At 54.8% G+C, this 116,956-nt stretch overlaps 3 protein-coding genes and 2 long non-coding RNA genes across 13 annotated transcripts; 2 read left to right on the forward strand and 3 right to left on the reverse strand.

Annotated features, from left to right (window-relative positions):
- Window positions 1-17,571: 17,571 nt before the first annotated feature.
- On the reverse strand, window positions 17,572-25,139 carry LOC133236813 (uncharacterized). Its single transcript, XR_009733053.1, has 2 exons — window positions 24,193-25,139; window positions 17,572-23,158 (listed from the first exon to the last, which is right to left on the reverse strand). It is a non-coding gene; the product is annotated as an uncharacterized LOC133236813 (long non-coding RNA).
- An 8-nt stretch (window positions 25,140-25,147) lies between these two features.
- FOXF2 (forkhead box F2) lies at window positions 25,148-35,882 on the reverse strand. 4 transcript variants are annotated; one of them, XR_009733049.1, is made up of 4 exons: window positions 34,697-35,882; window positions 31,646-31,908; window positions 29,597-29,822; window positions 25,148-26,607 (listed from the first exon to the last, which is right to left on the reverse strand). XR_009733049.1 is itself a non-coding variant. In XM_061399007.1 (2 exons), exons 1-2 carry the CDS (start codon window positions 35,865-35,867, stop codon window positions 31,742-31,744), a joined length of 1,338 nt encoding a protein of 445 aa, XP_061254991.1. In that variant the 5' UTR covers window positions 35,868-35,882; the 3' UTR covers window positions 31,042-31,741. The 4 variants fall into 4 exon arrangements, 1 of the variants encoding a protein (XP_061254991.1); XR_009733050.1 differs by lacking the exon at window positions 25,148-26,607 and having other exon boundaries at window positions 29,159-29,822; XR_009733051.1 differs by lacking the exons at window positions 25,148-26,607; window positions 29,597-29,822 and adding an exon at window positions 30,026-30,409.
- Window positions 35,883-36,696: 814 nt separating this feature from the next.
- On the forward strand, window positions 36,697-79,961 carry LOC133236812 (uncharacterized). Its single transcript, XR_009733052.1, has 3 exons — window positions 36,697-36,822; window positions 68,988-69,132; window positions 78,280-79,961. It is a non-coding gene; the product is annotated as an uncharacterized LOC133236812 (long non-coding RNA).
- Window positions 79,962-85,923: 5,962 nt separating this feature from the next.
- FOXQ1 (forkhead box Q1) lies at window positions 85,924-87,883 on the reverse strand. The gene has a single exon (XM_061399008.1). The coding sequence runs from the start codon at window positions 87,881-87,883 to the stop codon at window positions 86,729-86,731; it is 1,155 nt and encodes a 384-aa protein (XP_061254992.1). The 3' UTR covers window positions 85,924-86,728.
- A 508-nt stretch (window positions 87,884-88,391) lies between these two features.
- On the forward strand, window positions 88,392-96,397 carry LOC133236811 (uncharacterized). Of its 6 annotated transcripts, none has more exons than XM_061399012.1 (3): window positions 88,392-92,270; window positions 92,682-92,849; window positions 93,112-96,397. In XM_061399012.1, exon 1 carries the CDS (start codon window positions 88,392-88,394, stop codon window positions 89,400-89,402), a length of 1,011 nt encoding a protein of 336 aa, XP_061254996.1. In that variant the 3' UTR covers window positions 89,403-92,270; window positions 92,682-92,849; window positions 93,112-96,397. The 6 variants fall into 6 exon arrangements, with proteins under 6 accessions (XP_061254996.1, XP_061254994.1, XP_061254998.1 ...); XM_061399010.1 differs by having other exon boundaries at window positions 88,392-90,789; window positions 91,462-92,270; window positions 92,682-96,397; XM_061399014.1 differs by lacking the exon at window positions 92,682-92,849 and having other exon boundaries at window positions 88,392-92,291; window positions 94,170-96,397.
- The last annotated feature ends 20,559 nt before the right edge of the window (window positions 96,398-116,956 follow it).

Consider the following 116,956-nt stretch of genomic DNA (forward strand, 5'->3'; position numbering starts at 1 on the left):
ACAGCTCACAGGGAGGCGGAGGGTCCTCTCGGTCATCCCGGGGATCAGAGATGTGAGTGACTCTGGCCATTTTACTGGCTTTGGAAACCACACAAAATCGTTTTTCCGTTTTACTTTGGGCTTGGAACCTCTGTGTTCACGATAAATTCAAGCAGATGTGTTTGATTTCTAACATTCCCTGAAAGATCACGCCTGCGCCTCCACGGGGTGAAGTGACACCCACTGAGGCAGAGAGCAGGGTCCCATGTGATCGCTCCTTTATCTTACTTCCCTCCAGATGGAGAATCGGGCAAACCCAAGTCATGGTGGTCACAAGTGGCCTTTGAAAGCAGATGCTAGGTTCCATAAAAGCACAACGCAAAATTAAACTTGGAAACCCAAAGTTTTCATTGAGCTCCAAGGAAGAAGAGGGTAGAAGAGGCAGAGGAGGAAAAGAACGTTTGAGGGGGAACCTACTCGGAAAACCTCTGACTCTTGTCTAACTTGGCATTTGGCTTCTGCAGGCGTCTGCTGAGTCCTCGGTCTGAGGGCTGGGCGTGTTCCTCTTCTTACTCTAAGGTGCCAATTGTAACCAATACACACACACATCGCCGCCACCACCCTCCCTGACACCCACACCACCCCCAGTGTTTGAAGGCAGACACCCCAGGCTAAAGTCAAGGATAAAGCGTTAGCATGCAGAGGCCAGCTTACCCTGGATTTACATTTACCAAGACTGCGTAAAAGGACTGAAATCCTACTTTAACAGCCATTTGTTACAAAACTTCTCTAAACCAGCTCTTCTTCTATGTCAGAGATTATGCATCGAGTCAGATGTTATTTGGTGTTTCTCCCACAATTCAGCCAAACCCATACTGAAGCTATTTAACTTATTTCAAGTCTCCATCCCATTGAAGTGCCTCACAGTTTTACCTAACTGCATTCTTTGTATTTGCTTTGGTTAATAAGAAGAAAAGAAAGTGAAGTCACTCAGTCGTGTCCGACTCTCTGCGATCCCGTGGACTGTAGCCCACCACATTCCTCCATCCATGGGATTCTCCAGGTAAGAGTACTGGAGTGGGGTGCCATTTCCTTCTCCAGGGGATCTTCCCAACCCAGAGATAGAACCCTGGTCTCCCACATTGTAGGCAGACACTTTACCGTCTGAGCCACCTGGGACATCCACTTTGGTTGATTTGTCATTGCATAATTAGACAAAAGAAAATAGCTCTGTTTCCTAAGTCGATAATGCTAAGGGAGCACTTCATCCTTTGAATGTCTTCAGGACCCAGGACAGCAAGTACCTGGGGATCTAACACCCAGGTTGTGGGTTCTCAAAGGACCAGGGCTCCATTCCCTTGTCCTAGACCCCTTTGGGACCAGTGGGGAAAGAGCACATCTCATGGCTTTGGAGCTAAGCTCAGGTGGCCCCAGGGGACTGAACTGGACCTGGAGATGAGTGCAAATCACACAGCTGTCTGCTTGAGTCAGTTCTGAGGAGACAAGTAGCTGGTGACTCCCTTCTCAGCCAGCTCTCCCCCGTAACCCCCATATGTGTGCGCACACACTTAGCACATGCGCGCGCACATGCACAACATACTTAGTACACATGTGTACACATATGCAGGCACTCAGCACATGCGTGCACACATGTACACACTTACTCAGCACGTGTCCTCGCATATATACACATGCTTAGTACACATGCACACAACATGCAAACACTTGCACACGTGTCCACACACATGCACACATGCTTAGCACACATGTGCACACCTACCTACACACATTCACTCAGCACACATGTGCATACAGGCACACACATGCATACACTCGGCACACATGTCCACACATACACCACACTTAGCACACATGTGTGCACCCACATGTGTGCACTCGGCGCACACGTGCACACGTGCACACACACATGTGCGCACACATTTACTAGGCCCAGGGCCCGTGCACACATCTCCAGTCTTGCCCCTCCTCTGTCCTGGATCCCCAGGTCTGTCTCCAGGACCCCTGTCAATATAAGGCCCAGGGAGTAGAAAGCTCCCACTCCAGTGGGAGGACTTTGCCAGCTCAGAGAGCATTGTGAGCCTGAAGCTTTAGCCTCAGCAGGGGTTGATGGGGCCCCCTCGAGGGGCCTGGAGTCCTGGATGTCGCTTCTTCACAAGATAGTCGTTGACTCAGGGGATCCAGGTATACTTTGCAGATTTTTGATTACCTAGCAATTAGCTTCTGGAATTTTTTCAGAAAAATATTTAGCTTTTTACTTTGAGATAATTATAGACCCACAAGAAATGGCATGACTCGTACAGAGCCCTGATCCCATCCTCCACCCATCCCTGCAGTGGTGTCACAGCCGGGACATCAGCCTCTCACTGGTAACTGGACTTCAGGCCTCAGGAGGTGTCCCTGGCTCTCACCGTTACTCGTGTGTGTGTTTGTGTGTGTGTGTAATTCTTTGCCATCTTATCCCCTGTGCAGATGCCTGTGACCACCGGCGAGTTCCGAACTGTTCTGTCTACTCATCCTACTCTCTTTAGAGTCACCTCCCCTCCCCTCACTGCTCCCAAGAAACCACGGTTCGTCTCCATCTCTAGGATCCTGCCGTTTCCTCAGTGCTGCATAAGTGGGATCGGACAGCAGTGTCGTGCTCCTGGGTGTGCTCTTGCTTTCCCCCAAGTCAGGTGTTCCTGTCCCCTAGCCGTGTGCATTGGTCACCATCAGGAGCCCTTGACTGCCCCCACCCCTCTTCGGCTCTGCTGAAACCCTACCCCCTCCTCACCCGCCGGGTTCATGAGGGTCATGAGCCTCCGCAGGGTGCCCCAGGCACCTTCAGCATTGCTGCTCCAGATGCTGTCTGGAGCCCAATAACTCTGTTACAGTACTGTAATGGAAATGTTTGGGATCAGAGGAGTGAAAAAGATTTTCACTGGGAAGCTTAGAGCCAGCAAACCTGAGGACGTGCAGGGGAGAGGGCGGGGAAGGCAGGGCGGGGCGGCCACGTGGAGGCTGGAGCTCCCAAAGATAACTCCGGAGCGCTGTTCCCTGTGGCTGGCAAAGGTGTAGACAATGTAGACACCCGTCAGCAGAAGGAAGCTTCTGTAAACGGTGAGGCGTGGAGGACTGTGTAGCCACTAAAACACGGAACCACGACTCGGTCCCTGAGCCAGGAGTGACTCTTGGGGGAGGGAGGGTGAGCGTGAGTCCTAAGACCCCTGTGTGAGCATGGCGAGCCCAGTGCATGAAAATGAAGACTGCCCTCCGCTGTCTGTCCACGAGGAGGAGAGCGTGGACACGCCTGTGTCGGGTGTGCAGGGGTTGTGCCTCTGTCCCCTTGCTGCACCTCCGTCTTCTGACCAGAAGCCTTGGAGACGCCCACTATCCGACCGTCTGCCCTGCACGAGGCTGCCGCAGGAGACCCTGAGGCCTGGGGGTGAAACAGTCCCTCGGAGCTCGTCAGGGGCTCATCGTGGGAGGCGACCCCTTGCCCCCATGGACGCCTCTCTCCTCCGTGCTACGGTTTAGGAGTGACAGTGAGGCTCAGGGCCCAGGCAGGAATATCTAATGACCTGCGTTCCGGGTGAACCAACAGTTAGGAAGCTGGTCTCATTGCAGAAATGTGCTTTCATGAATTCGCTGGGGCTTGTTCTCCAAGAATTAGCCATCAGCTCACAGAGATGCTTAGGCATGTTTGAGCCCCATCAACTGGTGTTTAAGCTGCAGTTCATCGGGGCGGATCCTGGCTCCAGCTAGAGCTTCACGGACCTCTGGAAAGTCAGAGCTCCGGGGGGACTGATGTTTCTGGGGGTTGGGTGTAAAGGCTGGGGTTGCAGCAGGTGCGGGGGACACGCTCACCCCGGCCCCCCCGCGGGCCCTGGTCCTCCTCGGCATCTCTGCTCCCCCAGGTCTGTGCCAGCTGCGCTGTTTACTCTTGCAGATGGTGGCGGTGAGGACCGCAGCTCTTGTCTTAGGCTGCCGCTAGAATTCTAAGTCGACTCTGCGTTCAGCACGCGACACAGAGCACCGGGAGCGGTGTTTGCTCTTCATCGAGACACCCAGTGCAGAACTGTAGCAGTGAGCGGACTCACAGTGGAGCCTCTGGAGCCTTTAAGTCGCTGCTCTTGACAGTCTGAACATGACAGTTTGGGGCAGGTAGAAGGGAGAGTCCCCAGGGCCAAGAGCCCTGCCTGGCAGAGCGGGCTCACTGTCCCACGACCCCTGCTCCCCACGACCCCTGGTGGACGTGGCTGCATGTGAGGGTGCTCCCTGGCCACCTTGGCTTAGCGGGGGCTGTGTTATCAGTTCTGGACAGTGACTTAGCCAAGACCACAACTTGGTCTAAAGTGACTCAGAATGTGTCATGGGCTGAAGGGTGATGCCCAGGACCTCAGAATGTGATTGTGTTTGGAGACAGAGTCTGCAGAGACATGATTAAGGTTAAATGAGGCCGTGTGGGTGGGCTCTAAACTAACGGGACTGAGTTCTTACAAGAAGGGAAATTAGGGCCTGCACGCACAGACGGAGGGAAGGCCCTAAGAGGACCGGCGAAGAGATGGCCGTCTACATGCCAGGGAGAGCAGCCTTGGAAAGGAAGGAGAGGAAACCAGCCTTGCCCACACCCAGACCTCAGGCTTCCGGCCCCCAGACTGAGAGAAAGCCCGTTCCTGTTGTTCCAGCTGCCCGCCTGCGCCGCTTGTACACGGACACCCCAGCAGGCTGGTGGAGCCCATGAGCTTTTCCCACGTTCTGTCTCCCCATCTTTGTGGGGGTGCAGGTGTGGATCGCATATCCGGGAGCATGGTAGGGCATCACTGGTGGGGCATCACTGGTGGGGGCGTCTCTGGTGGGGGCGTCACTGGTGGGGGCGTCACTCCTGGAGGCAATGGGGCCTCCCTTAGCTGGCCTCTGAACACCTCCGTGGGGAGAACCGGCTACTTTGTGACATTTGAGATTTTCAGTAAATGAGAGACAAAATTGTATCATACAAGGGCGTGAGATTTTGAGCTTACCTGTCAGTACAGTAGAATTACCCCTCCCCCCGCAATGGAGAAGACTTCAAAGATGCTGGAGGGACACAGGGGGTCCCAGCTGGACCCCGGGGGGAGGCCTGCCCTTCCTCTTAGAAGGAAGTTGAGACTCTAACATGACTTGAATTCTGTAGGATGTGGGAGCTCCGGGAGGCACCATGCACTGGGACCCAGCTCCTTCATGGAAGCTGAGAACACTGATGTTACCGAAAATTTATTAAGAGATGAAGAGTCAGATGCACAGGAGCTGTTTTATTCCTCAAAACTAAAGGGGATACGATGATAGAAATAGGCCCCCCGAAAATGAGGTGAAGGTTATACCAGGGATGTCAGATCTGGGAATGGCATTGATCACTAGGACCAGTTGATCACGGAGAGGGAGCAAGGTCAGACACTTGGCAGGCAGGCTCGAGAATTGCATCCTTATTCTCAAGAATTCTTTTGTACAAAAGGCTACATCACTCCTTTCAAAAGAAAAAGACAAGTGTTTGTGTGGGATTGTGCTTAGGCTAAAGACTAAGAAAGTGGCCTTTTTTGTGTCACAGACATGCCCAGGGTATGGGCCTCTGCTGGCCTGAGTGGCCACGTGCTCTCCTCCAGAAGTCTCTGGCCAGGTCGGCTCTCCCTTGAGTGGGGCCTGAACTGAAGGCGCTTCATTCACCGTGGAGAGTTATGGGCTGTAGAGAGAGATGGAGCCTAACTCTGCCTGCAGCTGTTTGCTTTTCTAATCCTGAGATTTAAAGCTGCAGGTTTTACAAATAGCTAAAATAGGACAGATGTAAAAACCAGTATTGTCTTGTCCAGCCTCCAGCCTGTCCACTTTGGAACTGAACCAGAGTTCTGCCAAGAAGTGTCCTGTTTTCATTTCTGATTTTATCCCTGACTCTGGTCATGCAGAATGTGAAAACAGACTAAATACAAATATCTGAAAAAATAAAAACAATCCAAGCCATTGGACACAAGGGAAGATCTTACTAAAGGGAAAGACCCATCTTTTCTTGGGTTGGAAGACAGTAGTATAAAGGGTCATTTTCCCTAAATTATTTTATGTAATTCAGTATCATTTCAGGTAAACAACTCAACAGAATTTGAGGAGAAGTTGACAAAATTATTCTAAAGTTCATCTGGCAATAAAAATTTGAAAATAACTGCGAGTATTTTGAAAAGAATAATAAAGGAAGACTTGTCTTATGTGAATGAAACGTGTCCTGACAGTAATAAAACAGCTACAGTAATAAAACTGTGTGGCCCTGGCCTGGGAATAGGCAGGTAGATTAGTGAAGTGGAACAGAGGACCCAGAAGGAGGTGAACACAGACAGGAAACGCAGCACGTGGTTTCCATGTCAACTCGAAAATAAGAAAACAAACAGCCGAATAAAAACTGGGCCCAAGGTCGGAACAGGCATTTCACCCAAGAAGATACACAGGTACACAGAATGCAAACACGTGATTAGCTGCTGGAGCCGTTAAAACCAGGGCGCTCGTCCTGCTCGGGGGAGCCGAGCGGCGCCTTTGCGGACGGGCAGCTTCTCATCCGCAAGAAACAGCTGCACGTGACCCACTGCTCCGCGTCAGGGTGTTTGAGCGGTGCTTTCGCAGGACGGCGTTTAGCCAAGAGAAGTGGGACGCACGGTTTCACCAAGGCCTGCGGTCGGCTGTCTCAGCGCATCCGGGAGGCAACAGCAGCCATAGGCGAGGGGCCTGGACCACCCTGTGATGTCCGCCCTCGCGGTCAGGAGGCCGGGCGTCCGAGCTGGGGCCCGCAGGTCCCGAGTCTGCGGAGAGCCTGCTTCCTCAGAGATGCTGGCTTTCACACCGTGTCCTCACGCGGGAGCAGTCTCTTCTTTAAGAGACCCCATCCCAGGGCTCCAGACCCTGCCTGATCGCCCCCCAAAGGCCCCGTATCCTAATTCCATCACACTGGGAGGCAGGATCCCAGCAGATGAATATGGGGAAAGGGCATAGACATCCAGCCCATCATAGCAAATTTATTCACAAATCACTAGAAGCAGAGAACGTCCCACGTGCCCTTCGGCAAATGTATAAACAAATGGGATGGATCTCGCTCAGCACCAGGGCGTGAGTGAGGGACACTCCCAGGACCAGCCGCTGGAGGAGGAGCCACTGGGAGACACACTCATCCTGAGCCTATGGTGATCCTGTGGTGTCGTGGAAGAGGTGGTGGCCTGGGGACTGGGGCCAGGAGCTGCTGTGGGCTGGACTCTAAAGGGGCGGTGAGAAGGGATTTGGAGGGTGTTGGGACCGTCCTGTATCATGCTCGTGAGGCTGCTTACACAACTCGTTTACAAAACTCACACAGCTACACTCCAAAAGTCAGTGATGCTGAACGTCAAATATACAATACACTTTAAAAGACATCATGTCATCTTGGAGTAAAAAGTTAATCATCTAGTAGATGGGGTGTGATTCCAAGCTAGTGATTTAGACAAAAACAGAGGTAGGTGATTCTCTCAGCCCTCACAGAAATAAAGTCCAGATGGACTGAGGTTTCAGTTGAAATACAGAAATTATAAAATATTACAAGAAAATAGGGGTGAATAGTTTTCTAATCTTAGTTGGCAGAAGCCTTTCAAATAAGCATGTCAGAGATCTCCAAACCCATATACTTGATGGTATACGAATTTAAAGCTACTGGACAGCAAAATAAAATAACGTAGATGTGGTGGAAACTAAATTGGTGAAATTAGCTACAAGTCACATGGTAACAGATTAATTTTGTGAACTCAAAAAAGAAAAAAGAAAAGAAACCCGAAGAAAAATTTGGAAAGAACATGAATAAGCAATTTACAAATTAACCAATAGACACAAGAAAATATGTTAAACCTCCTTAGTGATCAAAGGAAGAAACAAAAACAATAGTTTTGTTTGTGTATCAGATCAACAAGGGGCAAAGGGACTGATAAAACCTTCCGGTGGCCAGTTTGGAGAGCGGGAAACCATGAACAAGCTGTGGGTGTGCAAGCTCCCCTAGTTGTTGGGTCGGGCCATGCGGATGCCTGTTCCCCTAAGGAAGTACTAACACAATCGAGAGACTCCGTGTGATTCAGGATATCTGTTGCAGCACTGCTTATAATGTCAACAGTTTTTGCTGCTACAGTTTTGTGAGCCTTTAAAAATACTTGTTCTCTGTGAGTTTCAGGTCGTGGATATGATATACAGAAAGTTCTGAAAATTATATTTGAAACTCCTGCTCTTTCTTTCCCTCAATGGGTCACCCTTCGGTCATAAGAAGGCGACGGGGAGAATGGTCTTTAAATGTTAATGGCCCTCCCACCTGGATTCGGTGAAACTTTACAGACTTCTTTGTACTGTTCTGTGTTGCTTGAATTCTGTAAGCAATGAACATTTACCATTTTGATTTAAAAAAAAAAAAAAGGATCTGTTTTCAAAAGGAAGAAAAAAGGTCCAGTGATTATAAAAGATGAGTAAGTTAAAACTTCACTGCAAAGCCAACCTCTCTGTGAGTCACCTTGACGTAAAGACAGGAGCCCTGGTGCTGGCGGGAGCACATGAGCCTGGGTCCCGGGACCCCCAGGTCGAGGAGACCACCAGGCCCCATGGTGGCACCACGTGTGGCCTGGCAGGTGGCCCCCTAACTCAGGCCTGTTCCCTCACCTGTGAGGCTGGAGTCAGGATCCACCCCGCCTCATTCACAAGGTTCCTGACACTGTACAGGAGGTGGTAATCAAAACCATCCTCAAGAGGAAGAAATGCAAAAATGCAAAGTGGTTGTCTGAGGAGGCCTTACAAATAGCTGAGAAAAAGAGAAGCTAAAGGCAAAGGAGAAAAGGAAAGATATACCCATCTGAATGCAGAGTTCCAAAGAATAGCAAGGAGAGATAAGAAAGCCTTCCTCAGTGATCCATGCAAAGAAATAAAGGAAAACAATAGAATGGGAAAGACTAGAGATCTCTTCGAGGAAATTAGAAATACCAAGGGAATATTTCATGCAAAGATGGGCTTACTGAAGGATAGAAATGGTATGGACCTAGCAGAAGCAGAAGATATCAAGAAGAGGTGGCAAGAATACACAGAAGAACTGTACAAAAAAGATCTTTATGACCTAGATAATCATGATGGTGTGATCACTCACCTAGAGCCAGACAGACATCCTGGTATGTGAAGTCAAGTGGGCCTTAGAAAGCATCACTATGAACAAAGCTAGTGGAGGTGATGGAATTCCAGTTGAGCTCTTTCAAATCCTGAAAGATGATGCTGTGAAAGTGCTGCACTCAATATGCCAACAAATCTGGAAAACTCAGCAGTGGCCACAGGACAGGAAAAGGTCAGTTTTCATTCCAATCCCAAAGAAAGGCAATGCCAAAGAATATTCAGACTACTGCACAATTGCACTCATCTCACACACTAGCATGGAGAAGGCAATGGCATCCCTTTCCACTACTCTTGCCTGGAAAATCCCGTGGACGGCAGAGCCTGGTGGGCTGCAGTCCATGGGGTCAATAACAGTCGGACACGGCTGAGCAACTTCACTTTTACTTTTCATTTTCATGCATTGGAGAAGGAAATGGCCAGCCACTCCAGTGTTCTTGCCTGGAGAGTCCCAGGGACGGGGGAGCCTGGTTGGCTTCCGTCTATGCGGTCGCACAGAGTCGGACAAGAAGTGACTTAGCAGCAGCAGCAGCACACGCTAGCAAAGTAATGCTCAAAATTCTCCAAGCCAGGCTTCAACAGAACGTGAACCTCCAGATGTTCAAGCTGGATTTAGAAAAGGCAGAAGAACCAGAGATCAAATTGCCAACATCTGTTGGATCATCAAAAAAGCAAGAGAATTTCAGAAAAACATCTACTCTGCTTCACTGACTATATGGAAACCTTAGACTGTGTGTGTCACAAGAAACTGGAAAATTCTTAAAGAGATGGGAATACCAGACCACCTTACCTGCCTCCTGAGAAATATGTATGCAGGTCAAGAAGCAACAATTAGAACCAGACATGGAACAACAAACTGGTTCCAAATTGGGAAAGGAGTACATTAAGGCTGTATATCGTCACCCTACTTATTTAGCTTATATGCAGAGTACATTATGAGAAACACTGGGCTGGATGAAGCTCAAGCTGGAATCAAGATTTCTGGGAGAAATATCAATAACCTCAGATATGCAGGTGATACCACCCTTATGGGAGAAAACAGAGAACTAAAGAGCCTCTTGATGAAAGTCAAAGAGGAGAGTGAAAAAGCTCGCTTAAACCTCAGTATTCAAAATACGAACATACAAAGTGGCATCCAGTCCCATCACTTCATGGGAAATAGATGGGAAACAATGGAAACAGTGACAGACTTTATTTTCTTGGGCTCCAAAATCACTGCAGATGGTGACTACAACCATGAAATTAAAAGACATTTGCTCCTTGGAAGAAAAGCTATGACCAACCTAGACAGCATATTGAAAAGCAGAGACATTACTTTGCCAACAAAGGTCCATCTAGTCAAAGCTATGGTTTTTCAAGTAGTCATGTATGGATGTGAGAGTTGGACCATAAAGAAAGCTGAGCGCTGAAGACTTGATGCTTTTGAACTGTGGTGTTGGAGAAGACTCTTGAGAGTCCCTAGGACAGCGAGGAGATCCAACCAGTCCATCCTAAACGAAATCAGTCCTGAATGTTCATTGGAAGGACTGATGCTAAAGCTGAAACTCCAATACTTTGGCCACTTGGTGCAAAAAACTGACTCATTGGACAAGACCCTGATGCTGGGAAAGATTGAAGGCGGGAGGAGAAGGGGATGACAGAGGATGAGATGGTTGGATGGCATCACCAACTCAATGGACATGAGTTTGAGCAAACTCTGAGAGTTGGTGATGGACAGGGAGGCATGGAATGCTGCAGTCCATGGGGTCACAGAGTCAGACACGACTGAGCGACTGAACTGAACAGTTAAGATAATTAGTGCAAAATGACTTAACTTTGAAATCTCTGATCCTTGAAGTGGTTGCAGGAAAAGTTCTCAGTGGTTGAAGAATGTGAGGCGCTCAGAGAGCCCCTTTTCCTGAGCCACCGTCACCAAATAATGAAACAACACAGAAGCTGGGGGCAGGACAGGGCTGCTCTCCACCCGCAGGTGCAGCTCAGAACCTTGCTACTTGAAATGTGGTCTGCGGCCCAGCAGAATCGGCGCCGGGCGCGGAAAGCCGTGTCAGGGTCTGAACAGATGGCACACCGCCCACTCCCCCCGCCCACACACGCAAAGGATTCAGTGCAAGTCAGTGCTTGAGAAGCACTATTTTGGGGACAGAGTCTAATCTACAGGACACACAGACCTTGTTTTATTGCGCTTTGGAAATACTGTATTTTGTACTAACTGAAGTTAGTACAAGCTTATTGACACTCATTTTCCAGCAACGCTATCTTTAATTAAAGTAAGTCTGTTCTTTTTTTTAAGATGTAAAGCCATCGCACATCTAGCAGATGTCGTGGGTGCTTACGTGCTCAGTCCCGCAGTCGTGTCTGACTCTTTGCAACCCCGTGGACCGTAGCCCACCAAGCTCCTCTGTCCATGGGATTCTCCAAGCAAGAATACTGGAGTGGGTTGCCATGCCCTCCTCCAGGGGATCTTCCCCATCCAGGGATGGAACCTGTGTCTCCTGCATTGTCAGGCCATTGAGCCACTGGGAAGCCCGCCCCAGAACGTGCTCTCAGGCTATCTTAGAACCTCAGGTCTGCCCAGCAGGGTGATAACAAACAGGGCACTTCTCTTTGCACTTCTGCTGGCTTTGATTAGGTTTCCTTTGCTTTCATTCATCAGTTGGATCACACATTCTTCCCCGGGCGCTTCCAGTGATTCTGCTAAGCTAGTGATCAGAGCCTCATCTCAAATTCAAGTGCCCAAAAGACTTTAATCTTAAGAGCAAAGTAGAGGCGACATGAGATTCTGACTTCTGCCCACATATTTGACTTGGAAGAAGGGCATCATCGTCCTCTCTGGACCCCTGGAAACGCTGCACAGTCTGGTTTGGGGAAGGCGGGAAGCTCCCCGCCGAGGCCTTTAGGAAGCGTGTGTCATGCGAGCGTCGTCCATGAGGTGGCGCTATTGCGCCACAGAAGGAGGCGTCCTTCCTGCCTCTCGGTCTGAAAACCCCAAGAACTGCTGCTATAAAAAGAGATCCCAGGGCTAAGAGGAATCACTTCTGGGGCTCTCACGTGCAGTTCGGGGAGTGTGGTCCATGCTATTTAGCACATGACTGAACACTGGTAATGATACACGCTCTCAGCACAGGAAAGAAATGGCCACCGTGTGCTGTGCCGTGGCTGCCGCGGTGGGCGTCTCACCAGATGCGAGCGAATCGGGGGCACGCGGGTCCGGCTCGCGCGCTGCCTCCTGCAAGCTCGCCGCCCCGCCTCGCTCGGCCCTGAGCCCCGGCGGCTCGTCCTGTCCTCCAGCCCTGGTCTCTCGCAGGCCGACGCTTTTCTTCCCACGGTCACGTTTCACACGCTCTTGAACCCAGCTGTTTGCAGAGTGTGTGTTCCTGCCCCTTTCTCAATGTCTTATCTGTTTTGTTTCTGAGGCTAATCTTGTCTGTCTGCCCTCCTGGGAGTAACCCCTGAGGGATGGGGTGCATGGGGCTCGCCCACCCGGGTGTCGAGAGCTGCCCCTCGTCCCTGACAGCGCCAGGGTGGTCCCCAGGTCAAGCGGCGCTGGGAGGGGGGGGGTGGCTGGGAGCTGGGGGGCTTAGAACTGAGGGGCTGGAAACTGGGGGGCTGGGAACGAGGGGCTGGGAACAGGGGGACAGGGAACTGGGGGGCTGGGAACAGCGGGACAGGGAACTGGGAGTCTGAGAACTGGGAGGCTGGGAACTGGGGGGCTGGGAACTGGGAGGCTGGGAACTGGGGGGCTGGGAACTGGGAGGCTGGGAACTGGGGGACTGGGAATGGGGGGCTGGGAACTGGGGGGCTGGGAATGGGGGGCTGGGAACTGAGGGGCTGGGAAATTGGGGGCTTGGAACAAGGGACTGGGAACTGGGGGGCTGGGAGCTGGGGGGCTGAGAAGAGGGCCCATTCCCTTTCCTGCAAAATGGATTGTTCCTTTTTTTTTTTTAATTGTGGTAAAATGCACAACTGGCTCAGCCAGCAAAGAATCCGCCTGCAGTGCGGGAGACCTGGGTTTGATCCCTGGGTTGGAAAGATCCCTGGAGAAGGGAAAGGCTACTGGCTCCAGTATTCTGGCCTGGAGAATTCCGTGGACTGTATAGTCCATGGGGTCATGAAGAGTCGGACACGACCGAGTGACTTTCACTTTCACACAGTCTAAAGTGGGACATCTGAACTATTTTGGAGTCCGCAGCGCTGTGGCAGCCAGTGCGTTCTCAGCTCTGGGCTCCCATCCCTCCACCCTCCTCCAAACTAGTCTCCCCAAACTGAAGCTCAGTCCCTGTTAAACTCTAACCGCCCCGCCCCCTGCCCCCAGCCTCCATGCTACACTCTGTCTCCATGACTTTGATGGCTAGTATTAGTGGGGTCGGGTGGTACATGGCTCTTTGTGTCCGGCTTATTTCACTGGGCCTGACGTCTTCAAGGTTTATCTGTACTGGGGGCTGTATCAGAATCTCCTTCTTTGTAAGTCTGACTGGCACTCCACTGTTTGGAGAGGCCACACTTGGTTTGTCCATCATCTGCAGATGGACATTGCTTGCTTGCACCATTGGCTCCTGTGAATCGTGCTGCCGCGAGCTTGGGATGCAAATATCTTTGAGGTTCTGCTTTCAGTTCTTGGGGACAGGCGTCCAGAACGGGGCCTCCCGGGTCACGGGGTGGCTCTGCTTTTGGTGTTCTGAGGAACCTGCGTGCAGTTCCCCTCGGGATGTACCTGTTAGCATCCCCGCCAGCAGCACACAGGTGTTCCCTTTTCTCCACACGGCCCCCAGCGCTTGTTCAGACCACGTTTAAAACCTGCTGGGCACGCACACCTAACGGGGAAGAGTTAGTGTCCTGCCAGCACCTCGCTCGGAGCTCCTGATGGGTGTTTCTGTTGGGACGCCTGCCTTCTATTTTCCCAGACAGTGTGCAGATTATTTCTTTTAATCAATTCGCCTTTCACTTCCCTCTTTTTGAGATGGTCATTTAAGATAAAAACTACACTAACCTGTTTCTTATTGGAAAAACATCATAGTATGGTTTAGAATTATTTTTGAAAGCAGAGGAGGTGTGTGAAAGGAATACCTTCAGGATGTCAACTTTTGGGTTCTCTAGCCAGATGATGACTGAAGACCAGAGCTCTGGTTCTTTGTTTTTTTTTTTCTTTTTTTTTTTTTAAATTTTATTTTATTTTTAAACTTTACAATATTGTATTAGTTTTGCCAAATATCGAAATGAATCCGCCACAGGTATACCTGCGTTCCCCATCCTGAACCCTCCTCCCTCCTTCCTCCCCTACCCTCCCTCTGGGTCGTCCCAGTGCACCAGCCCCAAGCATCCAGTACCGTGCATCGAACCTGGACTGGCAACTCGTTTCATACATGATACTATACATGTTTCAATGCTATTCTCCCAAATCTCCCCACCTTCTCCCTCTCCCACAGAGTCCATAAGACTGATCTATACATCAGTGTCTCTTTTGCTGTCTCGTACACAGGGTTATTGTTACCATCTTTCTAAATTCCATATATATGCATTAGTATTCTTTGAATGAGGAGGGCGGAGTCTAGCAGGTGAAGGCAGGAGATTTCCGAGCTGCGGACAGCAGAGGGGGGCTGACCGCAGGAGGCAAGTTCCAGGCCCCACCCACTGTCCATAGGGGTGAGATGCACAAGTTTGCCCTAAACGTCCATTTCCTGGATTTCAGTGAGTACCAGACACGAGTCATGGACGATGGATACAGATTGTGATTTGTCTGTGTTACCAACAACCATCCTCAAGTTTTGCTGAAGCTTTATTTTTCCTCCCATTATGATAGTTCTAGGGGAGGGAAATAGCGTGTCTGAATGATAGATGTTCCTGGAATGATCCCAGCTGCTCTCCTTGGGATTCAGGAAGCCCCTTCCGGGGTGGGGGTGGATGGCGTGCCCAGAGGGAGACCCTCCGTGTTCCTGGCAGGGGCCCTTCTCGGGCGCTGCCCTTGCTCTCAGCAGACTGTCTTGGCATCTGATTCTTCGTGTACAAGAACCCAGAGAGGACCTCAAGTGACACATCCTTTAAAATAAGAGTTAAATTATTTGAAATAATAGCATGTGGAATCAATAAAAATGGTACAGATGAACCTATCTGCAGGGCAAGAATAGAGACACAAATGTAGAGAACAGGCTTGTGGACACAGGGGTCGGGAGGCTGGGACTAACTGGGAGATCATACTTACACACTCCCGTGTGCAAAACGGACAGCTGGTGGGGGCTGCTAACACAGGGACCTCGGCTCGGTGCTGTGATGACTAGGGGAGTGGGACGGGGGGAGGGAGGCTCCAGAGGGAGCAGAGGATGCAGGTATACGTACAGCTGAGTCACTTCATCGTGCAGCGGAAGCCAACACGACGCTGTAAAGCAAATATATTCCAATTTTTTTTAAAGAATAAAAATATCTCAGTGCATTACTAAAATAGGTGTGCCAGCATAAACTCCACTGGCTTTGTCCACAAGGGTTCTGTGAAGTTGGGGTAAAATATTGCCCTTTTTAAATGTTCCAGGCTCAAATCTACAATTATGAAAGCCCGTTTCTCCTGTCTGTGAGCATATAGAGCAGGTGTTTCCGTGAGCTGGGTGTGACCACACACAGGCGAGGAGGGATTTCCCACTCGGATGCACAGCACTGGCCTCGGTTTCTCAATGTGAAGGGGCGGGCAGGGTCCCACCTCCCTCCTCCCCCCAACCCCTCCTTCCTCCCCCCAACCCCTCCTTCCTCCCCTACCCCTCCCTCATCCCCAACCCCTCCCTCCTCCCCCAACCCCTCTCTGCCACTTACACATAAACTCCGCGTCTTTGTTCACTTTCGTGTCTAGTGTCTGGGCGAGACAGAAAATGATAGCTAAGACCTGCAAATTCTTATCCTCACAGGATCGGCGAACCCTTCAAATGGCCTGCTGAGTGCATGGCCTGACGGGGATTTCAGAGAAGCTCAGGGCCACGAGCGGGCCTGTCCTTGCTGTTGGGCAGTCCCTTCCCTCGGTGGGCTTGTCATGCGCTCACATTGATTCCCCAGCAAGGAGGGGCCCCTGGCCTAGCCTGGAAGCCCAGTTCCACACTCAGCCACTCTGTGGCCATGGACAGGTCAGGGGCTGTCAAACCAGCTGCTGACGCCACATCTGGGGGGATGCAGAGTTCGCCATGGGGCCTGAGCTCCTCACTGCCTGAGGTCCTGGCAGTGGGGTGGACAGTGACAGGGGCCGGGGGTGAGGGGTAGGGGTGCAGGTGGGGGGCGGTGGGGAAGCTGGGCCTGGAAGGAGGAGGACCAGGTCCCGTGGGGGCAGGCATATGGGCGTCCCGCAGTGCCGTGGGCTGGGCACCCCCGGACCGCCTGCCCCTGCTCCTGAGGTTGGTGCGGCTGATGCTGGAGGCGGGGCTGGAAGGCGTTTCGCGGCAGAGACTATCTCGTAGCGGAGCACCGGGCCCTCCTGGTGGAGAAGCCTGATCCTAATTAGGCTTCCACTGGGTGGTCCATCCTCCAGGGCTCCGGGCTCCTCCCATGGTGGGGATCACACTGGCGGGCTTGGCTCTGCAGCTGGGAGGTGGGGGGAACCACCAGGGCAGGAATTTGAGTCATGGCCTCTCTCTGTGCAGCCAGCATCCGCACGCAGCCTCTTCTGTTCACCCCTGTGGGCGGCAACCCCCAGCGTCCCGTCATCCTGGCCCAGCCCTGGCGACCTGGTTTGAGCAGACCCTGCCCGCGTGGCTCCCCACCCCCCCCACCCCCCCCCCCCCGCCGTGCCATCCCTCCCCGCCCGAGGGCCATGGTCAAGGCGCTGCTGTTCCCTGCACTTCCATCGGTCCTGGGAGCCACCTGACAGCCGCCTGGGTCTCAGGATGGGGAGGAGACAGGTTCCGCAGCTCAGAGACTTGGTGTGACTCCAGCCACACCACCGAGTGTGGGGTCACAGCTCTGTGTCCTCGGGCAAGTTACTTGCCCACTCTGAGCCTCATTTCCTTACAAATCTACCTGAAGAGTAGCTGGGAAGATAAAAGAAAATGCTACGTAATGAGAGAGTCATTTCCTAGGCAGGTTGATAGGGAGTCTAGGGGTCCCCAAGGAGAGAGGGGTCTGGAATTCTCAAGGAGGAAAAAAGGACAAACTTTTTTTCTTTCTCCACATTCCTTAGGATTATATATCAATAATGTATCCTGCCTAAGGACAGTCTTTGGATTCAACCTTCTGTTATTTTAAAATGTTAATTATGGGAGTATACCTGGTCTTTACAAGGATGTATCTTGCCTGAGGACAGTGTTATCTTAAAATGTAAATTATGGGAGTAGGTCGGAGGAGGTCTTTACAACCTCCAGACATTCTTTGGATTATATAACCTCATTGTTAACACTAGCAAGCGGGTACTCTTTCTACCCCCTTCTGATGCCTATGTCAGAAGCTTTCTCTATCTCCTTTATACTTTAATAAAACTTTATTACACAAAAGTTCCGAGCGATCAAGCCTCGTCTCTGGCCCCGGATTGAATTCTTCTCCTCCGGGGGCCAAGAATCCCGGTGTATTCGTGTGATTCAACAACAACCTTTCAGTAACATCTGCTCTGGGATGCAGCACACGCAATGTGAGGGTGGTGACTGCTAGAGAGAGACCTGCTGCTACACCAACGTGACGACTCGCTTTCGTCCTGGCGAGAGGAGGACCGGCTTCCTGCCCCCTGCATCCGCCGAGGTGCTGGCGATCCCGCGCCAGGCCGGGGGCCGTGCCAATTCTTGGCGTCAAAGGAGGCTGCTACAGCCACACTCCTGTTTTATCCTGGAAACTGAGCTCTTACTGTTCTGAAAACCCTTGAGACAGGCTCTTGTCTTCTAGTCCTAGAGGTTTAGAGCAGGAAGAAGCTAGAGACTGCCTGACCCCTCCCTTGGCATTTGATGAGAAAAGGCCTGAAAAGCTCAGGATGCGCCAGCAGACGAGACTCTGGGACTCAGGCCCAGCTGAGCTCCCTGGGCGCCCACTCGGGCCTGGCTGGGCTGGGCTGCAGCCGCCCGCTGGATCCCGTGGTCGCAGCTCACTGCATCTCCTCCCACAGACAAGGGTGAAGGCACCTGAGTCTGCGGCTTCGATGCCGCACCTCCTGCCTCCCGCCACCTCTTCGTCCTCGTCCTTGTGGACAGACGTGTGGCTGTCAGGGCGATGGGCTCGGCCGGGGCCGTCCGGTGGCTCCGGCAGTCGGACCTGGAACTGGAGTTGGAGAAGCAGCTCGGAGAGGCGCTCCCTGACGCCTTTTCTGGCAGCTTCGCTGGAGCTGTATTGTGATTGGCAACGGGAGGGCCAGGCGGGGGCTGAGCCAGCCCTGCTTAGGAAATTCACACGGCCAGACCCTCACCTCCAGGCGCGAGGCAGGCTAAGGGGATTCCAAGGGGGCTCTGCGCCTCGACCCCCCGGCCTGGCGTCACCGAGGGCGCCCAGACGCCTCACGCTGCTCAGCACTCCCTGCCTGCTCCAGCCTTTATTCGGCTCCCCTCTCACAGTCTGCACGGTTGTCATCTGTCTCAACAGCAGTTAGTTTCCGGTGACAGTAGATGATGAGCTTAGGGTGGAAGGCAGGTACTTCATAAACCGTCTGGGGCAGGTGGAGGCTTCCTCGTCCTGGAGGGCATCTGGGGGAGGACGGTCTCCAGGACAGGTTAGAAATCTGGTCCCTGTCGGGTTTATGAGGGTGCGGGTGGCCCCAGGTGCTGCCCCAAGATCATGGCTGTGAACAATGACCTTCCCTGGTGTGATCTGATTGGGGCACCCTAACCCTGTCCTGAGGTCATGAGTTTCTTCTTTCCAAGCGTGTAATTGCTTATAATTGCTTATAATTATCTGGTGGCTCAGTGGTAATGAATCTGCTTCCAATTCAGGAGACGTGGGTTCGATCCCTGGGTTGGGAAGATCCCCTGGAAGAGGAAATGGCCACCTACTCCAGGATTCTTGCCTGGAGAATCCCATGGACAGAGCAGCCTGGCAGGCTACAGTCTGTGGGGTTGCAAACAGACAGTGACTGACCGGCAACAGTCGCTTTTTAATGGCAGCATCTACATATTCGCACAGTCCTCCCCCCTCCAGCTTGGCTTCCCCTGAGGGCTGTTGCGCCCTAGCAGCCTCAGGTGAGCGTCCTGGCCGGGGACGGGGTGCAGGCAGTTCCCCGTCCGCTGCTGATCTTGCCTTTTCCCGTTTGTTTTCAGGCAGGACCCGCCGCTGCGCAGTTTCCAAGGGCTGCTCAATGCGCGCTCAGCATTTCTTTTACAATTTTGCAGGCTTTTGGACACTGGGTTTATTTCACGCTTTCCAGCAGGCCACATGCTCTGTGAGGTGGGGACCCCACAGGCAGTCCCCCTGTCTCCACAAGCCCAGGGTCTACGCTGCTCACGGAGTCGTGAACAGGTAGACTCGAACACCTGAGTGGACTTGACTTGTGAATACGCGAACTCCACAGTCTCTGCCCCTCTGCCCCCGTGTCTGGACAGCCAGCCCCACTCATGATCAAGGCCGTCTCCTTGCGACACTGCTTAGTAACATTCACGTATGATATGAGCCTCAGCTTAATTCCTTCCAGGATGTTTTCCTTATTCTTAATAATTGAATAACCCTTCAAAGCTGCCCTTCTAGTTGGTGGGCCCCAGGAGCCCTGGCCCGAGTCGTCTTCGTGACTCCACTGTTTGTCCAAGACTGCCTCAAATTCACCCTCCATCCACGTGCTCCTAAGTTGCTGGTACGTCTCTTGGTAAAGATGAGTTCTAAGTTACATGCATGGGATGATGGTGTTTCCTGCAACAACGCACAACGAGGAGCTTCACCCACGCCTTTTCTTTGGATGCATCGTATTTCATGTCCTCTTCATCAGTTCAGAGATCTAAGACTCATCCATATTACAAAGAGTATTTCTTCAAATATGTTCTCACTCTTCATCACCAGTTTCTTCTGTTCATCCTTGGTGTGGATGCAAAATCTGTACCAAAGTTTGCAGACAGATGGCCTGTCACTTGAATTTAACAGCAGATGTGTTTTATTGAGCTGGTACAGTGTTTTAAAAAATACTATGAGCCAATATTTAAGAAAGAGATTTTGCATAATATGCTGGATTTGTGGCTAGCCCACGCTGGCTGCCTTGGGCAGGGCTCTGCTGAGCCGCTCCAGCCTCTCTCGCTGGTTCGCTGCCTGCTGTTCAAATCCCTGAAAGTGCGGTTCCACCTGATTTGTTTTCTTTTTTCAAATTGCAACTAATGTTTTAAAAAATGTTGATATGATAAATGGAAACAATAGCTTTTAAGAGGTTCAAGTTATGGGCTTAAGAATTCACCTGTGTGCATCTTTCTTAGTCACATGGGACTCCCAGAAGCAGTGAACATTTTAGATCAGCAAAGTGAGGAGCAGAGAAAGGAGGCAGCAGTGTCCCTCTTGTTTTGTCAGCTCAGGAGCTCCTCCTCCCCGGCCCTGAGGCCCTGGCCTGGCAGAGGCCGTGCTGTCCTGGGGGCAGCGGGAGGACTGGCCGCTGCGGAGCGGCCTCCTCTCCAGTCCCCGTGGGCCTGCCCAGGAGCCGGCAGGTGTGGGGTGACAACAGACTGGCTGCCGCGGAGACAGGGTGGAGACGGGGCGTCCGTGTCCGCTCAGCCGGGGACCCCGGGTTCCGTCCCCTGCAGAGTCCCTGTGGCCACCGTCCCCTGAGGTTCCCACACATCCTGAGTCAGGTGCTGCTCACACCTGGAGCACCCGCTCCTGGGGGAGCTCTGAGAGGGGTCCTTCCTCGTCCTGCTGGTTCAGAGCCTTCCCTTGGCCTCTGTGTGGACATGAAGCCTCACCCTCTCACTGTACAAATCCCAGCAAAACAGGGACTGTTCCTGTAGGCAGAGTTCATTGAGAACACGTCTAACTGGCAGTAAGCTCTCCCTTGATGGCACCTACAGGAACACGTGTTTCACTCGAAGACCCAGAAAATTTACTCTGATTCTTGTAAGAAAACCCAGAGCTACAAGACGATACAGTGGACCCTCCCCCTCCATCTGTGATGTGCATGTGTCCATCAAGAAACAGAAAACAATTATTTAAAACCTACGGCAAACCAAAAAGCTAAAAATTGAAACAGATGTGTTCCAAGATAAGGAGAAAACACAAAGAAAGGAAGGCCGGGGCCGCTTGCCGAGATAAACTTAGTAAGAGAGAAAGTGTGGGGGTGGACCCCGGGGGCCTGTGACCAGGCTCAGGAGGGGGCGGGGGTGGGGGTGGTGGGGAGGAGGGGCGCTGGGGGTCTTCCAGTGGCCAGAGCTGGACGTGCCCACCCCTCATGCGGTCCCAGGCCCAGGGGCTCACAGCCCAGCGGCGCTGGCAGGCTGCCCAGCGGGGGATGGAGTCCAGTCCTTCCCAGCGTTTCCCCCACCAGTGCGGGCTGGGGGGCTCTCACGGTCATCCCCTCAATCCCCTTTGGCCAGGGCCCAGCCCATGCTCCATTTGGCAAGGCGACTCCTGGCATGTGGATGTGGCTTTCCCAGGCCCTAGGCCCTGGGCGGGCTGGCCAGGGAGGGAGGCATGCGCGGAAATGAGCCGCACTCAGAAGTCTCTCCTCAGTGTCTTTCCCTGAAGACGAGCTTCTGCAAAGCCCTCAGCAGCTTCCGGCAGGGACCTTGGCAGGGACTCGGCACGGCATGCCGGGGGACGGGCCAGGGACCTGGCGTCCAGCCACTGCCAGCATGGACCCTCTGTACCAGGGAGCGGGGGATGAGGAGCACAGAGGGAAAAGCGGCTCCCCCTTGGAGGCAGACCTCGGAAAATGGAGCAGGAGAAAACCACACTGGGCTTCCCCAGCCCACCCCAAAGGCAGGCCTGGGCTCAGGCAGGCAGTGGGCGGTGGCTGGGTGCTCGTGGTCAGGCCTCCCTCACCACCAGCCCTGGCCTCAGTCTGGTCCACCCCATCTCGCTTCATCAGCCTCACACCCTCTGCCCTGTCTGCCCGTCTGCCCAGCCCTGCCTGGGTGGAGGTGGGGGGCTTCGTGTCAATCTCAGGAGTGGGGGAGGCGAGCGCCTGGTTGTGCTGAGGAGGCGGTCACCGAGGCCCCAGGGGCCCCACGCGAGAGGGCGCTCACGCAGGGCGAGAGGGCCACCCACATCCTGGTGGCCACTTACGGCTTCATGACCTATCACAAAGCAGGAGAGGCTGCCTGGTTACATGCTGTTCCTTCTCAGAGGCTCTGGTCCTCCGTGGTGGCCCCTAGCGTCTAGACCTATGGAAAGCATGCATCTCCCCACAGAGCTTCATACCGTGTGGGAGAGGCTTCCAGGAGCCCGCAGTGTGAGCAGTCGTCAGCTAGGCTGGCGTAAAGACAGCGAGGAGCCGTCCCTCCCTGTAAATGGGTCGTGGGGCGCCTCTCCCCCATGGCATCGAGGGTGGGGGGCGGTGGGCAGGGAGGCAGGGTCCCTGCAGGGCCGAGGCCAGAGGGCAGGGCTCTCCCACCGCCCCGACACGTCCCCTCTTGGAGGAAATGCAGCAGACATTTAAATATTTCCAAACCAAACAAGACACCCTGAAGCATCCTCCTGCGCCCGCCGCCCGGATCTGAAAATATCAAACAAGGCGGAGAAGAGGCGCCTCGCGGAAGCAGCCGGCGGGAGGGCAAGACAACAAAGCCGGGCGTGCGGGGCTCCCGCCTGGGCGCCAGGGGCTGCTCTAAACCGGGGCCAGGACCGGGGTGGTCTCCGAGGCATGGCTCCGAGGGTCCCGGCCCCATCCCCAGGCCCAGGTCGCCAGCTGAGCGGCCTTGCAGGTTTCGTGTCTGTCTTCGGCTCCTTCCCACCAGGGCCCGCCTGCTTCCGGCTCTTGTGCCCTGCGGTCCTCAGGGAGCGGTCCTGCGCCCTAATTTGTCCTAAAAAACCTGGCTTGCCGCAGCGCTTAGATCTGATCTAACGTTTTCATCTGGGCTCCGCCAGCGCAGGGAGCAAAGTCCCAGAACAAAGCTCCGGCCCTTCCCCTGGGAATTTAGAAAACGTTCCTCTAATGCCAGCACAGAATCTGGGGAAGAAAAATGAAAGTTGTGACTCTGACCTCCTACGGCATGTAATTGCTAATAGAGTTGTGGTTTCTTTCTTGGTTTTGTGATCTTGTTTTCCAAATTAAACCCCTCAGTGACTCAGCCTCTGCTCTGGTCCTGGGAGGCCCGCGGGGCTTGGGTTAAAGATGGGCAGCGGAGGACTCGGTCCTGGGGGGCTACTGGCTGGCTCCCTCCCAGGGGTCCCCCCTTGTCCCCAACCCATGGGGGTGTTTCAGTTCTCAGAGGAAATGAGGGAGCAGAGTTTGGGTCCTTACAAGGGAGCCTGGGCCAGACCCCAGAAGGGCGGCCAGCTACCCGCACCCCCATGCCAGGGCTGGGCTCCTGCCGACACCTGGGCGAGGAGCTGGCCGGAAGGTGGGTCGGAACCTGCTCTGCTCTCAGCCCAGGGAGCTGTCTCTCTGGGGTGGGAGGTTTGGGGCTGGCACAGCGCCAGATTTCCTGGGCCCAGGAGCAGGCAGGAGGAAGCCCTAGGGGCCCCCTGCCTTTGCCAGCCTTTGGGGGTCCACTCCTGTGCGATGAGAATGGGGTGTCCCCACAGTCTGGGCTGTGTCCCTGGACTTCCTGGACCCACAGCACGACACGCGTGGGCCCCTCACGGATGGCCAGAGACCCTTCGGGGAGCCCCCGCCCTGGAGGCTGTGACCCCCCACACACACACTCTTTGCCGACTGCCTGCTTCAATGTGTGGAGCTGGGGGCGCCCGGGGTGGGGGCTGGCCCTCCCAGCTCCCGGTGGACCTGCCTGGGCCCAGCTTTCCTTAGCGTTCCACCTTCATGACACTGTGCGGGTAACTCCCGCTCTTCCCCAGTTCAGCCCGGGAAAGGACCCCTTCCCCGACCTCTTCTCGGGTCTCTCAGGACCTGGGCTCCTCCACGCAGGGCCTGTGTGATGCTCCAGCCTCAGGAGTGCACCCCTCCCCGTCTCCCCAGGGAGTTACGGGGTCCTAGCTTGGAGCGTGGGCTGGAGGGGCCGGGGCTCCCGAAGGAGCACGAACCTGGCTCCTGGTCACCGAGGGGCGGATGCAGACAGGCGGGTGCGGACGGACAGCCCGGCCGCACCAGGGTTGTCCGCTAGGCCCCAACCTGGAGGCGGGCGGGCGGGCGGCGGGCGGCAGGCGGCAGGCTGTAGGAAGTCAAGCTTCTGTTCAGCCTCGAACTTGGTTTACAGTTGTTCCGGGATGAATTCCGTCCTGTAAAATCCTCACCCTTGATGACTGACTGCGAGGTGGGGTCGCTACAGAGGTCAGAGAGTCGCAGGGAGGTCCCAGAGGAGGCCCTGATCCAACAGGACCGGGATCCCTAAAGCCCTGGGGCGCCTGGGCCCAGAGGCAGACAAAAGGACAAGGTCGTGAACACGCAGAGAGGAGGCGGCGTCTACCCACGTGGAGGAGCTTCGGGAGGAATCAGCCCCTGGAAATACCTGGCTTCAGGGCTTCCGGCCCAGGACGCTGAGAAAATTAACGCCTCCCGCTTAGGCCCCCTGATCTGTGGCCCTCTGTCACCGCTGCCCCTGCAGACGAGGGCAGAAGCCTTCTAACCTGCCCTCTGCGGGCCCCACACCTGGGCCCCCGTGTCCTGCTCCGAGCATCCTCGGGGGCAGTCTGCCCCCTGCAGCTCTACCAGGCCAGGCATCCATCTCCCACCCGCCCACCCTGTGCGGGAACCGGCTAAGCCCCTGCAATCACCCTGCCGCCCCCAAACCCGGGACACGGACCTGTGCCCTGCTGCCCTGTTTAGGACACTGAGACCCAACCACCCCAGTGCTGCTGCCTCAGCCCGGCGGCCCTCTCTGCCGGCCTCTGCTCGGGGCACACGAGCGGAGAGGAGAGGCTGTCTGAAGACCTCCGGGGCACGTCCTCCTGAGCAGGTGAGCTTCCTCCACAGGCAATTTCTGGGGAAGCAAAGGCACCGGGCTCCTCCCTGTCGCCTGGAGCAGAGGGACGGACCGTGCCCTCGAGGCTGGGCAGCGACGTTCCCTGGTGTTGCTGAGCGGGTTCCGACCCGGGTGGAATCCAGGCCGCTGCCTCGTGCCTCTCGAGCTCGGGTCCTGATGTGAAGGGTCAGCCTGACAGGCCCCCCCCAGAGCTGCTCTCCCCACTGCAGGGAGCGCCGAGCGCTCAGAGGCGGGCGGTGCAGAGCCCACGGGGACCTCGGCCCTTGGAGGAGCAGCCCATGCCCCCACCCCAAGTGCCATGTGTGTCTGGGACAACTGTGGGTCCCACCCTGGTTCCAAGCTGTGGCCTTGCCTCTGGCAGCAGGTCGGTTTAGCCTTTGAAAACAAAAGTGACATTGAAAAGAGGCTGTTTTCCTGCTTCTAGAATCAGAGGAGGGGAAATTCCTGTCTTTAGAGAAGGAAGCCTCAGAAGGCAGTTATTAAACTGCTGTGGTCAATTTGGAGACTTGGAACGACAGCAGGTGTGATGCAAGGCTGGGCTTCAGCTCTTGGGCTGGAAGCCCACTGAACAAGAGGCGGCGTGTGAGCGCGTGTCCACGTCTCCGTGTGTGTCTGCGGGCGGCGTGTGAGCGCGTGTCCACGTCTCCGTGTGTGTCTGCGGGCGGCGTGTGAGCGCGTGTCCACGTCTCCGTGTGTGTCTGCGGGCGGCGTGTGAGCGCGTGTCCACGTCTCCGTGTGTGTCTGTGGGCGGCGTGTGAGCGCGTGTCCACGTCTCCGTGTGTGTCTGCGGGCGGCATGTGAGCGCGTGTCCACGTCTCCGTGTGTGTCTGCGGGCGGCGTGTGAGCGCGTGTCCACGTCTCCGTGTGTGTCTGCGGGCGGCGTGTGAGCGCGTGTCCACGTCTCCGTGTGTGTCTGCGGGCGGCGTGTGAGCGCGTGTCCACGTCTCCGTGTGTGTCTGCGGGCGGCGTGTGAGCGCGTGTCCACGTCTCCGTGTGTGTCTGCGGGCGGCGTGTGAGCGCGTGTCCACGTCTCCGTGTGTGTCTGTGGGCGCATCTGTGTATGTGTGACCATGTCTGTCTGTCCACCTACGTGTATGTGCGTGTGCGTGTCTGCCCACTTAAGCAGGGCCTCTGGCACTGGCCCAGGCACCAGGCTCTCCCAGTCAGTGCTGGGTCCCCCACTTGGCCCTGATGGATGGAGTATTGTCAGCGCACAGGGCCTGGGGGCCCTGCGTCCCTCCAATCCCCCATTGGTGCCCCCCTCCTACTCAGGAGGAACCAGGATCACTGATTCCTGTGAGGTTACACCTTGTGGCCACGGGGTGGTGACCCCTTCCCGGTGTGGGCTGGGGCCAGAGCCTCCCATCCCCCCACCCGGTGCTTCACGCGCCCACCCAAAGCTGCCGGGGGGCAGGCAGTGTGCCAGGCATGGCACCGGTGTGGACACCAGCTAAACACAGCTGGATGGCCGTCTCCGTCTGAAACTCACGACGATAAGGCCTTCCTTAGAGGGTTTCTGTAAAACATAAACAAGATCGTGTTCATTAGCGGTTGTCAATCCCACCCGAGCTGCAGAGGCAGCTGGGGGCCATCTGAGGACCGCAGGGGCCAGGCCCCCCGGGAGCCGACTTCCCTGGCTGGGGGTGACATGCATGGCGTTCAGAGCTCCCCAGGTCCCCACCAGGAGCCAAGGCTGTGACCCACTACTGTGGTGGACAAGTCACCAAGTAACAGCCATTGACTCGCTCTCTCTGGACCGAATGCCAGCCTGGTCACTTTGAATTTCAACCCAGGAAAGCAGTTCCTGATGGAGGTTCTTCTTCTTGAAGAACAGCCATTAGTGGGGGTTGTCCTGTGGTTCAGCCACTCACCCCCCCACCACATTCTCCTGGTGGTTCAGATGGTAAAGAATCCGCCTCCAGTGCAGAAGACCCAGGTTCGATCCCTGGGTCGGGAAGATCCCCTGGAGAAGGAAACGGTAACCCACTCCAGTATTCTTGCCTGGAGAATCCCAAGGACAGAGGAGCCTGTAGGCTGCAGTCCAAGGGGTCGCAAAGAGTCAGACACGACTGAGCAACTAACACTTCCTACCTGTCAGTGCTGGGGTGGATGGAGTAAGGAAGACCATGGTGGTGTGGTCACACGGGGGAGGGGAGCCCCAACGAAGAGACGCCCCCTGTGCAGCTCAAGCCCCCACCCCGGCTCTGTGCCCTGCCTCTCCCTCCCCTGTGGTGGGCAATGTGGGGTGACAGGATGGGCCTGGGGCCCGGTGGGGAGAAGCATGGGAAATGGAGTGGGGTCCCAGGCCACGTCCCAGCCATGCGAACGACGGCTGTGCCAGAGAGAGGCTCCCAGACTCAACAAAGTGGGAGCAGCCTGTGACTCTGGGGAGCTCTGCCCGTCCCGGGCGGTGCTGAGCTGTCGGGGGTCAGGCCCCCACACCTCTCTTGTGAGACAGCAGTTCCTGGGCTGAAGGGGGCCCTTCCGGAGGGGACACTTGAGGCACCTCCTTCAGCACCCACTCCCAGACCCCCTCCTCGCTCTCACGCACTCAGGCCGAGACCCCCGGGACTGGAGCCCTGAACACATGCCAGTCAGGAGCCGCACACTCAGGGCTGAACTCTGGAAGGACTTCTAGCACTTGCGTTTTCTCCCAAATGAGCTTGGCATCCGTGAGCTGTGACCCAGCCTGGCCCGGTGGCTGCATCTGGGGTGTTTTCCTTGCTCAGATAGGATTTCGTGGAGGCAGTTTTGGTAAAATGTATTTCCGCTCTGATAAAATATATTAAAAAACATTTCCATGCTCAAGAAGCTGCTGCCTGTTCTGAATTAATCACCATTATGCTCGCTCAGTCACTAGGTGACTAGGTAGATAGGAATCTACAAGGGAGGTTTTCTTTCGGGAAGGAGGTGCTAATTCCATCTAATACCTGAAGATTTTCCTGGAAATCAGACTTCCACTTTCTAAAATGTAAGTCGAGATGATTCTCCCCAAATGCTCTGACCGTTGCTGCAGCAGTTGAGAAGCTTTGGGCATGAACAACGGGAGAATCCACTTACGTGCCCAGAATCCTGGCAGAAGTCAAGGAAAGCAGAAGACTGTGGGCTTCACAGTGGTGCCTGTGGTGGCCACAGGACTCCATGGGCTCGGAGGACCACAGCCCTGCCTCAAGGCTGCTCCGCTCCTGTCAGGACGGGAGCTCCTGCGAGACAGAGCCCCCTCTGCAGACTGCTCCCTCTCTCCCACCCCTGCTGCTGCTACTGCCTGACCCATCTGTGTCTGGGGGTCACTGAGGGGACCTTTACCTTCTCTCTGTTCCACCCTCTAAAGATTTTTATCACCAACAAAGGAATTCCTTTTCCTGCCTGCTTTAATCACCACTGCTGTCTGTCTGGAGAGCTGTGACGTCACTAACCCAGACTCTCCGTACCGAGGTAGAGAGGCCTCAGTGCTTCCACCTGAGCTCTCTGCAGAGGTGACTAGAATGGAATGGGGCATATCGTGGCTTTGGATAAAAAGGGGGTTTCCACTTCCTTGTGCAGGGCTCAGCTCAAAGTTAGGCCTTACATTTCCCAGGGGCCAGTGATCCATCAGAGACATTTCTGTGTGCAACCTGCTTTCAAAAAACCTTCTCAGATCTTTGCCTAACAAATTAACGTACAAGCCTTAACACCCACCGTCTGAACCTGTAAAATCTCTGTAACTCAGACTGCACTGCTGGGCCTGTGGGTCTCAAAGTGTGCTCCTGGACCCACTCTGCCAGCATCACCCGGGAGCTGACTGGGGATGCAGGCTCCTCGGACTTATCAGAGTCGGGGTGGGCCCAGCAGCCTGTGCTCCATCAGCCCTGAGTGACCGATGTGGCCACCGCACCCGCGTCTGCAACGCCAGACAAAGGAGTCTCGTCAGTGACACTGCTGTCACTGGCTTCACCGTGGTGGGCTTCCCAGGGTCAGCCTTTTTTTCAAAGTGGCACCCCTGTGTACAGCCACGCAAAAGTGTTACTTTCGCAGTGACATTTGCTCACTTAGTGTCTTTGTCACATTTTGGTGATTCTTACGCTATGTGAAACTTCAGCATTAGTATTTATTATTCTTATGTGTATCACGGTGGTCTGTGATGAGCGGTCTTTGATGTCACTGGGATACCACGGCTCACTGAAGGCTCAGACGAGGCTCAGCGTTTTTAACAATTACTCGTTTGCACTCGGTTCTGGCTGTGCTGCGTCTTCCGTGCTGCGTGTGGCTTCGGTGGTTGCCCCACAGCGCACGGGATGCTCCCGGACCAGGGATCAGACTCCCGTCCCCTGCATCGGCAGGCGGATTCTCAACCACTGGACCGCCAGGGAAGAGCCGGGTCGAGCATTGTCAGTGATAAAATGTTTTAAAATTGAGGTCTGCACACTGCTTTTTGGACACAGTGCTACTGGCCTCTTGACGGGCCCCAGCAGCGTGCACACATGACTTTCACCTGCCCTGGGAAACTAGAAGTTTATGTGACTCACTGTATTGCAGCGTTTAGTTTAAGCCGAGCCCACTGTATCTCTGAGGTCTGTCTGGGCGGATCTGCGACAGGACCGGCGTCCTCACGTCAGAGGAGTCGGAGGAAAAGCACCAAAACGGCCACTTGGGGCACCGCGGACCCCGCATCCCAGGCGCCGGCCGGCTCTCACCACGAGGGGGCACGCTGGGCTCGCCGGGCCGGCCGCAGCCCTCCTCGCACGTCATTCTCTGTATAAACAAGTTATGTGCAAGTGTTTAGGATATAAATTACGACCATGCCGGCTGCCTTGCAAGGAATGTAAACACAGCACTGTGGTCGGAGCAGACTCTGAAACTGACTTCATAATTTATAGCAGGCCCCCGAGTAGCTCAGAATAAAAGGGGGAAAAAATCCCTATTTAACTGCAAAGATGATAAAGCAGACACAAAAAAATGTTTAAATCACAGCGAGATTTTGGAAAATATAGAAAGGAAGCCTCAGGATTAGGCAGACAGTTAGGACTTTGTAAAACAAGATGTTAAACTGAGACTGTCTTTGGACTGAAAACTCACTCGGCATGCAAAAGTCCCAGGGTGAGAGATGTCCACCCTGGGGTATCGGGGGCCTGGTGACCGACGGGGGGACAGCTTGCAGGAAGTGGGAATCCAAGGTGAGTCCTCAAAGTGGACTCAGCACCTGGAGAACCTCTGCCTCGCTCAGGGGTCTGCAGGCTGCTCCTTAGGGCTGGCCGGCACCAGGCCCTCTGCCCAGGCTGGTCTCCTCTCTCGGTCCAGAAGTTCTCAGCCTGGCCTTCAGCATCTGTGACTGGGAAGGCCTGGAAACCAAGCAAGAAAGGAAATGGCCAAGAGGGAATCCCAAGGGAAACCACGGCTCCCTGGAGAAGGACGGATGGGAGCAGAGAGGCAGACCGGGGCGGCACGTGGGCGCCGACCTCTGTGCCCCGAACTGGGGGTGGACACATGCCTCATCCTGCTTCTGTCCCTGATGCCAGGACTGCCCACACCCTCCTCACCTTCCCCTCCAGACACAGGGATCTGACGGCCACCTAAGGATGCAGGGCCTGTGTCCTGGGCACCTGCCCTCTGCTCGCAGCCGGAGGAGGGCAGCCCAGCCCAGCCGGTGGGGAAGCGAAAGCACGGTGCAGAGGCCGGGCACTTGGGAAGGACAGCGAAGGGCAGGGGCGCCTGGCTTTCCTTTAAGCTCCTTTCACTTTCTGGTTTCGGTTTGGCCAGAAAGAGCGAGGGTGAAGCAAAGAAATAACAGAAAACGTTTCTTCTTCCCTTTCTCTCCTGAGAAGACCCGCAATCAGAACCTGGCCTGCGTTACTCAAGGCACAGACCCCACACCACGCCAATTACACAGCTTAGAAAAAAATCCTGCCCAGTGTAGAGTTGCATCATCCTGGCGATCAGATGCCCATGGAGGAGAAAGGTCCCCCCCGGCAACTATTTGTTATATACATTTTATTGAAAAAATTGTACATCAAAATAGTTTGGCAAACTGTAAAAGTATACATAAGTGCAAATATATCCTCCTTTTAAGATACAAGCAAAGTGTGAGTATACACGAAGATCATAAAAATATCTTTAAACTATGGTGGTAGAAAACAGCCTTGTAAAAACGTTGTATTGTCACAATACTGGAGACCACGTTTCTTAAACTAGACACATCATTGCTAAATACTTTCTTGATAATGTTCTTTGGCACCTGGATCCAAAGGTAGTGTTTGGCAAAATACAGCTCTCCCACTGAGCCAGGCAACAAGATGAGGCTCTCTTGGAATCTTGTGCTGGGCACTGCCTTTTTTAAAAAAAGAGCACACACATTTTCCATAGACAAAGAAAAACACACACACACACACAGCCCGTCTGCCTGTTTCAGACCCTGGTTACTGAAGGCAATGAAGATCCCAGAGTTCCACGTCTGTGTTTTCTGCGTGGTAAGTTTTCACCATCTCCCGTCGCTGGGAGCCTCCGTGTGTTTGGGGCATTACCTCACCGGGGGTTGTCCTCCTACCAAGAGTGGACAAACATCAATGCGTGACGCTCACCTGGGGTCTCCAAGTGACTGGCGTGGCCACGCTGGGAGTCCACCTCGGTCATCGCCCGGGGGGCAGCGGGGGCCTGGGCCAGGCCCCGCCCTGCGTTCACATGACACAGGGCTTAATGTCCTGGCAGACGCTCTGATGGTGGTGGTGGTGGTAGTAGGGGCCGCTGGCAGAGGGGTGGAAGGAGGAGATGCCGTTGAAGTTGAGGACGAAGTCTTTCCTGTCGCACACAGGCGTGGGGTGGTGCTGGTATCGAGGGAGCCCCACTGAAAGGGGAGAGAAGAGAAACGCTCTTCAGAAACGTTTGTTCCACTAGGGCACGGCCTGTGATTCTTAAAATTGTCCTTTAACATGCATCTCTTTTTGACTCCAAGCGGGTGGGCCTGTCTTTCTATTGCTGAAAACCTGGGAGAGGAAACCCAGCCCCAGAATGTCTGAGTTTCAAGCTTTGGCCACAGGATGACTCTTGGAATTCCGGTTTGCTATTTGGTTTTGAGGGGCCCACAAACACGGAGCACAGGCCGCTTACCCAGAAGCCAGGCTCTCCTTCCTGAGTTCCTATTAATCCTGGAGGCCGGAGGGGCTCTAACAGCCACCGGCCCGGGCCCTGGGCACTGGCCCTAGGGCTCCCAGCCCAGAAACACCACGGGCTCCCTCGCTTCTGGTTTCCAGCCCCTGCCCCGCATTATTTCCCAAACAACTGATCGCCAGGCAGTGGCAGGAGGAGCGGAGGGGGCAGAAAACACTGGCGGGGAGAGGGGCCGGGAGAACGCGCCCGTCCCGGGGTCGTGCCTCTAGACAGGGGAGAGCCCAAGGACAGGGCCTGCCCTGGGGCAAGGGCTCGGCCGCGGCCCCTTCGCCGCGCCGGGAGCCCCTGGAGCGCCGGGCCGGCCCGCAGCCTCTTCCCGGACCTGAGGCCGGCCTCCTGTCGCCGACTTTTGCTTTTGCTTTCTCGGCGCCTCCGGCCCGGGGGGGCGCAGTTGGCTGGGGGTCCAGGGGCAGGCCTCTCAGGCCCCGCTGGGCTAGGCCTGCTCCCTGAGGCCTCTCCAGCCTCCCGCGCTGGGGAATGCGCAGCCCTCACCGGTGCCCGGCGGGCGGTTCTCCGCGCGCACACCCTACCCCGCGGCCCGGCGCCTCGCCCGGTCGCCCTGCGCTTGCGGAGCCGCCCGGCAGCCCCGTGGCCAGAAGCTCGGCCCATGTTCGGCGTCGGGCGGCGCCGACTGCGGCCCACCGCGCGCCCAGACGCGAGTCCCTGCGGCCGCGCAGGTGCTCCCGCCCCCAGGCTAAAGCACCTGGCGGCGCCGCTTCCCGCGGCTCTAATCCGCGGCCCCCTGTGGCGCTTCGATGAGGCCGAGGCCGAGGGGCCTCCTCGAGCACGCCGGCCTGGGTCTTCCGGGGCGAGCTGGGTGCGCGCTCCGGACTCTTTCTCGGCCTCCCTGCTCCACTCGCAGCCCCGGGTTCCTGAGGGACCTGGCCCGGGAGACGGCCGCCAGGCCGCGGGGAAGAGCTTTGGCGGAGGCGGGGGTCAGGGCACTGGAGGGGCGGTGGGGGTGAGGAGGACGAAGCAGAGCGTCCAGGCTGGCCAGGGACTCCTCAGGCCGCAGACTCGGCCCGAAGGGCGCGCGAGCCCTGGGGCTTGGGAGGCGGAGTCCCTTCTCCTCTAGAGGGGCTGTGCCCGCCGGTCTCCGCGCTTCTGGGACCTGGGCGCGCCTGGTGTGCGGGGCGGGACGAGGGTGGCCTCTCAGAATGGTCAGAAAGCTCTGTCTGCGCGATTTGGAAAGTTTAAGGAAGTGTTTCAGGCCAACAGCGAGGCCTCGGGGTGCAGGTGGTGGCCTAGCGGGCGGCCGGAGCGGGGACCCGGGAGGAGAGGCCGCGGCGCCCGCAGGCGAACCGCTGGGCGGGAGAGCGCAGAGCGCGCCGCGCGCCCGGCGCTGATTGACAGCCAGTCCGAGGGGGTTAAAGAAAATAAGAGCGGAGGGTCGGCTGTGTTGGTTACTTGTTGAAATTCCCATAAAACTGAACAAGACTCCGCTCTCAGTGGGTTGAGTCAGGCTGGAATCCTCTCCGGTGTGGTCCGCCCAGACGGTCTTTGTTTAGTTAACCTCTGAGACCCGCAGTTAAAAGGCCTATTCGGGAAACTTCACCGTCCAGGGATCCAACATCTTTTGCCCATTTCTGGGCTTCCTCTCTCCCTGACGCTCTGCTCCCACGCCGATGCACGAACGTACAGTGCAGGCGTGTCAGCCTGGAAACCCTCTTCCAGGTGCGGTGGGTATGGGTCTGCTCCAGCCCCGCTTGCCCTGCACACCAGCGTGCCGCAGAGGGGTTAATACGAGGTTTATCTCCACGGTCCCCATAAACCTGGCTAAATATTCAAATTCCCTCCTCCACCCCGTCTGCCCCTCCCACCTCTCACCGCCTTAGGCAAGTCAATAAATTTTCATAATCTGCAACCAGCACGGTTTACACCAGCAACACTGCAAGTGGGGCCCAAGGGCAGGCCTTTCTCAGGGGAGTCCCCTGGGCCCTGGGGCCTGCGGGCCTGGGCCGCACCCGTGTGTCATCGACTTGGGCCCACTGAGGGGAGGCCGGGGCGCCGCTCCTTCCTGGCCACATGTCCCTCCTGTGATGGTCCCCCGGCCCCTCTGTTCCTGGAGGCCCTGCCTCCCTGCTCCGGACACCTCTCAGCAAGGCCCAGTGCAGCCTACCCCGTGCCCTCCTGGGGACACAGCGTTTACTCTCAGGTGAAAGCACAGCAAAACCGACTTTAAAAGACAAAAGAAAGCAGCCACGGCGCCCTGGCCAAGGTCCCCTAAGGCGCGAGCCTTCTCCCTCGGGCAAGCCAGGCCTGAGCCCTGCAGCCCGCGGAGACTCTGGACACCGGCGCTTCCTTCCCTCCTGGAGGGGTGGAAACTCCGGAGGCCCGGCGGGGGCCAAGAGTATGGGGGAGGCCCTGTCACCCCACCCTCTCCAAAAGGGCGCCGCGTTGCCCAGGCCTCGGCCGCCAGAGCCGGGAGGCCAGAGGCAATGGCCCGCGGCTAGGCAGCACGTTACCTGGGAGGTCCTCGCGGGCGTTTTGATGCAGGTAACTCTGCTCCAGCGAGTAAGAAGACATGCTGCTGTGCAGGCCTGCGGGGGCCGCAGGGGTGCTGCCCGGCGTCAGGGCGGGCGGCTGCTTGAGGTAAGGCGAGGCGCCGGGCGAGCTCCAGTGCGCCGCGGGGCTGGTGTAGGGCGAGTGGCACTCGATGGCGCTCGCCACGGCCGGGGACGAGGGCACGGGGCTGCTGCTGCTGTCCGGGCCGTAGTCCCCGCCGCCGCCGCCGCCGCCGCCGCCAGCCGCGCCGACGGCCCCGGGCCCGGCGGGCACCGGGCAGCTGGCCATGTAGGTGGAGCCCGGGTTGGGCGACATGTGCGGGACGTGGTGGTGGTGGTGGTGGTGGTGGTGCGGGTGTGCGTGGCCCGGGGCGCCGGCGCCCGCGTCGTAGCCCGCCGACATCATGTCGAGGCCGCCGTAGCCGCCCTGCCCGTGGCAGCCGAGCGGCGCCGACGGGGGCGCCTGGAAGTCGAAGCCCTGCGGCAGCAGCGAGGCCCCGAAGCCCAGGCCGCTCACCACGCGGTGGTACATGGGCTTGAGCGCCTGGCACTTCCGCCTGAAGCCGCGCGGCCGGCGGCGGAACGAGCCCTCCTCGAACATGAACTCGCTGGCCGGGTCGATGGTCCAGTAGTGGCCCTTGCCCGGCCGCCCGAGGCCCTTGGGCAGCTTGATGAAGCACTCGTTGAGCGAGAGGTTGTGGCGCACGGAGTTCTTCCAGCCCTGGTAGGCGCCGCGGAAGAAGGGGAAGCGCGCCTGCAGGAACTGGTAGATCTCGCTGAGCGTCAGGCGCTTGGCGGGCGAGCTCTGGATGGCCATGACGATGAGCGCGATGTACGAGTAGGGCGGCTTCTCCGGCCGCCGCAGCCCCGCGCTCGCCTTCTTGGCGCCCCCGCCGCCCGCGCCCGCGCCCGCGCCGCCGCCCGCGCTCTTGCAGGCGTTCGGGGCCGCGCCGGCCGAGGAGGCGGCCGAGGACGAGGACGAGGACGACGAGGCGGCCTCCAGGGCGGCGGCGGCGGGCGGCGGGCTCATCAGGGCGGCCTGCAGCGCGCTGGGGCCCGGGCTGCGGGCGCGGCGGAGCGGGGCCGGCGGCGGGCGCGGCGGGGGTGGCGGCGGCCCGCCCTCGGAGGTCATCGGGCGCCCGGGAGCGGGGCCGGGCGGCGGGGGCGGGCCCGGGGCCGGGCGCGGGGGCGCGGGAGCGCGGGCGGCCCAGAGGCCGGGCGAGCGCCCTAGCCCTCCGCCCGGGCTGCAGCCGCAGCCGCTGCGAGCCAGCGCCTCGCCGTCGCCTCCCTCAGCCCTGCCGGCGCTTCTGGCCGAGGCCGCGGGCCGCCGGCGGCGCCCGGCGCATCCCTCCCCGGGCCTCGGGCCCGGCCTGCGCGGCGGCCTCCGGGCCGCGGAGCCGGAGCGGCCGGGCGGCTGCGCGGGCGAGCGGCGACCGCGGCCGGGACCCCGGGGACGAGCCCGACGTCTCCCCTCAGGAGCGCGGCTCGCTCTGTCTCTCGGACTTCCTCCTCCCGCGCCTCCCCCGTCCCCCCACCGCCCGCCCCCTCCTCCCCGCCCCCCCGGAGGGCGCGCGGGGCCGGCGCTCACTCCTCCCCCCGCCGCCGCCGCTCCCTCGCTTATCTCGCTCCTGGCTCTCCGGGGTCCCCCTTGGCCTTTTAATGCCTCTGCCGGGCGCTCGCCCTGTCCCCCACCCACCCCCTTGCAAGCCTAGGGATCGCACCCCGGCTCACATTTGCCTTGGAAGACACCGCCGCCCCCGCCCCGCAGAACCCGACCACCTAGACTTTAGGGAACCTCCTTTCTCTCTGCCCCCGACAGCACCCCTGTCGCCCATCCTGGAGCCAAGCGCCCCCGGCGGCGCGGCCCACCCGGCTCCTCCCCTCCCCTCCCTTTCCCCTCTCCCCCCACCCCCCTCCCCCGCTACCCCTTCCCCCCGCTTACCCCCCTCCCCGGGCCGGTCCTCTGCCGAGTGTGCGGCCGCCGGACCTCCGTAGCCGCTGCCCCTGCGCCCGCGCCGACGCCGTCCGCCCGCCGCGATCAGAGGCTGCCGAGCCCCCGCCGCGCGCCGGGCGCCCGACGCCCAGAGGTAACGCGCCGTCCCCGCTCGGGCCCGCCCTGCAGCCCCCGCAGCGGCGGCCAAGGCCGAGGCCCGGCCCGTGGAGAGTCTCCTTTCAGGTCGGAGAGGACGCCTGTTTGCTTCTGTCCCCACTTCCTTTCGTTCCCACTTGAGAGTTTGTACAAAATGCAGGAAGAAGGCCCTGAGGAGTGACAGGACTGAGGTGGCCGGGTTTGTTGTCTGTGTCGAGGCGGGGAGGCTGCTGTCACCGGCTTGACACCCCGGGCCCCCGCGCCGCCCCCGCCGGCCCGCGAGCCCCCTCGAAGCTGCCCCCCAGGGACAGAGCTCCACCCAGCGTGGCCGGTCCTCTCCAGCTAAGCAAGAGGCAGGCCGGGACGCCCTCCCAGTGAGCCTGGACCGTTAGTTTCTGGATTACACGTGCAGGGACTGGGCTGGAAGGGGGGGCCGGGGTCGGAGGACTGGGAGCCGTTGGGGCCACAGAGGGATGATGGGGGTGCCCGGAGCGGGTGCTGCAGGCCGCGGACCGCAGGGGAGGCAGGGCTGCTCAGAAGGGACGGCTCAGCGGGGCGGAGAGAAAGAGAGGTGGTGCAGGGTCCCAAGAACGTGGCGGCCAGAGCCGCCCGGCTGGAACAGGCTCGAGGCGGGCCCTGGGGCTGCCCCAGGTCTTCGGGCGGCCCTGAGCCCAGGGCTGCTCCCGGCTGAGCGCGCCGGTGGGGCTGGAGAGGGGAGACGGAGGGCGGGAGGGGAGGCTGGGGGCTGGGCTGGGCTGGCCCCAGACAGTGACCTGAAGTTGAGTGGAAGCAGGCTTTTTCCATCAAACCCTGCCTGGATACCACACACAGAGGCCGAGTGTCAGTTTACTGCCCTGAGCCCGGCTCCTTTTCCCTAAGCTCCACTGTAATTAGACAAAGAAAACCTAAATTAGCTGAACAGGCGTCGACAGCTTCCTCCAGAGCACCCCTGGTACCTACATGGGAATGTGTCCGAAAAGGGCTTGATTGTAGCCGAGAGTCAGCTAAGAAAACACGGCCCAAATGAACTCAGTTTACCGCTCATTTCCAACAGAAAAAAGAAACAAGCCGCTCTTTTCCGGATGGGATGTTTTGGTTGAGATGGGGAAGGGGCTTTGCAGTTGTTTCCACTTCTAAGAATTCCTTTCTGAGTGACTGGTGAGCGTCTTTTTTTTCCCCCCTTTTTGATAGGGGCCCATTAATTTCACGGTGTTTTTTCTCTTACCCCTTTTGTCATTTTACAGGGAATAACTTAATTACAAGTAAAAGTGGAAGTATTCAATAAATAGTGTGTTTACTAAATCAATGCTTTAAATGTCTGAAAAATAATGAAATACAGTAGGAACTGAGTGAGAAAAGGATATCTGAAAGGAGCTCCCCTGTGTGTGTGTGTGTGTGTGGCAACTGGCACAGCTGAGAAGCACAGGGACAAGGAAGGCAGTCATCTCCTTTGGAGCTGGGAGTGGCAGGCAGTGGGTTTGGGGAAAATTCAGTAAGCTGATGTGTCACTGGCTCTCAGCCCTCTCTGATTTCTGCACCTGGAATTCTGGGTCCCTTGGATCTCAGGTCCTAAAAGCTTTTAGGATCCAGAGAGTGAAGAAAAAGCACCAACCCTAAAACCAGGACAAAGTTAGTGATAACCTTGCATACCCGTAGTTCTCAGTTTGGGAGTCTTTTTGAGAATATGATGGAAGCTATGGAGCCTTCTTCCAGAAAAAATATTCTCAATTTGCCCAGGATTTTAGAGGGTTCATGGATACTCATTAAAAAAAATACTATACATTTTTTGGCTTCTACCAACTTACCTGCTTAAGTCATCAACAGTTTTTAAAACTGCTTTGCCATCTAAATGATGGTGCTTCCCATTTTACCTAAACCCTCTGAACTTGCAACACACACCCGCCTGCAGCCTGGGGAGAGTCCTAGGAGGCCAGGCAGATGCTGGGGAGGCAGGAGGCTTTGGGCAGCAGGTCTGCAGACCTGGGCCCCCTCCCCAGGGTCTCATTGCTGCCCTGTGCTCCAGGACCTTCTGGAGGTTGGGGCCCCTCGTAGTTATCTGAGCAGCAAGGGGCTCCTCGTCAAACCTCTTTCCTGGAGCTCTCCCTTCTGCCTTTGGAAGCCGTTCCATGTGTTCCTCGTAGGTTTCACTGCATTCATCTCATGTGACCCTCAGGTGGTCCTCTACCTTCCCCTTTAGGGATAAGGAAACTGTGGGCCCAGAGGTCAGATAATCAGTCACCCGTGGACAAGTGACAGACCCAGCTGGAGCTCAGGTCCGGGGTCTCAGCCCAGCACTGCTGCCACTGCCGGGCAGCAAAGCCTCCGGGAACTTTGTTTTAATTACTGTTTTATACACATCTCCTGGGTGCGCATCATGCAATACCAGTTATGTCAAACTCTCTGTCCCCGGTAGGAATACCTGAATTTCTGTGTGGCAGAGGGTTGAAAAGGAAAGTTGTGTTTGTTTCTGAAATAGCCTTGCTCAGGAGGCTTCCGTGTTTCCAAGCTCTTCCTGATAGACTTTCACCATCTTATAAACAACAAAAGTCTTGACTTCTATCTTAGGGGAAGGAAAGGTATGGTTCCTTAAAATGAGTACAGATCCAACCAGGCACTCCTCAGTTAACCAGAAATAGCGGGGTGCCTGGGGTCCCCTCCGCATCACCAAAGCTGACCCCTCTCAGGTTGACTGTCTCCATCTGGGCTGTGGGTTCCTTTCTGCTGCAAACCCCAAGGTCCCACCCCCTGCCCCAGCGCAGGGGAATGTAAACTTTGGGAAGCCTGTGTTTCTCTGATTTTGTTCTATAATCGGCATTTTATTCTAGGAAATCTCTTCATTATTGTGGTTTAAGTTTTATGTTCTTAGCATGCTTCTCAGCTGCGTGGGTTTTACATGAGATGGCTTAGACTAAACCAGCTACCCACCGGAGACGCACCCATACCGCCCGGCTTGCGGCCCTCTGAGACCTCCATCACCAGCACCCTGGCCCTGGGCCTGCCCTCTCTTCCCCGCCTAGGGAGTCACCGGTGCCCGATTCCCATGGAAAGTGACCACCCGCCCAGCCTGTGCTTTGATGCACAGCTAAGGTGGCCGCTCCAGAGGGCAGGGCCGCCCAGGGAATGAGCCTGTGTGAGGAAGCGTCCCAGAGGCCCATCTAAAAACTCTGATTTACAATAGAAAGTCTGGCCCCAAGGCCAGGAGGAGGCGCCGGCTGGGCTTGGAGAGGGCACCTGGGTCTGAGCGGCAACAGTGGGAATTTTACACCCCTGTCTGCTGGCCTTCCTCGGCCCAGAGCACCAGACCTCCAGGTTTGAAAGCCAGTCACCCAATTTCCAATGTTTATTTAGATAGATTCTTCCGCTCTCCAAAGCTCGTGTCCCGGCGGGCAGGACGCTTTTACAGCCACCTTCCTGAATCAATGGGTGGGCCCCAGATCCCCAGCCCTGGCAGTGGGTGGGGGGCAGACTTGGCCACTCTCTTGGCTGATGGGCGGTGCCTGGGAGGAGGGCAGGGGTCCCGCATCTTCCATCCCTGCGGTGCCGTGCTTCTAGGCCCCCCTACGCTGGGAAACGCATCTCTCGGGTGCTTCTGGGAGCTGGCCCAGACACCCACCGGCCCCCGCTTGCTGCAGCTCCACAGTGGACCAGCCTTGGGTCTCTCCCCGTCGTCCTGCTGTGTTCACTGGGGAGGCGGGCAGGGCTTGAGCAGTGTTCCCGTGGCAGGGGTGGTCATCCCTCCCAGGGGTGGGAGCTCTGACGCGCCCAAAGGAGAGGAAGGGCAGTGCTGGAACAGACACTAGGTGTCCGTCTCCTACGGGGGCGGCTCCAGTAGGCTTCCAGTGGTGAAGCCTGTCCCAGGCATTCCCAGTCTTGGGAGAAAACAGGAGGAACAAGTGGGGTGCTGGAGCCCCTCTGCAAGATCATTGAGGGTCGGCTTTGTGGGCTGGGAGGGAGCCCGGCTGATGAGATGAAGACCTGGAGCCGGGCTGTGTCCGGGGAGCGGGCCGAGGGCTCCCTGAACGCCCTACATCCCTTCCCGAGCCCACCCTGCTGGGCCCCTCTCACCCTGCTTCTGCGTCCCCAGGCTCCGGGGGGAGGCAGCAGGCACGCTGGGGGGGCGGGCTGGCGGGCTGGCGGGCGGGCTAGGCCCAGAAAGAAGGAGGGTGCGCGCCCAGGACTGCGGAGGCAGCGAGCAAAGGCGTTCGCGCTGGGAGGTCGCAAGACCGCTCGGGAGAGGCCGAACCGGCAAGGCCGCGAGCCTGGGGCGCCCTGGCGGTCCCAGCCCCACTCGAATCAGGGTTTCTTCCCGCGTCTGGCTCATGCCCTCCCCTCCTGCCCTCCCCTCCTGCCCTCCCCTCCTGCCTTCCCTTCCCCCCAGTAAATAAATATCTCCCGGGGCAGCGAACCCCGCGTGCTGGTTCGCGATGGACCAACTTCCTGGAGCATCAAAACCGCCCTTCTGTCTCCCCGCTGCGCTCAGGATACGGGGCGCTCTCACTTCTCTTCAAAAAAGGAAACGTAGCTCTTCCAAAAATATAAATCAGCTCTGACGTCCAAATATTTCTTTTGTCCTTCAGCATCCTCTGCACGGATAAATAAAGCGTGCTCGGCGCCCAGCGCCGACTCGGGACCTCTGGGCACCCAGACGCCGTCTAGGTCCTAGGAGCTGCCTTTCAAGAGCCTTCCCTCCAACGGTCCCCCCATTCCCGCCCTCCCCCGCCCCAGCCTGGCCGAGGGTCCCCTTCCGGAGGCGGCCTGACCTCGGTGACCCGCGAAGCCTGCTGGAGGGGGAGGGAGTGCTAGCTGGTTCTGGGACAGGGGCCCGGGAATGCACCCGAGGCCTTGCGAGCTAGACAAGCCCTGAGGCCGCCTCCCCAAGCCCACCTGGCCTTCGAGGTTCGAGTCTTCCCTAGAAGGGAGCGGCCGCTGGCTCCCCAGCGCGGTTCCCACCCCCAGGGCCGCCGCCTCTTCCAGGCAGGCCCAGAGGGCGTGGAGACAGACATCTCCGAGGGCTGCGGTCTCCCCGAGGCTTGGTCCCAGGGGTTCCCAGCCCGTCCAACCTCCAGTGGTTGGACCCGCTTCAACCTTACCTGCCCCCTTCCCGATTTGGGAGAGGTGTCAGGTTTTTGGCTGGGGCTCCCAAGTGAAATCTATACCAAGGAAAGCATCGGGCAGCAGGGCGCTGGGTAGGTGCTGGGAGGGTAAGAGCAGGGCATGGCGGGCTGCCTCGGCCTGTGTCCCTGACACCCCGGCGCTGGGAACCCTCCAACCTTTCTGCTGCCCCCGCGAACCACACCCCGCCTCCCGTAAATCACCTTGCAGCGCCCATGAGGTGCAGCCTGAAGGCGCTGGTCCAGGCAAGGCGTCTCCACCTGCCTGGGCCCTCCCCGCCTCGGCCGGGAGGCCTCCGGGCTGCGTGATGGGGGCTGTTCTCCAGCCCCCCTTCTCCAGGGGGGTCTTTATTGATGAGCTGCCTAGAAACTCCCGCCCGAAACGCCCCAGAAGGGTTTAGACGATCCATCACCCGCCACTTCAAGAATGCTTCCTCCCTTTCAAACAATCCTCGCACACCAGACGGGCTGCGGTGGGGCGGGGCGCGCACTTGAAAAAGGACAGCCAGAAAATCAACGTCCAAACCCTCCCACAGCCTTTCGGAAACAGGGACTCGGGCCAAACATCCCTCCGGATGATTTACGCGGCCCGGTGGTCCCAGACCCCGACCGTGGACCCTTCTTGTGCGGGCAGCGCGAGGCCAGCGCGCGGCGAGGCCAGCGCGCGGCGCGTCCACGCGCGCGCGTCTCCGCGGGGCGGTTCGAATTTTAGGGGAAGCGCTTTCCATCTCGGGGTTCAGGGCAAAAGGAGAGCCCGGCCTGGCGGTCACGGTGTCCTTGCTGGTGAGAGAGGTGGGCGGCAGAGGGCAGGCACGGTTTTCTGGAGCCGTCACTAAGTACTACCCTCCGAGAGAGGGGTTCCGGGGGTCTCGGGGTCGCGGGCTGCCGCCCCTCCGCCAGGCGCGCGCAAGTTCCTCTAGCTTCCGCCGGGTGGCGCCAGGCCCTCGGGAATCGCGGGGCCCGCTGCGCCCCGACACCGCCATTCCCGCCCGCCGCCCCCGCCGCTCCCGCCGTCCCGGACCCACCGCCCCGGACCCGCCTCCCCCGATCTTCCCGCTCAGCCTGCCGCCCTCGACCCACCGCCCCCGACCCGCCGCCCCCAGCCCGCCGCCCTCGACCCGCCGGGCCCAGGCGACTGAGTCCGGCGCTCGCCCCCTCGGACTCGGACTCGGTGGCCACCTTAGGACACACCCTGCTCTCCAGACCCGTCACGCGTTAAGGCGGAAGACGGCCCGTCAGACGCTCGGGACCCTCCGTGGAAACGCGCTCTGCCTTGCGACCCAGCTTGGTCTGCAGAAGAAAGTCAGGCTTCGGGTTGGCCCCTCTGGTTTCCCGCCGCCAGGAAGGGGCCGGGGCGGCCCGCCTGGAGCTCTGGCCTCCGAGGTCTAGCAGAAAACAAGCGACAAACAGAGCGCCGGCCGGACACTGGACAAGCCAGTCGCTTCGTCCCCGCGCCCGGGAAAGCGCTTTGCGCACTGGATGGCGGCGAGAGACTGCAAGACCGTCTCTTGTTGTCTAGGCCTATGTGACAGGAAGAGAAGTTTGCGTTTATTATTTCTTCTTTTTACTACATTTGTCCTGGCAAAATGCAGAAGGGAGTTTTTGGGATCCTTTGGGGCAAGCTGCATACGTGGGGTGGGAGGTAACAGGCAGGGCAGTGGTGGGCTTGGGAGTCAAGCTGTCACCACCGGCCTTCGTCTGTGACACCGTGGGGGGGTGGGGGGTGCGGCCGAGCTTCACATTTTAGGAGATAAGAAGGCTTTCTCCATCTAGTCTGACTTTTACTTAAAAATTCCTCAAAATTAACTTTATTCAGGTATACCGTACACAAAATAAGGGCTTCCCTTGTGGCTCAGCTGGTAAAGAATCCGCCTGCAATGCGGGAGACCTGCGTTCCGTCCCTTGGTTGGGAAGATCCTCTGGAGAAGGGAAAGGGTATCCACACCAGTATTCTGGTCTAGAGAATTCTGTGGACTGTATTGTCCATGGAGTCACAAAGTCAGACACGACTGAGTGACTTTCACACACAAAATAAAACACACCCATTTAAATGAAGAGGTTGTGTTTTTATTCTCATATTTTTTCTTACTAAAAGTTCCAGAAGTGGAGGGTGTATCGTAAGCCATCCCTCAACACCCATCATCTCGATTTCCATTTCTTGCTAAGATATTTTGGAGCAAATACAAACACTGTGTTTTAAAAATCCCCCTTATTAGTCCTCTCCACGCCCTCCAGCTCTGGCTCTCTTGTACCTAAAATTGCATTTTGGTGCAGACAGGCACCTTCCTTTGGGGACTTGGAGACCGGCTGAGATGTGTGTTTTAAGAGCACAATGCTCTCTTCTGCTGCCCTCTCCCCCAGTGACTTCCAGCCCCAAGTTTCTGGGCTTCCCTGCCTACCAGCTGGTGAGGGGTGACAGCCTTTCCCGTCACTGGTGTGCCCTTTAGCAGTGAGTCTCGGGGACGCTCATTTGTGCCGTCCCCAGAGTTAGCCCTGCCTCTACACATGCACCAGATCATACATACAGAATTCATTTTCCTGCAAGATCACTTATGTATAAAGTGTCCTTTCACTTTATATAAGTGTGCAATGTATGTGTGTGTTTATCCCAGTGGACCATACAGTGCTTTCCAATCGTTTACCCAGACAGTGGCCAGCTGGGAAAAAATTTTTTTTCACATTGTTCAGAAGCGCCTGTGGAGGCTGGGGTGAGGGAGCCATGAAGGGCAGGGGGTAGACCAGAAGACCCTAGTTGGCCTGTATCCCCAAAGGCTGGTGTGTATCTGATGTTAGTCAATTTGCCTGATTTTCTCCCAGTCCCCCTAACCGCACCTGGTATCTTTGTTCTCAGCCTCCCCCTTAATGCAGCCAGAGTGGGTGGGGAGAGATGTGACGTCATAGATGGCCTTTGACGATTGCACCTGCTCCCGGTGAAGGTGAGCTCTTTTAAGTCTGTGAGCTTCAATTTCTTTCTTTTTCTATGTATGTAAAATGGGAATAATAAAAATTTTTAAAGTGTCTCCTCCCACAGTGACTATAAAGATGAAATAAACATTGTGAAAAAATTAACATTTCGAAATGTGTTCCCACCCAGAAAAGCACTGTTTGGTTAAAGGTTCTTTGAAGCCTCAGGTCTCTGGTTGCTCCCCTTCTCTCGTCAATCTCTTACGTTGCACGTTTGGTTGGGTTTTTAATAAGGAAAAGATGGGTCCTTTGTCTGCAAGTTTAAGCCCGCCTCTGCGAGCTGGGGTCTCCGGCTCTCCGGGTGTGTTCGAGCTCCGTGGCTTCACCGCCGAGAGCGAATTCTCCCCGGTGGCGGGAGGCTTCCCTGGACCAGATCTCGCGGCTCCTGGAGTGAGCTGACTCTTTCGCAGCACCCGGGACGGCGCGCACCCTTGCAGCTCGGTGGGTGGGTTCCCGGGGGCTGGCGCAGGCGGACACCGGGGCGCGGCGTGCGTGTGTGTGTGTGCGTGTGCGTGTGCGTGAGCTCTGGCAGAGGAACCCACTCGATCGAGGAGGGTAGAGAGCCAATCGTCCTTAGGAGAGCGTGCCCGCAGAAAATCGAAGCGCCCGCGTACGATGCCCGGCGCGCCGGAGGCCCGGGTGTGGCGCGTGGGCTCGCGGCCCAGGGGCCGGTGGAACCTCCGACAGCGGCTCTGCACCGTGAGTGCCCGGGGAAGCCCGCAAGTGCGGACAGAAAGCGAAGCTGCGCGCTGTGCCTGGGCAAGGGGTCCTCGCCGGTGGCGGTCTCCCACCAAGCGGCGGCCCACGTTCGCGGTCTCGCAGCGGACTTTCCTCCATCCCGTCTCATCTCTCCTTTGCGAGAGGCACGGGCTCTGGGCGGTGCTGCGGGGGCGGCGAGGCAGGCGAGAGCCCTCCCGTCCGGTCTAGCCTAGCGCCCGGGCGGCGGGTGACGCCAGGCCACCCCGCTAGGCTCTCGAAGCTCTGATGGGAAAATGTAACGTGCAGTTTGAAAAGCTAATAAATATATACTAGGTCGCACATGTTATATAGCTCATTTATTTCCGTGTATCCCCAGCCCGTACGCCCTGCCATTACTTGTTTTGCGACTACGAGCAAGTTACTCATGTTTATGGACTTCCGTTTTGTCACTTCTCTCACCGGGGTCGTAATAACAGCAACGAGTTCAGACAGTCGAGCTCCTAGAACCAACAGCGCGCCGCGCGGAGGGCGCGCAGCAAACCTCGGGGATGGATTGGGCGGCGCGGACCCGCTGCCCTCGGGCCGGGGTGGGCGCGGGCCCCGTGACTTTCCCGTAGAGGCCCGGAGCGGTGCGGGGGCGGCTAGGGACAACTGGGCTCCCGGGCCTGTCCCAATGCCACCTCAAGTCCGGCGCTTCTTGTTAGTTTTCGTATTTAGGGTCAGAATGAAGAGTTAGAAACGCAGCCCGGAGGACGGAGAGGCTGGCGCGGTATCTGCGGGCGCCAGGCCAGAGCCTGGCGCACGGAGCAGGTGCGGCGGGCCCAGCTCCACGGGCGATCCAGGGCCGCAGGCGCGTCGGGCTCGCGGGGCACAGCGCGTCCCCGCCTCGGCCTCGACACCCGCCGCTCCGGGCGGCCAGAGCCCTCGGCGGCCCCGAGGCGAGGTGCCCCCTGGGGCGGGAGCGCCACACGCCCGCAGGGCAAAGAGGGCGGCGAGTGTGGCAGCCGGGGATGGAGAGTTTTCGTTTGCGCGCCTTCCGAGTGTCCGCGTCGGGTGATCCGCTGCGCCGTCTCCGGATACTGCCCGGAAAGGACGACCGGACGCGGCCGCTTTTCGGTTGTCGGCTGCGCGCCGGGCCGGCGTGGCCTATCCGCCGCGCGGGCAGGACGGCGGTTCGGCGCGGACCTCCGCCCCAGCGGCGCAGAAGGGAGAAGAGGAAGTCCCCTCTTGAGCCTCATCAAATGCAGATTCTTTAAGTGTCTTAAGAAAAGAAAAGCGGAAGGATGGGGAAATGGAGAGACGCGGCTTCACCTGAGGCGTCAACGGCCTTTTCAGCCTCTGGCCTCTGGGGTGTCTGGCTTCTCTGCGGGTGACCGAAGGCACCTCGTCCGAGAGCGCGTTTTACCTGTAGAAACGCCTTCTCAGCTTAAGGGCCACGGAAATAAATCGCGCAGATAAACTCCTAAAACAATCCGGCAATGCCAGAACCTCTTTTCTTCACTGGCGGCATTTCGTTCCTTCTTTGCATTGCTCGCTTTCGCAGCTGAAGTTTCGTCTCCAGGTCGGTGGCTTTGCAAAGTGTTTTCACACCACTCAGCCATGTGTGAACGACTCATGAAAGTGAGGTCGCTCAATCCTGTCTGACTCTTTGCGACCCCATGGACTGTAGCCCACCAGAGTCCTTCATCCATGGGATTCTCCAGGCAAGTGTACTGGAGTGGCTTGCCATTTCCTTCTCCAGGAGACCTTCCTGACCCAGGGATCGAATCTCGGTCTCCGGCATTGCAGGCAGACGCTTTATTGTCTGAGCCACCAGGGAAATCCAAACTTTGCCCATTAATGCAGACCCGGGATACATTCAGAATTTTATTTTTCCTTTGGAAGGATAGTGCGTTTTTGGAAAAAGGAAACGCCGTTCTTGTTTGGTGTTTAGCTAGTGAGAGAGAGTGGGTTGGGGGCTGGAGGCCCCGGGCAGAGGAGACCCAGACGTGGGAAGTGCTTGGCTTTGAAAGAGAGGGACACACTGGACGAGCCACAGTCTCTCATTCCATCTTCAAGTCTCTGGAGTTAAAATACGCTGAGAATCTAAAAAACTGTGAGTGGTTTCCTTTCATCAACTTTCCATTCAGCAAAAGGGGCTCTGAGTGCCGGCCCCACCCCCGCTGAAAGGAAACTGGGATCTGAAAACACACGGCAAATCCCCCAGCACTAGGGTCTGCGGCGGTCAAGGGGCACTGGACAGACAGGGTTTGGGGTGGAGGCTGGCGGTGGGGCCTCTGCAGGTCTGGTGGACAGTGAGCCCCTCTGAGTCTTGGCCTGAATGCATTGGGGGTCTGGCTGGTGTCCGGGAGGGGTCAGGGCTGGCGGCCTCCATGAGGAGCCCTTTCCAGGGGAAGCGGCTCAGCCTGTCGTCCCTGCGGCTGCTGGCCGGGTGGAGGGTGTGCCCTGGCGGCGGACAGAGGGAAGGGCCAAGTGGGGCCCGGTGGGGGGGATGGAACAGCAGCCTTTCCCTCCTGTGGCTTCTACCTGTGAACACAGCGGGGGTGGGGGCTCCTGGGAAGGGCTGAGCCTGGAGACCTTTGCATTTGTGAGTCAGTTACCAGAAAAGCTTTGCTGTGTGTTTTACGGACACAGGGATTTAAGGAAAAGGAAAAGAATGTAGATACATCCAGCAGGTAAGTATGACTGGAAAATAAGGGTTTGGGGTTTTTTGTTTGTTTGTGTTTTTTTTTGCTTTTATTTTTCAATATTAGCAAATGTGTGTCTGTAGTAATGTGAAAATATTAGGTAATTTGAGGTTTCTTGATTTCATTGTAATGTATTCATTACATTTTATATTGTAATGTATTCACAATCCCTTTCTAACCAGGAAATTGTTTTGGAGGCCACAATTCAGTTGATGTCTGGAGCTTGACTATCATTATGAGGTGAGGATCAGAGCTGGGCAATGTAAATAGCATCCTTCAGATTCTCAGCTGAGGGGTCATTTCTCTGACTTCTGATTTTGAGAAGCTCAGTCACAGCATCAAAGTGACCTTCATGAAAAGTTAAAACCTTTAAGAAAAGATTTAAATTTTGAAAATTTAAATGACTTTAACAGATTCTAAATTTCCCTTTTATGTGATAGCTTGCATTGTGTTTCCTTGTAACTCAGTTTGTCTTTTCTAGAGAAAGTGAACAACTTCAGTTCAGTCCAGTTCAGTCGCTCAGTTGTGTCCGACTCTTTGTGACCCCATGAATGGCAGTACGCCAGGCCTCCCTGTCCATCACCAGCTCCCGGAGTTCACTCAAACTCACGTCCATTGAGTCGGTGATGCCATCCAGCCATCTCATCCTCTGTCGTCCCCTTCTCCTCCTGCCCTCAATCCCTCCCAGCATCAGAGTCTTTTCCAATGAGTCAGCTCTTTGCATGAGGTGGCCAAAGTACTGGAGTTTCAGCTTCAACATCAGTCCTTACAAAGAACATCCAGGACTGATCTCCTTCAGAATGGACTGGTTGGATCTCCTTGCAGTCCAAGGGACTCTCAAGAGTCTTCTCCAACACCACAGTTCAAAAGCATCAATTCTTGGGCGTTCAGCCTTCTTCACAGTCCAACTCTCACATCCATACATGACTACTGGAAAAACCATAGCCTTGACTAGACGGACCTTTGTTGGCAAAGTAATGTCTCTGCTTTTGAATATGCTGTCTAGGTTGGTTGGTCATAACTTTCCTTCCAAGGGGTAAGCGTCTTTTAATTTCATGGCTGCAATCACCATCTGCAGTGATTTTGGAGCCCAGAAAAATAAAGTCTGACACTGTTTCCACTGTGTCCCCATCTATTTCCCATGAAGTGATGGGACCAGATGCCATGATCTTCATTTTCTGAATGTTGAGCTTTAAGCCAACTTTTTCACTCTCCTCTTTCACTTTCATCAACTTAGGACATGTCTATTAACCTCCCATTAATCCTTTAGAGAGGGAGAGAGGCAAACACGTCTTCACCGCTTGAAACAAGGAAAGAGGAATCATTGCAAGAAGAGTAAGCCCTGAGGTTAAACAGGTTGACAACTTCATTAATAACTGGGAGTTTCAAGAGAGCAGAACATGGGAGAACGGTGAAAAAAAAAGTGCTTTAAAACCTTTGTGTTATCTAGAGAGATTTCTAGATGTGTTTCTCTGTTTGCCCAGTGACTTGTCTCCCCTCCTCCCTACTAGTGACAGCATCTCACACCCCTCCCACTTGGGGCTGGCCTGGGGCAGTCACTTGTTCTCTGTGGTTGGCCCCGTGCAGGTGTGGGCAGCACCCGGAGCCCTTCCAGGGGTGCTCAGTAAAGGTAATAAACAAGGATGCTGCTTGGAACTCCTGTGACCATCTGGTCACCTCCCCAGCTGCTTGACAGAAGCCCACTTACAGTAGACGAGGACTCCGGGAGGAAGCAGAGGAGCCGGACAGCTGTGTGCTGACCTCACTGCTGGGGGGGGCTGGCCAGACCCTGGAGCTCTCATTTCATTCCTTGGTTCTCAGACCGTTGTTAAGTACCACTCTGTGCAAGGCACAGTTCTAGGTGCTGTGCTGGGGAACATTCAGGGAGGGGACAGTAAAGGTGTCCACTTTTAAAATTTAAGTTCAAGGAAACAGACGACAAACAATTATGTACAAGACAACCTTTCAGATAAGAGAAAAGTGAAGGCAGACTGTGAACACTTCCTGATGGTAACGAAGGAGAGGGGAAACGGCTTCCCCTTTCCAGGTTCTGTGGCTGAACCCCCTGTAATAAAAGGTAAATTAACAATAGAAAGCTGAAGCTCCAATATTTTGGCCACCTGATATGAAGAGCTGATTCATTGGAAAAGACCTTGATGCTGGGAAAGATTGAAGGTGGGAGGAGAAGGGGACAACAGAGGATGAGATGGTTGGATGGCGTCACCGACGCAATGGACATGAATTTGAGCAAGCTCCGGGAGTTGGTATGGACAGGGAAGCCTGGCGTGCTACAGTTCATGGGGTCACAAAGAGTTGGACACGACTGAATGACTAAACAAGAGAAAAAGAAAAAAAAAGAGAGAAGCAAACATAAATTCAACAACTTTTCTATGTCCTGAATACACGGGAGAGACCCAGGAAAACAGTCACTCCCTGAAATGGTCAAGCCTTCTGCTTGGACACCATCTTAAGCTAAAAATGAAAGAGGTTGAGGTGGGGGTCCCCAGGAAGAGCTCGGGGACAAGGAAGTGGTCCCCACTGCAGAGCCAGTCCCCACCTTCTCAGGTGATGAGCGTCTCCTGTGACTATGAGTCCTCGGCTGCCTGGCACAGAGGGGGACACGACAAACGTAGGCTTCCCTCATCCTTCTGGAGGACTTCTAGGGTTTCAGAGCTTCTCCTGTGTCTGCCTTTTCTCAGATAATCAAAATCATCCTGGAGGTAGCATATTCTGTACTGGAGGTGATAACGAGCAGGGCGATGCAGTGGAGAAACGGACGCTGGGTAGGGGTCAGCCATGGAGGACCTGGGGGTGTCATTGACCTGGACGTGATGGTCCAGAGACGCAGCGTGGGGAGATAGGGCAGACGGAGCAGCAGAGACAAGGCCCTGAGAAGCGATCTCGGGGTGTTGAGGGTACCCAGGATCAGAACACCTGGGCTGACGAGCCCCCACCAGGGCCAGGTGTTTGGGGTGAGTGAGGCATCACTGGTGGGTGGTCATCGCGTCTGCCTTCTGGGCTCTCCTTTGTTCAGGCTGTCAGCCCTCCGCCCACCAACACTCACTACTCTCCTAGGTCACATGACGTCACCAGCCTTCCCTTTGTGGCCACACGTCTGTCTTGCAGGATCTGAGCTCCCTGAGCAGTGATTAAAGCTGGCCCTCAGTGGCGGAAGTACGGATTCCTAACCACCGGGAATCCCCCAGACTTTGTATAGTATAGCTTAATGGGTCACAAAGCTTTATTTTAAAGGTTTAATTAATGTATGTATTTGGCTGTGCTGGGTCTTCGCTGTGACATGCGGGATCTTTTTCCTGTGAGATGTGAGATTTTTAGTGATGGCATGTGAACTCTTTCTTAGTTGCAGCATGTGGGACCCAGTTTCCTGACCAGACAGGACCCAGGCCCCCTGCACTGGGAGCACGGAGTCTTGGCTGCTGGGCCGCCAGGGAAGCCCTGGTTACAGAGCTTTTGACTGTCACGTCCCCCCATTTTCCACGAGGCTCTCATATTTTACTGGCGTACATTTGCAGATAGGCTGATTTTTTTTCTCATTTTGGTCACAGAGGCACATTGTTCCTGAACTCTGTGGCACTCAAGTCTGGCTCTGTGGCTGGGGAGGGTCAGTGAGGGGTTGGAGGCGACCCCGCTTAATTCGGGGCTCTCCTGACTATGGTGGGCGCGTGTGCAGGTCTGGAACTCGGGCTGCTGGGGAGGCGCAGAGGGGGCCACTCTGCTGAAAGGGATGGAGGTGCCCGCTGTGGTGTGATGCTGAGAGTCGAGCACAGGGTCTCAAGGACGTTGACGAGGGAGCTTTCTTGTGGTCAAGTAGGTCAGAGAGTCATGCTTGGAAATCAAAAGTGGTTTGTGAAAGGGAACCAGAAACCCATAAGGATTACCCAGGCTGCAGCAGAAACCCTTCGTAACACACTGACTCAGGAATCTTGTGTAGGACAGGCTTTGGAACTGGCTCTGTTAACAGCTCAGTGATGCCAGCAAGACCGCAGATTCTCCGTCTTTCTGTTCTGCTGGCCACAGAATCCACTGCGTCCTAGAACTCGTTTATGTCATGGCTGTACGAGAGCCGTGTCTGGATCTCTGTGCTTCACGTTCAGAAAGACATGTTTGGGGAGAGTCTGCAGCAGTGGAAGGAACGTTAGCCTCTCCTCCCTTCTGGAGCCAGTTTAGGTCCCATACTTCCCTCTGTGCTGGCAGCAGTCTCCCTGGAAGATCCTTCGTGGATGATCCAGCCAGTCAGGGCCAATGCAGTGGACTGGCCTATGAAGACGCCTTCTCTGGAGTCTGGAGCGGGGTCCGTCTTCCCTAAATCACATGGTTTCACTGGATTAAGAAATCAAATCCAGGTTCTGTAAGAAGGAAGTAGGGGAAATGCATGCAAAACAGAAAGTATGTGGGAGGCTTTTAGGGTGAAAAGTGAGCGTGTCAGTCGCTCAGTCGTGTCTGACTCTCTGCGACCCCATGGACCGCAGCCCGCGAGGCTCCTCTGTCCATGGAATTCTCCAGGCAAGAATACTGGAGTGGGTTGCCTGCCATTCCCTTCTCCAGGGGATCCTCCTGACCCAGGGATCAAACCCATGTCTCCTGCATTGCAGGCAGATTCTTTACCATCTGAGCCACCAGGGAAGAAGAACCTGAAGTAGATGATTTGAATGTCAAAGAAAATGTAGTGTGGGAGGATATGGGATCGGTTTTTTCAAAATTGTAAGATTCTATTTGTGTGAAATTGAATCTCTGTTCCTGTCTGAATGTGGGGGCAGAGTGGGGTAGGAGAAAAAGAGAGTGCCCCCTAAAACTATCACCAGCATTAGCTAAGGTGCTGGTGAACACACAGATTCGAGAGATAGAGATGTCGTGTTTAAGGATGAGGTCTGCGGTGCTCTGTTAATTTTAAAACGGTGATTCATGTGCATCTGATGCAGCTCATCAGCTGAACTCCGTTTGGAAACCACTGGTAATGGGTACAGAATACACATTTTTCTGAGCACATGTGGAACATTCACAAAAGCTGACTGTGTCCTGGGCCACAAAGGAAGTCTCAATAAATTTCAAAGCATTTACATCATATGAATCACGTTCACTCATCACAATGCAACGGTCTCAGATGTACTGAACAAGAACATAAGAAAGGTTATGGGAGCGTTCCCCCAAATTATGAAATAACCATTGAGTCACAAAGCTTGTCATGAGAGAAACTGTGAAATGCTGAGAGCTGACAACAGAGAAGACACTCCATGTGAAAGCACAGCTAAGGCAGTACTCAAAGGGAAGTTTACAGCTCTGGAACCAGTTATCAGAAATCATGAGAAACGCTGGACTGGAGGAAGCACAAGCTGGAATCAAGATTGCCAGGAGAAATATCAATAACCTCTGATACGCAGATGACACCACCCTTATGGCAGAAAGTGAAGAGGAACTAAAGAGCCTCTTGATGGAAGTGAAAGTGGAGAGTGAAAAAGTTGGCTTAAAGCTCAACATTCAGAAAACGAAGATCATGGCATCCGGCCCCATCACTTCATGGGAAATAGATGGGGACACAGTGGAAACAGTGTCAGACTTTATTTTTCTGGGCTCCAAAATCACTGCAGATGGTGATTGCAGCCATGAAATTAAAAGACGTTTACTCCTTGGAAGGAAAGTTATGACCAACCTAGATAGCATATTCAAAAGCAGAGACATTACTTTGCCAACAAAGGTCCATCTAGTCAAGGCTATGGTTTTTCCAGTGGTCATGTATGGATGTGAGAGTTGGACTGTGAAGAAGGCTGAACACCCCAAAATTGATGCTTTTGAACTGTGGTGTTGGAGAAGACTCTTGAGAGTCCCCTGGCCTGCAAGGAGATCCAACCAGTCCATTCTGAAGGAGATCAGCCCTGGGATTTCTTTGGAGGGAAAGATGCTGAAGCTGAAACTCCAGTACTTTGGCCACCTCATGCGAACAGCTGACTCATTGGAAAAGACTTTGATGCTGGGAGGGTTTGGGGGCAGGAGGAGAAGGGGATGACAGAGGATGAGATGGCTGGATGGCATCACTGACTCAATGGACGTGAGTCTGAGTGAACTCCGGGAGTTGGTGATGGACAGGAGGCCTGGCGTGCTGCGATTCATGGGGTCGCAAAAAGTCGAACACGACTGAGTGACTGATCTGATCTGATCAGAAATTAAGAAGGAGGAGGGTTCCCAGGTGGCAGTAGTTGTAAGGAATCCACCTGCCAACATAGGAGACGAAAGAGACACGTGTTCGATCCTTGGGTTGGGACGATCGCCTGGAGGAGGAAATGACAACCCAATCCATTGTTCTTGCCTGGAGAATCCCACAGACAGAGGAGCCCGAGGGCTACAGTCCATGGGGTCACAAAGAGTTGAATGTGACTGAGCTTGCACACACACATAAGAAAGACGAAGAGCAAAGAAGCGAATGGCCAAATCCAGAAAACCGGAGTAAGGCTGGTAGAACCATCCGAAGAAACAACACATTAGTCTGAATTTTTACTGAGAAACGACAGTGCCCACTCAGGCTGCATTCGGTGGAGAATGCATTCAGTGAAGGATCCTTGAAGGCTCTGGTTTGGGAGGGCTGCAGAGTCCGTTTCAGAAGCTACATCTCCAGAATGACGTCAAATCCCAGCACAGACAGCTGAGGAAGGAGGCCCTACAGTGGCTGCCACGCTCAGCGCCTCGAACACTGACCACAGACATCAGGGCCTCCGGGACTAGCTGAGGCCTCTGAGGGGCCGGGCCAGGGAGGAGAGCGTCCATCGCAGGCCTGGTGCCCGTTCCCCCACCTGCTGTGTCTCAGAAGGGTCTGGCTGGCAGAGTAAATCTCAGGGGAACCCAGTGCAGGGGGCTGGGAAGACGAGTTTCCTTCTGGCTTCCACCTTGGGAGACAGAACTCATTATGGAAGAAATTCAAAAGACATGGGATCGGTGGGTGCAAGGCAATACCTTCTGAATTCAAGAAGGAGGGAAATTGTAAAGATCATGGCAGATATCGATAAAACGGACAACCTGCTTCTGCAGTTTTGAGATAATTTACAGACCAAAAGATGTTTCTTGGAAAGGAATAATAAGGTTGACAAATCTCTGATGAGACTTAGAAAAACATTAATGTTCCACATACACAAAAATATGTCAGGAAATAGTGATATAGAGAATTTCATATCATTCATAAATGAATGATTCTTCATCCGCTTGGGATTCAGCGTCCTGAGAGAGGTGATCTCTGTGTGAGTCTGACTCCGATGCTGACCCTGCGTGTGTGGGAAGAAAGGAGGCTCTGGCTCCTGGATTTCCAGGTGGCGAGTATTTCCTCCCAACAGGATTGTGCAGAGTAAGAAGCATCACAGAGGGGCAGCCAGCGAATGAGGAACATGTAGTGCCTGCAATGCAAGTAATTTCATTAGTTCTGTGCTGATGGCTGGAGGAAATGGCAACCCACCCCAAGATTCCTGCCTGGAAAATGCTATGGACAGAAGAGCCTGGTGGGCTACCGTCCACGGGATCGCAAAGAGCTGCACCTGCCTGAGCACACGCACTGCTGATGGACGTCAACATTCTTCACAAAGTGTCGTTACCATAAAAACGCTTCAGCAAACACCGTTGTTGCAATTTTTATGCTAGAAGTGAAAATTATCCTAGAAATTTATTAATTTAAATAAATTAAAAGATATGAATGATTTTATGGCTCTTGGTTAAACTAATTTCTTTCTTGAACAGTTACAACAATTTACAGCCTCAGCTGCTATGATAAAGGAGGATCTGCCTCATTACATGTTTCCTAGTTTTGATTATCATAACAAGGGTGATAACTCGTGGTTGTTTTTACTGGAATTTTAAAGTATATCCGAGGGTAAGCATACATTATCTAAGAGGTACAGTATTTTGTAAGGGAGATGTCATGATCTTTGCTTCACAGATGAGAAAACTGAAGCTCCAGGAAGGTGAAGGATCATCCCTCAGTCAGTCTAGAATGTAGGGATCAAACCTAAAAAGGCTTTTACTTATTATTATTATTTACTCTAAAGCTCTTATTTTAAACTACTGTTTTAGTTCATAGAAATGGATATATTTGACTAAATACATAAACTATCTGAGGACTAGAAACAAATGTAGTCAGAGCTTCCCAAAGAATGTCCCAAAGAACACAAGACTTCTCAAGTTCTTAGAGGAAAAAACAACTCAGTATTTAAAACTTTGGGAAACGCTGGATAATGGGTCCCCTCTTGGAGACTCCTAGTGAACGTCAGGATTTTTAAGGCTTTCAGCAGTCTCGAAGCAAAGAAACTGCCTAACTTTGTTTAACATTTCAGAGGAGTAGAGCTCCAAGGAACGTGTTTGGGAAACACAGCCAACGTTGTGCCTCGTATTTCTGAGTCACGTTTTATCGCGTTGGCTGCAGCATCTAGACGACGGTAAAGGATACTGGTGGGAGTGGGTATTTTATTCCCTGATTTAATGAGAATGTTTCCAGAATTTCATCACTAAGTACTGTGTTACCAATGAGTTTAAGACAGATACCATCTTTATTACCTTTTTTCCAATGTAAAGAATCAGAGATGGATGTTGAGTATGAGGGGATCATACAGAGGGGGTTGTTCAGTGTCTGTTCATCAGGTGGACAACGTGTCTGATGGACAGGGCTCCCTTCCTGGGGTTCCTGGAGTAATAAGACAGCTCCTGCCTGGGCTGGGGGAGACGCATGCATTTGGGGTTCCTGGAGTAAAAGGCAGCTCCTGCCTGGGCTGGGGGAGACGCATGCATTTGGGGTTCCTGGAGTAATAAGGCAGCTCCTGCCTGGGCTGGGGGAGACGCATGCATTTGGGGTTCCTGGAGTGATAAGGCAGCTCCTGCCTGGGCTGGGGGAGACGCATGCATTTGGGGTTCCTGGAGTGATAAGGCAGCTCCTGCCTGGGCTGGGGGAGACGCATGCATTTGGGGTTCCTGGAGTGATAAGGCAGCTCCTGCCTGGGCTGGGGGAGACGCATGCATTTGGGGTTCCTGGAGTGATAAGGCAGCTCCTGCCTGGGCTGGGGAGATGCATGCATTTGGGGTTCCTGGAGTGATAAGGCAGCTCCTGCCTGGGCTGGGGAGACGCATGCATTTGGGGTTCCTGGAGTGATAAGGCAGCTCCTGCCTGGGCTGGGGAGACGCATGCATTTGGGGTTCCTGGAGTGATAAGGCAGCTCCTGCCTGGGCTGGGGGAGACGCATGCATTTGGGGTTCCTGGAGTAATAAGGCAGCTCCTGCCTGGGCTGGGGGAGACGCATGCATTTGGGGTTCCTGGAGTGATAAGGCAGCTTTGGGGGGAGGCGCAGCACGTGGGCTTGTCACCTTTACTGTGGGCTGCAGAAGCAGGGGCGCGGGGTGGGGAGCACCTGCCTTGCTCAGTCAGCACACGTTTTCCGAGTGTGCCCCCCTGAGGGTCAAGCACAGCTGAGCTCCCCATCTCTAAATGCAGCATGCAGCCCAGGGCTGGGGTGGGGAAAGGGTAGGGAGGGGGACAGATTAATACTGTTCGTGTGAGGTTGGGTGTGAAGAGCTGGCTTTGACGTGGGCTCTCTGCACGCCCCTGCCGAGGGGCCTGAAGCTGTGGGGGGTCTCCCTCTCCTCTCCTCACATACCCGGCTCTTTCCTCACCTTGGCTGCAGGCACTGGGACACGGACGAGCAGCTGTTCCCTAGAGATCCCCAGGCTGCCCAACCCTGGCTCAGATGGGCATAAGAATCAAGGATGGAATCAGGGCGGTTTTGGCCACTTAGGACATAAGACTGTCCTTTTGGCTGGAGAGGACTTGGAGATGGAGTCCTCAGGGTGCTGGCAAGTGAGTAATTGTATTTTAGCTCTGGGAACCGCCTTTTCACCCCTAATCTCCGCATCTTCCAGCTTATGGGGTGGTAAGCAGCCCCAGTGTGCATAATGAATGCTGACATCACAGGTCCAGGCATGGAAAGCATCAACTCATCGGCACTTCTATTAGCAACTCTCCCCGAGGCCGCACAGTCAGCCCTTCCAGCTCAATGTTCTGTCCGGACCCGCAGCGTCTCATGGGGCTGCTTCGTCAGGACCCACATCATCACCCGCGTCCCCCTCCCCCGGGACCGTGGGGTGAGATGCATTCCTGTCACACAGCCCCGATGCGGCGATGTGGACGTGCGTCTTCCACCTTGGCTGATTAGGACAGTTCAGCTCAGTCGTGTCCAACTCTTTGCGACCCCATGGACTGCAGCACGCCAGGCCTCCCTGTCCATCACCAACTCCCAGAGCTTGCTCAAACTCATCTCCATTGAGTCGGTGATGCCATCCAACCATCTCATCCTCTGTTGTCCCCTTCTCCTCCTGCCCTCAATCTTTCCCAACATCAGGGGTTTTTTCCCAATGAATCAGCTCTTTGCATCAGGTGGCCAAAGTATTGGAGTTTCAGCTTCAGCATCAGTCCTTCCAATGAATATTCAGTGTTCCAGAAACCCTGTGTCATCCTGGTCTAAGAGGGTGACAGCTCCTCGGGTCTGTGACAAAGCTGGATGGCTTCTACCTTCTCTCTTGCTCTTTGTCCCAACCTGGGACCTGTGAAACTTTGGAGATTTGTATCTCAGTACAGAGTAAGTTGAAAGCTAGGTGAAGGAGGAAGGGCTGGTATATAGGGATGAAGTATTACTTCCTAGTCTCCATGGGTCTTTTTTTTTTGGTGAAGTCAAAACATTGTCAAAGAGATGAGGGCTGAAAACTAAGAATTTTCCTGTGAGTGGAGAAGCCCTCATTTCAGAGCTGATGGTAGTGCGAGCACGAAAGCGATGCATTTCCTCCATCAGCCTGGCTTTCCCATCCCTGGACCCTCAGGCTCACGGTGAAGAGCTGCAACGATGGTTGCAGTTTATAAAAGTGAGCCTTATGAAGCACTGATCGAAACGTATCCGCTCGTACTCAGAAACCAGGTAGGGTTTAAGTAGAGTGGGCTTGCTGCGGAGTCGGCGTAAACTCTCCTTTCTTCTCCATCCTACTTGAGACTTCTTCTCGTTTCAAATGTTATCCAAAGTCTCTGCTTTGCAATGCCTAAGTTATAAAATGGTCTTTTGTCTTCACTTTGAGATAGGAAAATGTATGCTCAAGGAGGCGTGGATGGCAGAGTCTGGTTCAGAGTCTGGGGGTGGAGGGGTCCCCCCAGCGCTGGGCTCAATGTGGCGGCTGCTGAGTGGGGTCCCGGCCTCCACTTTGCTCCTCCAGCCGTGGACTCCCAGTGGGGGTGAGGGTCAGGTAGGAGGGACACCCCAGCTGGAGCGCTGCAGCTCTGTCCGCCCTGTTTGGCCGCTGATGACACGACCTTGACATTCGTCCAGCACGATCTCGGGCCTCGTTTTTACTTCAGATTCCCCCAGGCAGCAGCGCCGCGCTTCAGCATTCTTGTTGTTCCCGTTTGATTTTGAGCTAACGCCAGCTCCTCAAGGCCCAGAACTGCCCTCCTTGCTTTGTTTTTATCAGCTTGATGAAAGGTTGCTAAACTCCTTATGCTTAAAAGAATTCCCTTTGTCTGGGGACAAAGAAAAGAAAACCCAAACAAACAACAAAAAAATCAAAGGTTTCCTGCTTTTCCGGGTTATCACCATTTGAACCTGAAAATAAGATTTTCAAATACTTTCTGTTTTGAATGAAATTCCGAGGAATGGTCCTCTGGCCGTGGGCCTGCCCCTGGTGCCGGGAAGGGGGCTCCAGGAGAACTCACGCAGGGCCTGGGAATCGCCCGCCCCTCTGCCTGCGTGCGAGCCTGGCGGGGCCGGGTCGGGGTGGGGGCAGGGGCGAGGGGTGCTGTCCTCTTTCTCGAAGGATGTGTCTCAGGTTTCCTGGTTTCCCACGAGGGCCACTTAGCAGATGCTGGTGATGAGGGGCCTCCGAGGTGAAACTGAGCTCCTGCTCCTGGGGCGGAGGAGGGTGAGGATGGTGGGGGGACCACCTGGACAGGGATCATCCAGATCGCATCGACTTGGTTCCTGAAATGGGAGCATTTTATTTTCACAAGTTCCTTTTCCCGTGCCCTTTCTTGGAGTGACGTCTTTCTCCAGGCTGCATTGTTGTAGGCCAGGTTATCTGCAGGGCAGTGGGACCCCGGGTTGTTTGCATTTCCTAAAATTGTCCTTTGCCCTGAATGTGGCAGAGAGATTGTCCCTGCGGCATTGAAACGGGACGGCCCAGGGCAGCTGCACAGCCGCCCTTCTGCTTCCGCGGCTCCCAGGGCCTCACAGATCCGTGTGTCCAGAGCCCTCGAGTCCGTAGCGAGAGCCCCTGGACTTCTGAAGCTCCCGGCCAGTTTTGTGGAGTTCAGAACCGCCTTGCTGTTTTAGATCATTTTCCTCCTGGCTTTCCAGGAGGAATCATTTTCTAGACCCAGTGTGCGCTGACTTACAGTCGGAGATGCAGCCTGGTACCTCCAGATGCAGGTCCAGATCCTGTGGTTCGTGGGGAGGAGACAGAAACGCGCCGGCTTTGCTGGGCGCCCTGTTGCTTTGCTGTTCAGAGTTGTCTAATTTCCTGCTTTAAACACTCGCGCTTTAAAGTTCATTTACATATGACATTGAATCATGTGACGGCGTGTGGGGAAATTTTGGCCAAAAACCATTTCCCTTTGATCTGCACGTGCTGTGGATCCCGTAAGTGCTGCCACTTCTGAGGGGACAGGTCTTCCTCCAGGCAGGGGCAGTTTAAAGTCCACTCTACTCAGTGAGCAACTTTGTAAATGGGTCCTAAATCTGGTTTTGAAAAGGATACTATAAAAGTTTGTTTAGTTCCTTTATCTTTAAAATAGGGAAAAGACACTAAGTAAATCCATAGAATTATTTTGTTACCACCAAGAGAATAATTTAAGGCATAATAATTCATAGCAACGTAGCAATCGTTTCTGTGTAATACTTTGTATGAGAATAAACGATCACTTGTTACTATGAAATTATATTACTGAGCCACTTGGAAGCAGGATTCTGTTTTATTATTTTTCACCTTTGTGATGCTGATGGATCTGCATGTGAATATTTGCAGAACTTTCATATTTTCAACAAATGCATATTGAACGCTCATCACGGGCCAGGAAACTTTCTAAGCGCTGTCGAGTCAGAGGTGAGTGGGCCGGACATGTTGGCTGCCTGACTCACATGGAAAACACTTGGGGGAGTGTAAGGGGGTCACAGGATAGACAGTGCTCTGGCCCGAATCACGTCTGGGTCTCAGCACCCAGGATCCTGTGACTGTGTTTGGAGGTGGGGCCTTTACAGAGGTGGTTAAGTTAAAAGGAGGTCACTGCTGCCGCTGCTGCTGCTAAGTCACTTCAGTCGTGTCTGACTCTGTGCGACCCCATAGACAGCAGCCCACCAGGCTCTGCCATCCCTGGGATTCTCCAGGCAAGAACACTGGAGTGGGTTGCCTTTTCCTTCTCCAATGCATGAAAGGAGGTCACTAGGGCGGGCTCTGATCCCACAGGACCAGTGTCCCTGTGAGGAGTGAGGTCACAGACACACACAGAGGAGAACCACGCGAGGTCACAGGGAGAAGGCAGCGTCTCCAAGCCCAGGAGAGAAGCTTCGGGAGGAACCGGGCCCTGGCAACACCTTGATGCTGGATGTCTGGCCTCCAGACTGTGAGGGATGAACACGTGTGGCCTAAGCCGCCCCGTCTGTGGTCCTTTGTCAGGACTGCCCGAGCTGACCACACGGCCAGGAAGCTCCCTCATGAAACAAAGGCAGATGGTGCTTCAGGACAATGATCTCATGTCAGCTCCTGTCCTCTGGGGTGAACACAGTGATGTTCCCCCAGCAAGAGCTGAGGAAGGGCTCGGCCTGCCAGCAGCCCCGGGACAATGAGGGGATGCCCCACTGCCATCTCCCCAGCACTCTCCTAGCGTCGTCACTGCTGAGTGTCCAAGGCCCAAGAGGGAGTGCTGAGCGCTGGGGGTAGGCGGGCTTCTCAGGAGGGTTGCTGTTCATGCATCTTTCTTCTCGGGAAGAAGCTGAGGTCCTGCTTTGGCCTCATTTTTGTCTCTGTTAAGTAGATAAATGTGGTTTGCATCACTCAGAACCTTGGGAATGTCTTACAGGATATTTCTGGAATGGGCAAAGTTCAGCACAGTCTGGAGCCAAATGTCCCCGTTACTGAGTCAGTATGGTCCACGTGTTTACAACTGTCTCCAGAATGGTCTGCACGTGTGTGAAACTGACGGTACAGCTTGGCTCATCCCTGGGAACCAAGGAAGAGCTCCAGGAAGCTGGCTGGCTGGGGCTGCCCGCGGGCGTCTTCTCTGTTTCAGAGCCTGCAGCTGCGGACAAGGCCCGCAGCTTGATGAAGCTTTTCCTCTTCAAAGCACGCAGCCTTCTAAGCCAGGGTTGGAAGCCCCAAAGGCTGCGGGAAAGCCCCAGTGACCTCTGGGGTCTTTGCCCGGACTCTGCCTCCAAGACCAGCATCTCTGAAGTTTCTGAAGGGAGTTACCTCTAGCAGAGTTCTCAAACTGTGGTCTGTGGCCCCCTGGGGTCTCTGGAACTCTTTCAGGGTCTTTGAGGTCCTAATAATAATAATATATTCCTAATAATAATATTCCAATAATTATTATTCCTAATAATAATATTCTTCTTCATTTCCCTCTCCCGCACTCGGGCAGCGGGGTTTTCCAGGGGCTCTGAGGCATGTGGAGAGGGCACTGCCATTGAATGTGAGCTCACTATCTCTGTGTTCCCTGCAGTGTTAATAAGGAGGGTCGAGTTGCACAATGTGCATTTTCCGAGATTAACACCTTTAAATGCTTCTATGTCCCTACTAGTTATCTTCCATTATACCTACTATAAGACTGTTTTTTTCAAATCTTAAGTTCTCTTAGCTATCATTAGACTTATTTATGTTATGAAATGGGCTTCCCCAGGTAGCTCAGATGTAAAGAATCCACTTGCGATGCAGGAGATGCAGGAGACATGGGTGCGATCCCTGGGTCGGGAAGATCCCCTGGAGGAGGGCATGGCAATCCATTCTAGTGTTCTTGCTGGGAAAGTCCCAGGGACAGAGGAGCCTGGTGGGCTACCGTCCACGGGGTTGCAGAGAGTTGGACACAACTGAGTGACTAACTTTTGTAATTTCTGGTATTCAGCATTTTACAACATGTCCTATGGAAAAAGAAAGTAGAATTATTTATTTACAAATGAAATGCTTCTGTACATAGAAAATTCAAAAGATTCAACATGAAACAGTTAGCAGGACTTTTAATATAAAAATAAGGGGAAATTTTTATTTACAGCAACAAACATATAATATCCCTAAGGATAAGCAAATCAAGGTAAAATATATTTAAAAAATAATAGTCTATCAAAGAACAGAATGTAAAACCAAAATGTAAAAATGATTAATAAGACAATAATAAATAAAGTGGTAATTCCTCCCACATCAGTGCATACTTTTAATACAGTTTTAAGCAAAATCTCATTAATTCTTTTTAACTAGACAAAATGTGTCTCTAACATTTGTATGGAAAAGTGAAGGAAAGAGGTCTGACAAGATATGTTTGACAATGAAAATGAGTGAACAGGACTATATGTGTGCTACAGTGTGGAATGAGCATAAGATCAAATGCATCAGTTTGATTATATACTTGTTAACAAGCTTCATCTTTGAAGGGAAAAAATCGAACAACAACAACAAAATAATATTAATTATGTTGTGTGTTGTTTAGTCACTAAGTCATGTCTTACTCTTGGTGACCCCATGGACTGTAGCCATGAGGCTCCTCTGTCTATGAGATTTCCCAGCAAGAATACTGGAGTGGGTAGCCGTTTCCTTCTCGAAGGGATGTTCCTGACCCAGGGATCAAACCCCTGTCTCCTGCATTGCAGGCAGATTCTTTACCACTGAGCCATCTGGAAAGCCCAGTATTAATTTTAATAAGGTAAAATTCTATATGTTATTAAGAGAAAGAAAATCTATTTTTTCTTTTTTTGTGTGAATTAATTTAACTGGAGGCTAATTACTTTACAGTATTGTAGTGGTTTTTGCATACATTCATGTGAATCAGCCACGGGTGTACATGCGTCCCTCGTCCTGAACCCCCCTCCCACCTCCCTCCCCATCCCATCCCTCTGGGTTGTCCCCGTGCACCCGCCCTGAGCACCCTGTCTCAAGCATCAAGGAACAAATTATGTGAGTAACCAAATCACTGGAGAGATATGAAAACCTATATATAAAAGAGTTCAATGTCACTAATGGACAACATAACATTTGGCAAAAAAAAAAAAAAGAAAAGCAATTTCAAGTTTCTTATGCAGAAACACAACAAAAAGTAAGCATGCTTTTTTGACTTATTTCAGTTAATATTTCAACTTTATGGAAAAACATTGTATAATTTAAATTTTATAAAATTTATAACTCTGTCTAAAACTGTTACTCTTTTAGAATTGAGTTCAGTTCAGTTCAGTCACTCAGTCGTGTCCGACTCTTTGCAACCCCATGAACCGCAGCACGCCAGGCCTCCCTGTCCATCACCAACTCCTGGAGTTTACCCAAACCCATGTCCATTGACTCGGTGATGCAATCCAACCATCTCATCCTCTGTCGTCCCATTCTTCTCCTGCCCTCAATCTTTCCCAGCATCAGGGCCTTTTCAAATGAGTTGGCTCTTTGCATCAGGTGGCGTCGGCTTCAACATCAGTCCCTCCAATGAACACCCAGGACTGATCTCCTTTAGAATGGACTGGTTGGATCTCCTTACAGGCCAAGGGACTCTCAAGAGTCTTCTACAACACCACAGTTCAAAAGCATCAATTCTTCAGCGCTCAGCTTTCTTTATAGTCCAACTCTCACATCCATACATGACTATTGGAAAAACCATAGCCTTGACTAGACGGACCTTGTTGGCAAAGCAATGTCTCTGCTTTTGAATATGCTATCTAGATTGGTCATAACTTTCCTTCCAAGGAGTAAGCGTCTTTTAATTTCATGGCTGCAATCACCATCTGCAGTGATTTTGGAGCCCCCCAAAATAAAGTCTGACACTGTTTCCACTGTTTCCCCATCTATTTCCCATGAAGTGATAGGACCAGATGCCATGATCTTCGTTTTCTGAATGTTGAGCTTTAAGCCAACTTTTTCACTCTCCTCTTTCACTTTCATCAAGAGGCTTTTTAGTTCCTCTTCACTTTCTGCCATAAGGGTGGTGTCATCTGCTTCTCTGAGGTTATTGATATTTCTCCCGGCATTCTTGATTCCAGCTTGTGCTTCTTCCAGCCCAGCGTTTCTCATGATGTACTCTGTGTATAAGTTAAATAAGCAGGGTGACAATATACAGCCTTGACGTACTCCTTTTCCTATTTGGAACCAACGTGTTGTTCCATGTCCAGTTCTAACTGTTGCTTCCTGACCTGCATACAGGTTTCTCAAGAGGCAGGTCAGGTGATCTGGTATTCCCATCTCTTTCAGTACTTCCTCTAAAATAGAATGAAACTTATTTGTGGTGTATTTTGTCATATTTAAGGATAAGTCACTAGCTTTCAAATGGGAGATTAGAAGGTTTGCTTTCTCTATCCATAACTGCACTGTCTGGGTGGAAAGATGCTGTGAAGGATAAATGGATGCATCAGGGTATTCTCTTGCTCCCGAAAGGAGCCATCTAATCCAAGGAAACTTGATGAGCTATAAGTAAAAAATAGAAATATGATGAAAGCTATTTCCCCTCAGTGCTATAGATTAATAATTTACCATCTGGTTTTTAATGCAATGGAAAAAAAATCAGATTACACTAAGGTGCCAGTTAAATTGTGACCATCAACTTTGGACTTCCCGCTCAGAATTTAAAGGAAAAGGAATATAACATTGGAAACCATGAGTTCTTTTTAGACATTTTGGACATTAAATTTTCTTTGAAAAACAAAAATTGCTTGTTACTACTTTCCAAATGAGAAATTAAAAAAAAAAAAAAACACCACAGGAGCATCTTACGGAGTAAGGGATGGTCAGCTGGAGAAGGGCACGCAGCACACAGGGATGCGTGGAGCCACGCACCGGCCTTGCTGGACGTCTGCTGGCTGGCCAGCCAGGGAAGGAGTCGTGGCACGGCCTTTCCAGCACCACAGTGACCCGCTGCGTTAGAGCTGGGGCTGCAAACAGGAGGATCTTGTCTGCAGGCTTGCACCTGTAGCTTATGAAGGATGCTCGGCTTGCCTTGCCTGTATCCATCTGGGCCAATCAGTGATGCTGGGTAAAGCACAGGTGGGGTGACGTAGTCCAGATGATGAAGCCCTTTCCTGAGCCTCGTGGTCTGTCCTGGAACAGCCGTGCTGACGTCACAAATGAGGACGGATGGGGGCTGAGCTGCACCAGGGGCAGGGCATCTCCCTTCCGCACCCACGGGGAAGAGCCTGCCGCCCCTGAAGAACGCCCAGAGGAAGTGTAACTGCCTGAGCAGACTCCAGGGGTCTCTGAGGCACTGTCCTTCCTGCCTGTTTTTCTGTCCCTCACACTGGACACCTCACCTATCTTACAGACTAAGAGTTCTTCCTCTCCCTGCTCTGACATGATGTGGAGCTCTAGTGAAGTTTCATTTCAGTTTTTGTAATTTTTTGTTTGCTACACCCTGGGGCATATGGAGCTTCCCAGACCAAGGATGGAACCTGTGCCCACTCCACTGGAAGCATGGAGACTCAGCTACTGGGCCACCAGGGAAGCCCCATAATATTGTTTTCTAGATTTGCCATTTGGTCTTCGGAAAAAAAAAATCCTTGTATGGATATTCTGTATTTGGTGAAACATTCCTCACACTTCCTTTAGTTATTTAGCTATGGTTGCCTTTAGTTCTTTGGACACATTCAAGATTGCCAGTTTAAAGCCTTAGTCCAGCCTGAGTGTGGGGTTTTCCTGGTGGCACGATTGGTAAAGAATCCTCCTGCCAATAGAAGAGATACAGGAGATGCGGGTTTGATCCCTAAAGAATCTGCCTACAATGCAGGAAACAGGGGTCCGATCCCTGGGTCAGGAAGATCCCCTGGGGAAGGAAACAGAAACCCACTCCAGGATTCTTGCCTGGAGAATCCCATGGACGGAGGAGCCTGGTGGGCTACAGTCCATGGGGTCACAAAGAGTCAGACACAACTTAGCAACTAAACAACAACATACCTGTGTGGGGGCCATAATGTCTTGTTTCTTTGTAGGTCTTGCAATATTGTTTTGAAAATTGCATGTTTTAAATAATATAACGTGGCAACTCTATTAAATTCTCCCTCCTACCCAGGGGTTGTCGTTACTGTTTGTTGTTGCTTCTGTTGTTTGTTTAGTGGCTTTTCTTACATGGAACTAATTCTGTAGAGTCTGGGTTCTTTGTCACGCGTGGTCACTGAAGTCTCCGCTCAGTCATTTCCTCGGTGTCTGGAGCCGAGGTCTTCCATGTTGCCGAGGTCCTCGTGTATGCAGGACGATGCCTTCAGCTCCCAGGGGGGCAGGATGGCCCCGCTGCCTTAGCATCACTCACTGGCGCAGAGCCTCCGGGTCAGCCAGAGGTGAGACGTGAGAACTCTCAGGTCTTCCCCGGGACGAGACAGCCTTGCACACACGTGCAGCCTCCTGGAGCCCTGCAGACACGTCAGAGTTTCTCGAAGCCCTCTGAGGACATCTCATCACTCAGCCCATTTTTGCTCTGTTTTTACCACGGTTTCAGGCAATCGTGAGGTTACACAACTGCCCCTGATCTGTTTCTCACAAGCGTCCTGGGGGAAAGGTTGTTCGCCTTTCACGTGAGTGGGTCAGATACAGTGGGGTCTCTCATAGTACCATCTAGAAGCCACAGAGGAGAATGCTCTGGGGAGGTTCCAGTCCGCTCTCTCCTTCTGAGGCCCCCAGGCTCCTGGTTTTCAAGGTTCCGAGCAGAAAGGGTGGAGGAGAGGGGACGCGGGCGTCAAGGTTCTCGCTGAGAGGAGGCCGTTTTTCCTGAAGGCAGGCTCGCGGCTTACCGCGGCCTTGGGGAACTGCCATCAAGGAGCGTTGACGGCGCCGGTCGCTGCCAGCGCTGACGCTGCTGTTACGGAGGAGAGGATGTCTGCAGGCCTCTCCTTGCCGTTCACAGTGGCGCCTACGCCGTCTCCACAGCAAACCCCCGAAACCAAGCTGCCCGCTCATCAGCCGAGTTTGCGGAACGTCTGTATTGTGTGCTGCTGTGAAACCACTCGGGAGGATGAACCGTGTCTCCTGAGGCGGCGGGGTCTCATCATGCGTGAAATGAGAGACGGGGGCGACGCATGCGTGTCCACTTACGCCCCACTTTCTGGAAGCCCGACCCCCCGAGTCCCCGTGCGCGTCTGTCTGCCTTCGTGCGGGGACGGTGTGCCAGGACAACGCGGGGCCAGGACTGGCCGCAGTGAGACTGGCGCGTGTGGCGGCTGCTCAGCGGCCTGTCTTTGCGTTCTTCAGAGACTGTGGGGGGCATGTCTCACGTTTGCCATTTCTGAAGATGTTTCCTCAAGAAGTATTTGTGAGGGCAAAACTGTGAGTCATTCTACAGTCCAGAAGGGTTTTACACGTGAAGTTCTCTCTTTTTTCCTCCGCTTTCTATATCCACAACAGTACATTTCCAGGGTCATAGAGTAGATAGACTTTTATTCTTGTTCACGTACATAAAGGACTGTCTCGTTCAGAAAAGTAAATGCTTTTTACTTTTGCACTGACTCTGCACGTTTGCTTTCTAGACTCGAGTGAGGAGCCATTCACCTGATGCTTCCGGCCCATTCCCAGCTCTGCTTCCGGCGACGCAGGGTTACCCCCGAGACCGCTGCGAGGGCCCCCAGAGCCGGTGCCGCCGGCCAGCCACGCGGAACCTCCGGACCGTGAAAGGTGAGGGGCGTGTCCAGAGGGCTCAGCCCGGCTCCGGTGCCTTGCGGGACAGCCTGCTGTCCTGTTCCCAGCCCCCAGGTGTCCGTTCCAGAGTCTAGGCGCCAAGACCGCGGACAGCCGCTCCTCACACTCTTATTTGGCTGCAGTAGGTCTTGACTGTGGGATGTGGGCTCTAGTTCCCTGCTGCTGCTGCTGCACCAGGGATCGAGCCCAGGCCCTCTGCATCGGGAGCACAGTCTTAGCCACTGGACCAGCGGGGAGGTCCCCGCTCTTCACTCTTGAGAAGCCCCAAGTCCTCTCTGCCCGCCCCCCGGTGCAGGGGCCCCTCCCACCCGGTAACATGTAGGTTCAAGAAGCCACGCGAGGGAAGGGGCTGGGGCCTGGGGCGGGCAGCCTGGTCATGGTAACACCCAGGCTTTGGACCCACAGGGCAGAGCTGGTGCAGTCGGTCCCTCGAGCAGCGAGCAAGGCGGTGGCTGAGAGGCTGGCTGCGCGGCGTGCAGGCCCCTTACGAGCACCAGGGGAGGCGGGCAGTGCCGAGGCCAGTCGCAGGCTCCTGAGCGAGGACCGGCCCTGTGCTGACGCCCAGCATGCCCACTAACGTGGGGTGCGGGACGGGCTGGGGGTGGAGTCCCAGACCCATCCCTACTGGGAACGCAGCAGGAGCAATGCGGCCCATCGGCGTGTTCTGTTCAGGCGCCAAAGACTGCAGCTCCGGGGTCCTGTGAATAAAAGCTTCCCAGATCTCTGAGAAACCTTCACTTACAGAGATGTGAGTACCGAGAGAATGAAGCTGCAAACATAGAGCCTCCATTTACAACCTGACAATTGTACGTGGGGGAAAAAACCCAAACCTAAGCTACCAGGTTCCACAGAAAGGGACTTGGGACTATTGGTCAGACTCTTTTCTCTTAAATTGACAAGTTGAGAAATGTATATGGTTAAAAAAAAATTGCTAAAAGCTCAAAATGTATGAAAAATCTCCCTGGTTCGGTCCCTGGTCCTGCTGCCCTGAAGTGACTGCATTGTCAGCTTTTGTGTTTTCTCCTAGGAATAATCTGTGTGTGAGCAAATTTAGGCCAAATATTTACCTATCTTTTTATTATATTAAATTGTGGTAAGATACACACAGGACAACATTTACCACCTTAATCATTGTTATGTCCACAGGCTAGTCCTATACCCGATCTCCAGAACTTTTTCATCTTGGAAAACTGAAACTCTGTCCCCATTAAACAACAAAGCCCACTCTGCTCTCTCCCTCAGCCCCTGACACCCACCCTCCTAATCTGTTCCTATGAATTTGATGACTCTAGGGCCTTCATATGGTGGAATTACACAGCATCTTTCTCTGTGTGGCTGACTGACTTCACTGAACTGTCTTCAGGTTTCCTGTGTGCTGTAGCAGGTGAGGCTCCTCCGTGCAGCAGGGGGAGAAGACGAGCTTGGGAAGCCCCCTTTGTGCTGAACAGTGATGCTGCCCATCTTCCTGATGGGGTGTGATGCTGCCCATCTTCCTGATGGGGTGTCTGCCCGCGGCTCCCTGAGTGGTGTGAGCTGGTGATCTGACCCCGCTGCGAGGTCAGCGCTCTTCCCACTGCTCAGTCTCACAGACTCAGACTCTTTCTGAAATGCATCAGAAAGCCCTTTACGTGTTTTCTTGGACGATCTGACTTCCGGGGTGGGCAGGTTGTGGTCAGCGGGGTACAGGTTCTGTAGGATGCTGCCCCGTTGTGGGGCCCTTGCTTCTCAACGTGACGGCAATGCAGGGACCCAACCCACCCTACTCCATGCTGCACGATGCCAGCCTGCACTTCACTTCTGGCTCTGAGGTCCTGACGGGGCGAGGGCCACGGGCTGCCCATCACTGCTGAGAGAGAGAACGGGTTAGCCCGGCCGCCTGGCTGGAGGAGGAGGAAGTCACCCAGTGATGCCGTGGGTTCTGGGAAGAGGAGCGGGACCGCGGGGATGGATGGCTCCCGTGACGTCAGTCCGACTTGGAGCCTTGATGCTTCGCTCGTGCTGTGGTGAAGGGGCAGTCCTGCTGAGCTCCATGGCCTTGAATTTGGAAGGAACCCCCGGGTGACTTTAGGTTAGCCTTACCTGTTGTGTGTCCTTGGAGGAGAACACGCAGCTGAGTCTGGACTGCAGCAGCTGGGCTGAACCTAGGAGGCGACAACAGATCATGACCACCAGCCGGTGCCCTGACCTGAGCGGCGCGCCCAACCAGAGCCAGTCACATCCGCCCAGCAGCGCCCGGGGGAGGCAGAGGCACCAGTCTCTTGTGTCAGCTCAGCCGCCTGCAACTTGGAGCTGATGGCGGTGTCCTGCAAACATGGAATTCCCCAGTGTGTCCCGCAAGCCTTCAGGTGGGGACCCAAGACCACCGGGATGCACGGCTCCCTGGCCCCCAGGACAAGAGCTGGAGAAAGGAGGTTGGCTGAAACGGAGGCCACTCTCCTGGGCTGTGGATGAGGTGGGAAGGCTGGTGAAACTCTTCTGTAAACGGAACTTCTCAGAGGCTAGTTTGTGTTAGCCTCTCAGCTGTGTCCGACTCTGCAGTCCCGTGGACTATAGCCCACCAGGTTCCTCTGTTCATGGGATTCTTCAGGCAAGAATACAAGAGTGGGTTGCCATTTCTTTCTCCAGGGGCTCTTCCTGACCCAGGGATTGAACCCAGGTCTCCTGCACTGTAGGCAGACTTGTTACCAGCTGAATGTGGGAATCGTTTGGGCATCTGTGACCATGCAGACTGTGCGTCAGTGGGTCTGGGGCCGGGCCGGTTGCTCTGCGTCTCTAATGGACACTTGGATGAAGCCCAAGTGAATGGTCAAAGATCACCCAGAAATCAAGGCTGTACTGAAATCTAAGCAAAATTGACATTTATTTTCTTTTTCCCTAGATCCCTGTCCCCACTTAGGGCTTCTCTGGTGGCTCAGATAGTAAAGCATCTTCCTGCAATGCAGAAGACCCGGGTTCGATCCCTGGGTCGGAAAACCCCCTGGAGAAGGAAATGGCAACCCACCCCAGTATTGTTGCCTGGAGATTCCCATGGACAGAGGAGCCTGGCAGGCTACAGTCCATGGGGTCGCACAGAGTCAGACACGACTGAGCGACTGAACACACACACACAGACATGCACACCACTTAACCTGCCTGAGATAATGCTCCAAATAAGTGTGTTCAGAGTCTTCATTCTTATTTACAGACTGTGTTGTACCCATGGCATGTCAGTGCCTAGTGGTAGACATTCAGATGGCCTCTCATCTTTGTTCTTTTAAAAAAAATTACACTTTATTAGTGTATAGTTGATTTAAATGTTGTGTTAATTTCGGGTGTACAGCAATGTGGCTCAGTTATGCATTTGCATACGTTCATTCTTTTTCAGATTCTTTCTAATCTTTGTTCTTAAAGCCAGAATGCAAGGAACAGACTTGCTCACATGAATATCGCAAGTGTGTTTGGAAAGGTGTGAATTTGAATGAAGGGACGCATATGGGACGCTTGTACACTGGAAACTGTGATTGTTCTAACTATCGAGGACCCCAGGGACCAGGCGTTCTGACGGGCTGGCGTCCTCTGGACTCAGGTCAAGCTGGCTGTCTCCCAGGACGCCTTCATCCTGCACGTGCCGTTATCTTTCCATCTCGTGCTTGTGCAATCGTTTTCCTGGAGTCTAAGTGTGGGGTTGACTTACACAGCCTGTTAAATTCCATTTGCTGGCTTCAGACTGCCATCTCACCTGCTGAGATAACTGTGGTTATTGACTTTGTCATCTAACATTTTCCCTCACTCTCCTGGGTTATTTCATCTTCACAATGGATTCTTCCTTCCATCCCCCCATCCGTCCCTCTCTCCCTCCATCTGGTGACTGTCTCCTGAGAGCTCTGAAGCCTCTGTGCTCAGCTCTGGGGTGTTCACCATGGTGAACCAAACGGAAAGGAATCTGTGTTCTCCTGGACTTTCGTTCCAGTGGGGAAGACAGACACTAAACAAGGACAAATAAGTTCCATGGATGTTATGGTGATGATGAGTACCAGGGAGGGAAATAAAGCAAGGACGAGACAGGGAAAGGGTGGCCAGAGAGAAGCCTCACAGAACGCGACATCTGAGCAGAAGATGTTTCAGCCCAATTCATCGGACAACAGGCTGAAAAAGAGTTCTTTGATCTGTCACTAGAGGCTTCCCTAAGGGCCGACGTTAATCCACGAGCTGGCACCTTTGGGTTTCAGCTGATGAATCCACAGACATGCTCTGTGGTGAAGTATCCAGACTGCATTTGTCGGTATCCATGGTCTTCCCTGATCCCGGCTGGTCCCGCTCTCACATCAGAGAAGCGAGTTTAACGTGAAGGAGGTTTTCCCCTTGTTGCCGCGATGCAGCAGTGAGCTGTGAGTGGAGGGGGGAAGGGGCAGCTTGGCGTTGACCATCCTCGGGGCCTCAGCGATAAATCACAGGTGGAAAGACCGGATTCTCTTGGCAAAATCATAGGAAACTCAGGACTTTTCTCCGGAAACTTTGGCGAATGTGTTTCTGAGTAGCAGGCACTCCCGGCACTCCAGCATCTCCAGCCAAACCCCAAGCGGCCCGTGGCCAGTGTCCCCGCAGGTGGAGGCGGCCGCCGGCCGGCCCTGCGCTGCTGCCCCAGGCTCCGTCCAGGCGAAGAGCTGTCTTCTTCAGACTCACCTGCAGGCTGCAGTGTTGCCGTGACTATCTTCCCAGCTCTGGGGCGGGCTCTCCAGGTGAGCCGTTGGGCAGGGGAGGCGCAGGCAGACACTGAAGTCACAGGGAGGCAGGGAGCACGAGGTTCCCGGGTAGCCCAAGAAGCCAGGCAGCAGCGGGGCCTCATCGGGCCGGCCGTGTGCAGAGCCGACTGTCTGCCGGCTGCCCTGGCCTCGGTCCCTCCGTCTGTGACGTCAGTGGACTGAACCAGGTCGTTGCTGAAGCCAGTGCTCTGCCCCTGAACTTCAGGTTCTGTGTGTGTGCTGTGTGAGTAGCCACCAGGGCAGCTACGCTTTAGAAGCTGGTTTCGCAGAAACTGCTCCAGATGGACGAAGGCCCTGGGGCCTGAGGACAGCCTGGTGCCGGCCAGGATGGGCTGGGACCTGGGGAGGCTTGGAGCCCCTGGGGGGTGTGGCCCCAGCTGGTGAGCAAGGCTGGGGGCCCGGGACCAAAGCGTACTGATCTGGTGGGAGATTAAACAGCGGAAACAGCAGCAAGAACCAGACTCTCCGCACGCAGTCCTCCAGCCCCCCTGCTCCGGAAGCAGGGGACCCCCTGACTGTGAGAAGGTGGGTCTCGGTTCTGGAGAGCAGGAGAGCAGACCCCACCCTGGTCAGAATGGCCCTTTGTTCTGAGACTCTGTGACTAACGACGCTGCTATGTGAAGGCTTATGCAACCTGGCAGAGCCGGGCCCTCGCCCCGACCCGGAGCCTGTGATCTGGGCGCCCGGCCCGAAGTTGCGCAAGAAGTAATTAGGGGTCCAGCCGAGGCTTGCTGGCTCCTGGTCAGGCCGGGCTACCGGGCCCAGCACCCCGACAGGCTCGTTAATGTTTAAACCTCCTGGTGTGGGAGGCTGTTTTGTCACCGCGGAGGGTTCAGCGTGGGGCTGGGGTGGAGCGGCTGGGGGAGCTGACATGCTGTTCTTCCTGCCCCCTCCCTCTTTTCCATAGAAGTCATTTTTAAAGCTTTCTAAAAATCTCTGGATTTTTAAAAAAAGTTCTTTAAAAAAAGAAATTTCTCCACCAATCCATTGTCTTCTAGAAATAGACCTCAAGTATAACTTTAACCTTGAGAAATAAGTGAAAAATAAAAACTCATCTAGCTTCCTGTCGGCGACCAGAATCTCAAGGGGGACGACAGAAAGCTCTATGATCTGGTGAAAGCTTGAGGGTGCGCGTGGCAGAGGCCGCCACTGCCAGGAAGCACCCCCCCTGCCTCCAGGAGGGCCTGGAGACCTTCCTGTCTGTGGGCTCCTCTCTGCAGTAGCTTGCGAGCTCCCGGCTCTGTGCTCCGAGGCCTCGTTGCCAGAAGCAGGACACCCTCCCGCTTGTGCATCCCGGGAGGAGGTGCCGGCCTCAGTCCCCGAGGACTTCACCCCCAGGGCTTTGCCGGGACCAGCGACAGGGCCCAGACCAGCAGCCGGCACTCCCTGCTCCACCCATAGAACCCGAAGTGCTCCGTCTGCGCAGTCTGGGGCCATCGCTCAGGTGTGGGATGCGCTGGCCTCTGTCTCCATCCTCACGGGCCCAGGGCTCGTCTCAGAAGAATGAGGTTTCTGTCCCAGCTCACCTGCAGCCTCCCCTCCCTCCCTCCTTTGTTTTCCTTCCCTCTCAGTGAACTGGGCTTGTTTAAATTGTAAAGCAATGGACTATAATGGTAAAAAAAAAAAAAAGGTTCTTCCAACCAGAATAAAAATGCATAAGATGAAAGATAAATGGTTTTCCCCACACCCACATCTCTGCAGCCCTGTCAGCAACCTCCAGGTAACTCTACAATGTGAGTGTTTGGTAAAACCCCTCTGACCATTTCCTCTGTGAGCACTTCTGTGGATGGAGACGCACAGGACCACAGTCGGTGTGCGGAACACGTGGCTTTCCACACCACTCCCTTCCTGACTGCCCGGTGGTCCGCCGCGAGGCTGTGCCCCGGCTGACTTAAACTGGACCCATGCACTGGTGCACATACCCCCTCCCCAGTTTGGGGGGCCACAGGCAGGGCTGCCCTACACACCCCAACACGTGCCCTTGTGCTCAGCTGGAATAGTGCACCCTTGGGATAAATTTCTAGCAGTGGTTTTGCTGGGTCAAAGGTTATGTGCATTTTACATTTTAATAGGCATTGCTCAACTGCCCTGCAGAAAAGGTGCACCAATTTACAGCCCCATTAACACTGTGTGAACAGCCAATCTCCTCACAGCCTCACCAAACCACATACTATCAGACTTGCAGTCTCTGCAACAGACAGAAAACAGCAGGTCTTTCTTTTCTTAAATTCGCATTTGTATTATGAAAGGTGTTTATAGACTACTTGCCGCTTAGGGTGAAAACATGCTAGCCTTGACCATGGTTCATTTCTATTTTTAGATGTTTTAAAAATGGCTTTCTAACAGCTTTCATTTATCATTAGCCAGTTAGGTCACAAATATCTTCCCCTTTTGCCTACTATTTAGGCACAGAGGAGTTTACAATATTTACAGAGAGAATTGATCTGCACAGAGAGTTTCCACCCGCCTCACCGGAGCCCTGCCTGCACAGAGAAGACAGTCTCTCCTGCTCCCCTGTCGCTTTGCCCTGGGCTTGCTTTCCACATGCGTGTCTTTGCCACTCCGGCCTGTCTTCTGGTGTACGGGGCGAGGTAGGGATTCGGTCGGTTCTTTGGAGTTTGCTCATCAGCCTGCTGGCTCGAGCGACCCACTGCTGGAGGGGGCTTTCTGCTCCCTGGAAGTAAGTGGATTCAGACAGGCTTTTGGAGGATCCAGACAGGAACACTTCTCCTTCCCTTATTCTTAGATAGATCTGGCCCTTTCCCCAGAACCCTGGCCTTTTTTGAAGGAAGCTTCAAGGAGTAAATGCAAAAAAGAATGATTGAGAGAAAAACAGAAAATGGAGGCTTCTGGTAGGAAAAGAAAAACACCAACTTAAAAGGGTTAAATCACTTCTGTGCATAAGCCACTTAAGATTCCACTTAAACCGAGTGCAGAGGCCCTTGGACAGCAAGGAGGTCAAACCAGTCAGTCCTAAAGGAAGACAACCCAGAATATTCACTGGCAGAGCTGATGCCGAGGCTGAAGCACCAGCGCGTTGGCCACCCGATGTGAAAAGTCAGCTCATTGGAACAGACCCTGATGCCGGGAAAGATTGAAGGCAGGAGGAGAGGGGGACAACAGAGGATGAGATGGCTGGATGGCATCACCGACTCGATGGACATGAGTTTGAGCAAACTGCAGGAGAGAGTAGAGGACAGAGGAGCCTGGTGTGCTGCAGGCCACGGGGTCGCAAAGAGGCAGACACGACTTAGTGACTGAACAACAACGACGATAAACAGAATCACTGGGCTAGAAAAACAGCCGAGCAGATGAATTCTGCTTACCATTCGTTTGCCCAACTCTGCTTAAGAAAGAAGGAATATACAACTTATTTGTTACTCTCATTTTAACAGTATCTCTGCAGTGACTTTTCTTAGTTGAACAGATCAAAAATCCTGTGGGAAGTTCAAGAGGTCACATTTATAGCCCGGGTTTTCAGGATTCCGCCCACAGTTCCTAAGTAGGTGGGGTATTTTCTCTTTAAAGACCAAATAAGTTAATTGCACAATCAGTAGAATCAGCAATTTCGACTTCTTGGCGTGAGTAATGTGATATGCGTGTTGGCAAAGACCTACATACCCTGATTTGCAGCATAATTCATATAATAGTCTGTAGATCAGACTCCAGGTGATTTAGTTAAAAGGTACTGAAGCACTCCTTCTGCCCACCGCCCCAAGTACCCACCTCACAGTAAACTGTGTAATTTGTACGATGATCTAAGGTGATTGATGAGGATTTGGTCTCATCGTTTGGGACTAAGGAATCTCACTGCTGGCCTCTGCTGCACCTGCCCCGCCCCCTCCTAAAATGCGGCTTTTCTGGTTTTTGTGAATCCATTTCTCCCCCTTCCCTCCTTCTCAGGCTCCTGCATCAGCCTCTCCTTGTGCTTCTTCTTCCCGAGCTTCCCTGGCCCTCCCTCAGCTCAGGACACCCACCCCATCTTTAACTTGAGCTTAATTTGCTGACTTTGTGTCTTTCTTTCAACTGATTTTCACCCAAGTCATTGCACGTGCCCCGGATGAGGGCGTCATGCCTCCAGTGGTAGGAACTGTGTGGATGGTTCCCAGGCACTCCCCAGCCCCGTCTGTCCTGGGCTTCAGACAAGGGTTGCCGGTCAGGGAACCAGACTCCTCGGCCTCCAGAGTCTGCCCCCGCCCCTGTGCACTTGGGGAGATTCAGATGGTGCCTTTGAGCACATTCAAAAAGTGTTCTTTCCTCAAAACACTTACTTCCATTGGGCAAAATTGTCGGAATTACCGAGACTGCTGAGAATGGCACCCTTCACCTGTATTAGGGAGGGGACAACCACAGTCACACGGCCCTTTATCTTGTGTTTCAGAGACTCTGTTGCTGCCGGTTGAGGGGTTCCCTGTGGCCCGCCTCCGGCTGTGGCCCTGGGGCTGGGGGTGCAGGGCCGCCTGCCTGCCCGCTGCCTGGGAAGTGTCCGCCTCTGCAGGGAGGATGTGCGGTGTCCAGCTGACTTCCCCTCGACGGAAGGAGTGACATGGCTTGCTGTCATCTCGGGTGAGCACAGAGGTGTGCCTGCCAGGCCCAGAGTGGCTGCTGCCTGGCTCTCCGTCCAGGAGGAATCCACCACTTCACCGGCTGCATGGGGCGACAGCAGAAGACACCACGGGCAGGGCGTGTGGGCAAGTGGTCTCTCGGAATCTCTCGGAACTCGTGTGTCCCCCGTCTGGTGGGGCGGCCACGTGTGGTCACGTGACCCGTGCATCCTTCAGGCAATGTCTCCCCAGGACCAGAGGCTGCCTCTGCCCTGGCCATGCTCAGGGCCTTCGACACAGCCTCCTCCTCCGAAAGGGCAAAGCTGTGCTGCTCAGGGAGCCGTCGGGGGCCACGGCCTGTGGGCAGCGTCCGGACTGAGGGCCAGGCCGGAGGGCTGGTGCGGGTCCTGGTGCCCAGTCACCCCCCGGAGCCTGGCTGCTGACTGCGGGCCTGCGCTTTAGGTGGTGTGTTGGTTTTCTAACTTGGACAGTTTGTAGTCGGAGGAATTCAAGAGCAGATTTACTCCAGAGCACTTGAATGAAGCAACTGAACATATTACTCACATCCCTGCACAAAGGAGGTGGCCCCCCCGGGAAGCTGCCTGTGTCCTGCGGCAGCAGGACTTCTTCACCGTGCAGACTGGGCTTGCTGCCGGTCGCTGGGCCTGGCCAGGGCTTACCTGGACCGGTGGCCGATTTCCAGAGCTGTTTCTTTCATACCGAGCATCTCCACTAGTGCCGTGTGGCAGACAAAAGCTTGAGCTCAGCCGCGGGAATATTCCCGAAGACTCTGCCGTTCGTGTAGGTCTGTGGACGGTGAGCGCTCGAGGCCGGTGAGCCCGTCCGTGGCCCTGCGGTCACAGAGTGAGAAGGGCATTTGTGAGGCAGCCTGGTCTTCCTGTGCCTGTTTTCTCTATTTTACCCCTGGAGGATGTCTGTCCTGTGTCTGCTGCGTGACTTAAAGTGACTCGATGGTGGCATCTGAGACAGTAGGGGATGTGGGGCGCCTCTGGGTCCCTCTGAGAGCCCTCCACAAACAGCCCGCGGCTGGTCCAGAGGGGTCTGGACCCTGATGCTGTCGAATCCACTGTGCCTGAAAGAGGGGTGGGTTCCAATCCCCTGTGACTGGTTAAGAAACCCCACTGGGCTGTGCCCAAAGCCCTCTGCCAGCCGAGGGGCCAGGCCTGAAGGGTGTCTGAGCTGCAGACACCCCTCTTCCGTCACAAGTCATCCTGGGGTTCCCAACTGGAGATCCGGGCTCAGGTTATCTTGGCTGGGTCCAGGTCAGCAGACAGCTCCTGCTGACGTCCTAGGAAGCAGAGGCGGAGGCTGCCCTCAACCTTCTCAGATCTGGACAGACAGGCTGCCCGCCTGAGGGCTTGCTTCAGCCAAAACCCAGAAAGAGCCTCGTCATTTTGCAGTAAACAATGATGCACCTTTTATTGCATTTATAAATGTCCCCAGAGGCTATTACTCAAAAGGGGTTCAGCTAATAAATACAGAACTAATAATTACCTCAGTTCAGAGTGCTGACGTGTGTAACTGCCGTCGGGGTCAAGAATGTCCCGTTTGCTCAACCTCCCTGGCACCACGACACCTGCGGTTACAGAGCCAGGGTGCAGGCTGAGGTCAGGGGTCAGGGAACAGGATGTCCTTCCCGCTGGGTCTGAGTGTGGTGGACAGGCTGTGGCTCTGTCACCGGGTCCTTGGGGTGTCCTTTCCTTGCAGGGGTGCTGGGTCCTGCTGTGGGCCCTGGACGGATGGCAGCCCCCGGAGCTGCTCTGGGGGCTCCCCGGGCGTCAGGTGGGACCGCAGCAAGGTTGTTTCTCTTCTGCTTGGGCGCTTGTTCCCTTGTCCATCCTCGGCCAGGTGGCCAGGTGGAGGGAACAGTTGGCCCAGGCTGTGCGTGGATTCGGTCGGAGGTCAGCCCTCTTGCTGGGCAGCCATCGGTTGGGCCAGGCCCCTGGTACCCGGCCTCGTCTCCCGGGGCCAGGGCAGGAGAAGACAGAGCTGCCCGCACTGCCGGCCTGACGCCTACCGCACGAGGCGCGGCTCGTGTCCCCACATCCTCCCGCCAGGCCTCGTGGGGTCCCCAGCTGGCCAGTGCGAGGCCACGGTGCAGCCGGGAAAGGCCTGGCTCTGCACCCGGGCTGGCCCGCAGCCTGGCACTGGGGGTGCTGGCGACCGGCACATGGGCGAACAAACGGGACCGAGATGGGTCTGCTTGGGATGCCTTCCCCGAGGAGGCAGCCGGGCCTCCCACAGATGGGCCGCCTCCCGGGCCCAGGGACAAGTCAGCTCCCTCAGTCTGGGATGGAGTCCCCCCCGCCCCAGCTCCGGAGCCCTGGGGAGATGCCGGGGCCCGCTGCACCCACACCACGGGAGCAGAGCCCCAGAAGTCAGGGGCGCCCCAGCTAAGAGGGCAGGCCTCCGCAAGTCCTTGGAGCCTGGATCGCCCCGGCTCATCTTCCTGGAGCCCCATCCTGAGCACTCCCGTGGATGGACCGGCTCCGTGGTTCTGAGCCTCATAGACTTCTGACAGCAATGAGCACAGCCAGCCAGAGGTTGCCAAACCTTCCTGCCTTTCCCCTCAACCATTAGACCTGGATGATCAGAAACCGCAAATCCGCGTCAAGGCTGTTGAGTAGTTTGCTGTCTCAGATCCCAGATGTGATGAAAAGCCCGAGTCGTGGCAAATCCTCTGGGCTAAACTCCCTGAGAGGAGAGGCGGAGAGGCAAAGGGGCTCCGGGCGTGCGAGGGGCAGTGTCGCTGGGGCAGTGTTCGTGTCTGCCTGTAGTGCCCCGGGAAGGCGCGTGTAAGGCCTGTGTGTAAGCTGGAGAAGGGCAGGACACCACTCGCTTCTAGCCAACGGTCTGTCTGAAAGCCGAACACAGAGGTCCGCACAATAACGCTGTGTGACGTCGGAGCCCCTCCCAGTTTGAAAAGAACCTGGAATCGGAGGAAGATGGATTTTTACGTTTTTGATCACAATCTTAGAAGACACTTATTAGGGCCATTTGCTGACAACATTAAGAATTAACAAATTATGTCGTCAAAGCATAACAAGAGTTTAATGGTTTCATTAGGGAACTGTAAAGTCTGTTACTTAAAGAACTACTGTGGCTTTAGAAAGCAGGAAGTATTTACTGGACTCTTTGCGGTCTAATTTCTAGCACCCAGGCAAAGCTCAGCTGCTATGATATAAAGAATTTGTTGTTTAGTTGCTAAGTCATGTCTGACTCTTTGCGACCCCACGGACTGTAGCCCACCAGGATCCTCTGTCCATGGGATTCTCCAGGTGAGAATACTGGAGTGAGTTGCCGTGCCCTCCTCCAGAGGATCTTCCCAACCTAGAGATCGAACCCACATCTCTCACACTGCAGGCAGATCTTCTACTGCTGAGCCTCCTGGGAAGCCCAGAGTAAAGAAATAAAGAACAGTATAACAGAGGGGTAATGTCTGGACATGTGATACCAACAAAGCTTTGATGCCTAAGAAAGTTGTGGGCCATGTCGGTGCGTTGCGTTGGCATTTTTTACATGTGAAAATGGAAGGTGGGTTACTGGAAGTTCTTTCTTTCCAGCATGGGAGGGGCTGTTTCTGTTGTTTTGGGAGAGCGGGAGAGGCCTGTGGAAGGGTGCCCATGCATCCCTTCACCAGTGAGCAGGGCTGGAGAGGGTTTCTGGGACCCTCTGGGCACAGAATCCTGCTGTGCCCTCGGGGGGTCGCTCTGCAGTCACAGAAAGGGCACCAGGGGCGCTGCCTAACCTCGACAGTGATGCCATGGCCCCCCCACGCCCAGGCCTCCCCTGGGGGGGGGCACCAGCTCTCACTAAGGAAAGAAACCATGTCGCAGTTTGGGAGGCTCGCCTACCAGTTAATGAGTGAACTGAGACAGTTGTCTGATAAGTTTAGGCCACACTATGTTTCGGTCTGAATTATCCCGATAATTGTGTTACGATGGAAAGAATTCTGAACTGGATCTTAGTTTCCTCTTGGGTCAGGAAGGAGTGTTTCAGCTACCCTGTGGCCTGTTTTCTCATCTGTGAGATCCAGTTCAGTTCAGTCGCTCAGTCGAGTCTGACTCTTTGCGACCCCATGGACTGCAGCATGCCAGGCCTCCCTGTCCTTCATCATCTCCTTCTGCCTTCAATCCTGCCCAGCATCAGGATCTTTTCCAATGAGTCAGCTCTTCACATCAGGTGGCCAAAGTATTGGAGTTTCAGCTTCAGCATCAGTCCTTCCAATGAATATTCAGGACTGATTTCCTTTAGGATGGAGTGGTTGGATCTCCTTGCAGTCCAAGGGACTCTCAAGACTCTTCTCCAGCACCACAGTTCAAAAGCATCAATTCTTCTGTGTTCAGCTTTCTTTAGAGTCCAACTCTCACATCCATACATGCTTACTGGAAAAAACATAGCTTTGGCTAGACGGACCTTTTTTGGCAAAGTAACGTCTCTGTTTTTCCATATGCTGTCTAGTTTGGTCATAGCTTTTCTTCCAATGAGCAAGGAGAGGCCTGTGGGAGGGAGCCCACCTGTCTTTTAATTTTATGGCTGCAATCACCATCTGCAGTGATTTTGGAGCCCCCCCAAAATAAAGTGTCTCCACTGTTTCCCATCTATTTGCCGTGAAGTGATGGGACTAGGTGCCACAATCTTTGTTTGTTGAATATGAGTTTTAATCCAGCTTTTTCACTCTCCTCTTTCACTTTCATCAAGAGGCTCTTTTGTTCTCCGTTTTCTGGCGTAAGTGTGGTGTCATCTGCGTATCTAAGGTTATTGATATTTCTCCCGGCAATCTTGATTCCAGCTTGTACTTCATTCAGCCCAGCGTTTTGCATGAGGTACTCTGCATATAAGTTAAACAAGCAGGGTGACATAAGATTAGGGTCTGCCCGATAGAGTCAGAGTTATCTTTCATTTGTGTGTGATTTTTCCTGAGAAAGGGCAGTGCTGCTTTGTGACACGGTGGCAGCGGGACAGAGGGGTCCTGGGGGCCCCAGGAGCCCCTCTTCCCCTGTGGGATGGGGGTGGGGACTTTCTCCATTTGCTTATTCTTTTCTTAAGAGCCCAAGGGACGAAGAAGTTGGCTCAGTTCTTGAGGGAGCCCAGGGCGTGGGGTGGTCTGCCAGGGGTTGTGGGGTTGGGGCAGGGCGCAGTGCCCTGCTGCAGCCTCTGGTGTTTGGGAGAATCCTCTTCTATCTTAGGAAGCGGCTGGGCTGTTCAGGTTTTCTGGCACCAAAATCAGCAGATTGATCCCGGGTTGTAGGGGGCTTGGCCTGGGGCACTGTGGCAGTGCTGGCCCTACAGGGTGAGGGCATGGGTCGTGGGTTTCTCTCCGCGGATCCAGCGCCCTGGGCGTGGAGGGTTCTTCTGGGTGGGGGTGGTCAGGTGACGTGACCACAAGCACGTGGGGCGGGGCGCCCTGGCCCAAGTCTCTGGCCCTCAGGTATCAAAGGGCGTTTCCTAAACCAAACAGACCCCCACCCCACCCCTCTGTCCTGAGTTCCCGCATCAGTCGAGGGTCAGCTGCCCTCAGCCTGTTGTTTGCACAGGTGGGCCTTGGCCTCGTGGCCTGGAGGCTGGGGGAGGGCTGAGGCAGGTTAGGTCTGGGGTGGGCCCACGGGGTGGGCTGGGGAGGGTCAAGGGCGGGGAGGGGCGGGGAATGGGCAGGGCGGCGTCGGGTGGGGCTCCCTTGGGCCCTGCCCTTTGCCCTCCAGAGTGCAGGAGGAACGGGGTTTTCTGGGCAGACTCGGGAAGGTTGGACCTCGGTGGAGTCTCCCAGGGAAACTGCCCCACAGATGCCAAGCTCCCAGGGCTGGGTGGGTTGCAGCCGCCACGGGACCTCCGCCCTCTGCCCCCTCAGGCCAGGCCCAGCAGGGCAATGCACAGGGTTCTCGGGAGCTGGAGCCTGGCAGAGGTCATGACCCCTGACAGGGGCGCCCAGGTCCCCTGACTCTGGCCTTTTTGTAGAGAACCTGATGGTCGCTGGCGGCGCAGGAAGGGGGCCCCTCACTCACCAGAGTCGGGAGTGTGTCTCGGGGAGGACTGACCTTGGAGGGGATAGGGAAACGCTGTGACTGAGAAGACATCCCCTTTCCCCTCCCCATTTCTGTCCATTCGCAGAGTTGTCCTCGTGTATCAACTGGACATGAAAACACTGGCTTTACCAACCCGAGGGGGCAGTAGGCAGGGCCGGGCCTCTGAAGGCAGCCAGTTGGAGAGGAGGGCTTGATTGGCTGGAGTCAGCGATGGGGATGGGTGGGCGCTCCCCGGGCTTCCCATGTGGCTTCAGGGTCGCAAGGAACTGAGCAATGGGTCCCCACTTCTACCCCGTGAACCTGGGCTCCCCCCATTTCAGTTTTATTTTCTCGTCTAATTATTGGCCATGTGGGTGCAATCTCCGTGTAAATGGGTGCCTTTTGTCGTAATTCAACCCTGTTATTATCCTTCCTCAAGACCACTAAGTAGATCAAATCAGAATCAGTCAGGACTTGCTTTCGGTTAACTAGACTGAGGGATGGGCTTTTCCCTCCTATTTCTGCCAAAACACAGCATCCTGAAGTAAAACCCACTCACCACACCCAGCCTCCACGTCGCCCTCTTGTCTTGGTTACGCTGACACCTGCCCGACCCCGGAACAGGAGCGGGGCCTGAATTTACATCCTCTTGGTCTTCATTCTTTGCAGTCCTTTCCCAAGACTGCAGCCCAGGGACTGTTAGAGCTCGGCTGCCTCTGAGTTTATGGAGAAGTAGTTCCGGTACTTCCTCTGATAGACCCTCCCTCCTATGTCCCGCCAAACCGGTGGTTTTCCCTGCAGATCAGAAGGAGCTAGGGCCATCAGGGACTCCAGCAGATAGAACATCCTCTGCATTCCTAAATAGGTGGGTGGTTTTGTTCAGACACTGACTTTCAAAGTGCTCTTAAAACTTCTTCGAAGTACTTCCCTGGGGGTCCAGTGGCTAGGACCCAGGCTCCCAGTGCAGTGGGCCAAGGCTCGACCCCTGGTCAGGGGACTAGATTCTACACGCCACAGCTAAGACACAGTCAAATAAATAATTAAAAAAACAAAAAACTTCCCTGAGGAAATCTTCAGTGTTAGGACAGTTCCTTGCCAAGATCACATTTTGATCAGAGCCAGTTTACCCAATACCTGCTTGAGGCTGAGACGGTTAACAGCTGAGCTTGTCCCCAGAGGTCCTTGGGAAAGGGCGGCCCACACATGATCATTTCTTCTGGTAACTTAAGTGAATTCTTAGAGGTCATTGATTTGACGTTTAAGAAACCCCACTGATGGAAGTTGGATCCTGCAGAATCTTACAGCGATGTGTCCAGTAACGAAATCCACAGCATCTACCTTTACTGAATTATTCAAGAAAACAGTTTGAACTCCACAAGGAGTTTCTTAAGAGTCAAACCTGAGATCATTTGGGAGGGGGGTGCAAAAGTCCATCTCCAACCCGTCACCACAAAGTGCTGAAGTCAATTGTCAGTTTTATTAAAAAATAAGCACTATGCTTGGATTTCATAAAATTTATATATGAATATGTACACAGACACAAATAAAATAATATTAAAAATAAAAATCACACTTGCTTTCAAGTGGCAGTGATCCTGGCACCCCACAAACATAACGGTCAGCTTTTCCTTGGAAGAAGCCACCTGGCCTAAAGAGACCACACTTAAGAAATGACCCAACAGACAGTAAAGCCGCAACCGTTGCCTGCAACATTTTCCCTTCAGGTTTCAAAAATATATAAATAATTTAATTACAAAACCCAACAATATATATATTTTTCATCTTTTGGCACAGTGAAACATTGGTCAATGGCAGAGATGAGGGACGCTCCTCTGGCCCCTCCCGCTTAGCTGCGCCTGTAGACGCCACAGGCACACAAGGGGCGGGGGGCGGGCCGGGACCCCCGAAGTAGTCGAGTCATGGATCACCTGGAATGGTTCCCTGATGTGCTGTTTAGGTTTTGTTTCGCTTTGTAAGGGACAAAGCAGTGGAAGGTGCAACGAAAACAGCAGGAACAAGGCAGAGCCTGGGCCATGAGAAGTTTCTGTGAAGGGGCCGGCACAGGCTTGGTCAGGAATGGAAACTATCGGAGGCCCTGCTTTGCTCCTCTACAACGTGAGTTATAAAGGACGAAGGGAAACGTTCGGGATGCAGTTGAGACCCTTCTGTCCGGTGTTCGCTCTAAGGCACGTCGGGTGATGGTGCTGTCCTCGGGCGGAAAGCGCCCGGCCCCGAGCCCGCGTCCCCCGCCGCCCCAACGCGCTCATGCCAGGAGCGTCTCAGGCCGATTAGGCAGGTGCGGGCCGGGTGCGCGGGCCGAGGCGGCGAGCAGGGCGTCGGGCAGCCGCACGGGGCAGTACAGGTGCGCACCGGCTGCCGGGCCTCGGAGCGGCTTGGCCGGGGCCGGGGCGGCCAGGGGCGCTAGGAGGAGGGGCGGCGCCTCGGCCCCGCGAGCTAGCAGCCCCGGAGGCTCGGCCGCTCCAAACGCGCAGAGCGGCAGCAGGGCCCCAGCGGGCGCAGCCTGGAGCAGCGCCGGGTAGGCGGGCGGCGGCGGGCAAGGAGCCGCGCCCCACGGAGGGCGGGCCCCGGGGCCCGCGTCCCCGGCGCGGCGGCTGCGGAAGGGCTTGCTGAGGATACTGTCGATGGCGAAGGGGCCGGAGAATCTGCCTGCCGGGCTGGCGCGCCCCTCCGGGCGGGCGGGCGAGCGCGCGCGGGGCGAAGCCGGGGCCGGGGCGGCGGGCGCGGGCGGCGGGGGCGCGCCGTCCGGGGGCCGGAGCGCGGGGCCGGGGGCCGCGGCCCGGTGGCTGAGGCGCTTGCGGCGGCGGCGGAAGACCCCGTCGGCGAAGGTGTACTCGCTGTTAGGGTTCAGCATCCAGTAGTTGTCCTTGCCCCAGGGTCGAGAGGGGTCGCGAAGCACCTTGACGAAGCAGTCGTTGAGCGAGAGGTTGTGGCGCACGGAGTTGCGCCAGCCGGTGTAGCTGCCGCGGAAGAACGGGAACTTGCCCATGAGGTACTCGTTGATCTCGGCCAGCGTCAGGCGCCCGCCCGCCGAGTCGCGGATGGCCATCGCGATGAGCGCGATGTACGAATACGGGGGCTTGGGCCTCCGGGTGTACGGCTTGCCGCGCGCGCCCTCGCCGCCGCCCGCACCCCCAGAACCTGCGCCCCCGGCTCTGGGCCCCGCCGTCGCCCCCGCCGCGCCCGCCGCGCCCGCCTCCTCGGCGCCCGGCCCGCCGCCCGCGCTCCGCTCGCCGCTGCCTGCCGCCGGGCTGTTGGCTGCGCAGTCCCCGTCCGAGCCCAGGGAGTCGTCGCCCGCGGCCGATAGCGGAGATGGCGCGTCGCTGCCGCCCGCACCCTCCAGGTCACTCCCCGGCTTGTCCCCTAGACCCGCGCGGGGCCCGAACACCTCCAGCTTCATGCCTGCGCCCGTCCCCGCCCGGCGCGTACCCTTTGCCTCCGCGCGGTTCTGGACAGCGGGCGCCCGGGGCGTGGTGGCGATCGGGGCCGGGGTCCTGGCCTCTCTCTCCCGGAGCTCGCCTTCCTCTGGGTGAGACAGTCGCTTTCCGGATTGGAGTCCCCTTCCGCTGGAGTTCTTTGGAGTGTTTGTGCTTATTGGGTGAACCGACAGGGGCGAAGAGGGAGGAGCTGGGGCGTACTGGCTTCAGGGTGAGGAGCGGAGACTTGGGGGAAGGCGTGCAGAGCCGCGGTTCTAGCCTCGGGTGCCGGGGCGCGCGGGGCTTGGAGTTCCTGCGGGAGAAGGAAGCGTGCGCATCTGCTTCCCGTTCCAGAGATGGGGTTTCTTCTCCCGCAGTCGCAGGTCCCGGACAGGCGTCCTCGCGGGTCGAGTCAGTGCCAGCTCCCGTGCCTGCCACCCCGGGGCGAGGGTCCAGCCTTCAGCCTCGAGCGCCCACGGAGCCGAGTCTCCGATGCCGCGGCGCCCGCAACCGCCTTCCCGCCCCTGGCCTCCGGAGCAGCATCTCCACGCCTGCAGCCGCGGCCCCGTCTCGTCTCCACCTTCGGCCCGGCCCAATATAACCCCGCGGCACCCCGCGAGGGCGGGGCCTGGGCGCCGACGAGGGATGGGGAGCGAGGTGGCCCAGGTGGCCGCGGCTCCGGAGCGGGCGCGCGCTAGGCGGAGGCCACGCGGCGGCGCGGCCGCAGGTTGTTTGTTTTGGGTCCGCCCGGCCCCGCCTTCCTCCTCCCGCCAATGGGAGGCGTGCGCGCGGCTGAGGTCCTCGCGTGTGCGCGCGTGCGTGTGCGCCTCGGCTCGGGGGCCGCGCGCGGGCGCTCGGGAGGGGCCCCTGCGCCCCGGAGCTCACGGAAGCCATACGAGAGCGCGGCCGGGGCACCTGTCGGGACGCCTGGCGCGGCTGGGGCCCGCGGGCTCCCTAAGCCACACTTGGTGTGCGGGTGCTCTGCGAGGGAAAACGGCGCTGCTCCCCCACGCAGACCCCCGTCGTCCCGGCCGAGGGCAAGCAGCGGAGCACGCGCAGGACACTGCGGTGACCTCCCACCGGGGCCGCGCGACGTGTCCTTCTCGGGACCTCGTTTTGGGGACAGTCTCTCTCTTCTTTCCTTCTCTAATGAATAAAAGTCTGGACTCAGGATTGGCTGCACCTGAGATGACCTTGACTCGTTCTCATACTGGCCTTTCTTTGTCTTCCGTGGCCTCTTCCCTCACCTGCGCAGGGGCTCCTGCCGGCTCTGCACGGCTCTCGCCCCCCGGGCGGCCCGGCGGCCCTCCTGCTCCAGGACGTTCGCTGTGGTTTCCGTGGCACCGGCGTCTGGCGGTCGGGAAAGGGGGCCCTCTCACCTCGGCGGGACGCCCGGCGGCGTGGATGATCCCCGAGGGCGCACTTCTAACCCTCTGCCCTACCAAGCTGAGGCTTCGTCCTTTTCCGGCCTTTGTTGCAAATAAGCGACGGAGCTGCGAGTAGGTGGGACCCCCGTCGATGTTTATTTTATTACTTTCCACCATTTGTGCAGAAAATGTACACAACCCTCTCTTATCTTTTTTCAGGCAGTTTTAAAGGCATTCAGCATGGGGTCCGAAAAATGACAGGGCCGTGGAGATGTTGTTTCTGGTGTTTGGGGAAAAGATCTGCTTTAGAGATTAGATTGGATTGCGTGCCTGCCGAGAGCTGGGAGCTGGCAGGAATGGCTTTTTTTCTGAAGGCAGCTGCCAGAGGGGGCCGGCTCCAGGCCAGGGGTCTGTGGTCCCCAGGACCTGGAGGTGGGGTGGGCTGGAACAGGAGAGCAGCAGGTGAACAGCCAGGGGTGACAGCGTTGGCAGTGAGTGCCGTCCTGGTGTGAATTCTGGAGGTGGGACCAAGGCCTGTTTTATGGGGCAGGTAAGCCGGGAGCTTTAAGTGTGGGCCATCTGGCTGCTGCAGAGTCTAAGGCAGGCCAGAGACACTACAGGGCCAGGTGCGCGGGGACCCAATTCCACCCTGGAGACGCCTAGGAGGCAGTCCTGCAGGCCTGTCCCCCTGGCTACCGCCACAGCCCTGCCTCAAGCCACCCAGAGCCTGGCTTCGCAGCAGTTCCCTTCCTGGGCTCCCCACCGGCTGCCCCCCAGCCCCTCCTGTCTCTGTCTCTGCTTCCCCCTCGGCCCCCAGCGGTTCTCCAGCTGGAAGGTTAGTCTGGGAAGTGCTAGTGAGCTGGGTGTGTCGGGGGTTTGATCAGAAGGGAAAGAAGAGACCTACGCCCTGGGCCCTGTTGCCACTCACAGCACGCGTAGCAGCGACCTTGGGCCCTGTCCTCCCTGCCGCGCGTGTAAAATGATGCCCAACAGAAGGACTCCTGTGCTCATTGCCTTTGGCACTGCTCCTTTCTTGGGGTGATTATACGGCATTGCATTTCCGCCTCTGGGCACTTGGGCGTTTGGGTGAACTCCCAGAGCCCTGAGATCCTACCCCTCGCCCCTGCTCCAGCCTGGCCTGGTAGGATGGGGTGTGTTGAAGTGTGGATGCTCTCCCCCCCGCTCCCCCCTTCAAAGGAGTGTTGGTCCTGCCGGGGAAGCAGCCCCCCACCCTGCCCCCTGCAGCAGGGTCTCCTCCACCATCACCATTCTGCTGGGGAAAGGACCAGCCATCACTCCCGTGGGGCGGTCTCTCCCTGCCTCAGGGCTGGGCTGCTGGTGGGCTGCTGGTGGGCTGCAGGTTTGGGAGGAGGGGAGTGAGGCGAGAGGGGGGACTGTCACCAAGAAAACCTTTTTTATTTTCAGGGTGACAGCTTTGGGAGATGGGGAGAGGGCTTTGTAAAGGAAGACCCCGCTGACCGTGGTGGGCAGAGGGCCACTCGGAAGGTTGGAAAGACCCCCAGGTACTGGGGTGCAGGCCCCCCAGGAAGCCAGGAGTTCCCTGCTGTGTCTCCAATCCTTGCCTCAAGGACTGTCTCGCTGTGCCATTCCTTGAGGCAGTGTTGTGCTGCTGTTCAGAACCCGTGTTACCTTTACCATTCTTTTACTCCCAAGAAGTCCTCCCCCTTCTGCCGGTACAAGAAGGCAGAGGTGGTTGGAGGTTGCCCTCCCCTCTGCATCGTGTGCACGGCGCCCTCCAGGCCAGTGTGGAGCCTGCAGGCATCTCACGCCTGCTGTTTGTGGGTTCCCTAGAAAGGCTTGGAGACGTCTGCTCCCTAACTTTCAGTCCCTCGGGGATCAGCATTGATGGGTTAATGATAAATGCCCGTCCGTGGAGCCTCACCAAACACTGTGTTGGGTTTGAAAGACCCATCTGTTTGTCCATTTATTCCCTTGCCCTTGAACTTGAGTGGCAATGAGGAGGTAAACCTGGCAAAGCATGCGCTCACGTCTCAGTGGTCACCAGGGCTCCTTGAGCCTGGAGGAGGGCACGGCAACCCACTCCAGGATTCTTGCCTGGAGAATTCCACAGACAGAGGAGTCTGGTGGGCTGCAGTCCATGGGGTCGCAAAGAGTCAGACACGACTCGGAGACTAAGCCTTTCTTTACTTTCTTTCTTCTTGGGCTCCTGGAAGTGGTTTTAGGCAAAGGAAGGACGTGTGTCCATCTCTAGACAAAGACTAACAGCTGGAAACCCTCGGTGGGTTTCAAACTCACTGTTACCTGATGTTTCACTGCTCCATGGCTAAACCTCGGGGTGTGACTTCTGGAATGTGAGGGACTCGGTGGACCTGACTCTGCTGGAGACGTGGGAGCTGGCCCCAATGCACACAGCATCCTGGACCCAAAGGAGCCAGGGAATCAGCTCTCTCACTCTCCCCTGCCCCTGGACACCCGGAACCGTTGGTGAGCTTCTTGCCGGATTCCCTCTGAAGGAGCCACCTTTGGCCTCTGGGTCTGAAGAGAAGGTGAACTTACGTTGCCTGCCCTGGGGTCCCAGGCCTCTAACTCTGTGAGAGCGGCCGTGCTGGGGCCCCAGTCCACAGGCGTGGCTCAGATCCGAGCTCCATCACTTGTGGGACGGGGTGGGGCTGAAAGCTGGGGCCTGACGTCCTCTTCAGGGCTCAGGCCCAGCTCCCTGGACACGCCTTGCTCGTGGTGGAAGGGCGGAAGGAGGGGAGCTGGCTCTGCCCAGACCTCCTCCGTGGCCTGGCTGGCTCGTGGTGACGCAGGGCCCTTGGGGGAGCCTGCAGGGTGGGCACGAGTCCCTGTCGGAGCCCGCCTCGCTGGCCTGAGCTCTGTCACTCTCTTCCTGCTGCTGCTCGGCCGGGGACTCGGTTTAAGCGAGGGCCGGGCACTGTCTGGCACTGCTCACCAGGGAAGCCCAAGGGCTGTGCTGGAAGTTTCTCTGGAGACCACAGGGGTCCCGACCGCAAGAAGCCTGGTGGGTGTCCCTGCGCTGCAGGTGCGGCTCCTGGGCGGTGGGTCCCGGGCGTGGGGAGGGCGGGGAGGGGCGCAGTGACCTGGGGCGGAGAGAGGGGTATGGGGCTCCCTGGGGAAGGGGGTGAGGACGGGGGTCAGCCCCAGCTGGGGGCAGGGGAAAGTCGGGGGGAGGATGGAGACCAGGGGAGCCGCCTGAGGCTCACGACAGCCCTGCTCCCCCTGGGAGGTGCTGCTGAAGGATAGGAAGCCTGGGGGCCTTGTCTCGGTGCGGTGAGGGCGTGATCCTGGGGTCATGGAGCCATCCTCAGGGCAGCGCTCCTGGTCCAGCTCTAGTCCAGCTTCCCTTTCACCTGAAGTCCTTTAACTTGTGAGTTTTAAAAGCAGAGCAAGAAAGCTTGCACTTCCCTTTAAGGTAGGCGAACGACCAGACACACGCCCGTGTTTGTCCAGGAAGGAGACCTCTGGGGTGTGTCTGAGCCTCCCCTCACCCCCTGGCACTGCCCCTTTGACCTGCTGCCACAGCATCCGGCGAGACGGGGGAGACGGCAGCTGGGACCCGCTGTGTCCTTGGAACGAGACGGTGTGTGCAGGGCCCACTCAGCCCTCCCCTGCCTTGACCAGGAGTCCCAGATCCTGGGGGTACAGCTTACTATGGGCAGTTGGGCCTATGGAGACCGGACATCTTTGCAAAAGTTCAAAAACTCCCTTCAAAATCCCACAGGGCCCCCATCAAACTCCTTAATCTTGGCTCAGTTAAACTGAGCACCGACTGTGGAGCAGTTAGAAATATGACGGGGGCTTCCCTGGTGGCCCAGTGGTCGGACTCCGCATTCCCTCCATAGGACCGCAGGTTCCATGCCTGGCTGGAGAACTAAGATCCTGGAACTGAGATCCGAAGCACGGCCAGTTTTTTTTTTTTTTAATTAAAAAAATATGAAAACATTGTTCTACAATTTTATGCCCCAAAATATTGGCCACTCTAAATAGTTTATATTTTTAAATGAATAACTTAATGACATCGTTCATGCATTTAGAACACTTCAGAAAGCTTTTTGTTTTGGAAAGTTCCACATACTTATTGTAAAAGGTAAAGAAAATAGGATAATGAACTCCCACATACGCAAGATTCCACTCTAGCCGCTCCCAACCGATGGCCAATGTTATTCTGTCCTTATTCCTTCCCATTTCTCTGCCACCTACCTACATTTTTTAAAAGACAAACCACAGACAGCATATAATTTTATCTATATTTCACTGTTATTCTAAAGACAAGAATTCATTAAAAAAATAACCAAATTCCATTATCATACCTACAAAATTAATAGTAATTTTAACATTAAATACTCAGTACTCAAATTTTCAATTATCTTAAAATGTAAGATTACTTTAAAGTCATTTTTACTGAGCTACATTTTTCGTATAATAAAATGTACCTATATTAAGGGTGCAGGTAAACTGACAAATTTATACACTCCTCTGCTGCTGCTGCTGAGTTGCTTCAGTCGTGTCTGACTCTGTGCGACCCCATAGACGGCAGCCCACCAGGCTCCCCGTCCCTGGGATTCTCCAGGCAAGAACACTGGAGTGGGTTGCCATCTCCTTCTCCAATGCATGAAAGTGAAAAGTGAAAGTGAATTTGCTCAGTCGTGTCTGACTCCTTGCGACCCCGGGGACTACAGCCCACCAGGCTCCTCCATCCATGGGATTTTCCAGGCAAGAGTACTGGTGTGGGGTGCCATTGCCTTCTCCGATACACTCCTCTAACCACCGTCATATCAAGATATAGAATATTTTTGCCACCACGGGAAGCTGCTTCCTACGCTTACTGTCAACTTCACCTCCTTTTCCATCCTCAGCCCCAGGCTACCTTGCTTTTCTTTTTTTTTACATTTATGAACAGCAAGGACATCCAACCAGTCCATCCTAAAGAAAATCAACCCTGAATATTTACTGGAAGGACTGATGCTGAAGCTGAAGCTCCAACACTTAAGCCACCTGATGCAAAGAGCCGACTCACTAGAAAAGACCCTGATTCTGGGAAAGATTGAAGTCAGGAGGAGAAGGGGATGAGGATGGTTGGATGGCATCACTGGCTCAATGGACCAGAGTTTGAGCAAACTCTGGGAGTTGGTGATGGACAGGGAGGCCTGGCATGCTGCAGTTCACGGGGTTGCAGAGAGATGGATTGACTTAATGACTGAGCAACAACAACAAAACATTTATGTGAATTTAGGAATTATAGGATGTATGTATATATATCTGTTTTTTCTTTTTCTGGCCACTTGAAACATTTACTGCCAACAGCTGGTTCTCAGCAATCTGACTGACGCTCCTCCTGTGGCTGGTCTCTGCCACCTGCTCTGTGTCTTCCTCCTGGACTCTAATTACACACGTTTGACTACTTGACATTAACCTACAGGTTGCTGAGCTTGTGTGTTTGTATTTTGTCTTTTTCCTCTCTATCTGAACATTTTCCATTGCAGTGTCTGCATATTCACTGATCTTTCTTTTGGAATATCTAATCCAATGTTACAATTGTCCAGTTAAATTTTCCCAACAGATACTATACTTTTCTTCTCTAGAAGTCCCATTTGATTCTTTTTTAAAAAATATTTTCCATCTGTCTCTTCATCCTGCTCATGTTTTCCTTTTAGATTTTAAATATGCGTGTAACGTATTTTTAGGTGTCCTTGTCCGCTGTTTCCGGCCTCTCATTTGTAGATTTGTTTCTTTTGACTGATTTTCCTTCTTGTTATGGGTCAAAATTTGCTGATTTTTTTTTTTGCATGTCTAGTAATTTTTAATTGGATGCAGGACATGAACTTTAGGTCACTGAGTGTTTGGATTTTGTTTCCTTTTTAAAAGGGTTTTTGAATTTGTTTTGCTCAAAAATTAAGTTATGTGTTTCTGATTAACCCTTACCAAGTTTATTTACTTATTTAAATTGGAGCCTGTTGCTTCACAACGTCGTGGTCGTTTCTTCTGTACAACAGCGTGAATCAGACGTGTATACACATATATCCGCTCCCTCTCGAGCCTCCTGCTCTACCACCCCCACCCCACCCCCCGCCCCGGGTCATCACGGAGCACCGAGCTGAGCTACCCCAGCTCCCGCAGCTGTCTGTCTGCGTGTGGCAGTGTATGAACGTCAGTGCCCACTCTCGATCTGTCCCCGCCCTGCCTCCCACCCCCATGTCTGTAAGTCCGCACCGGGTTTGTTCTTAAGCCCTCTTTTAGGGCAGCTCTAGACTAGACTGTGGAGAAGGCGATGGCACCCCACTCCAGTACTCTTGCCTGGAAAATCCCATGGATGGAGGAGCCTGACAGGCTGCAGTCCATGGGGTCACTAAGAGTCGGACACGACTGAGCGACTTCACTTTCACTTTTCACCTTCATACATTGGAGAAGGAAATGGCAACCCACTCCGGTGTTCTTGCCTGGAGAATCCCAGGGACGGGGAGCCTGGTGGGCTGCTGTCTATGGAGTCGCACAGAGTCAGACACGACCGAAGCGACTTAGCAGCAGCAGCAGCAGACTAGTCTGCAGTCAGTCCCGTTACTAAGACGCGCCACTTCTGGCATCTCTGCCTACGGCCCTGGGTGTTAGAGCAGACGTGTCCACTGCGGCTGGTTGGAAGCCGTAGTTCTCCAGCCCCCTGAAGTCTGGGAACCGTCGTAATTGCAGCTCTTCTTCGGTTCTGGGTCCAGCCTTGCATGGACCGCCCCGCCCCGTGCATGGTCTGGATTCGCCCAGGCTCGAGGGCCCCTGCAGACTTCCGGACCCTCCGGTGCACAGTCCCCTCACGCCCAGCAGGCCCCGCTTCCCGAGCTCAGCCCCGCGCGCCTCGGCTCAGACGTGGACCTCTTCTCCGCTGCTCCTGTCCTTTGGCTGTTGCTCTAAATTTACTTTCAGGCAAAAATCAAGGATGGAGTCATCTCTGGGATCAGCATCATATTGTTTTATATCTTATGTCTAAAAACATTTTTATTTGTATTTTGCCCAATTTTCTGTTTGTTCAGTGGAGAAAAATATTCTGATTTCTCCTTCATAGTCGGGAATATAAGCCATGACTTTAAGACACAGTTTATGTACTTGAATTGGGATTCAAATAAAGCTCACACAGTTTGATTGGCTCGTGTGTCTTTTAACCTTTTTAAATGATTAAGTCATCCTTCAGCTTCCTTGCTGTCTCTTTTTCCTGCCACTTTCTTTTGCTGAAACACTGGCCATGTTTGTATGTTGAGTTTCACATATCATTCTGGATTTCACTGACTCTGTTCCCAGGGTGTTTGAACCTGTTCCTCTGTACATGTTCCCTGGTAGCTGGTCACTGGATTGAGAGACTCGATCAGATTCAGATTAGGTTTTTTCAGGACAACTTTGAAGATGTTGGTTGGTTTTCCGTCACAAGGCACACGCCTTTTTGTTGTGTTAGCAGTCACTGATGCTCAGTAACTAGACTAAAGCCTTTCATTTAATTTGCTGAGTTATCACAGAGCCTGGGTCTCAGCAAGGATGAGTTTCTAGACTGAGCAAATTGGACCGTTATATCTAGCCATGTACTTGTTTTCAAAAATACCAATTAGGATGACAACTTGGAGCTCCAGTAAAACGTGGAGTGTTTTTAAACTTGCTCAAGGCAAAGTTGTCCCATTTGTACACACTGGAAGGAGGCCACGCTGAACTGTATCCATCCATACCTGTTCCTTTCAAAGCTGTGCTCTAGTTGAAGCTGGGCTCAAGTGGTGCTCCCAGGAGGGAAGGCACCCACCCTCTTCAATGTGAGGCAAGAACAGTTTTTCAGATCAGTCCTCGACAAGGATGATCCTGTGGTGCCACTGTCCCTGCCTGGGGGTAGGCACAGGACTGTGTCTCGTGGGTTGTGTCCACAGGGGCTGCGTCCTTAGAGGCTGCGTCCCTGGGGTGTGTGTCCGTGGATGCTGCCTCAGCTCTGCGGGTAGGTTGTCCAGAAGGCCTTTCCACCATCTGCATAGACATGCCTGTGGGCGTGGGATGCTCTCTGTCTGCTTTGATATGCCCGATCCTCATCCTAGTCCCGTGAGGACAGGGCGGGTGATGGTGAGAGTAGTGAGCGCGGGTGCTGTTCGGGGCTCCGCTGTGAGCCTGGGGACCCTAGGGGGGGTCTGGCTGGGGCCCCTACCCTTTCAAGTCCCACAGTCTTGTCCAGTTTCTTATCTTGCAGCAGCTGTTGCCTCACTGGGGGAATAACAAAGAGTCAGAGTGAGGATTAAATGAAGCCTGAGCGTGCTCGGAGATGTCAGCTTAAAACAATGCTCAGCGAGTGGCCAGGACTGCAGGGGCTCAGTGGGCAGTGGCCACCTGCTCCCTGCCTGTTCCTGTATCTTCCCTGAGGAGCTTGTGAGTGAGGGAACTTGACCTGCCTACAGCAGAAGCCTCGAGCGAGTTCAGCTTGCTGCCAGAACGTTTACAGGGAGCTTGGTGATGCTCGGCCTGGGCCAAGGGGCCCGATGGTCCTCGAGAGCCCAGGACATGTGTGAGCCGAGGGGCCTTTGGGGGCTGACCCCACTGGCTCCGAGTGTCTGAGCGAGTCCTGAGACGTGTCCTGTGGTGCCGTGAGGCTGGGGTTCAGAGGCATGGGGGGCAGGCTTCTGACCGCTCCCCGTGTGCTGGACTGAGCCCCTGGGAGCAGCGACTTTGCAGCCTCTCCAGCAGCTGCGGGGCCTCGCCATGAACTACCAGGCGGGAGGGAAGCGCTCCGGACCGGGCGCTCCCGGGTCAAGCCCTCAGCTGACCGGGGTCACCATTGCCCTCTGGGCGCTGGGCCCCAGGGAGAGGGTGTGCCTGGCGGCTCCTCGGAAGGCCGCTCTGCAGCAAAGAACGCGTCAGGAGCCTGGATGCGAGTCCCCCAGGAAGGGAGGACTCTTCCTCGCAAGGCTCACATCAGGGGAGCTTTGAGAGGCTTTCAGCAGCTTCGTCCTGTGCGTGGCTCCCTCCCGCTGGGGCCTGCCGCTGGGTGCCGGGTGTGGTAACTGCTGCCTATCTGACCGAACTCGACTGTTTTGGGTTCAGAGGCAACAGCAAAGCTTCAGCACCTCATTCACTCGGGGCGGCTCCCCTGTGGACCTGGGCTCGGTGAGGACGGCCAGCCCACTGCCCCAAGCCAAGAGTGGCGGGGGTGTCAGCCGCAGACTGACACAGACCCCTGCACTCTACACCAAGGTCTCCTGCCCAACCTCCCCCGGACGCACCGGGTCTATGCACTGGGCACCAGGACCGGCCTTTTCTCAACACTTTACCCACAGTTACTTCGCAGCTCGACGCTGCTGTTGGTCAAATGCCAAGCTGAAAGTGAGCCGGGCGCCCCCCGGGGCACAGGGTCCCCTCTGCGAGCTCCCCGGTCTGCGTGTCACTGGCGTGACTTTCCTGCCTGAGGAGAAGAGGTGTGTGTGTGTGCACATGCGTATGTGGTGTATGAGCATGAATTCGTGTCTACATGTTTGCCTGAGCACGGGTGCCTGCAAGTGCCCTGCACATGTGTGAACATGCGTGTGTGTGTACATGTGTGCAGGTGTGCATGTGGGTGGGTGTATGTATATGAAGAAGAATTAGAAGTGTGTGTGTGAGGTGTGATTGGAGGCACCTGATTGCTGGCCATTTTTTGCATTGACCAGCCCATCAAGTCACTTAACCTACTACTTGGACATTAGTTCTGTCAACAGTTAAGCATAGGAATTGGACTGCATTATCCCAAAGAGAATTTTCAGCCTGAAAAGTCCGTGTTTCCGTCATGAATGCTCTGAAGCCTTCACAACCCCTGGTGGAGAGCGGACGAGCTGACCTTGGTGTCTGTGCCCTCGAAGTGCGCTCCGACCTGCCTTGTAGGTTTGTTCTGATCGTGTGTCCGGGTGACACTGGTTTGGACTGCATTTCCTGGCTTCCTCCTAAAGCTGGGATGGGTTTTACCTCCAGTCGTGTGGCCCAAGGGCTGCGGTATCACCAAGAGCATGGGCGAGCCGAGTAGGAGGAGGGCCCCAGGAGCAGGCTGGAGGGGGAGGGCAGTGCCCACTGCTGAGGCCGCCATGACTGCCCTGGGGGAGGGTGGGTGCCCAGCGCCCAGGCCCCTGGCTGCCCGGTGCGCACTCAGCCCTGACTTCCATCTGCCAAGATGGGACGCTGTCCTCCATCGACTGAGGGCTTCTCGTGAGCTGGGGGCACTGATGGGGGCCGTCTGTGGGGCAAGCCGACATCTGGTTCCACCTTCTGGGTGGTGGGGTTGCAGGTATCTGCAGCCTCAGCTCGGCTCCCTTTGGGGGAAACCGGGATGGAGCTGTGCTCTCGGTGGATTTGGGGGGCACCAAGGACATCAACAGGTGTGGGGCTCGGGTGCGGCGGGCTCACTGGGCGCGGCGGGCGCCGTGGCCAGGCGGCACAGAGGGACCCAAGCTGGACTGCGCTTCGGTCGTTGCCTGGCTGTGCGTTTCCTCCTTTGCCGGGAACGGGGCTTGAGACGAGGTGGTTATGTGTCCTTCCAGCCTGCGGTGCTTTGGAAGGAGGAGCAGAGCTAGATTCAGCAGAGCCTGGGGCCGGAGGGGCGGCTGGGAAGTGACCAGTGCTCGTGGGTTGATTGACCAGGAATCAGACGATGAGGGGATCCTCTTGGTCCTGACAGTGAACTGAGTGGATCACCATTCTCAGCTGCCTTGAAGGAGTTCTGATGTGTTTGAGATCCTCTTTGTGAATTTCGATTCTGCAGTCCCGGGTAATCGAAGGGAACGACAGAAGCCCCTGGGGCCACAGGACGGCTCTGGACGAGCCCTGGGGTCCCTGGCATGGACGGCAGACAGAGGGGCCCACAGCCTCCAGGGTTCGTGAGCTCAGGCACTGTCCTGAGAGTGGTTTTGGAGTGCGCAGGCTGAAGTCCCAGCTCAGTGCAGGGCCTCTAGCAAGAGCAGCTGCACAGCCCTCCTGGGCACACGGGGCCCTCCTCCTCTGCGAGCCCAGCTCTCCGGGCCCTGGGGGACAGGGGAGGCCGTGCCGTCTGCCGAGACTCACAGCCCACGAGGCCCAATGCTCTACAATCATTTTCAAGCCTCTGTGTCACTTGGTCATCCCATCCCTATGCTGACGGGGACCCTGAGGCCAAGAGGCTGGAACACATCTCCACGCAGCCACATGCCTGGGGCGGGGGCGCAGCCTGGCCTCTGACCCCACACCCCCTCCTTCACACGTGCCCCGCTTCCTGGAGGACAGTCTGTTACCAAAGCTTAATCTCTGCTTCAATAAAGGGAGATTTAAGTTTCTGAAGAGGAGAAGAGGGTTAGCCCTGTTGGAACCATCCCAAGCGATAAAAGCCACTTCTTGTGGGGGGGCTGGCACTCATCACAGAAAAAGAGCCTTGGCAGCTGAGCCAGTGGAGGGGGGGCCTGTCCCTGATCAGTTTGCACTTCCCTCCCTCCCACCCCCTGGGTCTCACCGCCGACCTCCTGGGCTCTGTGGCCGAGCCACCAGCGGCGTCTGACACCCGGCTCGCCAGCCTGCCCCGTGTCCTGGGAACGTAGGGTCTCGTATGGGGTACCCCACCCCTCGCCCAGGTGCCCACGCTGCATATAAGCAGAAACGAAGGCTGCAAGGTGGGGATAAATAGTTTCCACACAGAAAAAGTCAGTAGCCAAAAAAGACAGAGTTTACTATTCTTAACATGTAACATGTCGTGGCTAATTAACGAGAAAAAGACAAACAGCCCAATTGTAAAATGGGCAAAGGGCATGAGCACAGCACCCGGGTTAAAACATCCGTAGCCCGCTTGCACCCGGAGGTGAACGGAAGCGCAGCCTGGCTGGACGACACGCTGGGCGAGGGCCCCCCGGCCTGAGTCCTGGGTCACTGATGTTTGGCTCCACGATCTTTGGCACGTGAGACTTGCTGAGACCTGGTCATTCTCTGTGAAACAGGGGCAGGAGGTACCGGCCTGCAGGCTGTCCTGAGGTTGGAAGAGTTGATCCTGTGAGGAGCTGAGCGAGCGCCTGGTATGCACACTCTGACGTCTCTGCCAGCGGCGCAGGGCTGCTGATAACGAGGCACATTCATGAGTTCACACCTCGCCGATATCACACACGTGATGGAAACAGCAGGGAAATGCTATTTGTTGCCTATTGGAGTGGAGCAAAGGTGGAAGCGTTGCTAACAACCCCCGAAGGTGAGGTGTGGGAAACCAGTCCTGGGCCGGTGGGACCCAGCAGCCCACCTCTACCGGGCGATTTGGCCGTTTGCCCTCACACTGGAAATGCGGATAGGCCCTGACTCAGTCTTCTCCTAGAAATTAACCCGGGGAAGTTCTGGGATGAGGGCACAGTGAAGAATGTGTCAGGATGCTTATCCTGCCATTGTTTGTAGGAGCAACAATTCAGAAGCAATTATGAATGGATCATCAGTTCAGTTCAGTTTAGTTCAGCCGCTCAGTTGTGTCCGACTCTGCGACCCCATGAACCACAGCACACCAGGTTGCCCTGTCCATCACCAGCTCCCGGAGTCCACCCAAACCCATGTCCATCAAGTCGGTGATGCCATCCAACCATCTCATCCTCTGTCGTCCCCTTCTCCTCCTGCCCTCAATCTTTCCCAGTATCAGGGTCTTTTCCAATGTGTCAGCTCTCTGTATCAGGTGGCCAAAGTATTGGAGTTTCAGCTTCAACATCAGTCCTTCCAATGAATACCCAGGACTGATCTCCTTTAGAATGGACTGGTTGGATCTCCTTGCAGTCCAAGGGACTCTCAAGAGTCTTCTCCAACACCACAGTTCAAAAGCATTGCTTCTTCTGCGTTCAGCTTTCTTTATAGTCCAACTCTCACATCCATACATGACCACTGGAAAAACCATAGCCTTGACTAGACGGACCTTTGTTGGCAAAGTAATGTCTCTGCTTTTGAATATGCTGTCTAGGTTGGTCATAACTTTTCTTCCAAGGAATAAGCGTCTTTTAATTTCATGGCTGCAATCACCATCTGCAGTGATTTTGGAGCCCAGAAAAATAAAGTCTGACAGTTTCCAGTGTTTCCCCATCTATTTCCCATGAAGTGATGGGACCAGATGCCATGATCTTTGTTTTCTGAATGTTGAACTGTAAACCAACTTTTTCACTCTCCACTTTCTCTTTCATCAAGAGGCTTTTTAGTTCCTCTTCACTTTCTGCCATAAGGGTGGTGTCATCTGCATATCTGAGGTTATTGATATTTCTCCCAGCAATCTTGATTCCAGCTTGTGCTTCCTCCAGGACAGCGTTTCTCATGATGTACTCTGCATATAAGTTAAATAAGCAGGGTGACAATATACAGCCTTGATGTACTCCATTTCCTATTTGGAACAAGTCTGTTGTTCCATGTCCAGTTCTAACTGTTGCTTCCTGACCTGCATACAGGTTTCTCAAGAAGCAGATCAGGTGGTCTGGTATGCCCATCTCTTTGAGAATTTTCCATGGTTTATTGTGATCCACACAGTCCAAGGCTTTGGCATAGTCAATAAAGCAGAAATAGATGTTTTACTGGAATTCTCTTGCTTTTTCCGTGATCCAGCAGATGTTGGCAATTTGATCTCTGGTTCCTCTGCCTTTTCTAAAAGCAGCTTGAACATCTGTAAGTTCACGGTTCACATATTGCTGAAGCCTGGCTTGGAGAATTTTGAGCATTACTTTACTAGCGTGTGAGATGAGTGCAATTGTGTGGTAGTGTGAGCATTCTTTGGCATTGCCTTTCTTTGGGATTGGAATGAAAACTGACCTTTTCCAGTCCTGTGGCCACTGCTGAGTTTTCCAGATTTGTTGGCGTACTGAGTGCAGCACGTTCACAGCGTCATCTATGGATCATAGTTGGATCAAATCAGCATGTTTTATACCCTAGATGTCCACGGTGTGTACACCTGTGTAAACTGTATCTCAATAAAAAAACTCAGGAGCCTTTTAAACACCCCTAAGTGAGACTGATCAGTAACTCGCACTTCATCCATACAAGGGTGTCCTTCCTGACCACACAGCAGCACGGTGCAGTGTCCCAGCCTGCAGCAGCGGTCACGGGTGAGGCTCCCTGACGGTGACGGTAAAGAGAGACGCGTCTGTCCAGGGCCTCCGTTTGTCTGCACCACCTATCAGTTCAATTAAAGGGAAAAGTTTAGAAAGAGGCACTAGCTTTGATACACCTACATTCCCTTCTTCTTGGGAACTAGGTTTATGATTTGACTCTTGTGTGTCTATTATCTTTTAACCAGAAAAAAGAAAACCAATGCGTTTTTCGGTCCTTTAACAGCTTACACTGTACGCAGAGACCTGTGTGTTGGCTTGGCTCCAAGTGTACACTGACTTGGAGCTGTGGTCCAAGAACACATCATCCTGGTGCTCTTCCTTTTCTTCTTTCCTTGTTTGCCATCCAGGAGTGTTTCTTCATTCTTCAGTCTGTGACTCAGCAGCGAGACATGAGAGCCAGTGTTTTGCAAGAGTCTCCGTGCAGTGGCGGGTACCCCGGCCCTGGCGCCAGAGCCAGGCGGGCACGGAGCGTCGCCACCCGCCTGCCCGGGGAGGACGCAGCCCCAAGGGGTGGGGCGAGCCGGAGCCAGCCGGTCAATGCCGGACGCCGGGCCGGGGCCTCGGGCAGCACCGCGACGCGTAGGACTCCTCTGTTTGTGTGGCTGAGACTCACTGCAGCAAAGGGTCCCTGAGGTGTCCGCCGGACTGTGTCACCCAGCTGTTCCCTAGGGAACTGGGGGGACGTGCCCCGGTGGCGCCTAAGCCACCCTGGTACGCGTCTCTTTCCCTCTTGGCTTGAGCTTCCCACCGTCCACCAGGCTTTCACAGACTTTCACAACGCCCCAGTCTGCCTTGTTCTGTGCCATGTACAGTGTTTAGCAACTCTTGCTCCATCCGCCCTGCCCAGAATCCTGGGGAGCAGGCAGAGCGGGAATCACCATCATCATTTTGCAAATGAGGAAGGAGCTCAAAGACTTCTGGGGCTTGGCTGGGCACCCACAGCACGGCCAGGCCTGGCGCTGGGCCCTCCGTCCCCACCGGTGTCCTTTCTCACCGAGTCTCCAGCTCTGCAGAAAGCCATTGCCGCTGTCCTCTGTTGACGGAGAGCTGACCTTCAGTTTTCCAACTGAGACACTTGGTTTAAACTGTGGACCTGCACGGGTGCACACATTGGTGCACGCACACACACACACACACACACACGACTGAAACAAAAGTTTTAAAAAGCGAAACTTAACCTTTCTCCCCTGTGCACGAATGACTCAGACGTTTTCTAGTCTTTTCATTCCATTCTTTCTCCAAAAGAAAAAGGAAGGGAAAGTTTGCCCCTGACGTGGTGACTTGACTTCATGACCCCAGCAAGGCAGGGTGTGTGCCCCGTGTGCCCCTCTGGAGGGTGGGCTCCCGGGTGGGGGTCTGGAGGGGAGGGGCGGAGCGCCTGTCTCTGCAGAATGGAGCGAGGGGCCGGCAGGGTGGGTGCAGACAGAGACAGGCCGGTGTGGACGGAGCGGCTCAAGGGCCCGAAGGGCAGCTTCGGCCTCTGCCTCTTGTCTTTCTCCAGTGGGGGATGGGCCGTGTTGCCTGGGGGCCCTGAGGTTCTGTCTCCTTCCCCGTTCGGGGTCAGGCGGCCTCTTGGGAAGGACGCTCAGCTCTCCCCACTCACCCCTGGTCAGGATTGTTATGACCATGCCACCAGCCGCTGAGGGTTCCCAGGTGACTGGGCATGGGCTCCCTGGGGCCGCAGGGGGCTTTCGGCAGACCTCAGGCTGGGGTTCCAGTGAGCTGCTCCCCTGCAGCGGCCTGACGGCCGCAGCCTCGGGGCACAGCCTGCATCCGGGCTCTTCACTTTCGTAGGTGGGAGATCGTTGCCTCACATTTCACAGACGCAGAGATCAGCGTCCGTCCAAAGCCTGGAAAGGGCTGTGGACCCAGAGGATCCTAAAGGCTGAAGTCAAAGAAGATGGTGCTGAAGAGGGAATTCTCAGGGGAAGTTCTTCCTTGCGGCCCACTCTTCTGTAGACGACCAGGTGAAGCACAGAGTCTGCTGTGTCTGACCTCACAGGATTAGCCCTCTTCTCTTCTTTGTGCCTGCAGACGCGCTAATTCTCTCGTGTCACATCTGACTCTGCAACCCGTGCACTGGAGCACATCAGGCTTCCCTGTCCTTCTCTGTCTCCCAGAATTTGCTGAAACTCATGTCCACTGAGTTGATGATGCCATCCAACCATCTCATCCTCTGTTGCCCCCTTCTCCTGTTGCCCCCAGTCTTTCCCAGTGTCAGGGTCTTTTATAATGAGTCAGGTCTTCCCATCACATGGCCAAAGTATTGAAGCTTTAACTTCAGCTTCAGTCCTTCCAGTGAATATTCAGGGTTGATTCCCTTTAGGATTGACTGGTTTGATCTCCTTGCAGTCCAAAGGACTCTCAAGAGTCTTCTCCAGCACCACAGCTTGAAAGCATCAATTCTTCAGTGCTTAGTCTTCTTTATGGGCCAACTCTCACGTCCATTGTTGCCTGAATCCATTAGAAAATGAGATGAGTTACCAGTGATAGAAAATTCAAATTAATGGTGACTCAAACACAAAATGCTTGAAGTGCCCCTGAAAAGTTGGAAGATGGGCTGTGGTCAGGCCAGGGTTGGCATGGCTATTCCACTGGGTTCTCAGAGGCCCAGGCTCCGTCTCGCCACTCCCTAGACTACATCACCCACAGTGGATGCTGGTGCTCCTGCCATCACATCCACATTCCAGCCAGCAGGAAGGAGAAAGTGGCAAGGAAGGAGGCCTCTCTTCTCTGTAGGCAACATTTCCCGAGAGGTACATGTGCAACTCTGCTTGAATTTCCTTGACCGGAAAGCACTGTTGTGGCCACACCCGGATACAGGAGACGGGAAGTGTGGTCCTCACTTGGGACAGTTGGGCATTGAGGGACTGGGCACCTGTGCAGGGGCCGGCATCAGCTCCTGCTACGGGGCTCCAGGGAGTCGATGTCTTAGCCGGAGGGGACTGGGAGGGTCCCACGTGAAACCCTTGGTGGTAGATTTCAGTAACTCGGGCTCTGCTTTGCGGAGCAGAAAATCGAGCTGCCTGGCTGGTGGGTGGAGTCCCTGGGCACTGGAGTCGATCTGAAAGGTGGGAGGAACAGGACTTCAGGCAGACAGCATCTGGGGCACTGTCTTCAGTAGATCAGCGAAGGCTCTGGAGTGATTTTGACTTGGACTCAAATGCCAGAGCTGCTGAGTGACCTTGGGAAAAGCGTTTGGTCTCCGGAAGCTTCCACAGTCTCGTCCCCTGGACACCTGACTTGTCTCGGCTCCTGGCAGCGTCCCCTGCTACAGGAGGCCCCTCTGACCCTGGCCTCACCTGGAAAGAAGGCAGCCATTGGCTCGTGGTTTTCAAGGTCCCTTCAAGCCCCCAGCTCTTCTGACCTTCATTTAGGGCCAGTCAGCCCAGCACTGTTGCGTTAGGCTGTTTTTTTTTTTTTTTTTTATAATGCTGACACAATTCAGCTATTTTTAAAACAGTTTCCATAAACAGAGAGAAAGCAAATGGCTTTCTACCTGCTTTTCAGGCATGAGTAAATACTGACAAACGCTTGCAGGTAAGTTTCCGTGATGGAACCAGTCACCCGGGTGACCATGCATCGCAGGCACACAGTGCACTCCAAGCCACACGCGTGTCCGGAGTGGGGCGGTCGGGACGCAGCGGGGGGCTGAGTCCGGCTTCCCCTGGACACCAGGACTTTCAGGAGAAAGTTGCTGCAGAAACATCTACAAGGTGTTTCCAAGAGCAGTTTAATCGTGACCGCCAGCCCCAGTCTTGCATCAGAGTCCCCAGCTGAGCTGGAGTCACATCAGGAGAAGCGCATCTGACGCTCTGCCCCACGGCCTCGACGCTGAGCCTCGGGGAGTGCACCAGGGCAGGGAGCGTCTCGTTCTCACCCCCAGGCACTCCTTGGAGCCTTGGGGGGCTCTGCCAGCTGTTGACATGGGGCGGTCCACCTACCTCCAGGGCCCGGCCCCCACCCAAATCTCCATGCATCACCGGGCTCAGGGACCACCTGAGTTAAACCACCGCATCACCGCCTCCCTCCCCCAGCAATGCTGAGGGTCATGGCTGAGCTCCCCTACCCCTGGCGCCCCACACCACCCCAGGGCAGGTCTGGTCCCAGGGTTCCTGGGCACCCTGCATGACGGAGCTTCTCCTGGGATTTCTCAAGCAGGGTCTGCTTTGTCCCCAGAAGAGGGATGCTCGGGAACTCTCGTTCTGAAGAATGCATGAACCCGCGGGGACTGAGGCCCGCTTCTTCTCGCTGGTGTTGGGCAACCCAGAGTGGCTCCCTGTGCTCTCCCACCAGGCCCGGCTTGGAGAGAGGCCCTGGGACCGCGCTGCCTGGGAAGTAGCCGCGGGCCTCAGATGGCTTCCGGGCGGGGATCGAGGGCTGCGTGTTCATTTCCTGTCCCTGCACACATGCGTCTGGACAGCCACAGGTCTGGTCCGGACCCTTTGGGACTGAGCAGATGCAGACAAAGGTCAGCCTGTGTCAGCAGCAGGCCCGGGACCTGGATTTTGTTTTGTGCAGAACGGGCAGCCAGCAGAGCCTTTGGATTAAGAGCAGGGAGCTGGGGGTGGTGCCCAGGAGGAAGGCTGAGACGGTGGCAGTGACCAGGGGAGTAAGGAAGAGGGGGACACAGAGGAGGGAATTCTGGGGTGACAACCGGGCTTCATGCCTGGAGGTCCACGTTGGCTAAACAACCAGGCCAGTAGCGGGTGCTTCAGCCCAGAGAACCGTACGTGGACAGCCTGCAGGGGGTCCGCGCCCCGTCAGACCTGCCTGAAGCCCGCTCAGAGCCGAGCGCCCACAGCAGCGCCTCCTGGGCAGGGGCTCCAGGTGCTCACCCCCACTCTGTCGGGCTCACCTGGGTCCCAGGGCAGGGCCAGAGTGGAGGCGGGAGCACCTGTTCCTGCCTGGGGAGTTCATCTAGCATGAGATAGGTGCGGGGCCTGGAGCCGGGGTTTAGGAGGCCGTTTTGCCTCCAGGCCTGCGTTGCAGTGACCCCTGTGCTCAAGAGTGGACGGAGGCTACTCAGGGGCTGCCACGTGGCCTCGGTTCGGGGTGAGGCGCAGGACCCCTGCGCGGGGTGGGGCCAGAGGCTGGGGAGCATCCAGGAGGGTGAGCGGGGGATGGCCGGGCTCTAGAGGCCAGGCCTGAGTCTGCGGGACCCTGGGTGCGGCCAGGAGTGACCCGTGCAGCTTGCGGGTTTGATGGGGTGCTGGCAGGGCACCTCTGCTCTGGCCCCGACCCTCTCCCCGACTCTGTCATAAATGGGTGTGGTGTGCGAGGCTCCTGGGGAGAATGACACCTGTAAATGCCTCAGAAAGCTCTAAGTGACATCTGAGAACAATCCCTGCGCCCAGTCAAGGGATTCCAAGGCCGGTGCCTGTGAGCGTGGCTGGCTCCTCACCCCCACTGAGCCGAGTGTGGCATGACCAGCTCGAGGGACACTACGTATCCAGGGACAGATTTTCCAAAAGTGCAAAATGGAATGTGTGGAGAAGCAGGGCGGTTGTTTCCTGAGAGTTTGTCCTGAACAGCTGGGAACAGCACCCCACTCCCGCTCCCGAGGGGACTGTTCCTTCTGTCTATTGCTCCTTCTGCAAGCAGGGCAGCTCACTGTAGGGATTCTCAGACTGAGGAGGGGCAGGAGGTGATTCGAGTTGCTGTTATCTTCCTGTTTGACAGAAAAAACGGAGGCAGGGCGTCTGGGGACCTGCCAGGGTCGCAGGCTCTGGCGGAGCAGCTGCGTGATACCCGCACGGCTCAGGCTCTCTGCCGTCTACTCCACATCCAGCCACTCTCAGCTCGCCTGCCGCACTGCCGCCCTGCCGCCCTGCTGCCACCCTCTGGCTGGACTTGGGCCCAGGTGCCCAGGGGTCCCGCCTTCACAGAGCGCCTGTCCCAGGGGAGTGAGTGACTGACCAGCACCCACACTACGAAGGGACTGCACCACCAGTGGGCAGGGGGCTGGGAGCCCAGTGGGGACTTGGGGCAGGAAGCTCGCCCTGACCAGCTGTCTTGCAAAGGTCACTGCCAGGGTCACTCAGGCACGTGGGGAGCATTCTAGAGAATGTACATTGACGATTCTAGGACAAGCTGTACAGTTTAGAAGGACTGTTTCTTTCTGCTTCATTTTTCTCTCATTGACATGCCTGACAAGTTCGCCCCAAAACACTCGGCCCCACTGACACATTTTTTATTTTAAAAAAATGTTTATTTTATGGATATTTTATTCTTGTATTCAGTTTTCCCTTAACATATTTTGTTTTTTAAAATAAGAAAGGGAACAAGAAAAAAAGCAAAAGATTATCTTAATCCTACTGCTCTAACACAAATTTGCAGTTCTCTTAAATACCAAAAAACTGTACAAAACACAAAAAATGGAAACCCGAAACTAGGCAATCTTAACCATTCTCTTGACAACCAGTGAAAATAAAATTCTATGAACAGATCCCCCCAGGAGCCAGAATTTCCAGTTTGTTCACGGGACTTTCCAGGAGCTGGGCACTGCCTCTTGCACTGAGTAAATAGCAGATGATAAAGAGTAGAAAGAGTTCCTCTTTCCTGGTTGAGCGACCAAGTAACACAGAAGAAATAATTTCTGTTTAGAAAGAAAATAAAAGAAAGTGTCGTTTTATGGGCAAAGAGTGAAGTACCGTCACCCCGTGCTGAGGTCCCTGTGAATCCCACACCCGTTCTGGGGCCTCTGCCTCCAGATCGCCCATCCTCCAGGCTGCAGGACGGTGTCCACGCAGAGAGCGTCTCTTGGTCCTTGGGGCCCGCCCAGAGCCAGGAGCTGGAGGTGCCAGGGCACAGGGGCCAGAGCCCACGGAGTCCCTAAGCATCTGCCCGGGGCTCGGACGCAGGGGGTCTGGTCTGTTTCTGAGCGTCCTCACCCGCGGCGACTGTTGTTCCAAACCGACATCCATACAAACAGCCCTCTCCAGCCCAGCTCAGCTTCGCCTTCAGGAGCCGGGGCTCTGTGGTCACCGTGGGCCAGGGGATGGTGCAGGCCTGCCCCACGACGTGACCTGCCGGTGCCCAGCTCCGGCTTCTTCCGGCCAGTGGTGGAGGGTAGGGGGGCTGATCTCAAAGCCCCTTGTGGCTGTGAGCCGGGGTGGGGCTTTCCTTCTCCGGGGACACCCTGGTTCTGCCACCATCTGCTGTTTTACTTGAAGTCTGTCTCAGGGCCTGGGTTTGGTGAGGGTTCACCGTCATGTCTGGGTCTGCAGACCTATTCCACTTAGACGGCGGAGCAGGTGGCACTCTGGGTGATGACCACAGGCTGGACGCTGGCATTGACATCCTGGCTGCGGCACCCAGACAGTGTGTGACCTGTCCGAGGTTCTCAACCTCTCCGAGCCTCATGGCAAGTTTTGTTTCAGTTCAGGGGAAACCTGGCCCCCATGGCTTCAGAACGTTCCTCCCTTGAAGCGACTCTGAGGGCTGTGCGGCTGAGTTCTGAGAAACCCTGGTGGGGTCTGCAGGCATCCACGGGGATTTCTCATAGCTGTTAGCACCTGCTGACACTCTTGGTGCGGGGCCGTCACAGGGCAGGGTGTTTCTGGCTGTTTCAGGCTGTTTCGGGCTGTTTTGGGATGTTTCAGGCTATTTCAGAGTGTTTTTCGATGTTTCAGGGTGTTTCAGAATGTTTCAGGATGTTTTGGAGTGTTTCAGGTGGTTTTTCAGGGTGTTTAAGGATGTTTCAGGATGTTTCAACATGTTTCAGGATGTTTCAGGGTGATTCAGGATGTTTTGGGGTGTTTCAGGATGTTTCAGGTGGTTTTTCAGGGTGTTTCAGGCTGTTTCGGGGCTTTTCCAGGATGTTTCAGGATATTTTCGGGTGTTTTGGCATGTTTCAGGATGTTTCACGGTATTTTGGGATGTTTTAGGGTGTTTCAGGCCGTTTCGGGGTGTTTCAGGATGTTTCGGGGATGTTTCAGGATGTTTTGGGGATATTTCAGGATGTTTTGGGATGTTTCCGGGTGTTTCAGGCTGTTTCAGGGTGTTTCCGGGTGTTTCAGGATGTTTTGGGATATTTCCAGGTGTTTCAGCATGTTTCAGGGTGTTTTGAGGTGTTTCAGGCTGTTTTAGAGTGTTTCAGCATGTTTCAGGATGTTTTGGGCTGTTTCAGGGTGTTTCGGGGGTGTTTCAGGGTGTTTTGGGATATTTCCAGGTGTTTCAGCATGTTTCAGGATGTTTCGGGGTGTTTCAGGCTGTTTCGGGCTGTTTCAGGGTGTTTCGGAGTGTTTCAGGCTGTTTCAGGTGGTTTCAGGGTGTTTCGGGGTGTTTCAGGCTGTTTTGGGGTGTTTCAGGATGTTTTGGGATATTTCCAGGTGTTTCAGCATGTTTCAGGATGTTTCAGGGTGTTTCAGGCTGTTTTGGGGTGTTTCAGGATGTTTTGGGATATTTCCGGGTGTTTCAGCATGTTTCAGGATGTTTCAGTGTGTTTCAGGCTGTTTCAGGGTGTTTCAGGCTGTTTCAGGGTGTTTCTGGCTGTTTCGGGGTGTTTCAAGCTGTTTCAGGATGTTTCAGGCTCCCAGGAGGCTCCGGGCTCCAGCCTTGAATCCAGTCCTGCTGCCCGTCACCTATATGGAGGAAGCCCCCCCGCCCAGCCTGTCTCCCTGGTGACCCGCCCAGAGTGATGAGACCCCACGATCTGTCTTGTGATCACAAGGGAATCTAACATCACAGAGAAGAGAGGAGGACCCCGAACCCCGGGGGCTCGAGGCTCAGACAACTCAGGGTGCCTCTTGAATGAAAGGGTGTGAGGCTGCCATGCTGAACGTCTCTCGGGTTCTCTGGATGAGGTGCTGCAGCTGCCCCAGGTCACAGAGCAGCTCGGGAAGTGAGGACCCTAGCCCGGCGCCCAGGCCTGGGCGCTTCCCCATGGAGCCGTTCCGGAGTTTGCTCCCAGCAGCCACTCCTGACTCACCCCGCATGACTTCCTGGCTGAGCCCTGTGGAGCCACCGGCCCATCCCTGCTCCCCACGGTCTGCTTATGCAACGCTCCCCTCCCTCCTGGAAGCCAGGCTGCAGGGCCAGTGGCCTCATCCCGCCGCTTCGCAGCTCCCTGGTCTCAGGCGTCCCCACCAATCGAGACCACAGCTCGCTTCATCCCACCCCAGTGCCATCAGGAGGACTATCTGAGGGCCCAGAAAGCTGCGGTTCTGTCAGACCCGGTCCACACGGAGGCTTCCCGTCTCACAGGCTCTGAGTCTGTCTCACCATCAGCATTTCAGTGGCCCCTGCCTGCTTCCGGTGCCTTTGCTCTATTTCTATTATCAAATCATACAGTCTTTGCAAAACAGATCAGACTTTTGGCCTCTGCCTCCTTTCCTCACTAGTACACTCCAAAGTCTTGTAAATATATTTATTAACTTACTCGTATTTGTGATAACAAGGTTTTGTTGGTTGCCGCAAATATTCGCAGGTTTATCTCCACTGTTTTCTAATTATGTTTGAACTTTAAGCTATAAATTGCATGGGCTGTCTTGTGTCTCCCACCCATAAACTGCAGGTAGCTTGTTGAGCAGAGTGCTAGAGAGGTGTCTGGGCGTTTCATGAGGACTGAGCCTGCGGGCCGTGTGGGCTTGCTGGCTGGCCGGACACACAGGGTCAGGCCTTCCTGGCTGTCGTCCCGTCTAGAGCACTGCTGGCAGAAGAAAGAAGAAACCGACACTCTATGAGAATTTGATGCTAGTTTTTCGAACACATGGCCTTGGAGAAATTCCGTCCCAGCACGTTTCACAGTGAAGCCTGGTGTGTGCACTGGAGTTGCCTCTCCAGCCGGGCGAACTCGCCACACCTGCTGTGCAGCCTGCCCGCCCTCTGTTCGTTCCTCCAGCCGGCTATCAGTGCCTCTTATTTTTAATTACAAGAATGTCCTCTTCTCTGTAAATACCTAGTCTTGAGAGAGTTTGATATTCGTTTAGTTTTTCTCTTTTGAGGTAAACTTTATGTCCTTAGTCGCTCAGTCGTGTCTGACCCTTTGTGACCCCGTGGACTGTAGCCAACCACGCACCTCTGTCCATGGGGTTCTCCAGGCAAGAACACTGCAGTGGGTTGCCATGCCCTCCTCCAGGGGATCTTCCGGACCCAGGGATGGAACCCAGGTCTCCTGTATCGCAAGCAGGTTCTTTACCCTCTGAGTTACTAAAGTGAAATGCAAACCTCAAGGGTCACATCCTCTGGTTTTGACCAGGGTGTTAGTGTGACCCAAACATATATCAAGATGTCGAACATGACCCCTGACCCCTAAAGCTCTGTGACGCTTATCAAGCCCCAGCCCCCACCCTCAGGTGAACTTGTCCTATAGAATTTGAGACGGACACATGCACACAGCGTGCACTCTTTGTGCAAAGCCTTCTTTTATTTAGCAAATTCCCCTGAGGGTTCGTGTGTGCTGTTGGACACGTGAGCAGTTCACGGCTTTCTGTGTCTGGACTGTAGTCCGTTGGAGGAGTCCACTGCAGGTAGCTTACACGTTCTCCGACGGATGGACACGTGGGCAGTTTTCACCTTTTGGCTACTGTAAGTAAAGCCATTACAGACATTCTTATGGAGATCTTTGCAGAAATGCGTTTTCATTTTCTTGGGCAAACGCCTGGTGCCTGCGTCACATGCAGCTGTATGTTTGGTTTTTAAGAAACTGCGAGATGTTTTCCCAAAGTAATTGTGCCGTTTTACATTGTGATTGCTTTACATCCTCACCAATATTAAGTCTTGTCAATACGTCTTTGTCTTAGGGAATTGTCTGACCTAGTGGCCCAGTAGTTAGGACTCTGTGCTTCCTTTGCTGAAGGTCCAGGTTCAATCCCTCGTTGGGGAAGTAAGGCCCCATAAGCCGCACAGCACGGCCAGAGAGAGAGAATCTTGGGCTCAGACCCGCTCCTTAGCATGCAGTGGCACCTCACGGCAGCTTTCATTTTCAATTCCCTCATCGGTGGTAATGTTGAACAGTTTTCACGTTTCCCTTCTTTTGTTGAAATCTCTCACTTGCTTTTATTTTTATTGAGTTTTAGGAACTCTTTATAGAATGTGAATATTTGTTTTGCAAATAATTTCTCCCAGTCTGTTTCTTGCCTAATCATTATCTTAAAGGTATTTTTAATGACCACCAGTGTAAAATTTTGATAAAGACTAGTCATTTTTTATTTTATGGTTATTGTTTTCCATATCTTGGCTGAAAAGTCCTTGGTTACCTGAAGTCACAAAGACACTCCTATGCTCTCCTTTCAAAGCTTCATGTTTTAGCTTCCACGTTTTAGTTCGTGACTCATCTCAAGCTAATCTGGTGGGCGGTATAAAGTAAGGAGCGCTGTGGACGCTCCTGCACAGATGTACCATTGGTTTGACCTGTTTTTCTACAGAATCTGAAGAGAAGGCCACATTTTCCACATCCACTTGTCTTCCTCAAAGGCCCACAGGCTACCCTTCTAGTTTCTGAATGGTATTATGATGAAGAGTTTCGTTATGTAGTAGATTGAGGTGCAGCATGCAGCATGCCAAGCTTGTTTGAAAACCATTGCAGTAACTCAGATCACAGACCACCACCCCAAATTAAATGCTACGGCACACCTACATAGTCCAGTTTCTGCCTGCTGACTTCTTAAGTCATCTTCAATGTTTTTAGCTGGTATCATTACTATTATTATGTGGAGCACTTTGTTTCACGACAGCATTACTCAGCTTTTGGATTTTATAGTCTAAACCAGAAATAAAGTTTTATTTCATGACTCATTTTATGTAAGTAAGCAAATCATTTTGTTGAGCAAGAGTGTTTCATCTCATGATGATGGCAAAGAATTTGGGGATTAACTAAATGATGGATGTAGAATTTAATAGGTTGTGACAGACTGAGGAATAATCTTTTAAATCTTTATGAATATGTTTATATACTGTGTTTTACTTAAATACTAAATAGTCAGTATCTTTGGACTCTTATTAAAATCTCCCATATATTTCAAAGAGTAAGAATTCATGATATGCATTATTGTTCACTCATTTCGGTTCTTTGATTTGTTTTTGATAATAGCCCATACTATAAATTCTTCAGAAGAATCTCTTTAGCCAACAGACAAAGCACCACACATCCATCACCCTTACCCTGCCTAGCAGGCTTTCCACAGATCAGAACATTTGGAATCTCCGTTCATTCTCTTAGGAGATCCTAGGGAGGCTTTTCTCATTAGCAGGGCAAGTACGTTCATTTGTATTTGTCTTTCCTTGATAGAGACATGGAGACCACAAATGTCTCTTTCCTTCAATCTAGAATCCGCTCTTTGGTGTATAATGAAACTTGACATGAGGTGAGTGCATCTTGGGCAGCAGGGACTAAAGTGTCTTTGTTGAAGAACTAAAGGGCATCAGGGTGGGACAGGCCCTTTGCGTGAACGACTTGAGGCCAGGACTCTCGGATGCAGTAGAATTATCAGGTTGAAGTTGTGGGCCAAGGAATGCGTGTGTGCACGTGTGTGTGATTGTCTAGATCAATTAGGTAATGTATTAGCTACCCGATGCTGAATAACAATCACCCCAAACATAGCACCCTAAGACAACAAGCAGTTATTGTATCAATTTCTGTGGGCTGGGCCTGGGAGCACTCAGCAATTGGTTCCAGCTCAAGCCCCATCATCGCCAGCGCTGTGGTCATCCAGAGGTTCAGCAAAGGGCGTGTCTGCCTCACATGGTCGTGAGTGGACCTGTGTCCTTGGTACCTGTTGGCTGGGATCTCAGTGCTTTGTCTTGAGATTGCCTGAGAATCCCCAGGATGGGCCACGGCTTCCCCGGAGCTGGTGATTCAGGTGAAAACCCAGAGTTCCTCCGTCACGGCCACGGTGTTCGACTGAAACACGGACCACGTGGTGCAGCCTGGGGGGTGGTACCCAAGGAGAGTCCCTCCTGCAGAACTGGGCACATTGCTGACTGTACCTGATTGATACACAGGTGTTTCTCTACTTCATTCGCTTTCAATACCAATTTTCTATCTGGTAGGACATCCATAATGTCACATCATCGAAACTGAATCATTATAGGTAGAATAATAAGGCCTTATTAATTTTTTGGAAAAAAAAATCTCCTTTTCTATATAACTCCTCACTCTGAGAAGATAAACATTTATGGATCACAGAAACGACTGTCCAGTGGGTCTTCAAAGCTCAAAGCAGAACACGGCAGTTGTTACTGACCCTTGTTTTAAAAATGAGAGAAGCTGCAGTGGCCAAGTGACTGGCCTGAATGTCACGTCCACGTCCGGGGGAGGGAAGAAGCGGCCACCCCCATGGTCCTGAGATGGGATCCCTCATGAGCCATCTTGGGAGGGACGCCGAGCGGCCGCCCACTCTGTAGTGAGCAGGTGAGGCTGAGTAAGGTGCCCGGGTGTAGCCTTGGAGGTCGCAGCGTGGGAGGTTGCCCGCGGGGCTGAGGTTCAGTGCAGGACCTCAGGCTGGAGCCTTAGCCTTCCACCCCATTGCTGTCCCCACAGAGCCCAGGGCCCTGTTCCCACTGCATCCTCTTCGGGGCGCCTGGGATGGTGTCAGGACCTCACTGTGGTTCTCTGGGGGGCGTCTGGGATGGTGTCAGGACCTCACTCCGGTCCTCTGGGGGGGACACTCTGGGATGGTGTCAGGATCTC

This window comes from Bos javanicus, chromosome 23, assembly GCF_032452875.1.
Source record: "Bos javanicus breed banteng chromosome 23, ARS-OSU_banteng_1.0, whole genome shotgun sequence".
Taxonomy (NCBI): domain Eukaryota; kingdom Metazoa; phylum Chordata; class Mammalia; order Artiodactyla; family Bovidae; genus Bos; species Bos javanicus.

Coding starts and splice junctions, on each gene's coding strand:
- LOC133236811 (XM_061399014.1), top strand. CDS start 88,392: ATGCCGCGGCGCCCGCAACCGCCTTCCCGCCCCTGGCCTCCGGAGCAG.
- FOXF2 (XM_061399007.1), bottom strand. CDS start 35,867: ATGACCTCCGAGGGCGGGCCGCCGCCACCCCCGCCGCGCCCGCCGCCG. Junction 31,909..34,696: donor CGCCCGCGAGGACCTCCCAG/GTAACGTGCTGC, acceptor CTCCCCTTTCAG/TGGGGCTCCCTCGATACCAG.
- FOXQ1 (XM_061399008.1), bottom strand. CDS start 87,883: ATGAAGCTGGAGGTGTTCGGGCCCCGCGCGGGTCTAGGGGACAAGCCG.